Source organism: Xenopus tropicalis, chromosome 5 (assembly GCF_000004195.4).
Source record: "Xenopus tropicalis strain Nigerian chromosome 5, UCB_Xtro_10.0, whole genome shotgun sequence".
In the NCBI taxonomy this organism is placed as follows: domain Eukaryota; kingdom Metazoa; phylum Chordata; class Amphibia; order Anura; family Pipidae; genus Xenopus; species Xenopus tropicalis.
Window position 1 is genome coordinate 87,856,691 of NC_030681.2, and position 144,179 is coordinate 88,000,869.

The 144,179-nt window shown below is 37.6% G+C and overlaps 3 protein-coding genes across 5 annotated transcripts in view; all 3 read right to left on the reverse strand.

The window, feature by feature from the left end:
• Positions 1 to 10,605: 10,605 nt before the first annotated feature.
• On the reverse strand, positions 10,606 to 78,127 carry cyb5r4 (cytochrome b5 reductase 4). 3 transcript variants are annotated; one of them, XM_031901715.1, is made up of 16 exons: positions 77,713 to 78,126; positions 71,202 to 71,355; positions 53,960 to 54,060; positions 49,779 to 49,863; positions 45,885 to 45,926; positions 42,686 to 42,740; positions 36,976 to 37,033; positions 35,932 to 36,025; positions 31,072 to 31,104; positions 30,030 to 30,152; positions 27,732 to 27,872; positions 22,238 to 22,390; positions 19,224 to 19,374; positions 13,579 to 13,665; positions 12,387 to 12,551; positions 10,606 to 11,468 (listed from the first exon to the last, which is right to left on the reverse strand). In XM_031901715.1, exons 1-16 carry the CDS (start codon positions 77,785 to 77,787, stop codon positions 11,414 to 11,416), a joined length of 1,572 nt encoding a protein of 523 aa, XP_031757575.1. In that variant the 5' UTR covers positions 77,788 to 78,126; the 3' UTR covers positions 10,606 to 11,413.
• A 20,113-nt stretch (positions 78,128 to 98,240) lies between these two features.
• On the reverse strand, positions 98,241 to 120,927 carry cyp3a4.3 (cytochrome P450 family 3 subfamily A member 4, gene 3). Its single transcript, NM_001015786.1, has 13 exons — positions 120,822 to 120,927; positions 118,465 to 118,558; positions 116,532 to 116,584; positions 114,312 to 114,411; positions 113,199 to 113,312; positions 112,195 to 112,283; positions 111,421 to 111,569; positions 107,765 to 107,892; positions 107,035 to 107,110; positions 102,490 to 102,650; positions 101,071 to 101,297; positions 99,610 to 99,772; positions 98,241 to 98,433 (listed from the first exon to the last, which is right to left on the reverse strand). The coding sequence occupies exons 1-13, from the start codon at positions 120,890 to 120,892 to the stop codon at positions 98,344 to 98,346; spliced, it is 1,515 nt and encodes a 504-aa protein (NP_001015786.1). The 5' UTR covers positions 120,893 to 120,927; the 3' UTR covers positions 98,241 to 98,343.
• A 9,467-nt stretch (positions 120,928 to 130,394) lies between these two features.
• The window catches only part of cyp3a4.2 (cytochrome P450 family 3 subfamily A member 4, gene 2), a 25,101-nt gene continuing 11,316 nt past the window's right edge, over positions 130,395 to 144,179 (reverse strand). The window contains exons 6-13 of the mRNA XM_002943903.5: positions 142,616 to 142,704; positions 141,807 to 141,955; positions 139,887 to 140,014; positions 139,554 to 139,629; positions 137,832 to 137,992; positions 134,275 to 134,501; positions 133,476 to 133,638; positions 130,395 to 132,553 (exon numbers count right to left, since the gene is read on the reverse strand). Coding sequence (XP_002943949.2) covers positions 132,464 to 132,553; positions 133,476 to 133,638; positions 134,275 to 134,501; positions 137,832 to 137,992; positions 139,554 to 139,629; positions 139,887 to 140,014; positions 141,807 to 141,955; positions 142,616 to 142,704 — 1,083 coding nt within the window. The 3' untranslated portion in view covers positions 130,395 to 132,463. The remainder of the gene's footprint in view (positions 132,554 to 133,475; positions 133,639 to 134,274; positions 134,502 to 137,831; positions 137,993 to 139,553; positions 139,630 to 139,886; positions 140,015 to 141,806; positions 141,956 to 142,615; positions 142,705 to 144,179) is intronic.

Sequence of the window (144,179 nt, forward strand, 5' to 3'; positions counted from 1 at the left end):
CAAAAACTTGTAATTTTTAAAAATAATTTCCTTTTTTTGTAAAGCTTCTGTGTCCAAAAAATATTTTCTGAATCGTAAAAAAAATAATATTTCATTTTTTAAATACTTTAATAAAAGCAACCAAATCGTAGGTATATCTATAAATAGTCTGCCTTGACTTAATATCAGCGCTGGTTTATTAACACTGGAGATACATATGTTGCCCATAGCAACCAATCAGCAATTAGATTTGAAACTTCACCTACAAGTTAGAAATCAGAACAATAGCTGATTAACTGCCGTAAGCAACAGCACCAGTGATATTTATTTCCAATGTAGTACGTATTTATGTATATGGAATTACTCAATGGATAAATGGATGGTGCAGCATGAAGAAACTTAAATTATAAGGCATTGAAAATGGAGTAATATTATTTTCTTCTTAAAGGGATTCTGCCATGATTTTTATGGTGTACTCTTTATTTCTAAATTACACTGTTTACAAAGAAAATAATTTGCTCTACCATTTAAAATTTTGTTCTGGAACCAAGAAATTGTTGTATTGTAATATTGGTGTGTAGGCAGCCATCTCAGTGCATTGTGCCTGAGTCTGAGCTTTCAGAAGGAGCCAGCGCTACACATTAGAACTGCTTTCAGGTAACCTATTGTTTCTCCTACTCCCATGTAACTGGAGGAGTCCCAAGCCGGACTTGAATTTCTTACTATTGAGTGCTATTCTGATACTGGGAGCTGCTATCTTGCTGCCTTCCCATTGTTCTGCTGATTGGCTGCTGGGAGGGGGGTGTTATCATTTCAATGCAGGATTCTGCTGGAGAAGCTCCATTAACTGTAGTGATGGGCGAAATGTTTCACCAGGCATGGATTTGCGGCGAATTTCCATGTTTCGCCATTGGCGGATTGTTTCGCGAAACGGATGAAACGGAAAAATTTGGCGCAAGTCCAAAAATTGTCACCGGCGTCAAAAGAATAGCCGCGCAATGAAATAATAGCCGAGGGCGACAAAAGAATAGCAGTGCGACAAAATAATAGCCGCGGACGACAAAAGAATAGGCGCAGGCGACAAAAGAATAGTCGCGGGCGACAATTTTTTTTGCCGCACGACATTTTCACCGTTTCGCGGATCTTTTGAAAGATTCACGAATTTTTCGGCGAAGCGAAACGGAAAAGATTCGCTCATCACTACTGATGTGTTTTGAAGAAAACATGATTTCTCATTTTATCGAGTCTTTGCCTAATTATGCCATATGCATTACAATAGCAGATGAATCTCTACTATTGGATTCATCACTTTCTTCTTCTTCATTGTTTGGTTCGTTTCTGCGTGTTTCCTTAAGTCCTAATTTTTTTTCCTTACTGTTTGCTTTTTCAATTTTTAACTTTTTAATTTTTTCTCACATTTAGCTTCACTGCTGCGAGAGTCCTAAAATGACGAGATATGCATATTCAACATACAAATTCACTGTTCACTAGATTACAGTTTGCCCAAACCTGCCTTTCAAATGCAAATGACTTCTGGGCTCCAGCACAAAGTGGGTTTATACATGTTAGCTTGGAGAATACAATTTTTTAAGAAACATGAGTCTCCCTCTCCGATGGATTTCTTTCCCCCGTTCAGTTATAGATTACCTGCTTCATATATCAGATAAAAATTCAAAAGATGTATTATACTTACACCATAGAGAAGACCATTATCTACGATATCAATTCTGACATCTGAATTCTTAATTCCCCTCTCACAAATCTTCTGATAGTGTGAAAAAAGAAATGATCACCATGAAAGTGCTTGTTCCCTATAAAAATATTTATTTCTAGCATTGGTTCTAGTTCATTGAAGTGTAAGATTCTGGTGTAAATTCAGGTACATCTCTGCTCTACAGACCATTATAAACGGTATCCCCTGAATCCTTTACACAGTATTTTCTAAATATGATTTTTTTAAAATTTCATACCCTTTATTCATAAAATAGATTTTTTTTTAGATTCATTGACAGTAGGAGAAAACCCACCCATATAGGTTCTAGCATGAAGGGAATAAATGTATGAAACCATCAATAATACTAATAACCTAAGTTCAATACAAAAGCAAAAAATGATTTGTTAAAAAACTGTACATAGAGTGATATCAGCTATTCTTTCTCTAATTATTTTTCTATTGTAGGCTTGAATTCTATTAACAAATAAATCACTGCTTTCTGATTCATCATTTTCTTCTTCCTCACGGTTTCTTTCCTTATGTTCTTCTTTTTCACTAAGTGCTTGTCCTAAAAAGATGAAAAATACATATGAAACATTCTACTTACACACAAATATATGCAAATCCACTGCTAACTGTTTTATTGCTTGTCCAAACCTGCTGTTGATATGAAAAAGGAATGTCAATTATGTGTTTCTAGTATGATATTATAAGTAAAGTGATATAATGGGCTGACATCAAGAAGTGGTAGATCACTTTACTTACATGTAAAAAAGTGTTTGCTTTTTGCCGTACAGAGCCCTGTGATTTCTGTGTGTATTAAAATAAATATGCTTTCCATTTGTGGCAAAGAATTGTGCAACGGACCATACAGGATTCATACTTGAAATGGTACTGTACTTGAAGTGGTTTATAGAGATAGCATTGAAGGTAAAAATGTGGGTATTGACACAGAAGTGACCAAGGAGAGGATTGCTGCATGCATAGGTGGGTACCTTGCGAATGTCCCTATGGTTTGCTCATATACATTTCTGTGGCCATCACTTTGCCTGTACTTTATGGTTCTTTCGTTTTTGTTTTTGCGCATAGCACACTGCAGTGTGTAAGGAAATGCCCTATATAGTCTCAGTAGAGCTCATTAATACAAAGTATGTGAACATGGCTCTAACTCAGTTACATACTAAGCACATTGTTAAGCAGTTCGCTGATGTGTGGCTAACAGCAACATGCTTGGACATTTTTAATCCAGAGTAACACATATTGCCCCATTGCACTTTAAAGTGTGTCTTTGCATGAATCACAATTTTGCACCCTTCAGTGCACTTACTCTTGCATCCAAGGCAATAATAAATTACACCTTAAATTTATTACATAGTACGTGAGATACCTGGATTTGCCCAGGGAATTTAATGTTGCATCTTTGAAATAGCAGAATATATTTGAAAAATAGCAACCTTTATTGAAAAGCATTTTTTACTGCAGTGCATACTTCATAAAATATATTATTTTTTTGAATTAGAGAAAAATATAAAAATGCGTTCCAGCTCAGCAAGAACTCTCTAAGCCAATGTGGGCGACCTGTCCTTGAGCTTTGAAAATGTATATCGTAAAGGAAAAATGCAGTGTAAATTGGAAATGTTTGAACTGAAAAAGCATATTCATAGGAATCATTGGTATCCATGGTATGGAAATATTTTTTCTATTGGCACTTTGACATAACATTTGACATAACATTTGTACTATCAAATGTTACATAAATTTATACTGAATATGTGCTCTATAATTCTATACATTCTGTCACTGTGGTACATTTTGTGCCCAGCTCTTATGCATATATTCAATTCCTCTTTGGCTTCTGGTACTTTCCCCTCTCTATTCAAACAAGCCTGTGTCAAGCCCATTCTTTAAAAGGCTTAAAGCGGACCTGTCACCTTAAGAAATAATTTCAAATTGTTTTCTATTGTGTTTGGCAAGCAAAATAAACTTTACTTACACTATATAAATTATTTGAATCTTATTTTCTTCAGCCTTGGAATTCACAATTGCAGCAAGCAGGCAGGGGCCATTTTGTGGACACTGTTATCAAAGCAAGCATTGCATTATGCAAAAATCTTGTTTCTGTGCCAGTATGGGGGGACCTGATACCCATGTCCATCCACTGGTTACACAATTAGATGGTGAGGAGGGAAGGGGAATGTGAGTAGTGCAGCAACATCTAAGAAGTTCTGAATTGAAAGTGAAAGTAACTGTCTGCCCCACCTCTATGCCTAAGGCATAGAGGCGGGGCAGGCATTATATGATTGACAGCTGGGATTTTAAAATGCTTTTATAATGGGTATGAATGTGGTAATAAAAAAAAATATTTTGGGTTTCATGTTTAATTTGAAAAGGACTTTTACTATACAGCTTTTTATGTCTGGGTGACAGGTCCTCTTTAAGAGTTCAATCAACATAAAGAAAAATCTTCACTTACATGCATGTTCTCAAAGGGTGCTTGACTTCCACAGCCGCTCCCAAGCCTTTTTTCCATGTATCTTTGCAAAGGGGAAGAAGCACACCAGTCTGTCGGCAATGCCTTTAAATAATTTATTTGCAGAAATGAACAAACAGCACAAGCTTTCGGGGGTGACCCCTTCTTCAGGTGCACCCTAGGCCCCTCCCAACTCCCTCCCCCCCCCCACATACCCCCACCTGCTCGCACACCCCCACCTGCACCTTCCCAGCTGCTACAGTACAGATCACTGGACTGGGCGGGAGATCCTAATAACTGTCAATCTCCTGGCTTGTCCCCAGTTCATATGCAGCAAACAGGTGGTATGCCACCCCCAGATTTTTGCTTTCCTAGGCCCAGGCCTTTGTGGCCTGCCCACAAGTCCAGCCCTGTTTGGTAACAAATCCACTTCCCTGGTTCAGCTTAGTGTGGCAATGCCTCAGGGTTCTGTATTTGGCCCTCTGTTGTTCTCCACGTACACTCTCTTTTTAGGTGACCGCATCTCTTCATTTGGTCTTAAATATCACTTATATGTAGATAAATTCCAGATATATTTAGTCACCCCTTCACTAACCACTGATGTTCAAACCCAGATTGCTAACTGCAGGCACAGTAAAGGGCCAAGCACCTCCCTCTGTTATTTTGTTAGTAGCACCAGTGGCCTTTGAGCATTAGTGGTGGGATGTAGTGTAATTTGTCCCCCCACAAACCTTTTAGAAATATGTTTGGTATCACGCACAAGCATCTTGATCATTTATGTAGCACTTAACAATATATCATACCGCTGTACAATAAAACTGCAAATTAGCTTTATCAAATGGAACGGTAGATTTAAAGGGCCTGTTCAACTTTGACACAAGGCATGGTGGCTTCTGATCTAGAGTCTATCAAACATCCTTTGCTAAAATGTCTGATTTTATTTTAGAGCAGAATTTGGTACTGATACATTTTCCCTTTTCCTCCCCTCACATCTTGGCTAGACAGAACAGCCAGTTTTTTGATGGAAGTAATGTTTCTATGTTTGACTACAACCCATGGCTTGAACGGTTAATCATTTTTGATGTGAAGGAGCAGTGAAATCATTTATAAACACAGTACCTAGCACCAGGGGAATTTATATTATGAGGAGGGCGGCTTCCTGCCTTTAAATAGCTACCCTCAAATGGTGTACATACACGGCCATGTCACTTTAAGGCTGATCTCCCATGGAGAGATTCAGTTGCCCGCAATTGATCTCTGCTACTGTGGGCGACTAATCTGTCCAAAATACATTTCCACCAGCAACAATAGGAATTGCTGATGGAAAGGTCACTGCCTGCAAGAGGAAACTGCATGTTGCAATGCATAGGTCTTTTCACCAATGATTCCTTATCTTGCTGGTGATCTTTGAAAAAGTTGCGTGAAAAAAAAGTTGCAGCTTGTGTGTGTGTGTATATATATATATATATATATATATATATATATATATATATATATATATATATATATAGGTTTTTAAACAATGAGTTTTCAATAAATTTTTTTTTTTGAATTTTAAGGGTGTGCCGGCCATGGATTATTTCATACTAAATACTCAGATTTTGGCTGTGCACCCCACAGAATACTAAAGCCTTGGAGTACAGACACCATCAGGACTGATATATATATATATATAGCAAGACAATGAGCCGCACACGCAGGGACTTTGTTAGAAAACAAAAAACGTTGGATCGTTTTCATTAAAAAAAATTTTGTTTTCTAACAAAGTCCCTGCGTGTGCGGCTCATTGTCTTGCTATATACATGGTTTTTGCAAGCACCTGGGGCATTTGATTACTATTAGGGTGTGCTCTGTTCTTTTCTGTATATATATATATAAATATATATATATATATATATGTACTGTATATTATGTGAGTCCCTGAGCTCAGTAACTGACAGAGCATGTGCAGTGAATCAGCAGAAAAGAAGATGAGGAGCTACTGGGGGGCATATTGAGAGGCACAGATCTTCCTTGCCTTGTGCTGACACAGAAGCCAAAAATATTTTAATAAATTCTTTACTGAGATTTATATCTACTCTCAGAGATAAATCATTGTTAAATCTATAGCACCCAGATCATTATAGTAGTTCATTGTGTTAGATATATGCATGTACAGTACCTTTATGTCCCCTTGCTGGGGAAGGTCAGAGGCAGTGGCGTAACTATAGCAGCCAACCCATGCATAAAAAAAACAAAAACACAGATCCAGTGCGCACATCCACCCCCCTACCTACCCCACCCAACATGCCTGCGTGCCCACACTCCACTTGCATTCACCGCTCCCCATTTCCCATCAGCTCTCAGGTAGGAAAGTGGCTGTGGAGGGAGGATTTCTATAGAGGAAACAGACCCCATGGTCCAGGCCCCCATGTGACTGCAGGGTCTGCTTACACTATAGTTATGCAACTGGTTGGAGGTTACATGCTGATGGTTAAGATTAATGATGGCTGCTGTGTCTCCTCACTGCTACTTGCATTGTCAAGGTTTACTTGTCATTATTACAATGTAGAAGAGACATTAGAAGAGTGGATATAGTGACATTTAGATGTCAAACTTTAGAATAAAATTTACTTAATGTCCATCATAAAATGGTGGCTCAAGGAAAAAGCTATAAAAGAACAATATTTACGGATACAGGTACAGAGCTGTTATCTTTCTGTAATTTGGATCTCCATACCTTAAGTTTACTAACAAATCATTTAAACATTAATTAAACCCAATAGGATTGTTTTGTCTCCAATAAGGATTAATTATAGTGTATCTTAGTTGGAAAAGGAAATCATTTTTAAAAATTAGAAATATTTGATTATAATGGAGTCTGTGGGAGATGGCCTTGCCATAATTTGGATCTCTCTGGATAACAGGTTTTTGGCATAACGGTAACATTTTTAATAAGTCCCTTAATATGATATAAACTATCTGTTAAGTATTCCTTCTGGGGTATAGTTTTCCTTTAACTAACAAAGATTATCATGCAATTTTTGCATAATAATTACTATTTACCGATATTTCTATATCAAAGTGCAGAATTTTACATCTAGGGGCTGATTTACTTACCCACGAACGGGTCGAATGGAGTCCGATTGCGTTTTTTTCGTAATGATCGGTATTTTGCGATTTTTTCGTATGTTTTGCGATTTTTTCGGATTCTTTACGAATTTTTCGTTACCAATACGATTTTTGCGTAAAAACGCGAGTTTTCCTATCCATTACGAAAGTTGCGTAAAAAGTTGCGCATTTTTCGTAGCGTTAAAACTTACGCGAAAAGTTGCGCATTTTTCGTAGCGTTAAGTTTTAACGCTACGAAAAATGCGCAACTTTTCGCGTAACTTTTAACGCTACGAAAAATGCGCAACTTTTCGCGTAAGTTTTAACGCTACGAAAAATGCGCAACTTTTTACGCAACTTTCGTAATGGATACGAAAAACTCGCGTTTTTACGCAAAAATCGTATTGGTAACGAAAAATTCGTACAGAATCCGAAAAAATCGCAAAACATACGAAAAAGTCGCAAAATGTTCGTTTTCAAGTCGGAACTTTTCGAATTCGGGTCGGATTCGTGGGTTAGTAAATCAGCCCCCTAGTGTTGTTTAGGTGTTTAGAACTAGAAAGAAAATGCTCATTAGGAAATATATGTTCTTAAAGAAAACTCATTATTATTAAAAATAAAAATCATTAAATTGAATTGCTTTACAACTCTTACCATGAACCACCATTTTGATCTTAATGTAGTGCTCATTTGATTTTCTTCAATGAACATTATTCTAATGTCTAAGATAGCTACAAATTCTGAAGAGACCTCATTAGTTACTTATTAGAAAAATATGTATTTTAAATTTGTTCTCGGGCATGCTCACACTATGCTCCCTTACTAGAGAGCCAGGAATAGATTTGTATATGTTGCAATACATGTATGTATGTATGTATAACTTTATTTATAAAGCGCTACTTATGTACGCAGCGCTGTTTATGTTGTATCCATAATGGTTCCTTGAGATTGGAGGCAAATATATTAGGGTTCTTACGTCTGTGCTATAACCTATACCAGAGTATGGATATTCTACATCCAGTTCAACTAATAAGGCCTCAGGAGGTATGTTATCTCCATCTAATTTCTCTAGAACATGCATTGTATTACAGGTTTACACATGATTGTAAGTTTTCTATATGGATCTAAAGTCTAAAGTGCCTTGCTTGATAATTCTTTTAGGCCTCTCAAAGCTTGCTGTTTCTTATTCCAGGACATTATTATTTCATCCTTTTGCATAGAACAGAAACTTCCTACCAAAAAGGTTGACATCAGTGCTTCTTAATTCTCCTGTAGATTTCGGTGCCCTCTATTAGTTTTAAACACCTGCCCCCTCCCTTTTTGATGTTTCTGTTGTTTTTTTTTACCTAAAACATCTTTGATATTGGCCTCAGCGTTAGATTTTTTCCAAGACCATTGGTTTTCTGTGAAAAGGAACTTGTGTTGACCTGAAAACCTGCCTCTTTTGTTTCAGGGTTTGCATCTCTGCCTTTGCTACTCTGAACCCATACATTCGTAAAGTCTTTTTTGCCACAAAAAAATTTCATTGTGAGTTGGTCCCTAAGCTCAGTAACTGACAGCAGTGACAGCAGCACAGAGCATTTGCAGGGAATCAGCAGATGGGGAGCTACTGGGGGCATCTTTGGAGGCAAAGATCTTCCCTGTGGGTGCCTTGGGCTGGCATAGAAGCCCAAAACACCAAAACATAATTTTCAACATTTCTACTTCTTTAGTTAAGCTTTAGTTTGCCTTTAATAGGAATGCACACTTAAATAGGACATGTTCCCTCTTAAGTACAAAATTCTCATGAGTTGGGGGGCAAATGAATGAAAACTGGAAATCCCTTGAGATGAATTTATTAGATATATATTTCCCAAAAATTTACATTCCACTACCTTATACATTGTTAAAACAATAAATCTTTAATGCTCACCAGTAAGTTATCATAGCTCGGAGAAACGTTGCTTTAATTTCTTTCTGCTCCAAATCAAATCTCTGAACCTTTTGTGAAGTTGCTGTTAATGGTGGTTAGATCATTATTTAACATGTCCTTCATAACTATTGCTCACTTGGAGGGCTGCGCATAATACAGTTGCAAAGAAACCTTGCTCCCTTACGATAAACTCTTTTTCCAAAAATTAAAACTTTTATACAGGTATGAGATGCATTATCCGCAAACCTGTATCCAGGAGGAAAAACAATCCTATTGGTTTTATTTAATGTTTAAATGATCGTTAGTAGATTTAAGGTATGGAGATAAAAATATGGAAAGATCACTTATCCAGAAACACCCAGGTAGTGAGAATACTGGATAACGGGTCCCGTATCTGACTATTGCAGCAGCAGTGTATTAGTGAAGGAAGCTACAGGCCTCTCTACTCCAAAATTGAGCACAGGGGCTTGTAGCTATTTTTATATGCCCTGCGCAAAAAAAGAGTGCAAAATGCAAAAATATTTTACTTGTGGAGCTAGTGAGACATATAGAAGCTGGGGAGGAGAGGACAAGAGATGGTTTTCCCTTGTTCCTGTGTGGTCAAATCCTTGGTGGGTAAGTGAAGGAAGGTTAGGGCTTGTCATGAGCTGCAGTAATTGTGTGACCAGAGCTTTTAAACATAAACTACAGTATGTCCTGTGCGCTTGACACCTTTTCTGCACTTAGATGTGATGGACGACTGATCTGCCCTATTATAAAACTTTCCCTGAAATGGCAAGACAGATAATACTCAAGTTCTGCAAATTTCTTATTTTTAAAACTATGTTGGGAATGGAAGGTTACTGCAGTAACCATTAGGGCTCTGGCACACGGGGGAGATTAGTCGCCTGCGATTAACTCCCTGTTCGCGGGCGACTAATCTCCCCCGTGTGCCAGAGCCCTTAAAGCTATTATTTAATCTCCTCCAAACAACACAGAGAGTGAAAATACCTTTGAATGCAGAAAGCGAAGGGGGGGGAACAGCTTCTCTTTTTGACATGCAGGGATTCCTATGTTTTTGCAGGTAAAAGTATTTTTCAATACCTTATCCAACAGACAGCAAAGTGATGTATGCCAGTGCCCATAAGGGTACTAAAACTAAAACATTAAAAAACAAGTTGATTGTCCTGCTATCAACAAAGACTTATGGTAACTTGGCTATCATCAAGTACATGGTACAGTCTTCTAATTAAAGAGATAAAGAATATTTAGTTTTAATAAGATACTCTTGAAAATAGCATGCCTGTATTTCTGAGCTTTCTGGATAACAGGGTTCCGGATAAAAGATCATATATCTAAACCTGAAATCCCTCAGCCAGTTACAGGAACAAAAAACAGCAGAGGAACTTTATACTGAATGTTGTTTCACTTTCAGCACTGGTAGAAAAGACTAAAAAAACAGAGAGGGGCAATATGATTTTATTGCATCTGGTAGGCTTCAGTACATACATTTGGACAATACAAAAACACACACCAATGCTCCTGAGATCAAGCAGGCTTTCAGAAGATACAGTAACCTGAATCAATAGCTTAGATATACACTACTTGGCTAAAAGTGCATGCTCACCTGACTGTCCAACATCTCATTCCTAAACCAACAGTATCAATATGAAATTGATCCTCCCTTTTCTGCTATATCTGCTTCTTTTCTTTTTGGTGGGATTTGCTTCCAGTCAGCCACCAGAGTATTAGTGATCATGTTTGGCTTCCTATTCAGCTTCAGTTAAGTTGAGGGCTTTGAGCAGGCCAGTTCTTCCACTCCAGTGTCAGCAAACCTATTATTAAAGGACCATACAATGTGGTGGTGTATCTGTGGCTTAAATTGCCAATTCCAATAATTATACGAGGGGGGAGGGGTCCACATACTTTTGCCAAATAGTGTACCTTCAAGTATTATAAATAAGTTAATAGGAAATAAAAATGATTTCAAAAACTAACAATGACAAGAATTCATTTCATTTTATATATTTGCAATGCATTTCTGTAAGACAGGTACCAAAAACAGTAATATGGAGCTGAGACATCTGACAAAAATCAGCCAAAAAAATAAAGTATTTTCTTGTTTTTTTTTTTTTACAGTATAATGCTGGACAATAAAAGCAAAAAACATTTATACCAAAATATGAAGTAGCACCATAAATGCATAGACAATTCCAGTGCCATTGGCCAGTTGGTCATATTCGATATTGTGCTGGTTAGTGGAGAACATTTACTCTCTGAAAGCAAACACTTCTTCTTTGGAAAAGCCAAGGTCCTGTAGAAAGCTGTTAGAGTAGAAGATTGCAAACTGCTTAATATGCAAATAAAGCTAAGTATTACTAATAGATTTCTGAATGAGGAAAAAATAAACATATGAAATAGATCTCTTCATTCTAATACAGGGTCAACTTGCACTTGCACTTATAATGATGAACTATGCAGTGGCTTATGTTCTATTTCTAGGAAGTCTAAGGGCAGTGGCACACAGGGAGATTAGTCGCCCCGTGACAAATCTTCGTTGTTGCAGGCAACTAAATCTCCCCGCAATGCCATCCCACCGGCTAGAATGTAAACCGCTGCTGCGTTGTCCTGAAGTTGCCCGAAGTTTCCTCTCAAGACATCTTCGGGCGACTTGTATGCCATCCCACCGGCGATTTACATTCTAGCCGGTGGGATGGCATTGCGGGGAGATTAGTCGCCCGCAAAAACGAAGATTTGTAGCGGAGCCACCAATCTCCCTGTGTGCCACTGCCCTAAGGAATGAATAGGAGATAAAGGTAACTACAGAATGACATTTGGTCTAAGATTAAAGTCCATCATCATTAAAGGTCTGGCTGATCGGTAGTGTGGTTGTTTTTTTGAGAGAGGGTTTGGCCAGAAGTACTCTTTATTTATATTTATGTATTTATTTACATGCGAGGTGCATCCCTAAAAGTGTATAATCTGTTGACTTTATGCTTTTAATATCTGAATCTGTCCTTACTCTAGTCATACTAAACCTTAGCGATTCACACTTCATGGAAGTGAATACACTGTAAAGTGAATTAGAATAAAACATAAATGAACAAATAAATGAAGTCACAGTTAGTGCATCCATTGCTCACATCTGTGCTCTTTTTTCCATTTAAATGCTTGACCCACCGAGTGTCCACAATGCTCCAATAAAATCTGTTTATTTTATATTGATGTGGCCTTGACTTTACCTTATTCCTTGGTCAACAAATGCATTTGGCCCGCAAATGCAAATGAGAATTTTTGATCCTTCTTCAGTCCTTAATATGGATTCATTGAGTAGGGAATATGATATTTGCCCCCTGTATCCAGTCCATTTAACACTTGGCTCTGACAGAATAAGCTGAGCCTCAAACCTAAATTGAAGTATATTAAATTCATTATAAATGTATGTTTCAAATAAATCTGTAAATCATTATATAACTATACAGAAAATGATTAAGACTGACTAAAAAAAGTCAGATATTGCTCTACTGTTAAAGACTATTGTGATTTTTTAGAAACTTTGCACTTATACCAAGTTTGGTATTAGTTTAAAAGGGTTAGTTCACCTTTACATTGCATTTTATCATATGTAGATAAAAGTATTGTAATATATTGTAAAACTAACTTAGATAATAAAAGTTTATCAATTCTATGCTGATTATACCAGATACCTTCCTACTTCTGTCAGTTTTTTTTAAAAACTGCAGCTGGTAGTACCGTGTTTGTGCCCTTATCACCAAATACACAGGATCAACCTTGGAGAAGATAGCATAATTTTTCATCCAATATAGTTATCATATAATACTTGAAATGGGGGAATTCAATTTTCTCTACAACATTTCCTAGTACATGTAATAGTAACCCTAGCAGCCAATCAGCAGGTAGCATTAACAGTTCTGCAATTTGAAAGCAAACATTTTACTGAGCACTATGGTTTAATAGATCGTAAGTAAAATGTATATCATTATTACAATGTCCCTTTGGGCTCTTCTACTATTGATTATTGTCCAATCCGGCCAACCAATATGCTGGGCCATTTTTTTATGCTTGAAGATTGCTCAGCACATATATATATATTTTAACCAGTCCATCATATACAGGATAAAGACATTATATACTGTAAGGGTTTAAATTAAATTGGACATAAAAACAATGCTAAAAACAATATAAAATAACAAAGAACTTGCAACATCCATGCAATAGTAACCCTCCCCTTGGTTGCATCAAGCAAAACAAGCATGTTGCCCATCTGCTCTGTTGTTCACAACCAGCCCTACTTTTTCATTTGACGTCTCAATTAAACTGGAAAGCCAATGTTTGATACAGAAAAAACATGTCCCTATTTTGAGCTCAGCTGAACTGTTCATATACTTTCTGCCATCTGCAGCAATTGCTTACCTTTTGTCTGCCAAGCTCAATTCTTCCACTTGTTCTTTCCACAAAATATCCTCTTCTTTTTTGTTGAAGAAAATCAACTTTGCTTTTCTGAAAATATAAAGAAAATAAAAAGGACAAGTAAACGTGCTATGCCATCACAATGACCCACATACTGAGTGTATGATTGCATCTAGGTAGAAGTTGTGGTAAACCCCCAGAAAAACAACACCCACTAAAATGCTTTGTACTGACCTAAACACCTCAATGCCAGCCTTACACTAAACTACTGAATAACTTTACATACAAGATGATTAATTAATCATATACACAAAAGCAGAATGCATCAGCATGCTGGGGGTAAATAACAAATGTATCCACTTGCTAGCAGCTCTCCTCTGGAGCTCTGTTACTTATGTGCTACAGAGATCTTCTATATCACACAGACATTTGTACAGAATATCAAAACTGCACATGAATGCACATAAATGATCAACCTAAACACTGACAAGGGTTCATTTTCTGTCCACCGAAGAGCCCAGTAAGACTTAAATAGTATTTCCTTTATCCCTGTAATAATAAAATAGTACATTGTACTTGATCCTAAGATATAATGAATCCTTATTGGGAGCAACACACATGTATTGGGTTTAATCAATGTTTCAATTCTTTTTTCACCCTCAAAGTGAAGTGAATATTCATAGAGTGGGCAGGGCTTAGCGATGTCACAGGCGGTCCCTTCCTGCTCTACTCGCTCCTCTCCCCCTCTCCCCCCCCCTGGCAGCAGCACAAGCAGAGAGACACAGAAGGAGGGAGGGGTTTTCCCTGCTGCTGCTGAGTAAAGCCTGTCAGTCAGTGCTGTGACCACTTCCTGTGGGAGACTGAAGGACACTCCCATGTCTCATTTGGCTCTGACTTCTTATCAGTGAGGTTGTGTATGCAGCTCTCATATAATGGCAGTTTTAGGAGGTAAAATGCTTTCAAAGCATCTTTCTTTCTGCATTATTTCACATTTTGAGAGAGTATGAATATTATAACTGAATATGAACTTTATATAAAATGTCTCCTTTAAACTTTAAACTAACAAGTCAAGAGGTACAGACCGCTTATGCCCACCACAATAGTTCACATTTTTATCAGTCAGGGTTATACATAAGCAAATCATGTTTATATAGCTGTGAGGACAGCCACATGAAGCAATGCCAGAATAAGCTGCTATCCTCAAACATTTCTGGCTCCTGCATAGTACAACCATAAACTAGAACAAACTTTGTGTTGGTTTGAAAAACATGAAGTCACTGAATGAAATCTGGCTGTTGTTGGCACCACCCAGTTTTTCTAACCTTGGACCACAGTTATATAGTAAAAACCACTGTGCAAAGTTTAGGGACCATGATTTTAATAGTGTCTGAATGGAAGCAATTTATATTTCCCCACTGAAAGTCAACGAGTGACATCTGATTTGCTCCGCCCACTTTTTCTAACCTGGAACTGCAGTTACCCAATGACTAACTCTGCAAAGTTTAGGGACCCTAGGATTAATAGTAAAAGAACAACAGCAGTTTAAGTTTAAACCAATAAAAGTCAATAATGTGAATTGTGATTGGTGGTTGTGCCCCCTTTTTCTAAACTTGAGTTGAAGTCACCCAGTGACAAACTGCAAAGTTTGGGCATCCTGGTATAAAAAGTGTGAGAATGACAGCATTTTAAATTTAAACCAATGAAATTCAATGGATGCAATGTGATTGGCTGTTAGTGGCCCAACCCACTTTTCCTATTTTAATCTGCAGTTCCCCAGTGGCCAACTCGGCAAAGTTTGGGGACTCAGGCCGTAAAAATGGTGGTTTTTCTAACCTTTAACCTTAGTCCCCCGGTGACAAACTATGAAAAGTTTAGGGATGCTGGCATTAAATGTGTGAGAATGGCACTTTTTCTAACCCTGAATACGTAGTCCCCAGTGACTGTGCAAAGTTTGGGAACCCTGACATAAATAGTGTGAGAAAGGCAGCAGTATAAATAAACCAATGAAATTCAATTGGTGAAATATGATTGGCTGGTGGCTCTAACAACTTTTTCTAACGTTTAACCTTAGTCCCCCAGTGACAAACTGTGAAAAGTTTGGGATCACTGGCATTAAACGTGTGAGAATGGCAGCAGTTAAAATTGCCCCATTAAAATCAATGAAATAAATCTGATTGGCTTTCTGTAGCTCCACCCACTTTTTTTTCAAACCTTGAATTATTGTCACCCAGTGACTAACTTTGGGAACCCTGGAGTAAATTGTATAAGAATGGCAGCAGTTTAAATTTCCACATTAAAGTCAATTGGTGAAATCTGAATGGCTGTTTTGGCTCCTCCCACTTTGGGTCATCCAACAAATATCACTGTTTCATTCGGGGTGACCCCATGATTATGATATTCAAGTTTGGGGGGTGTAGCTTCAAAGCTGTAAGTGTGGCAGCAGTTCAAAAATTTTCCCTGTCAAAGTCAATGGAACGTTTGGGAACGGTGTCACAAAAAGACGGGGGGCCGGATCGCTTATAAAAGCAAAAGCAACCTGATACGCTATAGGGCAAAGAAGTGTGGAGAGTTTGGGTGTTGTACCCCTAAAACTGTAGGAGGAGTAGCATTTAGAAAATTAGGGGCGCGAAGAAGAAGAAGAAGATAAAGCGGAAGAACAAGCTAAAGTGGAAGAACAGTATGTTGGGTTTTTCAACCCAACGTAACAATAAATTGCAGCATGCAACTTAAATAAAAACAATGAAAAAAGCATATAATAAAATATCCCAAAGCTAAACCTTGTTGTCATGTAGTTGTTTTTCAGAAACATAAGTAATCGTAAAGTGGGAAAAGTTGCAGGGGGGAATAAATGTAAGAGTGGGAAAGCTGAGCAGGAGAGCTGTGGATAGTAAGGATATTGCTGTTCAGTGTCGGGCTGGCGCGGTCACGTCAGAAAGGGCGTGGTCATGTCAAATTGGACGTGGTCTTGTAAAAAAAAAAACGCGTGCGACAAAAAAATCGTACGTCAAATGCGTTTCGCAGATTTTTCGCCATTTTGCAAATTTTCTTGCCGTTTCGTGAATTTTATGGCAAAGCAAAATGGGACAGATTTGCTCATCACTACTGGTGGGCCCCTGGGGTCCCAGTCCAACACCGTTGCTGTTTACCAAATGCATCTATTAGAAATTAGTGGATAGAGATTTTCCCGCAATGTAATAGCAACAAATAAGACATTTGCTTTTAAACCAGCGACCAGTAAATTCTACCTGTGGATTGGTTGCTATGGGTTACTGCTCCTGTGCAAATTGTGCCTTTATTACATAACCCTGTTTCACTTCCAGGTGGTAGGTACCAGAACTGTAGGTACTGTGGCCATGATTGGCCTTTCTCTTGCCCTAAGGATTTAACATATTTTCTTCAGTCCCCTGTGGCAGATAGTCATCTAGCTTTACAGAGCTGTTGAAGCTAATGTTTTTGTTTTTTTAATACACATATATATATATATATATATATATATATATATATATATATATATATATGTTTCAGAAGGGTTATATACATTTTCTTTATTTATCTTGTACTGACTGTAAAAATTGAATATCCTCATTGAGAAGTACAGGTGTCGGACACCTTATCCGGAAGCCCATTATCCAGAAAGTTCCGAATTACAGAAAGGCCATCTCCCATAGACTCCATTTTAATCAAATAATTCACATTTTTAAAAATGATTTCCTTTTTCTCTGTAATAATAAAATAGTACCTTGTACTTGATCCCAACTAAGATATAATTAATCCTTATTGGAGCCAAAGCAATCCTATTGGATTTAATTACTGTTTAAATAATTTTTTTAGCAGACTTAAGGTAGGAGATCTGAATTACAGAAAGACCCCTTATCTGGAAAACCCCAGGTCCCAAGCATTCTGGATAACAGGTCCCATACCTGTACCTGATCTAAACAGACTAAATGGTTAATGATATTTAAGAATCTAAATTGGGTGGTAAATGAATAACATACAATGCATAAATAATGTTTAATTTCACCAATTATTGTTGAGTATAATTTTTTTATCAGCTGCCTTCACTGTAGATGTCAGCCAGTTTAGACATAACTGACAGTATGTGATTATGCTTAGGCTGTGAGCTATTATCTTGTCAGATCTGAGACTAAGCAATTAATAATGACAAAAGCAAAGATGCCCAAAATAAGAGAACTGAATTTTCTGCAGATAATGATTTGTACAAGTAAGAATGGGTGCAAGTAATAATAGGGGAATTAATTTTGGAATAATTTAAAGTTGTTACCAATGCATTAGACTCGTGTATTAATAGAAAAGACACAAATTTACTAAAATTCACTTAAATTGCAGTCGAAGATGGCAAAGAAAATGTTGTTCTGTTCATGGATCTTGGCAGCTGGAATCATGTGGTCTTTGTATATGTCCTTCATCCTGTCTGTTATTACTGGCCAGTTCATCTATTTGGTCTTGTTGCTAAGAAAAGAACAGATTGCTACTCCTGAGACTGAGTGTGACGTTGCCTTGCTTTCAGGTTCTTGAAATGGTTTGTTTGTGGTTCAAAAAAAGCAGAAGCTAATAGCAAAATACCATTTAAAGAGATTTTCTCAGGAGGACAGGGATTCTTTGTGTAAGGATATACATCCCTTAGTGTATAGCAGAAAAATCTAAATGCTATTAATACGGCAACAGAGAAGACCTTTCTGAATGGAAGCCTTTCCAGTCTCTGATGCTACTACCACTGGGGAATTCTTAGTACCAGTCAACAGTACTCTATAGAGAATTTTATTATAACTATTAGTTAGTGCCCTATACATAAATAACGGCAATTCACTGTGCTGGCTACTTGATCTGACAGTCTATGAAGATATCTTTTAGTTTCACATTTTATTGCCCTATTCTCATGAAAGTATAATGAGATATCTCAAGCTCCATGGGGATATTTTAATTGTATTTTAAGTATAAATATATTCCATATAAATAGAGCAAAGTGATTTCTTTTGCATTTCCTGTGCCCTTCCTGTTGCTCCCTCAGTAGAAAGCTACTAATAGTGTGCATCGCTACTGAATGGAAGCCAAGCAGCTTTGCTGGTGGATAGAAAGACACAGTTATGTTCTTGACTGAGCGTCTTCTACCAAGACTCCATGCTACGCCCTACCCTCCATATATAACTCTCCTGCACTCAATCATTATTGGAGAGAGCACTCTACTACATAAAACAAACTGCAATCCAAAAAAAAAAAAAAGGATTTCCCATTAGAAAAGTTGCCAGGGATGGCCCTCTAATGTTATAATGCAAATGCTCTACTGCTAAATATTAGCAGCAGCTTGCACCCACATTCGCAAAAATGGGTGCATGCAATTGTGTCTGCAAAAGAGCAACTGCAACAGTTGCAACTTCCCATCCAAACTATTTGAGTCTGAAAACTGCACACATAATGCCTCTTAATTACATAGCAAATTGGAAACTTGATATCATTTCATGGATCCATTTTGAATAAATTACTGCATACTATAAAGGTCATATAAAGGGGAAATATACTTTTCAAGTTCTGTAAATGTTAAAAAAACCTGTTCATTTGTAATATAAAATAAAAAAACACCAGAAAATGCTGGTGATAAAAGAGCATGAAAGTGACCGTGTTATACCCACCTAAGACTAGAAACACAAGTTAAAACGTGCTGCAGCAATCTAATCATTGGTGTTATGCCTGTCCCCGCTGCTACAAGGAAGACATCCATCACGTTTTCAATCTGGAAACTGCTGAATGTGCCCTGGGGATTGCTTATGGATATATAGTCACCTGCAGAAAAGAAGCAGGGGGTAAAAATAATAATGATACTTTTCAGAAAGGCCAGGGATTATAGGTGAACATGAGCAAAACAGATCAATTAAAGTAAATAAAATTCAACTAAACAATAGTGTCTGTTAAAAAAAGCACCTCATACATTGTTTCTCTAAGACAAAAACCATGCTCGACAAAGCATACCAAGTGCAAAATCCCCAGAAGCAGAAGGTTCATTTAACTTAACAGCAATTGGGTTATTTTACATAAAAAGCATAGAACATTCATGGTCTATTAGGTTTTAAAGAAATAAAATGAATTCAGCCACCATACATGGCCAATCACTTCAGCCCATGTGTACGTGCCTCAGTTGAGGTATTAAATCAATATACTGTTTCTGTACACGTATAGCCAGGTTAAATTAAGCATTAAACATTTAGCAGTCAGTATTCCCAATTATATGCTAGACTTGCTACATTAATTGCTCTGCCTACTGCAGAGGAAAATGTAATGGTTCAGAGTCAAACATATTGAGCTGTTTGGGTAAGTGATCAGCACTTCCTGCTATGTAATAACAACAAATGTACATCACATTTTCCCATCTATTGGAGCAGGATGAGCGTTTCTTGTTATTTTAGCAGACTCAGTGTGATTTCTAAACTGATGCACCTTAATGGAGATTAGTGTAGCTCTTTGTCAGTACCAGTCCTTAAGTTATGTCTAGATGAATATAATAGATTTCACTATTCTGTAGCATATCAACTAAACAAGTATGTCTTACTATAGATGTTTTCATATTTGCTTTTGCATTTTGATTTAATTCATGGCAAAAAAAAATCAAATGTTCTTTTTTTGCTCTAGAGGTGTTATTAACAAATAAAAATCTCTCTACCTCAAACCCACTGAGATTGTAATAGCAAATGTCGGCAAACTGGGAAAGCAAGAATTAAAAAAAATCTACCCCCTTAGTGCATCTATATTATATATTTGTTAGTTTTACTGATGTAATTTGGTTTAACATAATTTACTCCATTCTGCTAAACTCATTTGCAATACATCTCTTCTATCTAAAGGTGGCCATACAGGTGACAGATTTTAGTTACCAATTTGGGTCCTTTAGACAAATTCGGTAGTTTATCTGCCCATGTATGGACACCCCCGACCAACATCTGGCTTCAAATTGGCAAGATCTCTATCGGGCAGGTTTAATTTTCCATTGGATCGGGGACTGCATAGGATCGTTGATGTGGTTATTGGTCTAACAGTTTGATTTAATTGTTTAGCCCTAGGGTCATAATTTTAGCTTCTAATGATTTGGCCTTTTATAAGCAGCTTTAATTTGTTAGGATCCAATTCTCCCTATCCACCAGGCAACCGTTCGAATTAAAAACTAGAAGTTGCATAGCAGAGGGCCTGAGAAAGAGAAGTCACGCAAGGTAACCATAATCGGAGCCTCACTGAGCAATATTTTTCGGCTGCTGGGTCAGTGATCCCCATCTTAAAGCTTTTAAAGAGACATTAGAAAAGCAAATAATTCCAAAGTAATAAAAATTAGAACCTATTGAAAAGTTGTTATGATTATGATATTCTATAATGTACTACCCCTTTACAGGTATGAATAAGCATGTGCCCGCTTAAAGTGCCTTGACACGATAACTCTGTACCTTGGTATCCATGTTGGGATTGCAATATTTTGCAGAACATATTTAAATCTGTGAAACTGGCTCTATTAGAATATAAAATATATACATATATTTTTTTTTTTTTTCTTCCCCTTGTAGCATGCGTTCTGCTTTGGAAAATATGTCTTATTTGCCTAAATGTTGGTACTTGGCTCTCTTAAAGTAAAGGTTATCCTTTACTCCTTTGATATATGTGTTGGCAGCGAGAGAGCCTGGCCAGCATGGTAGATAAGTGTTTAAAGAAATGATACGATGGCTAAAATAATCTATTGAATTTGAAAAATAAATACATGCATTAAAATAAATCTTTGTTATTAAACATGGGTAACCAAGGGATGCGATAAAAACAGTGTAATAGATGATGCCATAATAAAATGGAACAAGTGGAATAGAAGAGATGTCACACCAGAGATAAGTAGCTGCTAGTGGCAGAAAACCAATTTCTAGTCACCTACATAGTACACTCTTTTTGTTATGTAAGCCTTATGGCGAATAAAAACTTGGAAAAAGAATGAATTGGGAGGAAGATGCCATGAGAGGTCCAAGAGGGACATTGGCAATTATAAGTGTTTATACTAGGATTATAAGTGCAGGTATTTACTATAAGGAAGTGTATGCTATTTCTTATCCCATGCCACTAGATAGGTCAATAAAATCAGTTCCTATGTTTACTACTTTTCATTTCATTATAACTATTGGTATATAATGCAATTTGGAACAACCAAGTTACCACATGAAGGTAAACTCCATATGGTTTTTTGGCTGTATTTCCAAAGGCTGGCACTTCCTTGCATGGTTGCATTTCTTGGAAAAAGTGTAAATTGTTCTCACAGGATGATCCAACCATGCTGTAGTTTTGTTATAGGGGAAATCTCCAACACCAACAACCATTTTTTAAAACCATATGTACTTGCACAGATACAAAACTACTAGTAAAACAGGGAAGCACAGTTCAACCTCAGTTGCACTTTATTTATATTTAACAAACCCTTGGACTGCTGTCCTACAACCCCCTTTGTATATATTTGTACTTAAATAAGCGTTACTCTGCAGAAAGAATGGCCAAACTTTGATGTGGTTGTAACCCCCCCCCCCCCCACTCATTTAGTAGTGGGCTTATATGCAAGGCAAGCCTTTTCCTCACATTTAAGAGAAGGTGGGGGATGACTTGTTTGCAGTTATGTAAATAACAATCTTACCTACTGTCAAGTTTTCAAGATGTGGGGTAATGCTTCCATTTGGATATATTTTTATCATTAGGTACAGGCACTGTTTATTGCAAAAAGTTGAGTATTGGGCATCCGGCAATAAACAGCTTGCCACTGGTGTATAAGGCTTCACTATGTCAACACCTAAACAATATAACATAAAACAGTCACAATCTAATATATTGAGATTTATATTATTATATTATTAAGACACATACAATCTTAAGAAGATCCAAAATATACCTTATCAAAAAATACCATGGATAAATATATAATAAATACTGCCCAGTATGTATGAATACAATACTACAGAGGAGAATAGATTTTCCTTTATGCTTTCCTTCTTGTATTCTACAACATTACCGCTTTCAACAACCAATTTTATGTTAATCTAGAGGACTGTTATTGAATCTACTGAAACTTATTATTAAGGCGTAAGCTTCTTAGATTGGAAATGCTAAGCACCTTAAACATATTTATATAATGACCATATCCAGTGCTAAGCACATCTTTTGAATTCTAAGCAAAACTAACTTGGAAGGTTTGCGTGCATAAATCATTTTTTTTTAGAAAATGATAAGCATGCCTTATGTATAATTTAAATTTTATTTCATTTTATTTTCTTTCTATATGTGCAAAATAAGTACATTTTATTTTGAAAGGACAGATTTATTAAGCATTAGAAGTTAGCTACTGGGCAAAACATATCAGAGCCTCCAGATGGATACCCAGCTTTTTAAAACCAACTTTACAGATTATATACAGGGTAAATATTTTTCAGGCTAGGGCACAACAGAAATGATAAGATACATAGTTACATAGGGTTGAAAAAAGACCAGAGTCCATCAAGTTCAACCCATCCAAGTAAACCCAGCACACCTAACCCACACCTACCAATCTATACACTCACATACATAAACTATAAATACAACCACTAGTACTAACTGTAGATATTAGTATCACAATAGCCTTGGATATTTTGATTGTTCAAGAACTCATCTAGGCCCCTCTTAAAGGCATTAACAGAATCTGCCATTACCACATCTCTAGGAAGGGCATTCCACAACCTCACCGTGAAAAACCACCTACGCTGCTTCAAATGGAAGCTCCGTTCCTCTAATCTAAAGGGGTGACCTCTGGTGCGTTGATTGTTTTTATGGGAAAAAAGAACATCCCCCATCTGCCTATAATCCCCTCTAATGTACTTGAACAGAGTAATCATGTCCCCTCGCAAGCGTCTCTTTTCCAGAGAAAACAACCTCAACCTCGACAGTCTAACCTCATAGTTTAAATCTTCCATCCCCTTTACCAGTTTAGTTGCACGTCTCTGCACTCTCTCCAGCTCATTAATATCCTTCTTAAGGACTGGAGCCCAAAACTGCTCTGCATACTCAAGGTGAGGCCTTACCAGGGACTTATAAAGGGGCAAAATTATGTTCTCATCCCTTGAGTCAATGCCCTTTTTTTTATACAAGACAGCACTTTATTTGCTTTAGTAGCCACAGAATGACACTGCCTGTTTTAATTATGCCTACAGAAAAAGTCTAGTTATAGGGAAATTGGCAGGCATTTAAATAACTAAATTCGGTAAGAACAAAAGCACAGCAATTTAGCAAATTCTAAGTATGTAAAAAAAAAAAAAAAAAAAAACAGAAAAAATGAATAAAACTGCATACATGGTAACCAATTAAAGGCAAAAGAAAAGCCAAAACAAGGCTTCTCACAATAGGGTGTAGTACTGAGCTGTATTATTGTCAGATTAAAATAATATTCAATGACACAAAATACATACATTTGTATTTAATCAATCACCACCATTCCTAAAGCTATTTTTGAAATACCTGAAGGGAAAGGAAAGTGCTCAAATGATTTAATGGAATGGTTTGTGCTCAATGCAATGGTGATGTCATCTACTAATCATTAACTCAGTATTCACTTATTTGTTTCATTTGGGCACCATTGATATAAGATTTATTGGTGTAATAAGTGAATAGCGGGCTGGTGTACATTGACCCCAAGGGCAATGAAGATATGAAGTGCTGCTCTATTTCAATACCTGGAAAGTCTTCCTCCGCAGGTGTATTTCAACTGTTAGAGAAATATCCTAAACCATTCCTGCCATTTCAAATCGACTGGAAACCTGCTAGAACCACTGGTATTGACAAAGATCCGTGTTGCGCAGCGAAATGCGCGTCGGGTTGTGTTGTCTGAGGGTGGGAAGGGAGGCTGAAGGGTGTTGAATGGGTTTCGTTTACAGGTATGGGTGGTTTGATTCAGCGGGCCTGTGGTTGGTAAATGTGACTCTGCCTATTTTAGTTTGTATTGGGCAACTAAAGGTGGGTGTGCGACACGGAGCAGGATTGATATTCCTATTCTATTTACTCGGTGCGCATGAGTCTTTAGTTTCCTTATCAGAGGGAGCCTTGGTAACATTTGTTTTACTGCCTTAAAAGATGAGATCCGATACATTTCTTGCGGACTTTGTTCTGAGACAGCGTGAATACTGGCTATGTGGGTGGGGAACCCTAAGCGAGTTGATACTTTTACTAATTATGTAGGTGGTGACAATAGTAGCATTAATTCCCTGTAAGGCTTTGATGTGTTTGATCAACCGTTACAATTCTTGCTCTTTCCGTGCAACTAGACAGTTGCCTCCTTGCATCTTTGTTGCTTTTTGTTTTTAAGCAGACAGGGCTGAAGTTGATGTTTTCCTCATTTGCCGTGATCATTTTGGATTGCCCTTTATGATCAATTGCTCTAACCCATGTGTTTTTTAAATTGCACAAGGAGTCCAAGTGGGATTTTTTTATTCTGTAAATAAAGGTTAAATTTTAACAATTGGTCTCTGTGGTTCTATTTACCTGGTTCATGTGGGATGGAATGGTGCTCTTTTCTTTTGTTATTTATAGAACTGCTGGTATATATGCCTTAGAGTGCACTAGAGCCATGTTGAGGCCAAGCTTTAACGTTACTAGAAGAGACAGGCAGTTGTCACTAAAGTCAAGGTGAAGCAACATGGGCAGTTTCAGGCATTTCTTTGGTGGAGAAAAGACCACATGTGTCATTTGTGACATTCCATCTTCCAGCTATGAGTATGCAGAGGCCTGCTACCTGCACATAGGTGTAGGCAGTTACAGAAATGGCATCTACCTGTCACTGTGAACATGGGGCACACACAAGCATTTTCAGGCCAAAATCTACCCTGGGCGTGCAGTGACAAACAGATGTTATTCAGATGTTAAGCTTCAATCATTTACTTTTCTTGTCTACCAACAATATCTAGCATAACCACATGCCCATATAACACAGAAATGCCAAATAAAATCACTATGGTCCAGCAAGGTTATTTCAAAGTTGTAAGTTAAAAGTATTATCATTCCCACTGATGTCCTCCTTATTGCTTATTTTTTTGTAGTCAGAACAGGATAATGTTCTGCATATATCTAGGAAGATTGTAAGCAAAAACTATTATCAGTGCTATATCCTCTCAGTATAACAATAATAATAATAATATCATAATATCCTCTTTACAGCATACTGGGCCAGATTCAGTTCCACAAGAAAACATAATTTTATGGTTTATCACATGAAAACTTATGGGCAAGATTCAGTTTGAGGAGAAAAAAAATGTATTTATCACTGAATTGCATCTGGCTCTATGGGAGAATCTGAAACCAAATTAGGAGATAAGCTTTTTTTATCTGCCCTATTATTTAACGAAGACAGTTTATTTAATGTTTTTGCTTAAGATACTTGTGGAGCATTTGATTACACTGAATATGAGTTGTTATACAAATACAATGACCCATATCATACACTTATATACATACATGGTGACACTATTTTATGTTGTTGCTTGAGACAAGGATTCTTCTCCCCAAAATCATCTCTTAGTCAGAGATTTTCTGAAGCTATGTTGCTAGCTGAAGAAATCACTCCTTAATATTGCAGTAGTAGTAATATGAAATCATGTTTCTCTTTTTCTTCATATTATGTTTCATTTATTTATTCTTTACAGTAGCAAAACATTTATATGATTTTACTTTACTCTTCTATAACTGAATTTACAAACCATGCCTCTAGTGACAGCATGACCAGTAAAGTGTTAATATGAAGCCAATTCATATTAATTTTTTCACATTTTATGCTTTGTTACTATAAATTCCATGAGTCTCCACTTTAAATTTCTCTTTCTTCTCTTTGTTGGAGTCAAAGAATTAAACAGCACAAAGTAAAAAATATCAGACATCTGGTGGGGAGCTCTGCATCCTGAGACATTCTAAAGAACTGCAAAAATGTCAAGGGATTTTTATTCCTATGAGAGCTTCACATTTCAATCACCTTTGAAATCTTACAGTGTACTGAACTTAACATATATTAATCTATGGATCTATTTCTATTATCACGCCTCTTTTGTGTCACTGATAAAGGGCTAGCTATTTTTCTCTCTTTCTCTACCCTGGACATGGCTGTAAGAATGTCTAATGCCCTCCTGCCAGAGCTTAGTTATGGTGAATCTTTACAGTATTGTGTTTAGGTTAGAGGATCTGAGTTGCAGACAATTAGTTCTAGGCACAGTTTTAAACATAGTTGGTTATGTGCTTCCAAATACCCTACAAACTAATTTTCTTTTATTTCTTAAAAGCAGCCCTCACCTATTCTTTAACTTTACAATCCTGAAAGCAAGCATTCATTGTAAGTCATTTTTAGTCATTGCATACATTTGACATATTTTCATATTTATCCAAATTTAACCATGTGACTTTTTATCCATTAAAGATAAAAGAGTGTGGTGACTTGTTTGAGCTCAATGGCAAAAGTGTAAGACTCCTTAAAATATAAACTCAATACCCAAAGCAAAGCTAGCAGATAGACCTCTGCAATTTAGCACTAAAGATCTAAAAGCCCCTTGTCAAAATCATAGTTTCTAAAGAAACTATCCCTTCCTTAACTAACAAGATGCTAAGGGCTATACTCTACTATACTAATACTTATTTTAAATTCTACGCACACATACTTAGCCCAGTACTAGCTGAAATATTGACCTACTTTCACATTTGGCAACATTTCCAAACTAAATGCTTACCTTACATATCTTAACTATAATTGTTAAACCTAAAAATACCATTTCTGGGGCTTAAATAATAGACCAATATGGCTGTGAAACTGAGCAACATGCCTGTAAAACATTCTACTCCTAGTCATACACAATGATGAAATAAAAGGAAAAGAGCCAACATTGCACTTGAGCCTTAGTGATCTGATTTAGTAAATAGCTTTAGTTTGCTGTGTGTAAATTCATAGTTGTATCCCCACTTGCTTTAAGCTGCTAGTTATTGTAAATTAGACTTGTTATGCTTAACCATAAGTGTCAAATGTTCATATCCAAATTGTTAAAAAATTGAGTGGGTTTTAGAGCTTAACACAAATAATCTAAACCCTGCTTGTAATTCTGCTGATGTAACACATTATCTACATTTTGTACCTGAAATATTCATTTTGAGGTAAATATGATGTCCCACAGGCACTTGAAGATGACAGCCCTGAGGAAGTTGAACACAAAATAACTTCGTATTGTAATTGATGTCTGTTTTAGAAGCCAGTCTGCACTTTCGGTAATAAAGACCTTTGAAGAAAAATATGTAACATATTTTATAAAAATATAAATTCCAAGGATTTTAACAGTGTACTAATATTATTTTCTCATTTATGAATTCACTGTAAAGCATTCAGCAGCATAATTAGCATCTGATATTTCTAAATGCAATTTAACACAACACCCATAACTGTTATACAGGGGCTGATCCTTTAGGCTGGCTGTAAAGGTATATGTTTTGGCTCTAACTTAGATAAACAGCATATGGAAAAATGCCATTACTACAAATGATTCTGAATCCAGGATTGGATTTACAATTTGGCCAAACCCTTTCTCTTTCTGAAGTATTAAGGATCAGCCAAATCCTGAGTTGCTAGCCAAACTAAATCAGTTTAGAGCTTAATACATAAAAACTCACCTATATTCTATTCATTCCTATGGGATTTTGAGAAGTGTATTTATCAACGGGTGAATATTAGAACTCGCCATTTGATAAACATGCTTCTAAAAATGCCATAGGAATGAAGAGAGGAACATGGGTGAGTTTTTATATATTTAAGAGTAAGTAAACCTTTTTTTTTCTATCAGTAAAATTACTCTAAACAGCCTCCAGAATTACCTACCTTTGTCCCAGCATTGAGAGTGACCTGGCTCCTCAGTTAGAAGTTGATTGTTTCCTTTACTTCCTTGTGCATAGTGAAGCCCTGTCCCCACTTTCTGTACAGGTCTCTCATTACTTTGACTACTGTAGTCGAATTGGAGAGCCTTCTGCGCATGCCTGGAGGCAGCAGGAGCCAGTCTGTGCATTAGCAGGCTTTTTTTATATAGATTTTGTGTTTAAATATGCATTATATTTGCCCTGTGTACATATCAGAGTAATTACGCATCTGCTGCAAGGGAACCCAATAAATCCTTACACCACAAATGTGTAGTGGACAACTGCAAGTGTTGAATTCTCCTTACTCTAATCTTTTTGTTCTCCTTACACTGATATTATTTTATTATTTCAATAGTTTGTCACCTAAACCTGGCAATAAATTGACCCCTAGAGGTTAAAGGGGCAACATCTGAATAATGGGAGAAAAAAAAAAAAAGGCAGTGATTTTAAAGCAACGTGCAAATGCAGTTGCTACTGAAATCAGTGTCTGCTTGCCTCTTACTATTCTATCCACTATTTGCCTGACTATAGAACCAAGAAGCTTTATTCAAGACTCCAGTTGCCACAATGCTTTGCATGCTTCTGGTATTATTTGTCTTTTCAGATCACTTAATCACAGACAGGAATTGCGGAAATTGGATGACTATTGCTACACTCATTTAATAAACATATAGTCACAAGTAGTGAAGATAAAAAAAGGAAAAGGCAGAAAAATGATTGTCCAACATAAAAACCTCCTTGTCCTAAATATCATTTAATAAAACATAAGAATATAGGTCCTTTGGAGTTAATTTAAGTTGCTAAAAGCAGTAAATGCTGTTGGATCAACAGGAACCAGAAAGTGACTTTCAGTTTCATAATTTTCTTTGTTAGTGCAGTGATCCCTAACCAGTGGCTTGTGGCCAACATGTTGCTCACCAACCCTTTTGATGTTGCTCCCCGTGGCCTCAAAACAGGTGCCCATTTTTGAATTTCTGGCTTGAGACACATTTTGGAGGCATAAAACCACGTGTAGTCAGTTCACATTAGGTTACCAAATAACCAATAACAGCCCTTTTTGGGCAACCCCTAGGAACTTTATTCATGCTTGTGTTGCTCCCCAACTTTTTTTATATTTAAATGTTGCTCACAAGTAAAAAAAGGGTGGGGACCCCTGGTTTAGTGCAAGAAATTATAAAGAAACATACATATTTCCTAATTAAAATAATAGTCAAAAAGTACCGATATGGTAGGGATTCTCAGGATCTGGGGTTTTCCAAATATGGGATCTTTCTGTAATTTGTATCACTATACCTTACTACTAAAAAAAATCATTTAAACATTAAACCCAATAGGATTGTTTTACAACCAATAATGATTCATTATATCTTAGTTGGGGAGATGGCCTTCCCCCAGCAGAAGACATATGCAGATCAAAGCAAAGAATAAGCAGAGAAAAGATCTGACAATTATTAGAAATAAAGAAATGCATTTTAATTATTCTCTAGTTTTATTTCCTTAACAGTTGGAAGTCACCTGAAAATTCTTACCTCTTTGGGAATGCTTCAAGAAAGAGTTATGGCCATCCATAGGTTGTCCCAAAGATTTCCAGGAAACAGGTTCTTTCTTCTTCATTTTAATTTCTATTTTACCAGCTGTTGCACTAACCTTCACTAATAAAAAAAACATAGTTATAGAAACAGCAGACTATCAACAAAACTATGCAAAACTCTTATAAAGCCAGACTCAACAAAACAACGCAATCGATGTTTGCATTTATAAGTATACAAATACCAGTAGTGTTCAAGCAACTGTCATTTTAAATGGTCCAAATCAAAATGGTATATATAAGCACCCAGAAGGGCAATATCCATAAGTTATAACATGTAAATAACAAAAAAAAATTTTTTTTTGAACATTTTGAAGAAAACCTGCATTTATAGTTGCTCTAATATGGAAAAATTGATTTTAGATGTAAAATGCATATAAAATATACATATTACTCTATTGTGTGGTCATAGATCCCAATATTAATTTGACGGTAAAACCTGACCCACAGAATCAAAATCTCCTGTGCAGTTTAGCCCCCACTTAGTGATCTACTTATGTTGGCTTTCTCTGTACTTGGCTGGCTTTGTAATTGCATGCAAATTATTTATACACCTCATTGTGCAGAACAGAAATCTGAATTGGACTAAATCACCAGGAGAAGAGAAGTATATGCTATCCTGCAAGACAACATTTACATTTCAATTGAGGCTGCTAGGGGTAAGCATATGAGAAAGAACATAGAAATTCCCTGCGAAGAGTGCCCAAGTCAAACCAAACTCAAAAACAAACACCTGCAAGGCCGTAGTTCTAACAACAAAGCTACCAAGTCACCCCATGCTACTGTCCTACAGAGCTTACAAACTATGTTTGGTACCTTAGATGGATCAGCTCAATGACAACAAAGATTGAACGTAGGTTTTATATTCCAGTGAGTAGAAATGGAATATTAAATAGCGTTGTTTAAGGAGACTAGGGCACAAAAGTATAATTAACGCTTTTAAAAGAGATTAGTAAAAGATACCAAATATATGTTGTACTTACCCTCAATGTCTTTCTGCACTGGGTGACTTAGCTCTGAAAATATAAGATCAATCGAATTATATGCACATCCTACTATGGCTATATTTTGATAAAAATTAACATTGTGCAAAGTATATTAAACATTGTATTGTACCCCTTATGGAAATCACTGCAAGAAAATAAATAATACACTGCTCACTCTAATGTACCTATGTAGAGTTATAAGGTCACTTCTTGATTCTAATCCTTTTCATTCTATCATGTGCATGTGACACTGTTGATCACAAATCCTCATCACCATCTCCTCAAGATTCTGTACTTGATCCACTGCTATTCTCACTTTGCCCTTTAACCCTTAATCTCATCAACTCGTTTGGTTTTAAATATCATCTGTATGCAAATATATTTAGCAACCTTTATTAAACTGCCCCCTGCCTTTATTATTTCTACAGACTGCATGCTCATAAAACCTGCTAACTGGTTCTAATTAAACAAGCAGTAGGAAGATTTGTCCTATTGTGTCTTGTTGTAATAAAACCTGGGACAAAAATCTGTAAAGACAAGACATTCTTTTTTGGAGAATCATTCCATTGTACCCCTATCTAAAAAAAAGAAAAAATATCCTTCTTAAAATGGAACAACAACATGGAAGAACCCATGTGCATCACTATAATTTAATGAAGAAAACTGTACCCAACAGAGTTTTGTTAGTTAAAATGTATTTTTACAGCCACATAAAATATAATACACACTGGAGTCAATGAAATATGCAAAACATTGGAAGAGTGAGAGAGAAATATATATATACATATGGTAAGGGAGGACTAGATAGAAGCACCTGCAACTGAGAATTTAAATCACCACGCTATTAACATTTTAGCCTAAGGAACCTCTTATAAAATCCATGTAAAATGTTATTTGGTTCCCAGTCTTAAAGCTAAATTGGTGTAAGGGTTTACTCTGCACTGATAGAATGAGTTTAATGTTTCCAAAGCAATGAGCCATCTATGGTAGCAGGGTGAGAAGATTAATCAGTTATGTATCTGAGTTGATCAATTTATGCAGTAAGTGCTAGGGACTATGAATAAAATATTAATCCTTACATATATTTAACAGGTCTGCACTCTATAATACTCCCCACTTGATATTTGGTTTCTTTCTTTTGTGCGGTAACCAAATCAGGGGCATAACTACAAAGAAAGCAGACCCTGCAGTTGCAGGGGGGCCCAGAAATTCAGGGGCTCAGTAAGGCCCTAACATAATTTGAATACATCTTGGTAGAATAGGGCAGATTTCCACTTTTTTGGGGCCCCAAAATGAATTTGCTGTGGGGCCCAGTAACATCTAGTTATGCCACTGAACCAAACCGGGCAATTAAGGTAAAATATAGGAAAAAGTTTGACACGAGCAGAGTGGATTCTGAACTCACAAAGAGTAAGAACACTGAATGAAAACTCTGTCTTTTCTTTATAGTCAGAGCACACAAAAACATGCTTATAAGAATCTGATCTCAGAATGTTGCATAGTGAACACAATTACATGGTTAAACTGACCATGGAAGTCCTGAAACAGCACTAAACACTTAAGGGGGGGCAAAATTCTGTGGGCGAGCTCTGCCTATACAGATTTTTCCCATTACAGTTGCATTTATTTTTTCCCTTAACACTTATTTCTTCCCTTCTTCCCTAGTTCCTCTCCCATTTCCCTGTTGTTTATCAGCTATGGACTCTATATAGTAATACATAAAATATACTGTATTGCTTGAAGCTAACAAAATGTAATTGTATACTGTGAAACATAGGTATAATGTCATGAAATTCTTTTGTTCATTATTAAATGGTATATTTTTCTATATACCACATTAAAAAAACAAAATTCAAGAGCTGCTTTTACTAAGACATATTGTCTATTCTGACTAGGATTGCCACCTGTCAGGACAGACGGTTTTCAGAAGGGCTGGCCGGGTCAAAACCGCCTGCCCAGTTTCCCCATTTAGGAAAACTGGGCTGGACTCTGAGATTGGTGGGATGTCATAACCCCACCCACATGATGTCACTCACTGTCCTGCCCAGTGACATCACATCATGCCCCCCCCCCCCGCTCGGAGTTAAACCCGCAAAAGGTGGCAAACTTAACTCTGACCACTTCATTAAACTGCAAAACCTGTGCTAAAGTGTTAATTTTAATGATCTGCTATTACTCAAAGAAAGAGCCCCACAAATGATTACTAAAAGAGTTTGTACTTTTACATCTATTTAAACAAAAAAAGATCAGCAAAATGTCAATGCCTCAGAAATCTTCATGCTTGGTAAACATTTCAAGATTATTGACACAAAGAACATAAGCCTGAAATGTGAAAATCCATCAAAATCAATGTGCATCTGATTTTTAATGTTCAAATGGCCCTGATATGTTTCATTGCCATTACATTTTACAAGAACATGGCTTAGTTCTTAAAGCACTGTTTTTATGTATTATTCCAAATTGACTGCAAAACCTACTGTGTTTTTTTCCATGTTTAAATCTTTTATAGGAGCCTTATGGCACGGTGGTCCAAATTACAGAAAGATCACAGGTCCAAAGCCTTCAGTATAATATTATTTATGCAATGAATCATATATATTGTAATAAAACGAAGCCCTCTAAGCTACTGGCTTGCATTATGTGCAGATTTGTGTGTGTATGGAAGAGACACACACTTATTTTAGTGTATACTACCTTTTCTAACCTATCGGTTAAATATTTCATAAGCAGAAGAAAGGTTTTTTTCACATAAAATAAAAGTCGTGACTTTAATAAAAGTCGTAAATACTTCTGGAAACATCCTTTCTGAAAGAATAAGTTTCCATTTGTGACTATTTAGTAATGATTGCTTTTAGCGATGCTTTAGATTATACATTTGTTCATTATAGGAATTTGTGTATGAAGGTTTTTATTCATACAGGTCATGATATAAGAGACTAAACAATATAAAGCATTACTACCCAGTATAAATTCAGATGAATCTTCCAAATTTATGACATATTAGGGCATACTTATCAGTTAAAACAGCTCTTGACACAGTTTGCCAGTGGGGAGCTCTTCAGAACTCTTTTAGCTTGTATGGTGCCAATTAAATATGCACCTTAAAATTCTATACAAGTGAAAACAGAGCTGAAAGTGTCCCTTTTGGTGACCTGTAGTGAACTCTGGTTTTAGTCTTTGATAAATCTCCCTCTTTGTTTGTGTCTTCTTTTTCTTTTATTTTAAGTACAGAATTACCAACCAAAACTGAAAAAAAGATTAAAAAAAAATAAGAGACACAGGCACAGAATGCCATAGGCAAAGATATCAAGATGTAAAAGATCTTATAGCCTTACAAACTATGTGAAATCAATGTCTCAAATACATAAATAAGTTTATGGCTGCTACTTGGCTATATAGGGGGACTATGTGAAATCAAGGTCTCAAATACATAAATAAGTTTATGGCTGCTACTTGGCTATATAAGGTAATGGATACATTCTCAAAAAAGAATACTTTGAACTGGCCATACACAAGATATTTTTGTATATCAGAATTAGTAATTAAACCTATCTTTCGCATATAGAACAATGAATAATTAACGTCCTAAATGATGTAAATTATTTTTATTGACAGTGTTTAAACAGGTCTTCTGACAGAGGCAGCAGTCAGGTTTTTAATTAGGACATCATGATCTGGAAAAATCATATTTTAGTTATTTACAAGTTTGAGGCACCCCTACATTTTCTAACCTGATTGCAGAAATGACATCCATGGTACAATAATATATGTACAGATTGTTTGTTCAGCACATACAAAGAGATTATTTTAGGACGCCTTTTATCTGTCAGCAATATCGGTGTTTGTATTGGCAACTTTAGGAATTGTGTCATCACAGGCGACAAGTTAAGAAACACAAGAACATGATTCCAAGTCAAATTATGTTCGTTATAAATAATAGTTATCTGCAAAAAGTTAAACACAGTTAAAAAAAAAAACTTATACTAAAACATGCTAAATGTATTCATGCACAAAGTACACATTGCTAATTATATATTAAATGAGAATGAAGGGCTTCTCTAGTATTACGCCACTTAGCCTAAATATACAAACCGTCATATACTTTAAAGGGGTAGTTCACTTTTAGTATGTTACAGAATGCCCTATTTCTAGCAACTCTGCAGTTGGTTTTCATTATTTTTTTTTTTAATAGTTTTTGAATTATTGCCTTTCTTTTCAATCTCTTTTCAGCTTTCAAATGGGGGTCACTGACCCCAGCAGCCAAAAACAATTGTTCTGTAAGGCAACAATTTTATTGTTATTGTTATTATTTTTTATCTTTCTATGCAGGGTCTCTCTTATTTATATTCCCATCTCACGTTTAAACCACTGCCTGGTTGGGTAAATAAGTCCCTAGCAACCAGATAATTCCTATCCTGGTAATCATGGAACCGAATAAACCAGAGTACACATAGTAATTGGCTGTTGGTCAGTCAGTAGGACTGGTGCACATCATCCTTAAGTATGGGTAAACTATAATATCAGACTGAACAACGTACAGCTGAATTTCGGTTTTAAGTAGTCAAAAATATAATTTAAGTATCCCATATAATCTAAGCATGAATATATGTGTGATATAGCCATTGCCTGAAATTATTCCTATATCATTATGGTAGAATTAATATGACTATAATTAATGCATAGTTAAAACTGCTTATCAAAAGGTTATTATAAGCAATAGAGCACTGCAAAAAATGATTATGAAGGTTCTTGTTCTTACATAAGAATACATTGTTGTACAGTGTTATGCTGCAAAATCAAGCCATCTTTTTACTTGCCCCATGGTATTTGTATGTTAAAATGCTCAAAGCAACATACCAGAATGTAAAAGATATGAATAGTCTCCAATAATGATCTCTCCTCTTAGTACATTTTCTAGGTGATCAACGATAACCAACTCTGAGCAAACGTTCTAGATAAGATAAGAGTAATTTCATTAGAAATGCTATCTCATATAAATTTTTGCACAAGGTGCATTTCCTGCAGCAGAAAATTCTGATTTAATGTTAAAAGTAAAAGATATGTATATATTCATCTTATATGCTATAGGATGCCAACATTTTAGTGGAACACTAAGCAAAAAATAAACATATCTGAGACTAAACTGCTGGCAGCTATCAACCCTTGATTTCACTTTTCGATAAACAGTTTTTCATTACAGACTGCAATCTCAGCTTTCAGATGTCAGTTTGCAGCAAAAAAAACAAAAAAAAAAAAAAACCATAGAGCTAACAAGCCCTTGACAAATATAGTTTTATTACATACAGGGTCTAAAATGTAGGGACAAACTGGGTATATTTAGCTTTTTTTTTCACCTCTCTGAAAATAAATTTTTCATGCATCTCTAATCCGATGATTATTAAAACAATATAAAGCAGAGGACATCTCAATTTTAGTATCAACTATTTTTTAAGGAGAACAAAAGAAAAACATTAATCATAGATCTTCTCCACAGTTGCCCATTGTTTATCCCTAACTGCATCAAGGAGACCCAGAATGGCCTTTAATTCTGGTACTAAAATACAAACTGCACAGTGGGGTTGCCATTTGTAATGTCTAATTGCTTGACTTACTATGTCCTGTTCCCAGCCAGTGATCAGTGACAAGCAGCATGAACACTCAAAGCTGATATGCTCCTTGCTTTAAACGAGCATGCTTTTATTCAGTGTTGGCCACAAGAGAACCGGGGACACAAACTCATATGGCCAGACATGGGCACTATCAGTTCTTCCATTCCAAGATGAAGGTAGTAGAGTTTGACACTAAACCTTGAGACTAATTAACGATGTCAGTGATTGTTTTGTATCTAGATAAAGACCTACATTAAACAGTTAGGACAGAAGAAAATATTATCTTACATACCTTCATCTTGGTGTAGACAGCAACAGTAACCAAGGATTCTGTCTGGAACCAATCATACCTGTGTAACAGAACTAATTAATAGAACACTCCAAATAGCTTATTACTGCAAAATTAGTTGTGTGTATTCTTTGTGATCGGTAAAAATGCCATAAAAAAATTAAAAACACCAATAAATTAATTATTTCTTCAGTATTAAATCTTATAACCAAGTTTGTGCTTCTGTTTAGTCAGTACAGAACAAACAGTACTTCAGATAGTTTTAACTTTAGGGAAGACATGAGTGTGACTCTAGGTTTAAAGAGACCCTAAAGACAAGGGTCAAAGGTATCTTAAGGTCTGTGAGTAGCCCTATAGAGACAGGAAAGTCTGAAAAGTACATAACTGTTAAGGGACATAAGTAATTTACACAGAAAACAGCACTGAACTACTACTCCAACTGATGATGCTTAAGTGTGCCTTTTAAATTGAACCCCTATAATGTTCTTAGAGATCACACATAAACCTGTGATCAACATGTCGTGTTCTTTCACACAGATAAGGTGCCACTAAATATGGTCTGAGGATGGTGCTCTAATAAAATAAATATATTATACACCCAGATTAGAAAATGACCCCCATGTATAATTAAAATGATGTGCACATTGCACATTATTACTGCACATATTTCGGCTTTATGGCTTAGAATTTCTTGAAGAAGTAGATAAAATGACACATACTTCAAAGAATAAATTATCCCTTCAGAATAAAGCTAGAATGCGAGCATTACCCAGGAGATGTGTGACCTTTACAAAAGCTGCCTAGAAACATATCCTTTCAGATCTCTGGCATTACAGTCCTACACTAATATTTCAACCTAAAGGGAGATTTCTAGCTCAAACGATAAAGGCAGTTTTTGTGATAAACACAGTTCCTTAAGTGCAGTATCCTAGGTTATTTTCAATTTGAAGTGATTTTCCTAATGATCATATACCACTTGAGGAGGTCTGTATTTAAGCATCAGCAGATTAATATGTTCAAATTCAGAATCAGGGGGCAGTAAGAAAATGTTTTCAGAGCAGAGCAGTGTGGATAATGGAGCAAGGTGACTATTTTTTGCTCAAAGGGGACCTGCCATGCAAACAAATCATTCCAGATAATTTTCTATTGAGTTAGTCAAGCAAAATAAACTGTTTTATTCTATTAGTCTTGGAATTTACAATCACATGAGGCAGGTGCATTTTTGGACACTGTTATTAGGCAAACTTTGCATCATCCCAAAATAATTTGTATGCATCAGAATGGGGGACCTGATGCAGCAACGTGTAGAAAGTGAAAAATGGAAAGTGACCGTGATTGCTGTGCCTGAGGCACTGTTGCAGACCAGGCATATGATTGACAGTTGAGATTTATACATTTCTAACAGGTATGGATACTGCAATAAAAAAATTGCAATCCTTAGAAAGCATTCACGGCAGGAAGGTAAATAAAATCAATTTTTTATTTAAACTTAATGTCTACGCGTTTCGATCCATATAGGATCGTCATCAGGTCATCATCCTATATGGATCGAAACGCATAGACATTAAAAGGGACCTGTCGTCCTAAGAAATAACTCCAAATTATTTTCTTTATTGTTAGTTGAGCAAAATAAACGTTACTTACTCTATATAAATAATATAAATCTTGTTTCTTCAGTCTTGGAATTACTCAAAGCAAGCAGGGAGGCACCATTTTGTGGACACTCTTATGAAAGCATGCTTTGTATCATGCCAAAATCTTGTTTATGTGCCAGAATGGGGGACCTGATGCCCATGCCCATGCACTGGCTACACAATTAGATGGTGAGGAGGGAGGGGGAAAGTGAGCTGTGCAGTGGCATCTAGGTAGTGCTGAACGGAAAGCTAAAGTTATTGTCTGCCCCGCCTCTATGCCTAAGGCATAGAGGCGGGGAAAGCAATGTGTGATTGACAGCTGGGATTTTTAATTGCCTTTATAATGGGTTTGGATGTGTTAATATAAAAATGAATTTGGGTTTCATGTTTAATTTGAAAATGACTTTTATTATACAGCTTTTTATGTCTGGGTGACAGGTCCACTTTAAGTTTAAATAAAAAAATAGATTTTATTTATCTTCCTGCCGTGAATGCTTTCTAAGAATTGATATGAGTTGTGGAGGTCAGCACCTGGCCATTTCTCTGCATTGCGGTGAGTGACGATATTGGGAGAATATATTATATATATATAAAAACCTTGCTGTTGATTGTGTTTAACATTGACATACTTGATCTCCTAAACTCTGTCCCTTCCGATCATTCAGCACCACTCCTACAGTACTTCTAGGTATTCTATCTTTAGCTAAACACACCTGTAGTTTTTTGGGGTAGGGTTTTGGAGAATGACTCAAAATGTATTACGTAAGGCTCCATCAAATACAATAAAATGGATAAGGCTATGTCTGGTTAACAGATGGCTGTGCACATTAGAACTTAAAAGAGAACTAAACCCTAAAAATGAATATTGCTAGTAATGCCATATTTTATATTATAAACAGACTGCACTGGCTTAAAGTTTCAGAATCTCTATAGTAGTAATGATATAGGGCGTTACAGTTGTCACAGGAGCTCCCCATCTTGGATTCTGCGGTAGTGAATGCAATAAGCAGAAGAGCAAGGAGCAGCTTAAGAAGAAAGTACTTTTACAAATGGTGCACAATTGTGCAATGACTGTTGCCCCATGGAGTTAAACTCTCTGCTTTGTCATACTAAAATGCAGCTGTCCATGTAACCTAAAAAAAACCCTAAATACTAAAATGACTTAGCCCAGCACTGGTCAAGTGCAAGACCCCACAAAAGGGGGTCTTTCTGTAATCTTGTATTTTACTTAGATGATTTAAATAAGGATTAATTATATCTTAGTTGGGATCAAGTACAAGGTACTATTTTATTATTTCAGAGAAAAAGGCAATAATTTGAAGTATTTGATTACAACAAGATTGCCAGTATCATCTGACTGAAAGTAGCCACATAGTGAGAAAGTATTAGACTTGGTCTCATTTCACCACAAAACTAATTTGCAGTAATCTAATGCAGAGCAGCAACCAATAATAATCAACTGATATAATTAGAAACAATAAAAGGAGGCCATACAATGTGCAGTGCCCTCGATCTGACCTGTGTATGGACTCCCAAGTAGGGTTAAAAAAATGTTGCACTGGGGTTCTGTTCCAGAGCAAGGCAACCACAGCCCTTTACCAAGGAAGATTTTTGCTTCTGAATATGTCCCCCATCTTCTTTTAACAGATTTTAAGCATATGCTCTGTGTCATTGTCACTAATCTAAGCATACAACTCACAATATACTGTATATATAGAATATATGTCACATTACTAAGCTCATTAGTAAGTGGAGATTCTCATTATAGCTCAGAAACCAGGGCAATTAGTATTAGAATTATTTCTAATTATTATTTTCTGCTTGATGATTTGCAAAGACCCCTAAGCTTAGCTTCTTATGAGCTGCCCAGAGCACAGTGAGCAATTAAGTATTCCAGAAAATTTAAGATGGGGAACTCCACTGACTTGGAAGGCGTAAATCATTAGCCAAATTCAATTTAAAGGGTTTAGTTCTACTTTAGCATACAATTAATTATAAGATTCAATGCTTTGAAATAAAAATATTTCAGTTTTGGATTTGCTATGGGATCTGTTATCTGGAAACCCATTGCACAGAAATTTGCTTAAAATGGAGTCTATTGAAGATGACATTCCCCTAATTTCTGTGCAATGGGTTTCCAGATAACAGATCCCATAGCAAATCCAAAACTGAAATATTTTACTTTTATATATATATATATATATATATATATATATATATATATTTATATATTTTATTTTATAACTGTAATTTTTAAACATTATTTCCCTTTACTCAGTAATAATAAAACAATAGTTTGTACATAATGGTAACTAAACTGCATAAATCCATATTGGTGGCAAAACAATCCTATTGGTTTATTTAATGTTTAAATGTTTTTGAAAAGATGAGGTATGGTGATTCATTTACAGAAAGATCCTCTCTCTCAAAAAAATCTCCAGGTTCCATGCATTCCAGTAATAGATCCTATATCTGTATTCAGCTGAATTTAAAAATTGGGCAAGGTTCTGAATTATTAAACTAAGCTCTGTATATGGCTTTGGAAGGTATAATGATTATGAAAAATACAGTGGTCCCTGTTATATGGGCTACTTAAAACATAAAACTGAAGTTGTTTATATCATAATATTTAATCCCATACACTATGAAGATTTAATTCCTACACTCCAACTGAACTAAACCAGTTTTTATAGTTCAAGAGCACAAAAGAAAGCAATCACAAAACTCATCTGCCTCTGCCTTTGTACCAGTCACAGGCAACCTCCGGTGTCTTTCAATGATTTAAATCCCTAAGGCCCGAATAATAGTTAGCAGCTTGAATGGGCATGAAATTCTCATTTGTTGTCTACATGTTGTGCACTCATTGAATGAATAATTCAAAGTATGATTTCTGCCCTGCTTTTTCCAGTATTAGACAGATATATTAATGCTGTATGCAAAATGCAATGCAAAAATAATGTCAGAATGTGCACTGAAGTTTAATTGTAAGAAATGTTACTTTACTTTAAATATATTTTTCCAAGATAAAAAAAAAAAAAGGAGTGGACATTATATTTTAGGCTTTTGAAACAACATGCATGCAAATAAACAAGGTCATGTGTTCATATTTAAACATAAATAGAAGACAAATCACAATTTCTGAACTCTGTGAAAGGCATAAGGCAAATCTAAGAATATCACAGATTATTTCTGAAAAAACTTTTTTTTAGCAATATTTCTAGACATATCAGTAACATATTTACTGCTCAAGGTTATGTAAATACTAATTATCCATATGGTATACATACTGCTATAAAATACTAAATATATACGACTGTATTTAACCGTTACTTTGCCAGATTGAGAATTACATTTATCAAATAAAAAATATTGAAACAACCAACAAAATATATGGGATTATATATGCAGACAGACAGAATCCTGGTGGATGGTTATGGAATTTGACATGTACACAACACTATAGACCCTGGTTTTATTTTTGAAGTCAAATTTATGTTCAGATCTCTTAACCCACTTGACAGATTGAGTATACCATGTACAATATTCCATATGGGCCAAACGACCAGATATGTTAAAACAACTGTGGAATATGTGTACATAAATCTATAACATTTTAGTGCTATGAAGTAAACACATCCTGTACCTTGATTACAGTCTCCCTTAGAAGACAAGTGGGGCTCATTTATAAACACTGGGCAAAGTTACACCTGGGCAGTAGCTAGGGTTGCCGCCTGTCCGATTTTCAGAAGGGCTCTCCTAGTCAAAACCTCCTGCCCGGATTTCCAAATTAGGAAAACTGGGCAGGACTCTGAGATTGACACGGTGATCGGCCAATCGTTGAGTCATAACCATGCCCAGTGATTTCACTGTCCCATGTCTTCCCCGCCCCATGACGTCTAAACACCTGTAGCTAACCACATCAGCAAATAGAATATACTGGTCATGTGTTTAAAAGCATCTAGTTAGTTTTTATGGGTTACTATACTTAAAATTGTACTGATAAAATTGTGTGCCTTTAATGACATCATTACATGATATGATTCTCACGTGTAACATAAAGCATTTCATATTTAACTCACCAAGGATGAGATTCTTTGCTACTGGTTCGTGACATTTTGCTAGAAGCAACAGACCCTGACAAAGTCAAGAAAAATGTGTCACTGTCTGTATTTTGAATTTGGTGTATAAGAAAATGATCAAGGTGTCTTACAAACTTTACTTACAGAATGTCTCAGAACTAACAAATAGGTACTTTCTGTACAAGGAATGCTTTAAAGAAGAAGTTTACATTCAACTTAACTTTAATATCATATTCTTAATAACTTTTAAACTGGTATTCATTTTTTACAGTTTTTAAACTATATGTTTTCTGTCTCATTTTAGCTTTCAAATGGGGCCACTGAATCTGAACTCAAAAAACTATTGCTCTGTGAGGCTACATTTTATTGTTATTGTTACTTTTTATTACCTATCTTTCTATTTAGGCCTTCTCCTTTTCAATGTCCACAATTCCCTTCCCTTTACAATTACTGCAAGGTTGCTAGGGTAATATGGAAACTTGTATCCATATACAGTGGAGGAAATAATTATTTGACCCCTCACTGATTTTGTAAGTTTGTCCAATGACAAAGAAATGAAAAGTCTCAGAACAGTATCATTTCAATGGTAGGTTTATTTTAACAGTGGCAGATAGCACATCAAAAGGAAAATCGAAAAAATAATTTTAAATAAAAGATAGCAACTGATTTGCATTTCATTGAGTGAAATAAGTTTTTGAACCCCTACCAACCATTAAGAGTTCTGGCTCCCACAGAGTGGTTAGACACTTCTACTCAATTAGTCAACCTCATTAAGGACACCTGTCTTAACTAGTCACCTGTATAAAAGACACCTGTCCACAGAATCAATCAATCAAGCAGACTCCAAACTCTCCAACATGGGAAAGACCAAAGAGCTGTCCAAGGATGTCAGAGACAAAATTGTAGACCTGCACAAGGCTGGAATGGGCTACAAAACCATTAGCAAGAAGCTGGGAGAGAAGGTGACAACTGTTGGTGCAATTGTTCGAAAATGGAAGGAGCACAAAATGACCATCAATCGACCTCGCTCTGGGGCTCCACGCAAGATCTCACCTCGTGGGGTGTCAATGATTCTGAGAAAGGTGAAAAAGCATCCTAGAACTACACGGGAGGAGTTAGTTAATGACCTCAAATTAGCAGGGACCACAGTCACCAAGAAAACCATTGGAAACACATTACACCGCAATGGATTAAAATCCTGCAGGGCTCGCAAAGTCCCCCTGCTCAAGAAGGCACATGTGCAGGCCCCTCTGAAGTTTGCCAATGAACACCTGAATGATTCTGTGAGTGACTGGGAGAAGGTGCTGTGGTCTGATGAGACCAAAATAGAGCTCTTTGGCATTAACTCAACTCGCTGTGTTTGGAGGAGGAAAAATGCTGCCTATGACCCCCAAAACACCGTCCCCACCGTCAAGCATGGGGGTGGAAACATTTTGCTTTGGGGGTGTTTTTCTGCTAAGGGCACAGGACAACTTATTCGCATTAACGGGAAAATGGACAGAGCCATGTATCGTGAAATCCTGAACGACAACCTCCTTCCCTCTGCCAGGAAACTGAAAATGGGTCGTGGATGGGTGTTCCAGCACGACAATGACCCAAAACATACAGCAAAGGCAACAAAGGAGTGGCTCAAGAAGAAGCACATTAAGGTCATGGAGTGGCCTAGTCAGTCTCCGGACCTTAATCCAATAGAAAACCTATGGAGGGAGCTCAAGCTCAGAGTTGCACATAGACAGCCTCGAAACCTTAGGGATTTAGAGATGATCTGCAAAGAGGAGTGGACCAAAATTCCTCCTAAAATGTGCGCAAACTTGGTCATCAATTAGAAGAAACGTTTGACCTCTGTGCTTGCAAACAAGGGTTTTTCCACTAAGTATTAAGTCTTTTTTTGTTAGAGGGTTCAAAAACTTATTTCACTCAATGAAATGCAAATCAGTTGCTATCTTTTATTTAAAGTAATTTTTTCGATTTTCCTTTTGATGTGCTATCTGCCACTGTTAAAATAAACCTACCATTGAAATGATACTGTTCTGAGACTTTTCATTTCTTTGTCATTGGACAAACTTACAAAATCAGTGAGGGGTCAAATAATTATTTCCTCCACTGTAGCTGTTCACATTCGAAACTGTAGGGGAAAATGAACAAAATACTAAACCATGTTTCTTTACTATAAGCTGGGCTCTGGTTTTGCATCTTATATACTATATATGGCAAACCTCAGAGTTTTATGTCATCACTGGACTTTCAAGACAATGCCAACTTAGCTATTTTGTGAAGCATCTCTGTTTAAGCATACCCTCTATCAGGGTTTCCGACCTCCCTCTAGTGATGAAAATACTAAGCAAAGTGTAAAAGCACAGCACTTATATGCATGATCACTGGCATAACTACTGATTTTGTATTTGCACCCATGCCCAAATCCCTCATAGGGCACAATGGGCGACACTCACACAACATAAAGGCTGAAAGGTAAGCGAGCACGTATGGGCCATGTCCAAAGATGAGGAGGAAGTTGGAGGAAAATTTTACACCCCAGGCTTATGGCTCCATAGTTACACCAATAGAACTTCCCTCAGTAAATGCAGGGCAGTTTCACTCTTGCCCTTCCTCTCCAAAATCCTAAAATGTATTGTTTCCAACTGTATGCAGAGCTTCCTGCACGCCAACCATCATCTTAATGCCTTTCAGTTTTCAGTTATGCACAGGTCACTGTACTTAAAAAAGTCTCCAGCTAAGGTCTTAAATGATATGCATGCCTTCAAATGCTTGCTATCAGTGGTCCTGATCCTTATCCTAGCTCTTGGAATCGATACGGCCGATCGGGAATGCTCTTCTACTATTCAGCCCAATGGACCTTTCCACTGTTCCAATAACTTGTGCAAAGAGAATGAAAACCAAGCCTGCATTTGAAGGATGTTAGGAGAATGAAGGATGAATAATAGTCTGAGGCTCTTTTTCATAGTTCGGGCTAGGGGTCTTGGGTGACCACAACCTAAATGAATAGTTGTGGAACTGAAATTAGTGTCAAACCTCACTAATGCTGTTCTAAATGATAGGAAGCATTTTACACCATTAGTAGCTAAAAGCCTTTCCAAAGGAGAGACTGTTACAGCAGCTAACAGTAAACTGCTGTCCATATTATTTTGGCCATATTGTTTTAGATAGCAATACATGTCAAAATCAGCACTTTTGCACTTACCATTTAAATGTTTATTCATTTTATTTTCCACAGAAGTTACCTCTGAAAAGCATCAATAATAATGGTTAAAGATATTTATTTTAATAAACATTCACAACATTCTTTTAAGTCTAAATTTGTATAAAAACAAAATTATTTTTAGGGAGAAGTGATTGTTGTTACAGGTGTTGTGGAGCTCTTTTACATGCATCATCATATTGCACATCCAGTTACAACTAGATGTGAGATAAAAAAAAATCACCTCTGGCTTGAAGCAGCTAGATTTAGAAATTTAGAGATTTTCCTTCAAATTAAATACATTTTTGGTTTCCACTATAAAACCATTATATAACCATCATCTGTGCACAGCCAGCTGCCTTTCTATTAAAGGCAGCTGGTGTTGTTGTACATTACTTTTTTCAGTTCCCTCTGATGACAATAATTTTGTTTGGATTTTGACCTTTAAAGGCTTGAAAAATGAAAGGTGCCTTAAAGGAAAAAGAAAGTCAAAGTCACTTGGGGGTGCCAAAATGTTAGGCACCCCCAAGTGACTTTGACCACCTACCTTTTACCCCGGGCTGGTGCCCCTGTGAGGAGGGAACAGCACCAGCCCGGGGTAGCTGCCGGCGCTTCCTTCTTCATGATTCGCTGCGAGCGCATGCGCAGTAGAGTGAAAAGCCGAACTTAAACATTAAAGTCGGCTTTTCACTCTACTGTGCATGCGCCCACCGCTGGCATTCCAGCAACGGAAGCCGGAAGAAGGAAGCGATCCGCTCCAGGTGCCCCGGGGCTGGTGCTGTTTTCTCCTAACAGGGGCACCAGCCCGGGGTACGAGGTAAGCGGTTAAAGTCACTTGGGGGTGCCTAACATTTTGGCACCCCCAAGTGATTTTGCCTTTCGTTTCCCTTTAATCACCTACGCAAGGTAGCCCTTGTTGTTATTTATTTTGTTTCTGCTTTAGTGGATAAAAGGGTAGAAACTATAGTCAGGGTTTGTGTTAACCTAAGATAACAAGTACACAATATAAAGCTAGGGTTTAGAGAAGGGAATAGAAAACCCAAATCTCCACCAAAGGGCAGTGATCCAAAGTGACACAAGCAGGGTCTCAGGTCCTAAAAGTAGATAATGCTATACTCCATGTGGTGGCTAAGTATAATATGACTGATCCATTATTAGGGTTGTTTGAGAGGTGTTGAAAACTTTTGGTTTCATACTACTATACTGCTAAGTATATGCTATTATACTGTTGGGACAATTACACATCAGTCTGTTTGGCACAGTGCAGAAGAGCAGCTTATGTCTTTCCAGTTGTTGGTCTATGCTCTTTCTGGTATAGCCAAGTTTATTACATAACCTATTGAACTTTGTGGCACAATACATTAGTATTTAGATAGATAGATAGATAGATAGATAGATAGATAGATAGATAGATAGATAAATCAATATGAAAAAATGGAGCAATTTAATTCTTTGTTGTCAAAGTTTCAATCCTGTCACAAGGACCTTTTTCAAGAAATATATATTTTTATATAACACCCTCTAAAAATTGTGCTGAATTTTCAATGTGCACACTATCTGAACTTTATTTGCAAATGCATTTCAAAGTAGCAAAATTCATAGTGCTACAAAATGGCAAAAGAGAATCTAGTACTACAAATTACATCAAGTGATGATGGAAATGTTCAGTTACTATAAAATGAAATGTTGTGGATGCCATTTGATACTGGAGATTTTATTGTCTGTAACATCACATATGTAAAATATTTGTTCATATGATCCTATGGGCTACAATCTGTTGGCAGGATTGAATTAGTCACGTCCAACACAAGCAGCATGTGGGCAAAATATCAACCTTTACTAAGAAATAATAATAGCAGCACAAATGAAAAACAGAGAGATGCAGGATACCTGCAGATGCACTAAAAAATAAAAAGGAAAAAGCTCTCACAATAAAGGATTAATTACATAAAAATTACACATAATAAATTACATAATAAAAACAAATAAATGCAACCTGCTCCAACTTGCTATGTATAAATCAAAAGTTGTTATAATAATGTGCATACCACTAAAACTTTACACTTCAGTGCCTAAGAATATAGACAGATAAAATGAAAATATTCTAGAAAACAAAAGGCACAGCTAACTTTTAGATGTACAAACAAACTACTTTACCTTCTGAAGTGCTCTTGATTCATCTGAAATCATGTCTGTTTTCATGTGGTACTACAATCCTTGCCAAAATAGTGCTAACTAGCCCCATCACAGTTTATCTTAAAGACCAAGACTGCAATTCTGTGCATGGAATCTGTCAGGTAACTGGACCATGTGCATAACACAGCAAGTAGAGCAAGTATTTACGTGTCAATGTCACTAGTGACCCCCCAAATACCTGCCTTCAAGAACACTTCAGACAATACCAAACAGTGTTCTGTATAAAGAAATTACCGATCAGCAAGCTATTAAAATAGGTTAGTCCAGCACTGATTGGTAATGGGTTTCTTTGGCTGTCTTAAATTAAAGACCACTAGAGCACTTCATTCCAGGGTCAGAGGGAAGGGTTATTGGCTCATGCGCACAAACATCCCATCCACAATTGGTGATGTAGAAGAAAAAAACAGGGGGTCACTATTATTTGTTCAATGGAAAGTAAGTGAAGGAGGCTCTATTGCAACCCCTATTGCACAGGGTTGCATTGTCCTTTAAGGCTAATGCCCCACATGGAAATGTGTCTACAAAGATAAATGGGTTATACTAATAAAATGTGACTAGATTTCTAATTTTTCCAGTGTGCCCACCTTAGGAGTGTAGAATAACACTTAGGGGCATATTTATCAAAACACGAGTTCGAATCCTGAATGGGAAAAATTCGGATTGGAAACGAAAATTTCTGAAGATCGCAAATATCACGAAAATGCTTACGAAAAAAATCTTATTAGTCACGATAATATCATGTAATTTTCGTACCTAACCACTGTAAACAGTGGCAGAGCCTTCCCGAATTTTTCGTGCGGCCGCTTCTTCGCGCGAGCAAATCGGCGAGAATACGCTCGGAGAGTTCGGGTCTTGGTAAATCTCCCCCCTAGTTAAGAAGTATGCTATACTACACAAGCTTAGAACTCAGGTTTCAAAGTAATATATGTTGTTCAGTGTTGATAGCATAAATTAAAGTGGGCTGCTAGAGGTGAATGGCGAACTAAGGATAGATGAGAAGAATTTAAAAAGCTTATTTGTATAATGGAACAAGAGCTGCAAGTTCCATCTGTTTCTGTGTTGATCCTTAATGCTAGTTATTATGTATTGCTAGTGTTGTCCATAACCCAATTAACACTGAAATAAGCTTCTGAGCTCTACCAATTGCCACCAGAAAACAGGCAGCAATGTTGCATATGTTTAATAATAGAAACAGTGAAATATCCACTGGAAAAGAAAAGCTAGAAAATCAGAAGCTTTGAATGCATAGCAAGTGTGGATAAATATTTAAATAACAACAGAAATGAATAGTAATAATTAATATCAGCAATTGTAAAATATAATTTTAGGTGGAACAACAATTCTGTTCAATTGCAATAATGCACTAATACAGCTTGCAACTAATTTCATTTTTTTAATTAGTATTTTTTCTTCAAAATAAGAATAAGATTGCTCATTGCTATTCTTACTCGCACTTATGTTTTTCAAGTTTCCATAAGAGCATTATAAGCATGTTGCTAGCCTACCCTGGGGAGTACAGCTACTAAAAAATCTGCTACATATAGCATCCCCCTAATCTCCCAGCCTTTCTAGATGCATGCTGGGTCAGAATGGGGGGTGCGGGGCCCACTGGGGCAAACATTTTAGTGGCAAACCCTAAAATGGGGGCTGTTAGGACAAGGCTAAAAGAAGCACTTTAATAACTTCTAATAATAATATTACCTTTGGATATAGAAACATGTTTTATGGCCATTCTTCCGATTAGACATTCTTTCAACATGGATTCATAGTTGACCCAACGATGAACCTGTATTAAGAAATGTTACAGTTGAATTCATGCACAAATAACCAAATATGTTACCAAATTTATTTTGCCTTAAAGGAGTGATTATATTATTATATCTTTAAAGGGGACCCATCACCTACACATAAAAGTCCTTTCAAAATTAAACATGGAACCCAAATTCTTTTTTTAATTAAATCATCCACACCTGTTATAAATGTATTTAAAAATCTTAGCTGTCAATCATATATTGCCATATATTGCGGGGCAGGCAATATATGATTGACAGCTCAGATTTTTATTTACAATTTCTTTAACTTCCTATTTAGCACTTCCTAGATATCACCTATATGGCAAATGCATAACATTTTGGGGTGATACAAAGCTTGCCTTAATAACAGTTTGCCCAAAATGGCACCGGCCTAATGACTGTGACTGTAAACTCCAAGACTGAAGGGAAAAAAAAAAAGAAATAATTTATACAGTGTAAGTAAAGTTTATTTTGCTCAACTAACGTGATAGAAAAGGATTTGGAATTATTTCTTAGGGTGACAGGTCCCCATTTAATATATTAATAACAAATGTATCTGTCCCTCCCTCACCATTATCTGTCTCACTTCTGATTATATTAAAACAATGTAGAAATCATCTGTCCTCCAGTAAAGAAAACTCATTTCCCACAATGCATTAACTGCTTCTTTCTAGCTAGCAGTCAAGCATATTTTTACCTGTTACTATGTGGTGTGGCATAGGCTAGGGCAGGGGTGGGCAAACTACGGCCCGCGGGCCACATCCGGCCCCTTGGCCTTTTTAATCCGGCCCGCCGACAACGCCAAGTCTCATCAGGCGAGACTTGGTGTCATTGGCGTGCCGGACGAAGGGGGCGTAACGCTGGCCTGGCCCTGCCCGCCCTGGCCCGGTCCGGCCCGGGGGTGAGTAAATGTGGCCCGTGAGCCAAAAAGTTTGCCCACCCCTGGGCTAGGGTGTCTTCAGTGAAGCAATTAAGTGAAGGGCTCACAAAAAATGTGGTATTTAGGTATAGGATTGGTTATGCAGAAACCAGTTATCCAGAAAGCTCCAAATTACAGAAAAGCCATCTCCTGTAGACTCTAATCAAATAATTCAAAATTTTACAAATGATTTCCTTTTTCTCTGTAGTAATAAAACAGACCCTTGTACTTGATCCCAACTAAGATATATTTAATCAATATTGGAGGCAAATCAGTTCTACTGGGTAGACATGAGATATTGGGATCCAAATTACAGAAAGATTAATTATCTAGAAAATCCCAGGTCCCGAGCATTATTGTGGGCGGGGGGGTAATACCTGTATAGACATCCAGATGCTGCATATTTGTGGTTGGCACAGTCAGTTTTTATGCACAAGGCACAAATATTTAAGCTGGGGCTAGAAGTTTCCTTATGTGCTGTGGCAGATCCCTACAGCAACAACTACTGCACATGTAAAAACCTCGATGATTGCAATTTCTAAAAGATACCTAACTTATAGGGATATTTTAGTTTTACATGATAGTTATGCTACACTTACCAAAAGATTAGTGGTTATTTATTCAGTTTTACTGTTAAATTCTAGGAAAATGGGCTTTCAAATACATATTTAGCATCTTCAGGTCAGTTACAAAAATGTAAACCTTATTTTTTTTTTTGTATATATCAACCAAAACACCTGTTCCCAATTAGAAATCACAACTTTCAGTGTATGTTACAGGGGTTGCTCTCCTTTAAATGAACTTTTAGTATGATGTAGACATTGTGAGACAATTTGCAATTGTTGCAAATTGGTGCAATTTGGTATTTCAGAAGCAATGTGGTTACTAAATGACATGTAAACCCCACACAAAAAATGCAATCAGTGAACAACCTCTTTGAAATCTCTGGTTGGTCAAAGGTTAATTGTAAGGCTGCAACATCCCCTTCATCACTCAGATTTCCTTCTCCTCCTCTAAACCACTCAGCACCCTCCTTCAGGAATTTTCTTTGGCTGCTGGCTCCTGGACATGCTCAGTTCTTCCTAGTTCAGATTGCTAAACACACCCTGCAGTCTAGCAGTCAATGAAGACATGGCATTGCTAGTTCCCATAGAAACTCAGCTCTAGCTGCCTGCTCCTATTTTTCCTCCTAACCTCCTCTCCTGAGCTCAGCTTAATCATTACAGTGCTTAATCCAAGCAAAAGTAAGTTCTGGGAAAATCAAAATTGAAGCAGGCAGGCACTCCGGATTTTTTCAAAAGTAGAAAGAAGCAGCCAAAAAATATTAATTTACATTAAAAAAGTGTAAATTTTATTTAATCCATATGTAAAAGCAAGAAGCCTTACGCGTTTCGTACCAAAGGGTACTTAATCATAGGCTCAATGATAGGCCTATGATTAAGTACCCTTTGGTACGAAACGCGTAAGGCTTCTTGCTTTTACATATGGATTAAATAAAATTTACACTTTTTTAATGTAAATTAATATTTTTTGGCTGCTTCTTTCTACTTTTGAAAAAATCCGGAGTGCCTGCCTGCTTCAATTTTGATTTTCCCATGATGGCTCCCTATGCTGAAAGGTCTGGGGCATGAGCACCCGGACCCACCACTATTGTGGGTAAGAATCATTTATACACACAACAACTTGTGATCATCCCTTTGTTATTGTGTTTGGATTAAAAGTAAGTTCTGCCTGTGTGAGCCTGCATTCTTGATAAAATGACACTAAGGGTCTTTGTGCACGTATGCTCTTTGCAGATTTAAATGTAAATTATAATGTGTCAGAGGGAATATGGCCACTGTTATAGGAAAATGTGATGGTGCTAGCAAACAGAGGTGGTATATGCAGTTCACATGATGCCATTTGGGTGGGGCTGATGTTCCCAACATATATACAATGTAGTAAAATGTAGGCTTTACGTGTCCTTTAAATCTTTGTCTTTTATACACTTATGTAAAAAGGTATTCGCTCCTTGCCTGTCTGCCCATTACTACACATTTGTCATAATGAATGGTTTCTGATCATAAAAAAAAATAAATGTAAACAAAGGGAACCCATGCAAACACACAACAGTTTTTAAATTATAACTGCACTTAAACAAATCCAAAACCCATAAACACATGTGAAAAGTTCCGCTTAATAGCTGGTTGCACCAACCTTAGTAGCAATAATTGCTGCTTAGTTACACGTTACAACCAATTAACCCAATTTAACTGATAATTAGATTCAGCCAATACAAAACTGCCAGACTTGACTGCAGCTGACCCTGTTAAATCTAATCTCTATACTGAACTGTATATTGTTTATATTTTTATATTATATATCTTTACCCTTGTAAAATCCATCTTACCTGGAGGCTGGAGTAGCATCACTACAGGTTAAAGTAAGCTAGCAAACAATTGCACTGCTCACCTAGTAACAGATTAAAGAACAGCAAGCAGTAGGACAATAGGAGAAAAAGCTCTGTTGTATACAACAGGGAGATAAGAATTGAATACCTAAAGCAGTAGCTGCCTAAAATAACTTTAGCAATGCTGTGCTGGCAGTTTCTGCAAGCATAAGATCATGCATAGTAAACTAAGATGCTGCCCACACTGCTTTAACACTAATAAAATACATTGAAGCTCATTCTTTTCTGCCTTTCCTTACGAATCATGCACTGCTAATCTTCTGATGCAGGGCGACCCTGGAGCTACCTCCTCTAGGGTTCCCTTCACACCCAGAGTCAAGAAGCGCAACACACTTACATCTGAAGAGTCAGGCAATAACATTACTTGTATTCGGAACACTGCAAATGATTCCAGATGGACCTCCGGGTAATTGCATCCAATTTGCAGCAAAATGTGCATGGAGTTGCAGTAATTTTGGAACAGCAGGCTTGTCTTGTATCAAAAGGTTTGAGGATTGTATTACTAATTGCCAGTGCCTTATTTATAATATCCATAAATAATATGAGATTTTGTTGTCCTTTAAAGAATATTCAGCATCTCTTCTCACATATTATTTATCACCTACATCACACACAAATCACCGTGAAGCTTACAATCTAAGCTACTACATTCAAAAAGACACTCTTGACAGTTTTATCAGACTCCAACTAACCTCCCTTTTGATGTGTGGGAAGATCTTACCTGATCAAAAAGATCAGTGCCGTCTCTGCCTGCTGCTTTCATTAACTCCTCTTCTCCTCCAGGATGATACTCCATGTATGGAGTAATATTATACACCATTCCTGCAATTTAAAAAAAAACAGAAAACCTGTTAATATCTTACTTTTAGAAATGTGTCACATCTTTAGATAAAAAGTAAACAATTCAGTACATATTTGCATTTGTTTTTGTGTTTATGTTATGTGTCTGTGCACACAAGAGACTTTACATGCACTCTAGTCATTTGAAAGACATTTGAAGTTAATTTGATCATGGGGCTAAAGATGTTCAAATATGGGGAGACTTTGGCTGCATACATGGCCACACTTGAGTCAGCCCCTCTTATGGCCCAGTATTAGTGATGAGTGAATCAGTCCCATTTCACTTTGGTGAAAAATTTGCGACATCCGCCTATCATGCAACTTTATTGACGCAAACTACTTTGACGCACACAACTTTTTTGCACGCAACCGCAACTTTTCTGCGCTGACTTTTTGCACCCGTTTCGCAAAAAATCTGTCAATGGCGGAACGGGGTAATTTGCCGCAAATCCATGCCACCATTACCCAGTATGTTCCCAAAATAATGAAGTGACATTCACAAGCACTGATTAGAAGGCTACAATAACACCACTGTTTTTGTTTTTATAAGATAATAGTATACTTTTTCATTCAAAAAAAGATAAAACAATGAAAGTACAGATAAATCACTGGAAAGAGATTAACCTTTTTAGTAGAATCTACGTCCTGGGTACTAAAGGACCAAAGTGCCACAGAACGTAGATTCTACGTCCTGGGGCACTTCCGGGTTTGGGAGCGGAGAAGCGGCTTTTCAAGCCGCTTCTTCGCTCCCCGCTCGTTCCCCAGCCTCCAGACAATAGTCAGAGGTGGGGAACGAGTGGCCCCTGGGGTGCGATCGCCCAGGGGCCCCATGGGAAATACCTGGAGTCCACGATGTTTTCCCTTCCAGTGCCTCTGCCTTCTGCAGCTTCCCCCTCTGGCCCCCCTGCTTCCTGTCACGCCTACACACAGATCGTTGTGTGCAGCTGCCTCTGCTGTGTCTTTCCAGATTCTTCTGCCAGGTAAGTGCCACATACACACACAAAAACACACAATCACACACTTATTACACTAATACACACTTATACTCACACTTACACACACAAACATGCATTTTTGGGGTGGTTTTCACACATTCACACTCAAACTTACTTGCACACACACATTCATAGTCACACTTACTTGCACACATGCACACATGCACACAAAACACATTTTACCATGTGTACACACTCACTTACACACTTATGTATTTTTGTAAAAATTTTTTTTTTTCTATCGCATCGTTTTTATTCTTGCCTGAAAAAAATGTTTTATTGCCATTGCGGATAGTGTATTCGCTAACCGCACTGCGCAATACCTTTTGTGTATTATTTTGGTGTTTCTACTACATTTTCTGTGATTTCGGTGCATTTTGGGGTATTTTATTGCATGTTTAGCCATGTTATTGCATTTTCAGTTATGCATAGTTGTTGTTCGCTTGACCTTTGTCTGTAAAACCTATTTGCCCAAGCCAGAATACTCAAACTGTTATTCTGACCGCAGATATTATTAGGCAAAAAAAAAAAAATGATTTTAGTGATTTTTTCTTTATTTTTATCAATTTTGTTGCTTTTCATATTGTTCTTTATTACTTGTCTTTGCACATGGATATTTTGTCTGCTGTATTTCAATTTGGCATCCTGTGTACCCCACTTAGTTTGGTAAATCTATGCATATTGGGCATCAAACTGTTCAGTAGACCCCTGGCGTTCATACTTAAAGTGTTTTATGTTGGTACGTTACTAAATGTGGGGGTATATAATGGGGCAACATTCAAGCTTTGTGACAATTTTCAGAAATGTCACATAAACCGTTCTGTTTAGCATAGCTTTGTAGTTTGGTAGTTTGCAGTAGAAAGTTGTATTTGCCCATTTTTGTTTTGTCAGAATGTGTACTTTCGGAAAATATATGGTTTTCTAGGGTCTTCATACTGTTAGGGGGTCTTATGCCACATAATACACATACCGGGTGCAAAAATTGCATGAGCTGGAGCGTCTTATGTGAAAATTCATATGCACTATTTCTATTTGGGTGCCCCTGTACGGCACGCAGTTTGGCCAATATATGCATATAGGGCATCAAACTGTTCAGTAGGCCCCTGGCGTTCATATTTAGAAAGTTTTATGTTGATACATTACAAAATGTGGGGGTACATAATGGGGTAAAATGCAAGCTTTGTGACGATTTTCAGAAATGTCATAAAAACCGTTCTGTTTAGCATAGCTTTGTAGTTTGGTAGTTTGCAGTAGAAAGTTGTATTTGCCCATTTTTGTTTTGTCAGAATGTATACTTTCGGAAAATGTATGCTTTTCTATGGTCTCGGTACTGTTAGGGGGTCTTATGCCACATAATACACATACCGGGTGCAAAAATTTCATGAGCTGGAGCGTCTAATGTGAAAATTCATATGCACTATTTTTATTTGGGTGCCCCTGTACGGCATGCAGTTTGGCCAATATATGCATATAGGGCATCAAACTGTTCAGTAGGCCCCTGGAGTTCATATTTAGAAAGTTTTATGTTGATACGTTACAAAATGTGGGGGTACATAATGAGGTAACATGCAAGCTTTGTGACAATTTTCAGAAATGCCATAAAACACCGTTCTGTTTAGCATAGCTTTGTAGTTTGGTAGTTTGCAGTAGAAAGTTGTATTTGCCCATTTTTGTTTTGTCAGAATGTGTACTTTCGGAAAATATATGGTTTTCTATGGTCTCGGTACTGTTAGGGGGTCTTATGCCACATAATACACATACCGGGTGCAAAAATTGCATGAGCTGGAGCGTCTTATGTGAAAATTCATATGCACTATTTTTATTTGGGTGCCCCTGTACGGCACGCAGTTTGGCCAATATATGCATATAGTAGTGCTGGGCGGTATACCGGTAAAAACCGATCACCGTTTTTTTTTTTTAAACCGATATGAATTTTCTACATACCCCCATACCGGTGTGCTGAATACTTCCGGGTGCGCACGTGACGTCAGCGCGCACGTGACGTCAGCGCGCACGTGACGTCAGCGCGCACGTGACGTCAGCGCGCACGTGACGTCAGCGCGCACACTCTACAAAAGCGCCATCGCTAGGATGCATTCAGAGTCGGATACCAATGTGAGCTGTCGGGGGGTGCCTGGCCAGTAATTATATTTTATGTGAAGGGGATGGGGTTGTGTTTGGGGGGGGTGGGGTGGGGGGTTATATTTATGTGAAGGGGATGGAGGGGTGTTTGGGGTGGGGGTGGGTGGTTTATACTTATGTGAAGGGGATGGGGGTTGTGTTTGGGGGGGGTGGGGTGGGTGGTTATATTTATGTGAAGGGGATGGGGGGGTGTTTGGGGTGGGGGTGGGTGGGTTATACTTATGTGAAGGGGATGGGGTTGTGTTTGGGGGGGGTGGGATGGGGTGGGGTGGGGTGGGGGGTTATATTTATGTGAAGGGGATGGAGGGGTGTTTGGGGTGGGGTGGGGGGGGTGTGTGCGGATGGGGGGGTGTGTGGGGTGGGGGGGGGTGTGTGCGGATGGGGGGGTGTTTGGGGTGGGGGGGTGTGTGCGGATGGGGGGGTGTTTGGGGTGGGGTGTGTGTGCGGGTGGGGGGGTGCGTGCGGATGGGGGGGTGGGGGGGGTGCGTGCGGATGGGGGGGTGTTTGGGGTGGCGGGGGGGGTGCGGGTGGCGGGTGTTTGGGGTGGTCACCTAATCATGCATGGGGAAAAAAAAATACCGTCAAATACCGTGATACCGATATAATTTTGAAAAATACCGTGATATAAATTTTTGGTCATACCGCCCAGCACTAGCATATAGGGCATCAAACTGTTCAGTAGGCCCCTGGCGTTCATATTTAGAAAGTTTTATGTTGATACATTACAAAATGTGGGGGTACATAATGGGGTAAAATGCAAGCTTTGTGACGATTTTCAGAAATGTCATAAAAACCGTTCTGTTTAGCATAGCTTTGTAGTTTGGTAGTTTGCAGTAGAAAGTTGTATTTACCCATTTTTGTTTTGTCAGAATGTGTACTTTCGGAAAATGTATGGTTTTCTATGGTCTCCTAACTGTTAGGGGGTCGTATGGCACATAATACACATACTGGGTGCAAAAACTGCATGAGCTGGAGCGTCTTATGTGAAAATTCATATGCACTATTTTTACTTGGGTGCCCCTGTACCCCACATAGTTTGGTATATCTATGCATATAGGTCATCAAACTGTTCAGTAGACCCCTGGTGTTCATATTTAGAATGTTTTATGTTGATACGGTACAAAATGTGGGGGTACATAATGGGGTAAAATGCAAGCTTTGTGAGGATTTTCAGAAATGTCAAAAAAAACGTTCTGTTTAGCATAGCTTTGTAGTTTGGTAGTTTGCAGTAGAAAGATGTATTTACCCATTTTTGTTTTGTCAGATTGTGTACTTTTGGAAAATGTATAGTTTTCTAGGGTCTCCTTACTGTTAGGGGGTCTTATGCCGCATAATGCACATGCTGGTAGCTTATATTGCAGTATATACACTTTGTATGCACTAACTTCCTTTTGGGGTCTCTAAATTCCAGATACATCAGTGATCCTATGCACAATGGGCATCAAACTGTTCAGCGGACCCTTGGCTTTCATATTTAGGGTGTGTTTTCTTGGTACCTAATGTTATGTGGGAGATAAGGTGCTTGAAAGTGGAAGATTTGATGTGATTTTCAGGTATTTCACCAAAACTAGCAATTTTGGGAAAGCACTGTGACTCTCTAGTTTGGAGTAGAAAGACATGGGTACCAATTTTGAATTCGCCCGAATGTGTACTTTCCAAAAATATATGGTTTTCGGGGTCAATGTATTTTTTTGTGTTTTTACCCCACCGAAAATGCAGTAAACGTGTTGAATTTTCAGTAGCTAAAGAGACCTCTGGGGCAATCTCTATGCACTGACGTCCTTATGGGGTCTCTAAATGCCAGATACAGTGCTGATCCTATGCACAATGGGCATCAAACTGTTCAGCGGACCCTTGGCTTTCATATTTAGGGTGTGTTTTCTTGGTACCTAATGTTATGTGGGAGATAAGGTGCTTGAAAGTGGAAGATTTGATGTGATTTTCAGGTATTTCACCAAAACTAGCAATTTTGGGAAAGCACTGCGACTCTGTAGTTTGGAGTAGAAAGACATGGGTACCAATTTTGAATTCGCCCGAATGTGTACTTTCCAAAAACATATGGTTTTGGGGGGGTCAATGTATTTTTTTGTGTTTTTACCCCACAGAAAATGCAGTAAATGTGTTGAATTTTCAGTAGCTAAAGAGACCTCTGGGGCAATCTCTATGCACTCACGTCCTTATGGGGTCTCTAAATGCCAGATACAGTGCTGATCCTATGCACAATGGGCATCAAACTGTTCAGCGGACCCTTGGCTTTCATATTTAGGGTGTGTTTTCTTGGTACCTAATGTTATGTGGGAGATAAGGTGCTTGAAAGTGGAAGATTTGATGTGATTTTCAGGTATTTCACCAAAACTAGCAATTTTGGGAAAGCACTGCGACTCTGTAGTTTGGAGTAGAAAGACATGGGTACCAATTTTGAATTCGCCCGAATGTGTACTTTCCAAAAATATATGGTTTTGGGGGGTCAATGTATTTTTTTGTGTTTTTACCCCACAGAAAATGAAGTAAACGTGTTGAATTTTCAGTAGCAAAAGAGATCTCCTGGGCAATTTGTATGTACTAACTTCCTTTTGGGGTTTCTAAATTCCAGATACATTGGTGATCCTATGCACAATGGGCATCAAACTGTTCAGTGGACCCCTGGCTTTCATATTTAGGGTGTGTTTTCTTGGTACCTAATGTTATGTGGGAGATAAGGTGCTTGAAAGTGGAAGATTTGAGGTGATTTTTTAGAATTTTCATAATTTTTTATAGAAAATGCTAAATTCAGTAAAGCATTGCTGTTTGGTACTTTGGAGTTTGAAGACATAGTTACCCATTTCGGATTTGTCAGAATGTGTAGTTTTCAAAAATGTATGGTTTCCTGGGGTAAACCTAATGTTCCAGGATTTTGGGCTTTGGAATGTAAAGTATACCGTATTCTGCTGTAATGCTTTGAAAATTTAGTAATTTACTGCTGGGAGTTTTTGATCTATAGAAGTCAGAAATCTCAATAAAACTATACATATCAGGTATTGGCACGTTCGGGAGACATGAGGCTTTCCAAATCAGTTGAATTTTTTTCCATAAAATAAAATATGTTTCTGGTAGAAATCCTTATATCATGAAAAATAGCATTTTTTCTTTTTTTTTTGTATTTCAAGCTCTAAATCTTGTTCCAGAAGTGGAAATACACAAAAACTCAGGTAGATTTGGAAAGCTCAGGTTCTCCTGAAAAAAACAATATATAGTTTGCCTACCTAAACTTAACCCTGCCCCCAGTAAAAGCCCCTACATTGAGAGAGCACAGAATGTTCACAAAACGTCTGGCACTGGGGGGAACTGAAATGACGAATTCGGCTGGCACTTAAAGGGTTAAGGAAAAGTGTAAAGTTTACCAATATTACAATATCAACTTCACTGTGAAAAGGCACAACTGAAATTAAGGGCTCTGGTACACGGGGAGATTAGTCGCCCGCGGCAAAACTCCCTGCTCGCGGGCGACTAATCTCCCCGAGTTGCCTTCCCCCTGCCATCCCACCGGCGAACATGTAAGTCGCCGGCGGGATGGCAGACGCGGCGGCGCGATTTCGCGCAAATCGCCGAAAAAGACTTGCGAGGCTTTTTCGGCGATTTCCCGAAATCGCCCCGCCGCGTCTGCCATCTCGCCGGCGACTTACATGTTCGCCGGTGGGATGGCAGGGGGAAGGCAACTCGGGGAGATTAGTCGCCCGCGAACAGGGAGTTTTGCCGCGGGCGACTAATCTCCCCGTGTACCAGAGCCCTAAAGATGCATCAAATCAAGGATTTATTTTAGAGATTTGCCTAAATCTCAGCACTTCTTGCAAGACTGAGATTGTGATGATGATTTAAAATCTGCCAAACCCAATTCAAACCTTTTATGTCACCTTACTTCAAAGCACTGGACAAAAGCAGGCACAATGCTTATGTTCATAGATTATACAGTTTTGTCCCCAAATAAAGGTTGGGATTCTGTTCGTTATTTAAATCTTTTTTGATACCCCAAAATGATGGAATTGGTGCATCCCTAATTAAAGCTTCCTACATATTTAATTACTAAATTAATGCCTCATACCTCTGCTCTATAGCCCCCTAAACTGTGATTGGGCACAATTAAAAGTAGAGATACCCAAGTTCAGGATTTATTTGGGGATTTGACCAAGGATTGGGGGCAACCCTAAATAATGCTCCTCACTAATTTACTAACCAAAATAGAGCTCTGTAGTTCTAGGCAGTTATAGGTAGTTCTTATTCTGTTTCTAATTACTTGATGATTTTACATTTAATATACAGTACTGCATAACCTAAGCTTGCTGCAAAGATAATCATCATAATTAAGTGATAATTTCAGATACATTTCATAATATGTAAATTAAGCTTACTGCAAATATAACCACAGTAATTAAGTGATACTTTGAGTAGCATAAACGGTATAAAAGTGCTTACTGCACAAAGAGATACACTGCAATTAAATGCTAATTTTAGAAGTATTCCAGCAGAAAATGACTGGCGTTTCCAAATAGCAGTTGTGCCTGTTCCACGTAGCATTGCTTCGACCCAGGTGCAGGCACAAGCAGCGTATTTTAGCTGCATATTCAAGCAGTTTCTGGTTGAAGCAATGCTACAGGGAACAGGCACAACTTTCTGATTTTTAAAGCAGGCCAAGAAGAGTTGGGGCAGATTCTCTGAAAATCTGAGCCAGGGGAGAGTAAATTGGAGTCTAACATCACTGCAGTGCTATGGGATAAACAGAGATATACACTTATAGCTGACCTTTGTTCAACGAGTACATCAGTGCAAGCTAATTTGCTTAGAGTAAAATATCTGAGTCAGTACCAATGTTGTCTTGACAGAACATTGGTTAAGCATATCTTAAGCATATCTTTTGAATATAAAAAGGTATCACACGAACTCCTTAACATTTCCAAAAATACTTTGCATAATGGAGCACTAATCAAGGAATTGCTACCATCATCTTATTGCCATGGATACATAAGCAGCAGAATCTAAAGTGCTTTGAATGATATTATGCAGGACCTTCACACACTTCTGGACAAAAATAGCTATAGCTTAAAGGAGAGAAACAATATAAGATTAACGGAGATGGTCTATAGCCTGCACCTTTTGAAGGAAGGCTTGTGTACAAACTGCAATGTTGTATAGTTCCCACACACTCTCTCCACTAAGGTTTTTCACATGGTGCATAAACCTAGTTGCCTGCATGGAATTAATGTACCAAAACTGCCGGAAAAAGTGGGAGCTTAAAACCTAGACCCTCCCAGAGTTACCTAGGGCTCATGCATTTTTCATCAAGAAGAAAAAATGTCCTTTTAAAAATATATTACAATATATGTTCAAACTATACCAGTGTAGCATAAAAAACATTGTAATTTCCTTTAATATATCGCATACAGTTTAGTGCAGAGGATTTCTGAATTATGCGACCATACCCTTATTCTAATCCAGCATTATAATTTCTAAATATTTAGTGGCGAGTAAAACGTTTCTTTTTCTTAATATTAAATTCAACATTTTTTTTAAAATTGGATGCATTTTTGAAAGATTTTATTGAGGACAGTCACAATAATTTCTTATGATATTTACATTCAATCATTTAAGAATGTTCATAGTTGACATTTACACAATAAGACCATTTTTGTTTTGTTCGGTCTGTCCAGGGGCAAAGAACAGAGGCCTTTGTTTAAAAAAGCACCTTTTCTTCCCTTAAAAAACCCTCTCAGCTACTGTAAGCAGGTTTGGAAAACAGATTCTTATTTGCACCCTTTTTTCCATTTTCTTTTTAAAGATAGTAATTTTGTTTTAGCTATTGTGGTGTGCCCTCCAAAACTGTATTGTTTGACTGTCAAGGAGAAGTCAGCAATTTTCTTTTTTTTATGAACTGCTGTAGGGAGTGACAGTGAAGTGGATTACACAGTGCTGCTTAAGGTATTAGTGTAAAGCTTTTATCAGAAGCCTGTATGTTCCCTAGACTTTCCTTGCCCTTTAAAAAAAAAGTCTTGATTTTTTTTTTTTTTATTAAAGATGAATAAGTGATATAATATGGTTTTAGCTTGTCTGTGGAGATAAACTACATCTATATTTGTATGTATGTATGTAAAGCTTTATTTATATAGCACTTGTAGCATGCAAAATGTTAAAGGAACAGTAACATCAAAAAAATTAAAGTGTTTTAAAGTAATTAAAATATAATGTGCTGTTGCTCTGCAAAAAACTGGTGTTTTTGCTACAGAAAAGCTATATATAAATAAGGTGCTGTGTAGCCATGGGGGCAGCCATTCAAGCTGGAAAAAAGGAGAAAAGGCACAGGTTACATAGCAGATAACTAGTAGATAAGCCCCATATAATGGGGGTTTATCTGTTATCTGCTAAGTAACCTGTGCCTTTGTTTTGACTGTGATTTTAAAGAAACTAATGGAAGTCACATTATTAATTTGCATAATTGACAACAGTAAAATGCAATTTCGGAATTTATCAGTTTAGTAATCGGTACATTGGTACAGAAACGCATGATATAAATCTGCACTGGAGGTGTTTTTCAATCTCCATACATTTCATGTATATTTATTAGTATTATTATTCCTTGCTTCTTTAATGTATGGCTTCTTTCACTATAAGGGTTTATTCATAGCTGTTATTTTGCTACACTTATAAACATACCTGTATTGTAGGAACAAATCATTCTTATTTCAACAACTAAGTGTTTTTACTTAGTACAAATAAACATTTAGATGCACATTTATTAACATTCTGATTTCCGTGGTTTTAAGGCTCTGGCACGCGGGGAGATTAGTCGCCCGCGACAAATCTCCCCGTGTGCCAGAGCCCTTAGAGAACCACAAATAAACTATTTTGCAATACAGCTATGATTGTCTAGTCATTTATTAAAAGATCTGAATTGAAAAAGCATGAATAAATTAAAATGCAGAACGAAAAAGAAAAGGTCATGAAAACCATAAATTTCTGTTTTTTTAGGTCTTCTTACAAATCTTCATGGACTTACAAACAACTAAAAAAAGAATCCCAAGAACCTCTTTCTTGTTTTTCTTGCACTTTTTTGTGTAAAAAAACGAAAATGTTTTATGTGCCACGAAAAACACTTATACAAAACTTTACCATTTACAAGCTGTCAGGGTCATGTAGAAGTCAATAGGAGCTGTCCTAGCCAAACTCTAACAATCTTTATATTATCTATGTATGATGATTTAAATTTCTCCCTGTGCTGGTGTAGGTTTTGTAGCAGAGATAAGGTCCCCTGGGGCAGAAATTGATGTCAGTAAACAAAAACCCCAGTAAAGTGTACCAGTAACAGGTTTCTAGCAGAGCCTTTTAGCTGGTACATAGTTGAAGTGCTCCATTAGAGTTGTAATTTTCAGGAAAGTAGGGCAATTTATGTCAGCTCAGAGAGATGGAAGCTTGTTCTGAAAGAGTATGTGCTTTCTAAGAAAAGGTCATTAGACCACAGGATTATAGTGTAAATAGACATTTTTAACATAAAATGGAACCAGTACCTAGAGTGATTCTTCATCCTTAGTCGCATCATTTTCGAAGTTCTCAATTAGCAATACACCTGATCTATCAGATTTTTTATATATCTATATAGAAATATATATATCACTAAGTGATATATATCTCACTTTTGAAAAAGGCTGTGGAAACAGCCGAAACGTTAATTCCACTTTGTAAATAAATGTATCCCTTTAGTCCTTCAAGTGTGGTATCCTCTTCCAAATAATATATATATAATATATAATTAGTTTTGGAACATAAACAAATATATTCTTAAATAAACCTCTATGCACAATACATAAAGGGGCTGTGATAGCACATTTTTTCGTAATGCTACGCTGTTACTGTTATTGTTACTTTCTATTGCTAATCCTGGTTGATAAAATGCTTTTTTTATCAGGTAAGTGAATAATTACTGGGGGTGGCTAACATTTGGCACCCCTCAGTGATTGAGATGTTCCTTCTCCTTTCCTTTGCTGAAGAAGCATTTTATCTTATGTACAAGGATACAAAAATCATAATGACTGTACACTGTTGCTTCAGTGTTCCAGGCATAATAAGCAGTAACTCCAAGTATTACTCAAACTGCCCCTGGAGCTAGACTTACAGGAGTAACTAGGTATCTAAGTATCTAGTTTCTGGCAGGTCCCCTATGGAGACTAGCTCCACAGTTGGGAAGCACTTCCCCTGTGTATAGATAATGAGCCCAGAGTCACTAGATGAATACTATCATCCACCACCTATCCTGGTGGTGTCACACAATTAGGTTGGCAACAACAATTTTTTTAAGGAATCCAATTCTCATATTTGGAGAGCAAAATGTCTCATTGCATGACACACATCATCTTTTGTCTGCCAGTCACAGTCACTTGATTTCATTTACTAAAAGTAAAAATATAAATTTCTGCTTTCGTTGCAGCTGGCTGAAAAATGGTAATCACTCAATAGTTGCCATGGGATACTGCCCAGGTGCTGATTTATCCAGCGTTAAAGAGAAACTGACACCTAAAATTGAATGGTTTTTAAATATAGCATAACTTTGCCTTTGCATGAGCTTTATAATGTTGCCATAAAAGTATTTCCTGATGCTTTCACATTACCTATCTGGTCCCCCAAGTTCCTCTATAAGGGGGCTACCATATTTGTGCAGCAGGAGTCCATTAGCATTAGAAGCTATAACTGACAGGTTGAGAAGGAACAGTCAAGGTTGGCAAAACAGTCAGGTTTAGGAACGTCAAGAAACAATTACTTACAAAAGCAAACCTATCAATGAAAAATGATCAACATGACCTATTAGGTAACTTTTTATGTACATTAATATTTTGAAAAGTATTGTTTTCATGTTAGTATCACTTTAGGAAGTGAGTCCCAAGGCAATAAAACACATTTTCAGAGTAACCCTGCTACCAAACTACAATAAGTCATGAGGTTACAAGCAAGATCAAAGATCTGATTACGAACAACTTTTGAGACTTCTTGTCTGAAGCTTAGCACTGCTTTCTAATCATCCCAAGCAGCCTTTGCAAGATTTACTCTCAACCAATTCTGCAAAGTCAGACCATTCACATGAAACTAGCATTTAGTTTGGCAGGGAGGTAATTCAGCGAGCAAATTTCTAATTTCTACAAGTAGTAGGTCTTTAAAATCATGACATGAAAAAAGCTGTGCTTTTGTTTTAGGCTTGTGCGTGATTTGCTGATGGCCTTAGTAGATTTGGTACTTACACAAAGCATGAACAAATATTTCTTCATTTGTCTCAAAATGTGCATTTTGGGTATTGTGAAAATGCAAACACCAGCATCTTGAAATGTACATGCCAATAAAATATGACTGTTTCTAAGAGGGGTAGTTAATCTGTTAGTACTCCACAGTATTTTAAGAGAATTTTTAAGTTATTTCCATCAGTTTCTGTTTGCTAGAGCATAATTACCCAAGCAGCCAGGCAGCATTATATTGGTGATCATGACAACCAGACAGCACATTCTTAGTAACACTAATTATTCAAAAATCATACAAAATAAATAAATAGTGAAGATTAAATGACGAATTGAAACACAACAAAGGTTAATTTAATGGTGAACTACCCATTTAAATTCCATACAGACTAGAAAAGACTAGACTGAATCTGTCAGACAAAAGATTAAGCAACAAATATTGCAATATAATATTTATAATACATTTTGGTACCTTTTCAAATACATCAGGGTAGCACTGTAGCCACTTGTGGGCACACTGCAATACAAAAGTAGAACAAGTGCGCAAAATTGCTCCATCATGGAAAAAACACCTTCAGTTGTCAAAGTATAGATGCACAAAATTCTTGTTACACCAACTAGTGGTTATCTACTGTCTAATGATGACAAATAAAAAAAGAGTTGGAAAAAGATTCTTGTTAACCATGTATTAATACAATAAAGTATTTCATGGTCATGGTATTTTAAGGCTGTAGAATTATGAATATGTGTACTCTGCACAATACATCAAGAAAACAATAAATTGCACATATATTACGGTATTAATAACTGTAAGAATAGACATCTGATAGAAGAGTTAATAATAAAGAATTACTCACAGGATGCTTTCCATGCAAATTATGTAATGAGAATTACTGTAAGGGATTTTAAAAGAGTCTTGGTAAGGCTGTATAAATGCTGCATAACAATGTGAAGCGTGACAGTACAGTCATTGCTTTCAGTACTATAGTGACTGGGAAAGCTAAGCACTATGGCATGGTAAACTGTCTGGGAAGGGAGAGGCTCTGTGGTCGCAGGAAAGCTCGATCGTTCCCCCCACTGACGTTCAAGGCTGAATTGTCAGATATGGAGGTAGAAACAATAAGGATTCTACCCCCCACCTGACGATTCAGCCCTAAACACAGATTTTGCTTGGGCGCCTTCAACTGCGCCTGATCAAAATTTTTTGTCCCACCCAATTGACAAGACAACCGATATGCAAAGCTTTTGCAATATTGGTCATCTTGTTGATCTGCCATACACGCGCCAAGTATCGTATGAAACAAGGTTTTATATACGATAATATTGGTGCGTGTATGGCCAGCAAGTGTACCAGAAAGGCGTCTAACCTATTATTGAATTCTATGGATTTACGGGCTTTCCGTAATTCGGAGGTTTCTGGATAAGGGGTCCCATACCTGTACCCTGTTTGTGCAACAACTTATTTTTCTTTTATTAATAATTATTCTGTTAGCACCAGGGTATGTTTCCCCAAAAAAGTGAGTACATAAGGCTTCTGAAGAACTACATATATATGTGTTATTTAATTTTAAAACTCATAGGGGCCGATTCACTATAGGTAGTTAAAACGAGCGCTAACAATGTTATCGCTTCTTATTTTTCGCAACTTAACGCACGATTTACTAAAAGGATACTTGCGTTAATTTAGACGCAATGTTATTTGCGTTATTTAAGTCGCGATGAGAGTTTTTCTTGCGTTATTTTCAGCGCGTGCGTTAATTCCCGCTGCATGCGATATCTTTCGCCGCTTGCTATATTAGCGCACGATTTAACGCACGTAACCATTACGTTAGTAAAACCACCTTTCTGAAAATTAACATTTCCCTGAAAACTGGAGGATGCATGACTCTACCGCCAACACATACTTGAAAAAATCCCACTGCAAAGTCCGTGTTGTGTTGCCAAAAGCTCACCGACCACAATTTTATTTAAGTACCGCCTGCCCCAAGTAGACTTATGCGATATTTTGTGCTTCATATGTGTTTGTCAATCATGCGTTAGTATTAATTCTATGTGCATATTAGCGCAATGCGTTAAAATTAATGCCTTGCGATGATCCGTTATTTAGCGCATGAGATATGCGTCTTAATACATGCGAAAAGACTTTGATGAATCGGTACTTATCGTGTCAATTTTAACGCAAAACACCATGTGATAAGCGTTATCGCACTTTAGTGAATCAGCCCCATAGTTTTTTAAATTGAATAGCTTAAAACAAAGTTCTATGGACCTGAAAATAAAGTAAATATAAACTGTACAAACAGAGTATATGTCTGTATACAATCTGAATGAAAAAGCCTTTAATTTGTTTATACAGCTGCAGCTATTGAAAATGGAAAAGTGCATCTCAGAGGACAAATTATGCTAGCTTTTATGTAAATAAGCCCATCAAAATGCAATTCCAGTTTTAGAGCAAGAAATGCTGAGAGGGTTCTGTGCCATAAGAACATACATTTTGCTAAATACTCCATTGTAAATAGTACAAAAAAATTTGGGACAAATTAAAAAAATTATAATAATTTTGGAGTAAAATGTACATATTGCCCTTAGTTACTAAGGCTTGGTGTGGGTTTGTGTTGTGAATTTGAGGACCTAAGACTTCAAACTCCACTGAACAGAAACAGATTTGAATAATCTTTTTAAAGATGGTAGCACTATATAAATAAGTGATCAATAACAATATAGCTTATCCATAAAATCCTGTGACTTTTTGTCACATAAATACGGAAGTTGAACATTTTTCTCTTTAACCCTTCCTTATTCTGTATCCTGACGAATCACTAAGGATTCGAGGTTCTGCCAAATCTAAAAATAGTGGATTCAGTGAATCCCTAACTACATCATTATTAATATGAACAACTGTTTTAAAGGAGAAGGAAAGGCTAATAAAGGAGTTAATCTCAAGCTGCAGGCATACCTTCAGTTTTCTCAATTGTGCTCTTAAGTCTCTACATATTTCTCCTGTTCAGATGATCAGAAGCCTCATAGGGAAAAAAAAACCGCTGAGCTCTGTAAAGAAAATTCTCATAATGCCAAGTTCTTGCACCACGACCAAGACTGCTGTACATGTGCAGTTTGTAAGACTATGGGGCATATTTACTTATCCACGAACGGACCGAAAGCGGTTTTTCGTAACGATCGGTATTTTGCGACTTTTTCGTCGCCGTCGCGACTTTTTCTTATGTCCTGCGATTTTTTCGTCGCAGTTACGACTTTATCATATATTTTCCGCAACTTTTTAGTCGGCATCGCGCAAAAATCTGATTGGTTTTTCCGCCGTTTACAATTGCTCAATACGAAAAAATAGCGTCAGCGCCAAAAAAGTTGCACAAAATACGATAAAGTCGTGACGGCAACGAAAAAATTGCGCAAAATACGAAAAAATGTGACGGCGAAGAAAAAGTCGCAAAGTTTTTGTTTACAATCCGATTTTTTCCTATTCGGGATTCTGATTCGTGGATTAGTAAATGTGCCCCTATGAGTAAGCTTCCTTGGCTCAGATCCACATTCCTAAGGGTGGAGGGAGTTCTTAGCATTCTTGAGGGAGGGGGGAGCAGGAGAGGGGAGAGAGGAAAGAGCTGTGCAGACTCTGGCACAGGAAAAAAAAGAGACAAGAAATCCTGTTTCTTTTGTGAGTGCTTATGGCTGTATTTACATAGACCTTTCTGATAATGCTTACTTAGTTTTTACCTTTCCTTCTCCTTTAATAGTGTTTTACCAGCGCTCTCTGAAACCAGCTGCTAAGTTAGCATGAAATATATAAGAAAAACAGACAAAAAAAAACTGACAGTTGCATGTAAATAAGAAGTTTCTTTTAAGTCAGTTTTTAGATAATAATCTTCATTACACCTCCAAACTCATTAAGGGATGAAACATTTAGTGGAAATGGCTTCACAACGTTTTGGGGCAGATTTATCAAAATCTGTGTTTTTTTTACAGTCCAAAAAAAAAAAACACAAACAGTTTTCAAAAAACTGGAATAGGGGCAATTTATTCATTTGTGTGAGACTTCTTTTCAGCAAATGTGATTATTCTGTACAAGTTTTTTTTCTTATATGTGCTAGTGCTCGAGAAGGTTCTGGCAGTTTTGTTTTCCCCATAAGGGCAAGGGCACACAGAGCATTGGCTCCGCTGTTCTCAACCCGCATTTTTTCTGCAGGCTGAGTGAAGTAGATCTGCTCCCTTCTGCCCCTTTGTATAACTGTATTGACAAGCACAGCTTCCAACTGTGTAGCAGCTACATGGAGCGGAGATTGGCCAGAAAATACCTGCTTTCGCATTTTTTGTTCAATCTTAGATTCTGGTCTGCTCCGTGGGGCTACACTCAGTCAGAAGCTGCGATTGTCAATTTAGCTATACGGAGAGGCAAAAGGGAGCAAATCCACTTCTCTCAGCCTACAGAAAAAATGCAGGTTGAGAAAAGCAGAGCCCTCATGCCCTTAATGTGCAGATTTCCCACACCTTGTGTCTCAACCCTTTCTCCTTGTAGATTGTAAGCTGTTTTGGGCAGGGCCCTCTTCACCTCTTGTATCGGTTATTGATTGCTTTATATGTTACTCTGTATGTCCAATGTATGAAACCCCCTTATTGTACAGTGCTGCGGAATATGTTGGCGCTTTATAAATAAATGTTAATAATAATAATAATAATAATAACTAATATACGGTAGTTTATAAGAATGTGCATTACTTTAATTACCTACCTCTAATGCAGATCCAACAGTCCTCTTTCTTATTATGCTGTGCAAGTTCTTCTTCAGTCACGTCAATTAGTCTTCCCTTCAGCCCCGTCAAATCTTTTCCACTCTTTGTTAGTCGGATCCAATCCATAAGACTCCTGCCAGGCTTCAACGGTACCTGATTATTAGTTAATTAAAATATATAACTGTTATCATTGCCAAGCTAAAAGATGTTATGTAAGTTATGTAATAATGATTATGTTTCTGGTCTGGCATAAATAACCCCTAATGATAAAGTTTTCTCTTGCATTCTTTTTTAATCATCCCTTAAAGGGTATAGATAAATAAGAAAATGCTATTTCTACATTTATTTATGCCAACTGTAACCCTCTAGGTATTTGTCTATATTTACTAATTAATTATAACAATTTTTTTTACAAGAATTACATAGCTTCTAGGAATAACTTTTTAATTAGGCTGGAAAATTGCATCTTGTTTGGGTAATATCATGGTACAAATTGAGAAATTACATGCAGGGCTTTTAGTGTGAAAAACACATGTAGGAGGAGGCACATGTAGGAGGCGCAGGGCGGAAATTTTGGCAAGTGCTTTTTTTTAGGCATTAGCCTAAATTATTCAGGTGTTTTGACCAGAAAGCATTAGCTTTCAATGCTAGATGCAGGTATAGCTAGGCATCCGTAATGTGCCCTTAAACTGGAAGAACCTGCTATTTTTTAAATGCTTAAATCAAATGAAGACATAAATCCATAACAATCAGCCAAACTGTAAACACTTACTTCTTGGCCAACAAATCCAGCACCATGTTTATATTTGAAAATATCTGCAGTTTTTTTGGCAAGGTCTTTGGGGGGTAGTAAAAAAAATGCACAATTCACATTTTCATATATTTTTTTAAATTACAGGCATGGGACCCATTATCCAGAGAGTTCCAAGTAACAGGAAGGCCATCTCCCATAGACTGATTTTAATCAAATAATTCAGATTTTTAAAACAGATTATCCTTTTTTCTCTGTGCCTTGTTGTTGATCCTAACATATAATTAATCAATATTGGAGGCAAAACAATCCTATTGAGTTTATTTAATGCTTAAATTATTTTTTAATAGACTTACGGTATGAAGACCCAAATTACAGCAAGACCCCCCAGGTCCAGAGAATTCTGGATAACGGGTCCTATCCCTGTATAGTTTTATCCTTTACAGATTTTGTGAATGGGGGGAGGGATTAGAAGAGTCCAATCTAGACTTCACAAGCCAAAGAAACTAATAAGGTATCTATGGCAATGGAAAGGCACATTCTTTGCTTTGTCAGGTAACCACCTTTCAGGCCTGCCTAAATGCCATTCAGAATCTCTTTAGCCAAGATCTAAAATCAGCAGATTTACTAGCTAAAACTCCACTTGAAAGTCGAGCCTCAGGGTCCTCCTTAGCTCATGCAAAGAGTAAAGATACTGGAAAATATTGGTATCATATTGGTATCAGTAATATCATAGTTCTAAGATTATCAAGTACATCATATAAATATTAAAGGAGAAGGAAAATAATTTTGGCATTTTACTGCTAATAGATTTGCCAAATTAGTGCCACCCAGACCAATATATTTATTCTGCAGAAACTATTACTATACTAAACAACTTTAGAAGCTTTCTCTGTTTGCTTAAAATAGCAGCTGCCATTTTAAGCAGCTTTCTTCCTGCAGCTCTAGCCGTTATAGCTGAGATCACACATACCTAAGGGAGGGGGGAGGGAGTTCTTAGCATTTTAGTGGGAGGGGGAGCAGGAGAGGGGAGAGAGGAGAGAACTGGGCAGACTCTGGCCCCGGGAATTAAGGATTGTTTCTGTCAACACACAGCCCAAAAATCTGCCCAGTTTAACTACCTACCTACCTACCTACTCAGAAGGGATAACCCCACCGTTTGGAAACCCCTGCTTACATCCTACATAGCTTACTTTTCTATTGCATTTACCGAAGGGAGTTTTAAGCTGCTTTTGCTAATATTTTCATGTGTTATACTACACAGAAAAAGTTAATAAAATCTGCTTATGTGGGTCAAGTTCCCACAAGGCACATGAACTACATGGTCAAAAGCTGCTATACAAGCCTCTTTTCCTCTGGGAAAGCTTTTCACAACATTTTGGAACACTGTTAGAAGAATTTGCTACTAATTAGCCACATAAGTATCAATAAGGTTGGGCACTGACACTGAGGATCAGGCATGGCTCACAGTTGGTGTTCCAATTCATCCCACAGATGTTCAGGGTGAGATCTCTGTGTAAGCCAGTCAAGTTCTTCAGTCAGGCCACTTCCATCTGAGCATATTTTTGTACTGCCCTCAATGTGTGCATAATGGTATTAATTGTGCCCCACAGTTAGGAAGTAAAAAATAGTACAGAATGTAATTGTATGCTGTAGTCCAAAGCTATGCTTTCAACGGACTATTGCTATAGCCAGACTCAAAATAAATGTACTGTTCCTTTAAGCCAAACTCAACCAAAGCTGCCCAATCAAAACGATATCCACGGTCTAAAATATTGGGGTTGTCCAACACAATAAAACTCGTGTCATTATATGACCAGCTTTACTAGGGTTTCCTAAACATAAGTTTTAAAGAAGTAATAAAAACTAACATTTTCCTTAAAATGCTGTAACATATGTTATCTCCCTACAAAGGCTAACGGTGCATCTTGTACTAAAAGCAATCAATGTTGTGTTTGGTATCCCTGTAATGTCACAATACTTACAGAGAAATTAGCCCATCTAAAAAGGCACTTGGTGTTACAGTAATTAATGAGGAAGGAAACTGTTTGCACACAATTTCTAGTTTAAGGTACAAAAATGTAAAAACAATTTGTGCCTGAGCTCTTCCATGATTGAAAAAAATAAGGTGTTTGCCATTTCAATGTTAAATAAGTTGGCATACCAATTTTTCACCAGATCCAGTGTGTTACCAGAGACTGTATTTAAACTAGCTCTGTAATCACTTGAACTTAAAAGGGGTTGCTCACCTTTAAATTAACTTTTAGTATTATGTAGAGAGTAATATTTTAAGACGTTTTGCAATTGGTCTTCGTTTTTTATTATTTGTAGGTTTTGAATTATTTTAGCAGGTCTCCAGTTTGGCCTTTTAGCAGCTATCTGGTTGCTAGGGCACAAATGAATGAATGAGAGACTGATATATGAATAGAAGTGGACCTGAATACAAAAGTAAGTTATGGAAAGTAAGAATAACAATACAAGTGTAGCCATACTAACAATAGTTTTCTGTCTGCTGGGGTCAGTGACCCCCATTTGAAAGCTGCAAGGAGCAAATAATTTAAAAAAAATATAACAAATATATACGGAAGACCAATTGAAAAGTTTCTTAGAATTGGCCATTCTTAAACATACTAATAGTTAACTTAAAGGTTAACTACCTCTTTAATACAGTGGACAGGCTAACAAAGAACTGGAAGCCCCTGTGAGAGAACAGCATCTCTAATAAGTATATGCAGTGGCAGATTGTTCTTGTTAAAGAGCACACATCCCCTATGTTTCCACCACTGGATGTGTGGGCTAATAACGCCTGCACCCTGGATGAGAGCAACAATAGGATTTTTCTAAGAAATACCCCCTATAGAGAGTTCTGCCCCCCCCACACCAGGAGAGAGCACCTGGTGTGGGCAGCCACGTTGGGACATAATGAGAGAGTGCTACAGCTCAAACTTTATGTGAATGTGTGTAACACAGGACTGTGGATGTGCATGCCAATCTACTTCACATGCATGTGCATAACGAATGAGCTGAGGCACTAGCTCATTATGTAGCTCCATCCTGGTGAGGGGGCCAGATCACTGATGAGAGATTTTATTTTTAAAACACTATTGTTTTCCCCATGTAGAGTGCGAGGAATATTGAGACCGCGCAGAGGTGGGATTATACCTGCCCCAAAAACATGTATAAATCTAACAAAGGTATAGGGACCTGTTATTCAGAATGCTTGGGGCCTGTGCAAGGGGTATTTCCATAATCTGGATCACCATAATTTAAGTCTGCTTAAAAAAAACATTTAAAAATTAAATAAACCTAACAGGATTGTTTTGGCCCCCAAAAAGAACTGATTATATCATAGTTGGGATCAAGTAGTACTGTTGCATTGTTAAAGAGAAAAAGAAAATAACATGGGCTTTGGGTAATTCAGAGCTTTCTGTATAAGGATCCCATACCTGTCCACTGATGGGGCATGTTCTGTGCGTGCAATAATTCATATTTTTATATCTGCCCATTTAATCCGCCAACTTTATTACTTTTGGATAACCACATATAGTCCTGATAATTCAGTTAGTGGGTGGGTAATACCAAAAGATTAGCCTGCTGTCAACACAAGATTCTGTAGGAAAGATGATCATTACAAGTTTTTGCAATGAACGTTAATAGCTCCATTACCCTTAAAATGCACTAAATATGTTGCAGTGTTATAGATGGTACAAGATTAGTATTAATATAAATAAAGAAACTTAGAAAGAAAACGATTTCCTTTTTCTCTGTAATAATAAAACTGTGCCTTGTACAGTTGTATGGATTCATATTGGTAGCAAAACCAACCTACTGGGTTCATTAACTGTTTAAATGATTTTTACCAGACTTAAAAGTATGATACCAGACTTAAAAGTATGTGCAGTTTTGAAAGTATTTTCCCACTAATGCCTAAATGGGTCATTTACCCATTAACTTTCAGTATGTCAGTTCAGCAACTTTTCAGTTGGTCTTCATTCTTTATTGTTTTCTTAATTACTTGCTTTCTTGCTGTGACTCCTTCCAGGTTTCAAAAGGGGTGGGTCACTGACCCAGACAGCCAGAAAAAAAAACTATTGCTTTGAGGCTACAATTGCATTGTTATGGTTACTTTTTATTACTTATATTATTATTTAAACCCACTGCTATTCATATTCCAATTTCTCATTCGAACCACTGACTGGTTGCTAAAGTAATTTAAACCATAGCAAACACATAGCTGCAACATTCCGGAGAGCTGCTAAATATAAATCTATATAATTCAGAAACACCAAATAAAAAATGAAGACCAACTGCAAATTGTTTTAGAATAGCACTCTCTAAAACATACTAAAAGTTAATTCAAAGATTAAATTAATTTAATGTTATTGGTTTACATAAAATCAGAACTAATCTAAGTTATTGTTATTTGCCATAATAATTAATAGTAATTGATACCCAATATCCAAAACTTTTGCATTTGGCAAAATTCACCACAAGATCTCTCACTGAAAATCTGAACACTCATTTTGCATATGTAGATCTAGGCAAAGTTATCAATTGGGCATCATCAAGTCAAATCATCAGTCAAATGCCATGTAGCCTGGGTTCAGTCTAGCAAATCATGAAAAACATTAAGAATTTAGCCAAATTTACAAACCAAATTTCTTAAAATATATAATATACATTATAACATATTAACATATAATCATTTAGTTGTAACTGGAGACAAAGGCACCTAACTTTTTAGAAACAGCTAGTAGGCTGACATATTTCAGTAATAACTATTCAGTAACAACCATTAAGTAATAACGTACACAACAGTTTACACTGTTCTTTAGTTGTGATCAAAAAGTAAAACATCACCAACACATTTGTGAAAGTGCGCATCTAGATGTCCAAGCCAATGCTGACAAGCCAACTAGATGTTTTATTGCACTGCCAAAATTTGCCACTAATGAGACACTGACCAATAAACACAATTCAATGTGACCATGAGTCTAATCTAACCTAATCAAGATTCACATTATATGTAATTGTAATAGATCCCAACGAAACCAGATTTCCAAGTGGGCTTTCTTTTAAACATATAATGATCCCCTCACATTGTATAAATATGACATTATGGGGCACATTTACTAATCCACGAATCCGAATCACGAATGGAAAAAAAACGGATTGGAAACAAAAATTTCTGAAGATCGCAAATATCACGAAAATGCTTACGAAAAAAATCGTATTAGTCACGATAATATCGTATTGGCGATCCGAAAGTCACAAAATTTTCGTACCGAACAATTGTAAACAGCGGTAAAACCTTTCAGATTTTTTCGTGCAAACATCCGAAAAGGTCGTGAGGTGTACGAAAAAGTTGTGCGGACACCCGAAAAAATCGGCGAAAATACGCTCGGAGCGTTCGCATGATTGCTCGAGCATTCATGCTTTTGTAAATGTGCCCCTATGTTTCACTGTACCATCCTGCAGGAGGCAAAAGGCAGGAGCAATCAGTCAACTCCACCAAAGCCAAAAGTTGCAAGAATTGTGACTTTTCTGGAAATACATGCTTGCCTACCTCTGTCAATTGTTATTATATTACCTACATTAACACTGAAATCAAGCAGAATTTTTTTTCTGGTGAATCCCAGCAGCAACCATAACAAGCTTCCAGGTATGTCATTTCACCTTTTAGGAAATCTCAAGAAGAAAAAACAGAAAGCCTGTAAAGTCCACAGCCTATCAGTAGACAATGAATCCCATATCCGTACCTTGCTTCTCCCAATTGCGGCAACCCTCTGCTGGGAGCTGGGGGCAGGGAATGACTGGGACGGGACGTTCAGCATCCTGATAAGAAGTTAGGAAAGAACAGAAAGTGCGACTTGCCGAGGTCAGCAAGGAACTGGCAAGTTAAAACACCCCAGCGGCAGATAAAACCGGAGATCGGCACACATGGAGATGTTTATCAAGAACCAAAATCGTTCTTAAGGCCAGTGATATGCAAACCGGAGCACGCTGCCAAACCTTAGGATACAATGTGCCCACTTGTTCCCCGCAGTTCTCTTACTACCAGGACATTTGTGATGCAAGAATTAAAAAAAAAAATGACGCGACCGGCTTGCACACAAGTCCAAGAATCTGACATCATATAACCACGCCTATCTCCGCCCACTCTACTGATGTAAAAATGAAAAGCGGAAGCTGGGAACCTTCTTATGTGTAGTGTAGAAGTCCTTCCTTTTATAGGCGGTAACAGTTTGCGATTCAAGCCTCGATTTAGCGTCAGACATAATGGCACAAAAAAAGTTGTTACTGATACCTGTGCTTCTGCTTTTACTATACAGTTCAAAGAAGGGCAAGGAATCACTCGGTCCAGTGAATAATAACAGACTGGTTATATACTGACAGTACGAGCTGTCTGCTAAAGGGGTTTTAAACCCAAAAAAAGGGACTGATGTGAACTTAGGGGTTATTTTTTAATCCACTTTGCAATTTACATGCATTTTTCTATTTTTAGCATATTATGTTTATGTACCAGGTTTATTGGATTTACTGAGGGCCATCAACCTGAGGGTAAATTGAATAGAGGAAGTGCTTAAAGGAGACATATTGGATAAATGGGAAAAAAAGGTAATTTTGTAGGCAATTATGAATAATATCTGGTGCTGGTTTCCCTTTGGGCTAAACATTAACCCTATCTGTAACAATGGCCCCTTTATTGGAGCTCCCTATAGATCATATCACTTCTGTGTCTGAGTTTGAAATGAAGAGTGGGCGTGTCCTAACAGTCCCTGCCAGAAGCACAGTAGGAGGGGGAGAGCCAATCACAGCCCTGCACTCACACAAGCACAGACAGGCTTCAGTTCCCTATCAGGTCAGCCTAGCTGCTGATTGGTTCCTATCCTACAGTGCAGGGTACGGAGGGCCGCCGGCTCCCCAGCTCATCCAGAGAATTCAGCCAGCAGGAAGTGGAACAGATGGGTGGGGCTAGTGGGGTTTTTGTGGAATTTCTCAATAAATCAGTCAGAAACACAACTTTTTTAAGCACAATCCTTCTATATTTAGAGGAGTATAATTCACAGGTACATTCATAATTTTTATAGGATATGTCTCCTTTAAACAGGGTTGCTGACTCTCTGGGCCATAACCCTGAAAGCCTGCTGCTAATAAAACTGAGTATATCTCAGAAACCACTTAACATATAAACTATATGAAAACTGCAAAGTGCTGGGAGACCACTCAGTATGTTTATACCAATTTGTTTACTTATGTATAGATCTGTTAACATTAGTGAAAATAATACCATGTTGATATACAGTGAATATAAAAAGTCTACACACCCTTGGTAAAATGTCAGGTTCCTGTGCTGTACAAAAATGAGACAAAGATAAATCATTTCAGAACTTTTTCCACCTTTAATGTGACCTATAAACTGTAACACTCAATTGAAAAACAAACTGAAATCTTTTAGGTGGAGGGAAGAAAATCAAAAAAACTAAAATAATGGGGTTGCATAAGTGTGCACACCCTTAAACTAATACTTTGTTGAAGCCCCTTTTGATTTTATTACAGCACTTAGTCTTTTTCGGTATGAGTCTATCAGCATGGCACATTTTGACTTTGCAAGATTTAGTAACATAGTAACATAGTAAGTTGGGTTGAAAAAAGACATACGTCCATCAAGTTCAACCATAATGCCTATATATAACCTGCCTAACTACTAGTTGATCCAGAGGAAGGCAAAAACCCCAACTGAAGCCTCTCTAATTTGCCGCAGAGGGGAAAAAATTCCTTCCTGACTCCAAGATGGCAATCGGACCAGTCCCCGGATCAACTTGTACTAAGAGCTATCTCCCATAACCCTGTATTCCCTCACTTGTACTGAGAGCTATCTCCCATACCCCTGTATTCCCTCACTTGCTAAGAATCCATCCAGCCCCTTCTTAAAGTTATATAATGTATCAGCCAGTACGACTGATTCGGGGAGGGAATTCCACAACTTCACAGCTCTCACTGTAAAAAATCCTTTCCGAATATTTAAATGGAACCTCCCTTCTTCTAAACGGAGTGGGTGCCCTCGTGTCCGTTGGAAGGACCTACTGGTAAATAAAGCATTAGAAAGGTTATTATATGATCCCCTTATATATTTATACATAGTTATCATGTCACCTCTTAAGCGCCTCTTCTCCAGCGTAAACAGACCCAACTTGGCCAGTCTTTCTTCATAACTGAGACTTTCCATACCCTTTACCAGCTTAGTTGCCCTTCTCTGGACCCTCTCTAACTCAATAATGTCCCGTTTGAGCACTGGAGACCAAAACTGAACAGCATATTCTAGATGGGGCCTTACCAGCGCTCTGTAAAGGGGAAGAATAACCCCCTCCTCCCGTGAATCTATACCCCTTTTAATACAGCTCAAAACCTTGTTTGCCCTTGCAGCTGCTTCCTGGCATTGCTTGCTACAGCCAAGTTTATTATCTACAAGGACTCCAAGGTCCTTCTCCATTATGGATTTGCCTAGTGCAGTCCCATTAAGGGTATATGGGGCTTGCATATGTTTACATCCCAGGTGCATGACCTTACATTTATCCACATTAAATCCCATCTGCCACTTAGCTGCCCAGATTGCCAGTTGATCAAGATCCTGCTGCAGGGATGTCACATCCTGGATAGAATTGATTGGTCTGCAGAGTTTTGTGTCATCTGCAAACACTGATACATTACTCATAATGCCCTCCCCTAAGTCATTTATGAACAAATTAAACAAAAGTGGACCCAGTACAGAACCCTGAGGGACCCCACTGAGAACCTTATTCCAAGTAGAGAATGTACCATTAACAACCACCCTCTGTACCCGATCCTGTAGCCAGTTTTCTATCCATGTGCAAACGACTTCACTAAGACCAATAGACCTTAGCTTAGAAAGCAGTCGTTTCTGGGGAACGGTATCAAATGCTTTGGCAAAATTCAAATAGATTATATCTACTGCATCCCCACTGTCCAGCTTCTTACTTACCTCTATTTTGCAGAAAATTCTCCAAATCTGTCAGATTTCGAGGGCATCTCCTGTGCACAGCCCTCTTCAGCTCACCCCACAGATTTTCAATTGGATTCAGGTCTGGGCTCTGGCTGGGCCATTCCAAAACTTTAATCTTCCGGTGAAGCCATTCCTTTGTTGATTTGGATGTATGCTTTGGGTCGTTGTCATGCTGTTCAACCTTGGTTTCCTCAGACCATAACACATTTTCCCACATGCTTTTGGGAGACTTCAGATGTGTTTTTGCAAAATGTAGCCTGGCTTGGATGTTTTTCTTCGTAAGAAAAGGCTTTTATCTTGCCACTCTACCCAACAGCCCAGACATATGAAGAATACGGGAGATTGTTGTCACATGTACCACACAGCCAGTACTTGCCAGATATTCCTGCAACTCCTTTAATGTTGCTGTAGGCCTCTTAGTAGCCTCCCTGACCAGTTGTCTTCTCGTCTTTTCATCAATTTTGGAGGGACGTCCAGTTCTTGGTAATGTCACTGTTGTGCCATATTTTCTCCACTTGATGATGACTGTCTTCACTGTGTTCCATGGTATATCTAATGCCTTGGAAATTCTTTTGTACCCTTCTCCTGACTGATATCTTTTAACAATGAGATCCCTCTGATGCTTAGGAAGCTCTCTGTGGACCATGGCATTTGCTGTGGGATGCGACTAAAAAAATGTCAGGAAAGACCAACTAGAGCAGCTGAACTTTATTTGGGGTTAATCAGAGGCACTTTAAATGATGGCAGGTGTATACTGACTCCTATTTAAGATGATTTTGAATGTGATTGCTTAATTCTGAATACAGCTACATCCCCAGTTAGAAGAGGGTGTGCACACTTATGCAACCACATTATTTTAGTTTTTTTGGTTTTCTTCCCTCCATCTAAAAGTTTTCAGTTTGTTTTTCAATTGAGTGGTACAGTTTATAGGTCACATTAATGGTGGAAAAAGTTCTGAAATGATTTATCTTTGTCTCATTTTTGTACAACACAGGAACCTGCCATTTTACCAGGTGTGTGTAGACTTTTTATATCCACTGTATATACTATGAGCAAGGCAGACAAAGGTATTATGCATACAGGGAAACAGTATATATATATATATATATATATATATATATATATATATATATATATATATATATAACATTTGATAATTTTTAAGATTTTTAAAATTTACTTTGGTTTTAAGTACATAGGAGATAATATTTCTTTATTTGAAGATACAGCTGCCCCTGAGCCAGTATTTAATTGGCCAAGCCGGAAAAAAGACACTTGAGGCCTGTGCCAGTAGTAATAAATTACCGGTAATTACACCACAAGTAAGCACTGTTTCAGGTGTCCAAGAGCTAGCATGGTTATTTTAGAAGCAGATAATCTTTTGATGAAGCCTTTTCTGGGTCCTGGATGCACATTTACATCAGAGCCACTCAGTTGTGACAGCCCGGCAGCCAACAACTCTTTTTATAGGTCAAGTAAGTTTATTGGCTGATTTTTTCGGCAAGCGGAAAAACGCTTGCCGAAAAATCAGCCCTACGCCTGCTACTTGTGCCTGCACCCGAATGAATGGAATACGCTCGGGTGCAGGCACATGTAGCCGATATACGCACAAAAACGCGTGAGAATGCAAAGTCTCGCGTTTTCTTGCGTATATCGGCTACATGTGCCCACACCCGAGCGTATTCCATTCATTCGGGTGCAGGCACAAGTAGCAGGCGTAGGGCTGAATTTTCGACAAGCGTTTATCCGCTTGCCGAAAATTTCAGCCCTACGCCTCTTGTGGCATTAGCCTTAAGGGAGAGATAGAATAGGCAAACCTGTTTGGTGCTGTGCCTGTGCAAGATTGCGAGTGTGACTAATGCATTCGGTGGACCAGTATTTGTTGGGTTAGTTCTGCAGAAACTCGTACCTTTAATTCACCCTGTCATCCCGCACAGATCTACACACAGTATAAAGAGCAGTAAATAAGTAGAGAATAGCAGCAAACGTGTAATTGGCATGGGGGGCAGTGGTAGAAGCAGGTGTCACTGCTGTGCTGTCTGGAGAGATCAAAATCACACTGCTGCTAAATTGTTTAAGGGAAAACGAAGTATGTCTGAGGAGATGTCTGCCTGAGTTATAAGGACAAAAAATAAATAAACAAAATAAAATGTAAGTATTATATGGTGGTGTGTGGTCTTCGGTGTTTATTTTTCCTTTACACAATTTTGGTTTCATCAGCCAAAAAGGGAATTGTAATTTTATGTTGTACAGTACATTAAAAATAAATATTGAAAAATTTTTAAATTTAAGAATTCCTTTTCCTTTACAAGAACCCCAGTGCCCATATATGCACGTACTTATACAGGCCTATAATTTCACATACTATATATACCATTATCAGCACTAACTGTAGATTTTAAGATTACAATAGCCTTGCATATTATGCTTGCTCAAGAAATCATCCAAGTCATTCTTAAAGCCATTAATAGAAATTAATACAATAGTTAATACGAGCAGAAGCAGATGAAACTATGCAAATAAGCTGTAGGGTGCTTTGATCAAGCCCGTAGATATTTAGATAAATGGTTTGATTTTGAGCCATTTCCTTACAGATATATTTGAGATGCCATGACTAAATGAGATTGTAAAAGTTAGTGAAATTCTATTTTACAGAGTGCAATGAGTACTGTTTGCGGAAGTCATGAATAACCTGTGTACTGATAAAAGGAAAAGACTTAACCCAGGCATTGTTAAAAGCGAGCTCTGCATAAGTTGTGGTTTTTCATGTTCTGAATTTTATGAGATGGCAATTAATCACTAAAGGCACTTTTCAATCAATAATCAATAGATTAATAGTCATTAGAAGTTGACATATTGTGCCTTTAAAATAAAAACCAGAATTGTTCTAGGCAAATCACAAAGAATTATAACGAGGTGCATGCTCAGTATTCTTCCTTGTTGTAATTCGCACTATTATTCCCCGATGCATTTTGTATACTCCAGGAACCTCAAATTGTGAATCTAAACTGTTAAACCATTTGTAGTACAGGTATAGGACCTGTTATCCAGAATGCTCGGGACCAAGGGTATTCCGGATAAGGGATCTTTCCGTAATTTGGATCTTCATACCTTAAGTCTACTAAAAAATCAATAAAACATTAATTAAACCCAATAGCATTATTTTGTATTTTGTAAGGATTAATTATATCTTAGTTGGGATCAAATACAAAGCACTGTTTTATTTTTACAGAGAAAAAGGAAATCAATTTTAAAAATCTCAATTATTAGATTAAAATGGAGTCTATGGGAGAAGGGCTTTCCGTAATTCGGAGCTTTCTGGATATCGGGTTTCCGGATAAGGGATCCCATACCTGTATATATATTTGTAGTATACATAAAATACTGTAAAATGTCAAACTGTTCAAACTGAAGACATTTTGCTAAACAAACAGTTCTTGGGCTTTATAAACCACAGCAGATTCTTGCTATTAATGTTTGATACACAAAATCCTGTACACATTTTACAGTATTTCATGTATACTACAAATATTTATACAGGTATGGGATCCATTATCCAGAAAGTTCCAAATTATAGAAAGGCCATCTCCAATAGACTCCATTATAAGCGAATAATTCTAATATTTAGAAGATTTCCCTTTTCTCTGTAATAATAAAACAGTACCTTGTATTTGATCCCAACTAACATATAATTAATCCTTATTGGGGTAAAAACAATTCTGTTGGGTTTATATAATGTTTAAATGATTTTTTTGTAGACTTAAGGTATGGAGATCCAAATTCTGGAAAGTTGCCTTATCGAGAAAAACCCCAGATGCCAAGCATTCTGGATAATGGGTCCAATACCTGTACTATCAATTCTTTTTCCTCATATTGTTTTGCTTTAGGTGAAAATATACTTATTGCACAAAACTCAATGCCAGTAGCAGAACTAGTGAAGGCTTTCTTTCTACAGCTTTCTCTCTTCATTACCAAGCTACAATTATAGGCCTTATACATAAACCAACACTCAAAGTTGACAATCTGCTACACTCAAGTTAATATTATTTATACATGAAGCCATGCAGGGTCGGACTGGGCCGCCGGGACACCGGGAAAAATCCCGGTGGGCCCCGGCCCTAGTGGGCCCCAGCGGCCCAGTCCGACCTTTGCCGGCGCTCCCCGCTACTGACTGTTCCTCCCCGACGCGTTCAATTTATAGGCGCTCGGGGAGGACATCAGGCGGGGGCCCTTCGGGGGGGTTAGGGGGGCCCTTGGGGGGGGTTAGGGGACGCGGCTGGGGCACCTGCAGGGCCCCTGGGGCGGGAGCCCCGGTGGGCCCTGCACCCCCCAGTCCGACCCTGAAGCCATGCTGTAAAACTGGAATGAAGCTCCTATTTGGAAAGAGGGCATCTGTAACTTCAGAAAGGTCACATATTAACATTCTAGGTTTATCTTTATTTACTGTATCCAATATATTTCTACTTTCATTTGTGAATATTGTTTGCCATTGAACAAATATGAGCTCTTAAAGGAGAAGGAAAGGCTAAGTCACTTGGGGGTGCCAAAATGTTAGGCACCCCCAAGTGACTTAGAGCGCCTACCTTGTACCCCGGGCTGGTGCCCCTGTACGGAGGGAACAGCACCAGCCCGGGGCACCTGTAGACACCGCTTCTCCTTCCTTTGTGCGCTGCCGGCGAAATCCGCCGGCCGGCGCATGCGCAGTAGAGTGAAAAGCCGACTTTAATGTTTAAGTTCGGCTTTTCACTCTACTGCGCATGCGCGCGCAAGCGAGGAGGAAGGAGGAAGCGCCGGCAGCTACCCCGGGCTGGTGCTGTTCCCTCCGTACAGGGGCACCAGCCCGGGGTACAAGGTAGGCGTTCTAAGTCACTTGGGGGTGCCTAACATTTTGGCACCCCCAAGTGACTTAGCCTTTCCTTCTCCTTTAAGGACCCAGTATTCCCAAAGGTGCAGTAACATCAAAATGTCTACATCTGTCATCTACCAGGTTGTACAGTTTACAGCTACACTGGCAAGAACATTCATTGTGTTTCTTGCTAAGGAACACATCAGACCTCACTTTGCTTTCTGCATTCTTTGCTTCAATTTTATTGGTTTTGTTTTTGGATTTTTTTTTAACATCAACAAGAAGAGATTTTTATTGCCTATAATGTCTTTACTACCATTTTTTATATCATTTTTTGTAGCCTTTTGATTTATAACCTGGCAGCATTTTTCTCTGGATGTGATAAATGTCAAATCTGATAAAGTAATAATAATAATACATTTTATCTCTTTTCCAGTGGTTTCGGGGGCTTTCCAATGGCCAATATTGCTTTTACAGTGATGCATGTATTCTGTTCCTTTATCGGTAAGTGTAACAAATATTCTTACATTCCTACCAAATGAATTATAAGCACCAATGAGCTAACTAAATTCATATTGTTTCTCAGGAGCTGCCACAATGTATGCAAGATATACACTGCTGAGACATTGCAGTGCAGAATCTGTAAAGAAGCGTACCTGGGCCAATATAATCCTATTGGTGCTAGGATTGTTAGCATGTCAAGCATACTTTTTGGAGAATAACTTTCCGGTAAGATGAATTCCTGTCCCATAAAGTGTTAGAAACAAGGAACAAACACTTAATACATTTACTGACTGATATAATGTATTTTTATGTTTAGGTGCTGGTATTCCAGAAAGTGCACATAGCAGGAGTGCTGACAGCCACTGTTTGTGCAAGTGTTTATACTGTAATAAACACAGTGATATAATACAGGACTCCACCGGAGAAGGACAGCAGAGTCAAGTGCCATTTGCATTTGGTCATATCATTGGCCACCATATTGGCATTAGCGCTAGGTATTTTTTTACTGCTAATGTTACTTTTGAATTCATAGATACTCTGTACCAACTTTGTTCTATATCTAGACATGGTGGATAGATGGGTGAGGGGTCAGCATTTCAAAACATTTAACATTTTCATTAGCCATTGGCAAGGAGCTAATTTTTCCTTTACAAATTTTTCAGATTCAACATTTGATATTATGTTCATCTGGATCATACCAGCAAACAGACAGATGTATGAGGTATGTGGATTTACTCATTCTATGTATTATACTATTGCTTTAGGGCCACAAACCTTTAGCACTGATGGCTATCATTAGCTTTGTTCTAGTAAATGTTTTTTTAATCATAGCCATAGCAGAGCCATTTTGGTTGGTATTATTCTGTAAATGGAATGCATGTGTATTTCAGTCCTGTCACTGTGCAAATATGGATCATTTTCTTGTTGAGATTAACTCATGACTGTTTTTTTCAGATCATCAATATGGTACAAGTTATCACAAATGGCTCTCAACCATCATATTTTATGGGTATTTGGCCACATTTGCTACAGACTTTAAGGTAAGTAAACAATAACATTTCTAATATATATATTGAATTTAATCAGAAAAGTAAGGGAGTAGTTAAACATTTGTACAATTGCATTATTATTCTGTCATATGTTAATGTTGCCTTTCAAATTTTGTCCTGCTATAGATCTACGGTTTCACAATACCCAAGAACATGGAGGATGATTGGTTCTACATCATAACCAGTTCACCTGGTGATGTAGAAGCCAACACTGGAAATAATGAAAGGAGTGAAATATAAGGGAGAAGGTTTGCATCATAAGATTAACAGTTTTTACCCATCAACAGTAGCATTGCCTATGGGAATGTGACATCTGTGACCTGAAACAGTCCTCAACCAGTGGGATTTTCCAGTCAATCAAATGACAAAACTTATTATTTGTAAACAAATAACATTCAGCACTAATATACAACTCTGTAAATAAAATAAATAAACCAATAAATGAAAACCGCAATTAAAGAAAATAGATTTCAATTCTCACTCAAAAAGTTGTTACGCTCTTGCTACTGTACGAAGAAGATAAGTCCATGGAGGGATCCAATACAAAATATTTGTTACACCTTAACCACCTGTTAGGCTCTCACCAGTGATCTGTTTTGGATATCGTGGACTACTCATTGTTGTGGATCCTATTGTAATTTAAAGCTATGATACTAACCTATGGGTTTTGTTAATGATCTTAAATAAAAATCAATTATTTAATACACATGTAAATTCTCTGTCCCTTTAAAAAATGAACCTTTGGTACAGTTTTATACTCACAAATTTGAGCTTTACATTTTACAGTACATACAGTAAATTTTAAGGCTCAAAATTGTAAGTGCAATACATGTTATATATATGTATATATTACATGATTTTAACTATGGGTGCAATGCCTGCCTTTCAGCTCTGCAATTAGGTCTACCTGTGCAAAACAAATCCTGCAAGAAAAGTGGTTCAAAATGATATGCAGTTTGACCAGCTGGTGGAGTGAGAAAAAAGTTGCAGTTGTGTCAAAAAAAAGTCACTACACCCTAGCTATGTAATCATTTTATTCTTCTCCTGTGTATTAGGGATTAAGGGTACAGCCTTAAAGTCACAATCTGACTATACTTAGGATATATGGGCTCATGTAAGACCACCAGTGTGCTTGCAGTCCCTGCACCTCACCCTCAGTCAATTGCAAGTAAAAAAAGATATTGGGTTTAATGTAAAAGATGATCCTTTTGCGGGAAGGTGGATTCAACTATGTGACTTTTTATGAACAGAATATTCACCTTGATAATTTTGGGTAACTTAGTTAGTATGCTGCACAGAAAAAGCGGAACAACAATTGTTTCCATTTGGGCTTCCCAGATAAAAGAGCCTTAAAACTAAAAATGTAACAATTATTTGTATTATGTCAGGAGCAGCTGTATTGTGGTGATTATGCACCAGAAAACATCTGTAGAACTCATGTTTAGTGAAGCCACACATATTTTTGTTCAAACAACAGCTTTTGAACACTACAAAAGGCTTTACATGAGTAATAAGTATTTAGATCATTATTAGGCAGGGTCAGACTGAGCTGATGGGGCACTGGGAAAAAACTCAGTGGGTCCAGACTCTGGTGGGCTATGCCAACCCAGACCCCATCCATGTGGTGCTCCCCTAAAATGCTACCTCTCATACTTCAGGGGTGTGGGGGCTGCAGCAAGGACCCTTTTGGGGGTGTGAGGCCCCCGGGGTGGTAATCCTGGTGGGCTCTGCAGAGGCCAGTCCGACCCTGGTAGTAGGTTGGAGTGGTCTAACTGGTATAGGATATGAGTACACTTATGCATTGCAGCAGTTGCTTGCCAGTGTTCTGTCCTCACTATGTATTACCCTAAGGCCTAAGGCAATGTTTAGTTTTACATGCAGATAAACCTTCCTGCACTGAGAAATGGAGTCTGATCTCCCACAACGCACAAGTCATGTGCTGCTTGCCAGTGTTCTGTCCTCACTATGTATTACCCTGAGGCTGTGTTTAGTTTTACATGCAGATAAAACTGGTGCATTTAATGTGCAAACATAATTGTAAACTTTGTATTTGCAGTGCAAATGTTCTTAAAGCTTTTAAAATATGGCATATGTGCAAATTGCAAATATGTATGGACACACTCTGTGTCCGAGTTACACCACACTTTAATGGCAAAAAAAATATTTGCTAAACTGATTTTGTAAATTGCAAATTTATATTCACAAAGAGACAATCTGTGCTATATCATTCGTAAATGTTTGTGAGCGATTCGCATTTCTCTGCGATTTGCTAAAAGGAAATATGGTCACAGAAGTGCAAAATCTCAGCATTTAGGGAAAACCTGCACAAACAACCTTTTTCTAAAAAAAATATGCACTTTAAAAATGACCCCCACTGACATATGTTTGTCCAGGAGAACCACATTTACCTGTATATTTGTTTGAAGCTACTGCAAATACCTACATGCAATATATGTGTGCAAAATGTAAAAAAAAATCCTACTGGAACACATTACTATTTGTGGAGTAAAAACCTAGTAAAAAATGTTTCCACACACAATATTCTTGTGTAATCTAATTCTGACTCCCTTTGTATTATTTTCCAGTAAGTCACTGTGCAACATGCAGATAGAAGAAAAATCTTTCTTTTTTGAATCCAATATTAATGCAATGTAAGATAAGAGTTGATGAGTAGTCACAAAATCCTGTACCCTGTTTTAAATGCCCCAGAAACAATTACTAGGTTTCTTCATTAGGGAATCAGTGGCTGCTACTAGTTTGATCTTGATTATTGTACAGGTATGTGACCTTTTATCTGGATTTCTCGGGACCTGGTGTTTTCCAGATAAAGAGTCTTTATAATTTTGATTTCCATACCTTTAAGGAGCCATACATGCACCGATAATATCATACAAAACCTCGTTTCGTACGATATTCGGTGCGTGTATGGTATGTCGGCGAGTCAACCGATATCACAGGAAGCTGCTGATATCGGCCGACTTGCCGATCGGACCATTTGAAAATTTTGATCGGCCGCCATAGAAGGCGCCTGACCAAAATTTCCCTCCAGCGCTGAATCGGCAGAAGGAGGTAGAAATGCTATTGTTTCTACATCCATACCTGCCGATTCAGCCCTGAACGGTGTGTGGCGGATCTGACGATGTTTTGTGCGACTGATGGTCGCACGAAACATCATCAGATCGCCACGTGTATGGCCAGCTTAAGGCTATTAAAGGAATACTTATACCTCCAGTATGAACACCTACACCATTTAGCAGTACCAAAAGAAGGAGGAAATTTTACAGGCATCTACATTAAAGGAAAACTATACCCCATGAATGAAAAAAATTAACCAACATATAGTTTATATCAGGGCTCCCCAACCTTTCTTATTCATGAGCCACAGTCGAATGTAAAAAGACTTGGAGAGCAACACAAGCATCATAAAAGCTCATGGAGGTGCCAAATAAGGGCTAAGATTAGATATTAGGCAGCCTCTATGCACACTATCAGCTTACAGGGGGATTTAATTTGTAGTAAATGTTTTTTTATTCAACCAAAACTTGCCACCAAGTCAGGAATTCAAAAATAACTTCCTGGTTTGGGGGCACTGAGAGCAACATCCAGGGGGTTGGTGGGCAACATGTTGCCCCTGAGCCACTGGTTGGGGATCACTGGTTTATATCATATTAAGTGGCCTATTAAAGAATCTCACCAAACTGGAATTTTTATATCAGTAAACATTGCCCTTTTACAATCTTTCCCTTGAGCCACCATTTAGGGATCTGTGAATTTTTGTAGATAACAAGTTGTACAATTCCAGGCTATGTCATTCAATGGCTACTAAAGCAAATAAAGTGCTGTCTTGCTTTGGTAAGGCCTCACCTTGAGTATGCAGTGCAGTTTTGGGCTCCAGTCCTTAACAAGGATATTAATGAGCTGGAGAGAGTGCAGAGACGTGCAACTAAACTGGTAAAGGGGATGGAAGATTTAAACAATGAGGTTGGACTATTAAGGTTGGGGTTGTTTCTTCTGGAAAAAAGGCGCTTGGGAGGGGACATGATTACTCTGTATATAGTATATTAGAGGGGGTTATAGGCAGATAGGGGATGTTCTTTTCCCATAAAAATGACCAGCGCACCAGAGGCCACGCCTTTAGATTAGAGGAACAGAGCTTACATTTGAAGCAGCATAAGTGGTTTTTCACAGTGAGGTTGGGGAATGCCCTTCTAAATAATGTTCTTATGGCAGATTCTGTTAATGCCTTTAAGCTACTGGGATACTAGAATCTATAAATAGTATCGGTTTTGGATTATATAGTTTAAGCATAGTATGTGAGTGTAAATATAGGTCAGGATAGGTTTATGTGTTTGCTGAGGTTCACTTGGAAGGGCTGAACTTTGGTCTTTTTTAACCCAACTGTATGTACAGTATGTATGTAACTGCGTAATCAATATGGCACTGTTTATACTTTCAATGCACAAGTTGAAAAGCTATTTTATTTTGAATATTGCATAGAGTGTTTTGTTCACATTGTGTCTACTCTGTAACCTTCATTTCTGCTTTGCCATGTAGCACTTAGGACAAAGTTTGTGTATGTTACCTCTTTGTATAGTGACGTATCCACTACATATTTTGGTTTATTATAAAAAGCTGTATTAAAAAGCCCTTTTGAAATTAAACATGAAACACAAATTATTTCTTTAATTAAACCATCAATGCCTGTACTTAATGTATTTAAAAAAATCTAAGCTGCCAATCATCTATTGCCTGCCCATCTCTATGCCTGAGGTGTAAAGGTGGGGCAAGCAAGATATTATTGTTAGTGCTGATTTTTAATTACAACTACTTTAATTTATATTCAGCACATCCTAGATATCACCTAGATGGAAATGCATAAGATTTTGGGGTGATACAACGCTTGATTTAATAACAGTGTTCACAAAATGACACCTGCCTGCTTGTAAATTTCAGGAATGAAGGGGAAAAAATGAAATAGTTTATATAGTGTAAGTAAAGTTCATTTTGTTTAACTAACATGATAGATCTGGAATTACTTTTTAGGGTGATAGGTCCCCTTAAACAACAGGTGCAGTTTGATATGTGCTGTTCCTAATCAGATCACCCGGTTTCTGCTCCTTTGTCTGGTGGACCAGTATTGGTTTGTTGCGATAGTTCTGCAGATACTCATACCCATAAGTGGATAAGCCTCCCCAAACCTGCTTGGCACATTAAAAAAAAAACAAAACAAAAAAAAAAATCTCACTCCGTTTCTGCAAATCTTCTGTTCCTGCAAGCCCATTCTGCTGTGCTCTGATTGGATCTTTCTTCTTGTGGATTCTCCAATCAGAGCACAGCTTTCTTGACAGACAGTAAAATTGACTGCACAGATGCAGTCAGGGCTCGGGAGATATTGCAAACTGAAGGCAGTGCAGAAATGAAGACTGAAAATAGAATCTGCAGACTGTAACTTTAACTGAGAACCAACTCTCAACTTTTGCTGCAGATTTCATCCCACTCCCACAGGTATTAAACAGTTCTAAAGGCTGAATCACTAGCTGACATTAAATTGTTTTTTGCCTGACCTAACATCTATTATAATCTATCACCTATCCTAATCCTAATGGATGCTAAGTTAACTTTTTCCCCATTGAAAAAGCTCATTGTGCGTTTATATATTTGTTGTTGTTGTTTTTTTGCACTTACTAATTTTGTTTTATTTTTGTCATTGTTTTCTTCATTACTAGTTAGTTACAGTGGGGCCAATAATGTGTATTGGTGCCAGTGTTATAGTGCCAGGGCCTGAATATCTGCCATCAGTACCCACTGCTTCTCACTGCATATAATGTGCTGGGTTTGTACATACAGACTGTGTCTCACTGTATATAATGTGCTGGTTTTGTACATACAGACTGCGTCTCACTGTATATAATGTGCTGGGTTTGTACATACACACTGCGTCTCACTGTATATAATGTGCTGGTTTTGTACATACAGACTGCATCTCACTTTATATGTGCTGGTTTTTTTTTTTTTTTTAAATCTTTATTTATAACATTTTAATGAAAGGGGGGGGGAGGGGTACAGAAATAGAAAAAGGGAGGGGGGGGAGGGAGAGGGTATACATAGTTTACTATCATACAGTTAACATTTTGCATTAAATCACATTTTAGAAAAAGTTATAAGGCTTACTTATAAAAAGAGAGCTATATAGTTTCCTTATCTAGAGATTTAATTTGTGCAAAGGTGGATTTTGTCTATTTTTGCAGTCTAAGGAAGTTTATCCATGGGGACCGTGTCTCCCAGTATTTTTTACTTTTTCCATGAATAATCGCTGTTATTTCTTCCATTAGTCTAGTTTCTTCAAGAAGAGCGGTCCATTCCTGTATGGTCGGTGGAGCTTTATCCTTCCATTTTTTAGGTATGATGGCTTTTGCAGCTTGCAGCATAAATAGGAGCAGTTGGTTTTTAATGGTAGTTAAGGATTGTGTATCATAGTGGAGTATAAGTTTGGGTAGAAAGTCAGTGGATAAGTTTTCTTGCGTGACCTTTTCCATTGTTGTGATGACTTCTTTCCAGTAGTCTTTTAGTGCAGCGCAGTGATACCAGATGTGGCTAAAGGTACCTTGGTGGTGAAGACATCTCCAACAGCTGTCTTGGGCTGTGGGAAACATTTGTTTCAATCTGGTTGGAGTGTAGTACCATCGGGTAATTAGTTTATATGTAAATTCTTGTGTTTTAGATGCTGTGAAGGCTTTGTGTATAGAATTGTAGATATTCCTCCACTGTTCTATTGGTATCTTTATGTTTAGTTCTTTCTCCCAGCTAGTTTGATGTAGCTTTTTTGTTTCATGGGGGGAGTTGAGGAGGTGTTTGTATAGTTCCGACAGTGGTCTTTTTAATTTAGTTTGAGTTGTAATTAGGTTTTCCCACCACGTATTTTGTTTACTTAAGTCTTTTAGGTTTGTGGTTTCTATGTAATGGTGGAGCTGATTGTAGTTCCATTGGTCTCTCGGGTGGTTTCCCCATCTCTTTTGTACTGTGGATAGTGGTATGATTCTATGGTTCTTTATAAAATCCTTTATCAAGGTGGGTCTGTTCTTGTACGTACTCCATCTGTCAAACATTTTCTTCTCGAGGCTTGGCAGAAAGTCTATATTTGATACGAGGGGCTATATGTGCTGGTTTTGTAAATACAGACTGCGTCTCACTGTATATAATGTGCTGGGTTTGTGCATACAGACTGCGTCTCACTGTATATAATGTGCTGGTTTTGTAAATACAGACTGCGTCTCACTGCATATAATGTGCTGGGTTTGTGCATACAGACTGCGTCTCACTGTATATAATGTGCTGGTTTTGTAAATACAGACTGCGTCTCACTGCATATAATGTGCTGGTTTTGTAAATACAGACTGCGTCTCACTGCATTTAATGTGCTGGTTTTGTAAATACAGACTGCATCTCACTGTATATAATGTGCTGGTTTTGTAAGTACAGACTGCATCTCACTGTATATAATGTGCTGGTTTTGTAAATACAGACTGCATCTCACTGTATATAATGTACCTGGGATGTCAGTACCCACTGTATCTCACTGCATATAATGTGCTGGTTTTGTAAATACAGACTGTGTCTCACTGAATATAATGTGCCTGGGGTGTCAGTACCCATTGCCTTTCTTGCTATAAAACTAATGTAAACACATCTAAAGGGGTGGTTTACTTTTAAGTTAACTTTTAGTATGTTATAAAATGGCCTATTCCTAGCAACTTTGCAATTAGTCTTCCTAATTAATTTTTTTTATAGTTCTTGAATAATTTGCCTTTCTCTTCTGCCTCTTTCCAGATTTCAAATGGGGGCCAAAAATTATTATCATTTTTTATAACTTATTTTTCCATGTAGGCCCCTTAACTATTCATATTCCCATCTCTTGTTTAAACCACTACCTGGTTGCTAGGGTAAATAAGACCAAATGGAGTGCTGCTGAACAAAAAGCTAAATAACTGAAAAACCATTAAAAATAAAAGAGGACCAATTGTAAATTGTCTCAGAATATCAGTCTACATTATATTAAAAGTGAATTTAAAGGTGAACTACCCCTTTAAGCTAACTGATCCCAAACACAAATGTTTGCAGATCCCCTCCCAAAAGTGTGCGTATGGATACTTTCCTAAGCATTTTAGGGTAAAAAAAGCCCCCCCCCCGCACTTTTGTACAGAATCTTTGGAAGTCAGTGGGAACGGCAAGAGGTAGTTGAGAGGTTAATTTTTTACACCAGCAGCGGATCCACTAAGTCTCACATTAGCTTTAGGTCAGTCTATGTATGGCCCATCTTTAGCCTCCCCATACAAAAAAGTCACCCTCTACTTATGCTCCCCATCAGGTATCCCGATTTCCCGACGAAATTTGGGATACCTGATGAAGCATGTTGAAGGAGAATACTACAAATGATATTTCTGATTAATTTTATTTGTGGCAAAAATTGTAAGTGCAATACTTTTGTTAAGTAAATGAGCTGATGTAATTTCACACAATAGGAGTGCGCCCCTTTTATGTTTATTTATCCCTGAGGAGATGTTCCAACATATTCTACCAGCCAATAAGCAATGGTCTGTGTATCCATTTGGAGGAGCTGGAATACCAGCTAAGGGCAGTCGTTCTACCTCATTAGGTATAAGATATGCAAGTTGGTGGATATAGCAATGTCTGTCTCACCGATTTATAAAAAAACATATTTGCTTTAAGACACCATGCCATTGGCTTTTCGTGTCATCTACATATAAATTTAACAGAGCATATTATTAAAAGTATTACAAGTATTATATAGTTATGTGCAGCCTTTGGTGCATATTTTTTTCTTTTTACAATTTTGGATACATAGGACCTGAAGGGAATTGTAATATTACATTGTGCTTTTAAAATAAATATTGGAAAATTAAAAGATAGAAATCCCTTTCCTTCACATGAACCCCCATGCCCATATATACACATCCTTATACAGGCCTATACACTATATATACCATTATCAATACTAACTGTAGATCTTAAGAGTACAATAGCCTTGCATGTTATGTTCAAGAAATGCTCAAGAAATCATCCAAGTCACTCTTAAAGGCAATAATAATAATTAATAGAATAGATAATATGTCGTTTGTAGAACCTCCATATAGGTTCCATAAAGCACCTTTTTTACGTGATTTACAACTTTATGCTATTCACTGTGCTGCTCAGGAAATGCAAGAATATTCTTGTACCTTTGCCGTTGCTACAGATGCCAGTAAATTCTTGTACCTTTGTCATTGCTGCAGATGATGTTACAGAGTGCAGTGAAGACTTATATGGGGAGTACTGTTTGCTGAAGTCAGCATTTCCAGCAATTCAGGCAATAGCAAACCTTTTACTGTTCAGACAAATTAAAAGAGCTAAGGAGACCGCCTCATACATATTCAAATAAACACAAAGAATTCTGGGAACTAATCCCACAGAGCTCCAAGAAAATTTCATTTATATGTGTTTACCCTCTAGTTTAAAGTTCACTTTGTTACCTCAGACTAGAATCTTCTTTACTAGTGACTACAATTTTAGGCCTTATACATAAACCAACACTCAAAGTTAACAATTTGCTACACTCAAGTTAATATTATTAATAAATGAAGCCATGGTGTAAAACTGAAATGAAGCTCCCACTTGATATCTACATCATAACCAGTTCACCTGGTGATGTAGAGACCAACACTGGAAATAATGAAGGGAGTGAAATATAAGGGAGAAGGTTTGCATCATAAGATTAATAAGGGCTGATAAAACGAACACTATTTATAGCATTCGTTAAAAATTTTATTGCGTCTTATTTTTCGCGTCTTAACACACGATTCACTAAAAGAATATTTGCGTAATTTAGACGCAATACTGTTTGCGGTATTTAAGTCGCGAAGACTATTTTAGTGCGGTATTTCAGCAAAGCGCGCTAATTAACGCAACGCGCTACTTATCGCGCGCACGCCATATTAGCCATACACACCATTATGTTTGTAAAACTACCTTTTTTTAAATGACCGTTTCCCTGCAAACTGGAGGCTGCATCACTCTAGGGCCAACACATACTTGAATAAATCACACTGCAAAGTCCATATTGTGTTGCCAAAAGCTCATGAACTGTACTTTTCTATAATTACCGCCTGCTCCAAGAAGGTGTTCATTTTCGCATAGCCTAATGTGATATTTAGCGCGTCTAAGTGTTTGTGAATCTTGCTTAAGTATTATTTCTGCACGCTAATTAACGCAATGCGGTAAAACTAACACATGTGGTTGCGCGGTAATTAACGCATACGATAATACTTTAGCAAATCGCGCTTTTTTCGTGTCTATTTTAACGCAAAAAATCATGCGATAAGCATTATGGCACTTTAGTGAATCAACCCTATAGTGTTTACCCATCAACAGTAGCATTGCCTATGGGAATATGACATCTGTGACCTGAAACAGTCTTTAACCAGTGGGATTTTCCAGTCTGCCCACTGAGATACTAGTTAGGGGAGTGCTTTTTACTCAGGAGTTGTCAGCTTAAATCAAATCATTTAACATTGAACATTGTTTTCTGAAGAAACAGTTACCCGTAATATATTTTTGACTGAAGAAAAATTTTCTGGGCATTTTTATCAGGTTCTAAAGTATATAAAGCCTCATTAGCATCTGTGAAGAAAATGATTGCAAGATGATTTCTCAGTAAAGAACTGAATCTTGGATCAATAAACCCCAAATTCATTTTTCTTCAACTTTATGGCTGTTTGACCTTTTTGATCTCCGTTCGTGTAAACTTCGAGTGCCTTCATTTGTTTATTTGTTTGGTTATATATATATATATATATATAGATAGATAGATTTAGTGAAATGTAATTGTATTTATTGGTATGTTTAATAAAGTCTGTAAAGGAACATATGCATCCAAAGAATCTCTGATGTAAATAAGCTGTATTCTGTTTTGTTACTCATGAGCTGCTGCCCGAGAGAGAAATTTTAAAACAATTGGTTTCTTTGGCTGTAAAAAGCCTATGGTGCTGAACTCCATGGGAATCTGCAGAAAGAAAATGAATTGTCAGAATTATGCTGCACTTTGTTCTTTACTAAAGTAATAATTCTTCATGGCTGCTTCTAATGAACCATGTCCATTTAAACAAGTGTCAGATTTGACCTTTTCTACACCCTACTCACTCCGCTTTATATGCCTACTTTTCTACTACAAAAGCTTCAGCTTTATTTCCCTCACATTGACTGCCCTCTCTGCACCAGAAGTGTCTTTATGTACTAATGTCTTTATGTACTACACAGTGCCATGTTTATTATTATTGTGAATTCTGCAAATAAAAAAAAAAACACCTTTTCTCTGCTTAGTGCCTCTACATCCCTGTATGCCTCGTCAAATGTATTAACAACTGTGCATCAACCCCACAACTTGTCATATTGTTTAGTACAGGTATGGAACCCGTTATCCAGAATGCTTGGGACATGGGGTTTTCCGGATAAGGGGCCTTTCCATAATTCGGATCCCCTACCTTATGTCCGCTAATAAAATTATTTAAACAGTAATTAAACCCAATAGGATTGTTTTGGCTCCAAAAAGGATTCATTACTGTATATCTTAGTTGGGATCAAGTAAAATGTACTGTTTTATTATTACAGAGAAAAAGGAAATAATTTTTAAAAATGAGAATTATTTGTTTAAAATGGAACCTATGGCAGATGGCCTTTCCATAATTTGTAACTTTCTGGAAAATGGGTTTCCGGATAAGAGGTCCGATACCTGTATATCTACTATTTATATATTATTTAAAATGTGCTGTTTTCTTACATTTATATATTTGCAAAAAACATGCTTTATGCTTTCTTAACTCAACCATAATGCCATGAACATGTTTCTAGCACACCACTCGCTTGTTGTGGTTTAAATACAATCCATGATAACCCAAGGCCTGCCAGAAAAAGTGTCTCTTGCTTTGTTATAATTCTTCAAAGCTTAAGTGGTTCTGTACAAGGAATCCTACTTATAAATATAAATCATAACAGTAAAGCTCTTTTTGCTAGACAGATAATGGATCCACAAAGGAAGCAAACAGTAACAATAACCTTTTTTTTTTTTTTTTTAAATCTAAGTAAATAATATTTTTCATGCCTGTATTACTTTACATTCTTTAGTCACACTGTCCCAGTCATTACTTTTTGCCATCTAGAGGTAAATTGAATGCTTTCTTACCAGAGTTTCTGCACAAGGCCGGACACTGAAGTTCTGTAACAGGGTGACGATGGCCACTTTCATGCTCAGGAGAGCAAATCTCAATCCAATGCAATTCCTGGGACCATCTCCAAAGGGCAGAAAGGTAAATGGAGTGTGGGTTGCCCTATTTTCTTTACTGAACCTGGCAAACATGAGAACGTTCAGGAGGAACATTAGTTTTGACATTACTACCCACTGACTGTAAGGCTAAAATAAATAAAAAAGTGTAGATGTTGTTTTCTGTCTAGAACCTTTATTTATTGCATTGCTTATTAGTACATCCTTTGTTCTAAAGGCCCTTCCTTAGTCTTAAAGGGACAGTAACATCAAAAAATTAAAGTGTTTTAAAGTAATTAAAATATAATGTGCTGTTGCCAAAAAAATTGTGTTTTTGCTACAGAAAAGCTTCTATATAATAAGCTGCTGTGTAGCCATGGGGGCAGCCATTCAAGCTGGAAAAAAGGAGAAAAGGCACAGGTTACACAGCAGATAACTAGTAGATAAGCCCCATATAATGGGGGTTTATCTGTTATCTGCTAAGTAACCTGTGCTTTTTCTCCCTTGAATGGCTGCCCCCATGGCTACACAGCAGCTAACTTATATAAACTATAGTAGTCTTTCTGAGGCAAACACACCAGTTGTAGCAATGCAGGGCAACAGTACATTATATTGTAATTACTTTTATACACTTTCATTTTTTGGTGTTACTGTTCCTTTAAGGAAATGTGACACAAGGTGATTTCATGTGTTATGCTCCAGGCAACACTCTTGGCATGCTGTTGTTCTCAAGCTCCATAGAATTTGACTCTCTCTGCACTAATTCCTGTATAATGCAATGCCCTGTTGGTTTTATTTGTTTACTTTTGAAACCTGGTTAATGTATATATACATGAATGAAGTGATGCTCATCTGTGATATATGATATATACAAGGGATCATGGTAAAAAAAAAAATAGGGAGGGTATGAGGCAAAGCAAATCTGCACTCTGCCTGGAGTGAGAGTAAAGCTGCCCATACACGGGCAGATCTGCTCACTTGGCGATGTCGCCAAGCGAGCGGATCTTCACCCGATATCCCCACCTACGGGTGGGCTATATCGGGTTACATGTAGGCAAATTCTAACGGCGGCAATGGGGCAGTCGGTTGACCGGATCCGACTGAATTTTCTAACCTGGCCGATCGATATCTGGCCAATTTCAGGCCAGATATCGGTCAGCCAGGCCCCTCGTTTCTGCCCCTACATGGGCCAATAAGCTGCCGAAACGGTCCAAGGGACCGATATCGGTAGCTACAATTGGCCCATGTATGGGGACCTTTGCTGTGGTGAATGCTCAGATAACATTGTTTAAAATATTTTATTCCTATTCAACCACAATTTCATATATGAGTATGAGCTCTAAGTATTTACATCCCTTCATAAATAAAATTATGTTGATATACCTTTCAGGGCGGAACTCTTCTGGCTCTGGCCAATATTCAGGGTCCCGTTGTAGCACATATGCTGGGATCAATGTGACTATCCCCTTGGGGATGCTAACACCATTAATTTCAACATTCTGCTTTGAGACTCTTTCTAGTCGTCCCGCAGGGGGAAACAACCTAAGGGTCTCCTGAATAACCATATCAAGATATTCCATCTGCATTAGAATGTCATAAGTAGGACTGGCCTATAAAAAACACAATTTATTAGCAGGAGGTCATCTTATTAGTATGTAGTATTTACCATTTTTTACAAAAGAAAGCAACAGAATGGGAAAGATACACAGAGAGTTAGCAGCAACAAAAAACATTTTTTCCAGGGAACTATATGACATGATCTACTGCAGCATTTCTTTTTAGATCCATTGTTGCTGTGGCGCCACAACCATGCTGTGAAAGAGCATCCTAGAAATTTATTATAGGTTGTACTGCATTCTTTTCCAGCAGGGCAAAGATTTTTGAATCACAAATTACATTATAACTACACAGTATGTCAGTTGACCTTAATTTTTTTTAATTTGCAAGTAACAAGGTGGCTTCAGGATGCAATAATCTACAGTTCTATAGAAAGTTTTAGTTTAAGTTGTTGCACAAAGTGGCTATATATCAACATATATACTAAGGGGCACATTTACTAACCCACGAATCCGAAAAATTCCGATTGGAAAACGAACATTTTGCGACTTTTTCGTATTTTTGCGTTTTTTTTCGGCGCCTTTACGACTTTTCGGAAATTGTCGCAACTTTTTCGCGCAACTTTCGGAATGGCTACGAAAAAGTTGCAACAATTTTCTGAAAAATCGCAAAATACCGATCGGCCCGTTCGTGGGTTAGTAAATGTGCCCCTAAGTGTGGTCCAAGACCACACACACCATCGAAAATCATCAGTCTAAAAGCAGCAGGCACAGAAAATATTTTAACAGGTCTAAAAAGTGATACACTTGGAATCCAAGGAACATGTGCAAATGTAATCAATAGAAGGTAGAACACGTTTTCATATATATATATATATATATATATATATATATATATATATATATAAAGAAACAGAGAGCCACACACACAGGGACTTTGCAAAAAATAAAGTATTTAAGATTCAACGTTTCGAGCACTAACAGTGCTCTTCCTCAGGGACAAACCTGGGGAAGAGCACCGTTAGTGCTCGAAACATCAGATCTTTTTCATTAAATACTTTTGCAAAGTCCCTGTGTGTGCGGCTTTCTGTTTCTTTATTATTACCATTTTTGCCAGCACCCAGGGCTTTTGATTTTCTATAGGGTGTGCTCCGTTTGTTCTTGTTTTTATATATATATATATATATATATATATATATTATAGTTGTTGCATTAAGACTTGAATATAGCAGCAATAATGGCTTGCCTTGTCAGGGAGAAATGAATCTATCTCCTCATGCAGTCTCTGCTGGACGTCAGGGTGGGTGGCAAGATTATAAAACAGGTAAGACAGTGCTGTACTTGTGGTTTCATATCCAGCGACTATAAATATAACGGACTGAGCCATTATTTCTGCATCTGTCAGAGCTTAAATAAAAAAATAAAGGAACATATTAATAAAGGTATGCATGAATATGTAGAAAGGAAACCTACTCATTCCCATCCCCCTGGGAACCAGTGTTTCTTTCACAGTCCTTTAGAGTCTACTCCAGTGTTTATTCGAAACACCTTAAATAACTATATTCAGATGACAGTGGTTCCATAGGCTATTGTTGTTATTGTAGATCAGCAAAATCAAACTTCCATAGGGGATTTGGGGGTTATCTTGCAAACTGTAGGTCTGGGGAAAGCCAATAGTATTGAGCTAAACATTTAACATTTGGGAAGAACACCCAGAATAATATGGTATGCCTCAGAAAATAATTGCATAATGTTCAACATAGGAATGAACAGCCAGGTAAATAGATGAACTTTGTATATTAATAAACGTAGACTATTTACTCCCCTCTATGAGTGTGTTCTAAAACAATAGAGCAATGACTCTTAATTAGAGGAGTAGATAGAATTGTTTGACCCAGGACAGCAATCCACTCCTTCTAGATTCTGCATGGATCAGTGTGTTGGTCTGGCTGTGTCGGGTCTGTCTCAATTATTTCATGCCCCATATGGGTGTACTTGAACAATGGGGCAGTGGCTCTTTGTAGGGAGGTAGGGAGGTGCTGATTGGTAAAAAGGGAACGCCGATCTATGGAGCCTAATGAAGAAATCCTGTTAGCTGGTAAAAGAAGGTTCAATTCCACAAGTCATTGTTACTGTGCATCTATAAGGTGTAGTTCTTAAGTGGATCTATACATGGTGTAGATGGAATATGCAGGATTGTCATTATAACTGTTTATCTGGGTGAATCTTACGGTGTTGAGCTGTATATTGGGCCAAGTGGAAAGTCCTCTGGGGAGGTTTAAGCGGGGTCAACCTGTGTAGAAGTGTTGTGGAAAGGTCACCTCTTGACCGACTGAGGAAGGGGGTGCCATGTATAGATCCACAGAGTTAAGGTGGCCACACACGTGGCGATTTGCGACCGATGGTCGCACGAAAGATCGTCAAATCCGCCACTAACCTTCAGGGCTGAAACAGCAGATAAGGAGGTAGAAACAATAGGATTTCTACCTCCTTCTGCCGATTCAGCCCTGAAGGCAGATTTTGATCAGACGCCTTCTATGGCGCCCAATCAAAATCTTTTAACCTGGCCGATCGGCGAGTCGACCGATATGAGCAGGATTGTAGAAATGGAAGTTCCAAGTGGTGTGTGGCAATCAGGAAGGAAGGGCCCCCTTTGTCGGGCATTGTCTGTGGGTGAGGGGCCAGTCAGTGAGCGTACAGATATTTATGCATGCAAGGGATCAGACAGCCATTGCTAGGCCATACCCATATTGAATCTGAGCCTTTTAGATAGGTGTGGTAGAAATCACTTGTATGGTCTAGAACAGATGCATGCCTTTGGAGACAAAGGTTTAACAACACCTGTAACAGTGTTCTTACAGGAAAAATTAGTCTCTGAATTTAAAGTTGCATTTTAATTGCCCAGGACTTGGTATGGGGAGCCTTTAGGGGTCTCCATAGGTGTGCGTGACACCACACTGCCGGCTGGAGGGTTAGGCCTTGTGTGCTATGGAAAATTATTCGTCTGATTCTCTCGTGGCATAGTTCTTACCATTATTGCAGGTGAAGGGGAGAAGGGGAAATCCCATTTATAAGGATATTCTGCTCTTGCTGATGACCTTGCGTAAAAGGTGCCATTGGGTAATTAGGTTGTCTTCTTTTTAGGTGTCTGACCTCTCTGGCTTTAGAAAAGATTTGCTATTTGGTAGTGAATTTGTTAACACACCATAAGATGTTCTTCGGTTTGTCCGACCTCCTTCCAGCAACTCTATGGAACCAGTCAACTTGGAATTCCTGGTCTTTGTTGCGGCACAGAAGTGTGATGAAAAGTTTGATGAACATCCTTCAGGAGCCCTTCCCCCATATGCGGATGTTGTGCCACCTACTTCTATTCTCTGCATCCTCCAGGCCTCTCTGTTGGGGTGGGTTAAGTTGGTTTAAAAAATCTGCTTGGCCTGTCTCAATAGTGTGTAGATTCGCTAAGATTGCAGAGTGCTCCATCTTTATAATATGTTTTATTGCTTTGTGAGTCTGTGAGTAGCTGGGTAATATTACCATAGTGGTATCCTGCAGTTGGGTACCTGCGTGTTTTTTAGAAGAACTGTGCAATTTCTTTTGGCTTTTTAGATGATTAAGCTCTCTGGTGGAGAGTAGTATTAGACATCTGCCCATGATTGTGGTAAAATCAAGCCATTAAGTAGGGTTGCTGGGTATCATGAAAATGACCTAACAGACGTATACCCAAACACTGAAGAGAAACCATGTGGCATTCTAGCACTTTATTTTTGTAAAGCCAAATAACATCACCTCACACCGACAAATTCTTCTAAAGAAGTAAAATAACAAAAAAGCAGTTCCAAAGTCCCACAGAAGTATATCTACAGTCTGAAGAAAATGACGACCGAAGAGTAATTGAAGCAGTTGATCCAAAGTACAAGAGACCGTTCCTCTCTCTCTAAAGACTTAGCCCCCAAGCTCTCTTTGAGGCACTTTTTATGCCCCTGTTGGCCCAGCCTCCCAGCATGTCCCTATTGTTATCATGGAAGCATGCACAGAATTGCTGGAGCCACTGATATCAATACTTATCTGATTCCTATTGTCACACCTTAGAGAAGTCCTTAATCCTTTCAACTCAGGTTTTTAGAAAGAAATCAGATCATTAGTAGTTTTCCCATAACCATCACACTGGGGCCTGGTGCAGAGAGCCACACACTGACATGTCCGATCAGCCAGCTATCGAGCCAGGCCCTGTCCTGTTGTGATTTTTCCAACAGGAACTGATAGTAAATTATTCAATTTGAATAAATGTAAATACACCCATAAGCACTTACAGTAATGCTGCACTGAGTCCTCTATCAAAAGAAACACAGGATTTATGGCCTCCTTTTTTTGTAAACATGATGTTCCAGTGTCTAACTTCCTCTCTCAGAAACATTCTTAATTCCCGTGGCCAGAGTCTGCACAGTTCTCTCCTCTCTTCCCTCTCCTGCTCCCCCTCCCACGAGAATGCTAAGAACTCCCTCCCCCCCCTTAGGAATGTGTGATCTCAGCTATATTGGCTAGACTGCAGGCAAGAAGCGTCTTAAAATCGCAGCTGCTATCTTAAGAAAACGGAGAAATCTTCTAAAGCTGTTTAGCTCTGTATGTTAATGGTTTCTGCAGAATAAATTTTTTGTTCTAGGTGGCATTAATGTGGCAAATCTATTGGCCATAAAATGCCAAAATGACTTTCCTTCTCCTTTAAAAGCAAAACATATTTCTATTTTAAAGGCTCACATTTACTTGTGTTAGCTCTTCTTAATGGCCACAGCTGCCAGTAAACAATCCTCAATGTTTGAAGCACACACTCTATATAGCGATTGTCCTAGTATTTAGTCAAGGTACCTACCCTGTTTCCCCGAAAATAGGACATCCTCCGAAAGTAAGGCACCCCCCCGATTTTTCACCCCCCTCGGAAAATAAGGCACCCCCCGAAAATAAGACACCCACCTATACAATGGAATAAATGTGTACTGTATTCTTCCTCATGGAAAAATAAGACATCCCCTGAAAATAAGACCTAGTGCATATTTTGGAGCTTAAAAAAATATAAGACAGTGTCTTATTTTCGGGGAAACACGATATTACCTCATAAAAAGGATATTAATATATAAAATGCTTATCATATAGGTCACCCTATATAGGTTACCCCAGATCTCACTCTAAGGGGCTGATTTACTAACCCACGAATCCGACCCGAATTGGAAAAGTTCCGACTTGAAAACGAACATTTTGCGACTTTTTCGTATGTTTTGCGATTTTTTCGGATTCTTTACGAATTTTTCGTTACCAATACGATTTTTGTGTAAAAACGCGAGTTTTTCGTATCCATTACGAAAGTTGCGTAAAAAGTTGCGCATTTTTCGTAGCGTTAAAACTTACGCGAAAAGTTGCGCAACTTTTCGCGTAAGTTTTAACGCTACGAAAAATGCGCAACTTTTTACGCAACTTTCGTAATGGATAGGAAAACTCGCGTTTTTACGCAAAAATCGTATTGGTAACGAAAAATTCGTAAAGAATCCGAAAAAATCGCAAAACATACGAAAAAATCGCAAAATACCGATCATTACGAAAAAAACGCAATCGGACTCCATTCGACCCGTTCGTGGGTAAGTAAATCAGCCCCTTAGTGAGTTTCAGACCAGGAGACCAGTGCCACACATTAGGTGACACTAGTTTAATAGTTGTCAAGTTGTACAATCCTATGTGCAACAGCCTCAAAACAAAAGTTAAAGCCTTTCTTAAAGATAAAATGGTATTCATTCATTAATACCTTTATGCTTATTGCTTAAATCATTTCCTCCTGTTGTCCTAGAATCCATCATAAGTTGAAGTAAATCCACACGTCCCTGTTGGCAAACAAATGAACAATAGCATAATGCAGCTTCCAGGTCCTGACTGGTATTTAAAATAGACCCTTGAATTACAAGTACACAGGTCAACAAACTTTTTCGAAGACCTCCGGCATTAATATTACGTTTTATGTTGGTATGTTAGAATATGAAATTTGCTAAGTTTAGAAAAGCATTGTAGTTGGGTAGTTTGGAGAAAAATGACATATCAAACCATTTTCTGTTTGTTAAAAAGTGTACCTTCCAAAAAAATATGTTTTTTTTGGTGCTTTGAAAATCTGGTATTGTATAACTAAGAGTTTTTAACTATAGATATTTGGTACTGGTGTGTTCAGGAGTCATGGGGCCTTCCATATTAGTTGTATTTTCCTTATAAATTGAAATATAATATGTTTTTAATATATGTTATTATGAATAATAATTTTTTTTTTAGTATTTAAAGCCATAAAAATCTAATGTTATCCTGCACAAAACCTATAGATTGTGTTCTTAAAAAAACTTAAAGAACCCCCTAGGAAATGCCCCTAAAGAGAGAGGGCACAATTTCACTGGCATTTAAAGGGGTAAAAGATAAATACATGTAAATATATAGACAGATATAGAGACTGATTTTTTGGAAACATATTAAGTATGGTTTCAGTTTGCTCTCACCGAGTGATCTCCTTTTTTTCTCTTCTCCCGAAAGCTTGTGACAGCATTCATAAAAAACTCAGTGAAATCTTTTGGAACAAAGTTTAAATTCAGGCCCTCAAGAATGGGCCTAAGGAATGGGAAAATCACTGAAAAGAGAATGAAAAAAAAACACATTTTCACACTTGTTTATGAGAACAGGAACTGAATAAAGAAGGCAATAATATAATTGATTTTTGTATTTATATATTGTTGTGAAGGGCAGTTCACATTTTCAGTTGGTCTTTATATTTAATCTATTCAGCTCCCCTTCTATTTACATTTCAGTGTGTGATTTAAACCACTGCTAGGTTATGGTAAACTGGACCCTAGCAACGAGATTGCTACTGACATTTAAAACTGGAGACTGCTAAACAAAAAAAAAAATAAACAATTCAAAAACACACACAAAATAAAAATGAAGACCAACTGCAGTTAAAAAAAAATCAATATCTACAACATACAGATATAAGACTTATTATACAGAATGCTCAGGCCTGGGTTTTTCCAGATAAGGGAGCTTTTTGTAATTTGGATCTCTATACTTTAAGACTATTAAAAAATCATGTAAATATTACATAAACCCAATAGGATTGTTTTGCCTCCAATGAGGGTCAATTATACCTTAGTTGGGATCAAGTACAGGTACTGTTTTCTATTACAGAGAAAAAGGATATCAATGTTAAAAATGTTTTAATCAAAATGGAGCCTATGGGAGATGGCCTTCCCATAATTCAGAGCTGGAGTCAGAGGCTGGCAGCTTTAATAACATTTAACAAATGGATATTGGCAAAAAGCTAGGAGCTGAATAAATGTAAATTATTAGTCGAAAGTAACAGGACTTGATAGAAGTGGTTTTAGTTCAGCTAAGTGTTAAGAAAATTCCCTTAATGTATAAGTAAGCCTTTTATTTTAAAATCCCCTTAAAAGACTCTAAACAGCCGTCAGCCAAATCTTTTCTACCTCTTTCTACATCACAAACAGCTCAATTGCGGCTATTTCAGCTACTTCCTAGTCTAGTATGAAGCTCTGCCTTCTTTTTTATCGAGCTCTCCTACTCTCTTTGACTGTGAAGATGGTCAAAGAGGTGTCTACTTGAGCTGCTTGTGTTTTAGAAAGACATGAGATTGAATGCAGGGGAAAAGGTATGTTATTCTGGGCACTATCTAGAGTAATTTCAGAGATATAAATAAGATTTACATATTCTTTAAATCTTATGCCTGTGGAAATTATGAGCTTTTTTAAGCGTGTATATTTTACAGGCATATTTCTAAATTACCCATGAATTATTCTACTTTCTTACAAATATTTGCACCAATTAATGTTTCCCACAAACCATCACAACATTATATCAATCCAAGCTTCATCATGCACAGTGCCTAACATAAAAACGCCATGTGAAATAACGACAACTGTTTGCGGTAATGTATAATTTAGCAGTGCGTGTTGACAATGCTTCGCACAATAATACACCTACAATGTATACAGGGACCTGAACAAAAAGTATTAATTAGTGGCATTGCAGGGATGCCATAATAACTTAGTATAATGATGCGAAATAAAGGTTTGCATAAATTCTGCAACCATCTTAAAATACACTATATTTATACTCCACATGTGCCAGCAATCCAGGCATATTCCTTTGTCTTAACAGATTTTTATTTGTGGCATTTAAGCTTCTATGTGTGAATTCTGCAATATTTGTCTGATGTCTGATGTAAAGCATAGGGCAGGCAGAGTATGTGTAGTGCGATGAAAAAATTTTTTCTCTTGCGATATGTAACTATAATCTAGACTTAATTTCACAGAGAGAGTGGATGGCAGAGGGAAATATTGCCCTAAATTGGCTCCCTATGCTGAAGGTCCAAGGCTTGAGCACCTGGACCCACTATATCAATGGGTAAGCTTTTAATACAAGTCTACACATAACTGTTTCCTTTGAAATTTATAATCTAGGCTTTCAGATGTGTAGGCCCACACAGAAATGCTAATATTTCCAATTTATTTTTAACACAGTAGCCTGCAGGCTTTGATTTCTAAAACAATAGACAGCAAACACTATGGCCAGTTATTTAGTTACAGTAAACACTAAATAATAGGCCACGGGCTAAGCGTTGGTTCACTACCAATAATACACCACAGACACTGTACCACCAAAAACCTGTTTTAATCTTACTCCCACTATCTAAGTGGGTGAATTTACTCTAGATTATTATACAGGAATATAGGAGGGATAATCAGTTTGTTCTCATCAGTCCCCCTGTTACAGATGGAGTTAGCATGCTTAGGTTGTGATGTTTGATTTGTTCAGAGTACCCAAGAAATGAGCTTGCACAGGACTGTTCAGGAGGATATCATTGTAGGAAAGTGCCTAAACACATAATCTCCTATTGAAGTTGGCTATTTTGACCAAAGGCCCAAGGGATCCAAACTTCAGCTCTTCAGGGAACCTTCACCACCTAAACAATGCTAAGTATTAAGTGTTGACTGTTTTAATCACCTTAGTGTTGTAGCATTGTGTGTATTATCTAGGATTGTTTGTCTGTAGCCATTTTATTTAGTAAAATAGCATGTGCGTTGTTTCGTTTCTTGAAATATTACTGCAATGTGCCATAACAGTAATACAGTATGGCACACACAGGCAGCATAGGGCAGACAAAGTATAGCACACACAGGCAACATAAGGCAAGCAGAGTATGGCACACAGGCTGGGTAGGGCAGGCAGAGTATGGCACACACAGGCAGCATAGGGCAGGCAGAGTATGGCACATACAGGCACCATAGGGCAGGTCAATTAGAATAGGGAATGAGACAGGGAAACCTATAATGACTACGCAAGTAACTTATCATGATGGCTCCTAGATGAACAGTTTGAACTGCAGTACATATAGTGACACAATGCTGGTGCTGCTCCTACAGTCTATCTAAGATATAATCAGTTGAATAAGGTGGGCGCTTACAGTAAGAATCTGAGTTATGAACTATGCAGGGTGTGAACAATGTAGAATAATTCCTACCAAATGTTTTCAAGAACGCTAAGAAAGCCCAGTTGCTTAAATCTAATAGATACTGTATTTCAAGACCTGGATAAATGAAAATCTTCATAGACATAATGCAGGGTCTTATAGGTTTGAACAATTCAGGGGCTTACAGACTGAATCTATGGTGTGAACAATGCAGGGGCCAGTTAACTTACTGGTACCATTTAAAACTTACACAAAGGTAAGCAGTCACAGCAGCCAGACAGATAGGGGGCCACACGGGGGGCAGTCCACCAGTTGCACAGCACTGCTGTTAAGTATGCTGGGGAATTGCCTTCCACACAGTTGAAATAAAGAAGACAGTTTTGTCACTACTAGATTATATCCTAGATTGATGAAAACCTTTAAAGACTTTGGAACTGAATACTACAGGTGATAATGGTTGCCTAATACTGAACCAGAGACAGATATAGTTGATGTACGATCAGAGAATGTGCAGGCCATCTGATTACTACTTGGAGACAAGGTAAAGTATGTTGGCTAAACATTGAAAAGACCCACTGGTGAGAATGCTTCCAGAAAAGCAACCGTTATATATATATATATATATATATATGTAACATAATATCTGGAAATTGTAATTTAAAATCAAATTACCCACTAAGATGAGTAATGGGCTCAGCAAGCCAGTTTTCAGCAGCTTCTTCATATGAATAACAAAAGGATCTGAAGGTTTGTTAAGAGAGTCAATATTCACACTGAATGAAGTGCTAGTGATAACATCCATGCTGTATGCTCCAATCACACTAGAAAGTCAAAAGAAATTATAATGTAAGTTCCAGCTGCAGGTACTTATGATGTTGCACTGCATTTAAATTGCCCACCTCAAGCATGCCAGGGAGTGACATTGCCATCTCATAAATTCTGCCAAGGTAATAATGGAATGGAAAATTTAACATCTTGTTTGATGAGTATAACGTTGTCCTCAGTAAGTAAAATATTTGAAAATATCAGAATTCATTATGCACAAGGAATTAGTATTATTCCTTAAAGTATTGCCATGAAATATCCTTGGATTACCACAGACTGCTTACCAGTAGTTTAAAATCAGATCTAGGGCTTTTTGTGTATTGTTCCAGAGGGGCAGCAATCCATGCTTATCCATGGACATTTTGATTGGCCCACTGTTTTAAGTTTCTGCTATTATGCTTATTCTGTTGTCATCACAGGCTAAGTTTATACCTGAGGTATAGGCATTTTAATGAAAAATAAAAATAAAATTCATTTTTTTAGCTGGATTAAATTGATTAGCACCAGGGGAAATAGCTGTCTGTTTGTCATTTACACTCCAGTTTTGTTAGATACTTAAACTCATTTTACATATAGAATACAAGCTTGATGAATGATGGAAGGTTATTAAACATGACTCACTCCTTTGTTGCACATGGCTCATCTTTCTCCACATAACCCTGGATGTTTTTCACAAGGATATCGGAGTAATCTTTCATTATCTGGAACATCTAAAACATTGGGTTCATTGAGAGATAAATTATTGTCATTTAATAAATATATTATCACTAGAATGCTGATCTAGTACCATATAGCCACCAACTAAATAAATATGCTGCATAGGAGAAAACTTAAAAGAAAAGTCAGATTTTTTTCTAATATCAAGGGTCTGACTTAACAATGTTTAAATTCCAATTTTTACTGCAATTAAAAAAAAAAATTCCAAATGTGAAGCTTTAATTTGAAATCATGAGTATTAGTACAAAAAATTTTGAATTCCAGCTAAAATTCAAATTTAAATGTTGATCAGGCCAGTAAAATCTAGTCTAACCCTTTAGGCTGTATTTTTGTATCTTTGATAAATAATCAAAAGGTAATTCTGATGCAAGGATCAGAGATTTTAGCACAGCCTGCATGGCAGAATTTTTAAAGTCTATACAGACTGCGGCCCACTGCTCAAAGATATTGTGTCACACTATGACCAACATTAATTATACTCTGTGGCCTGCTGACCCTTACAAAGGGGCAATATAGCCCCTAAGTTCATTTAATTGGTTTGGCCTAAAATACTATTTTCTCACTGTTTTAATAATGAAAAATCTTTGGTCTATGGTTGTGAGGTGTCCTGGTGCAAAACAGCAAAATTGCCCTGTCTAAAATTAGCTCTCTTAATGCAGCAATTAGTTTTCTGGATTCAAATGCTTTCCTGATGTTGACATGCCATACTGCTCTTGGTTAATACCAAGACTTGGAGGTGGCATTTGTTTTTGAGCCTCTTTTGAATCTGCTCCATTGCGAGCCTAAGTGACTCTCACAGATCATCAGGACACTGAGACTCTTTAAAATAGTAAGTTAAATAGGAGACAGTAAACTACAAAAGAATTAAAAGAACCATTATGTAGAATACAAGTAAATGTATTGTTTACCTCTTTTAGTTTTCCACTGGTGAATGTAGGTGAAAGCACATTGCGAATCCTTTTCCACTGCTCATCCTCTGCAATAGTGATGGCAGACTCAAATGGGCCATTCAAGCCAAAATTCTGCAAAAGATGTTCTACATTTTAATAATTGACCTGGATCATCCACATACTTCATGGACAAAGGGTAAAAAAGACAAATTGCAACTGTAAACTGTATCTTATAAAGCAGTTTATCCTGCAATCACTCATTTTTTGAACATCAAAAAGCCCTGAAAATGATGACAAGTGAGGGGTCATTTTCAAAGGCCATGAGTGCAAGTGCTACAGCACTAAGCTCAAAGCATTGCACCAGGGTCTAGTTACGCACTAACAGGAGCAGAGTGCAACACAAGTGGTGCAAGGCAGCCCTCTCCTAACTACCTGCTGTAGGGGAAGTGTAAGTACAGGGTTTCTCTGCAGCCTGGCACTAACTAACTTTTACATGTGAATAAAATGCAAGTTAGGGGTTAGGAAAGGGGGTGCCTTCAGGCCCTAACTTGGATTTAAAATAGACCCTGGTATTTTAGGTACACGGATGCCCAAAATGCACAGATTGCCAGTCCACACCTGGATGCCTCCATACTGCATAGTTTGCAAAATATGGCAGCATGCATATGTTTTTGCACTTTGCACTGATGTCCTGCCATCAGTAAATGACCTCTAAGGAGTCATGACTCTCAGGGTTCCTGCAGTATGTAAAATATTTAATAAGGCAAAATACACAAGCTTTAATTTATATAAGAATAGGAGGTATTATATCTAGGTAAGTGTTAACACAATAGGGGGGGGTAGCGACTCAGGTGCCAAACAAGAAGAACAATGTAATAACGCATAATGAAATTCATAATTACTTGCTATAACTGTGTATGTGACACACTGAGGCTCATTTGCACCAATGCAGTTACAAACAGAAACACGTTTTTTTTGTTTAAACCCAATTTATCCTCTAAGTAGGAATCCAGATGTACATTTTGCATTATAGTTTAATTAATCTACATACACCTGTGTTTTCTGTTTTCCTACACATCTTGAAAATGTATTTAGAAATACACCAGAGCATTATATTCATAGGCATCTTACCCGTCTGTTAGTGAAATTTGTGTAACACTCCTTCACAAGAATAGTTTTAATTATAGCAGGGTCCATAATTGCAAGCACGGGTTGTCTCCCATCATACGTTCTGCAAATAAACAAAGTCCAAAAATGGAAATTAGAAATTGCAGCATTTGAAGCAGATTTACATACATAAAAACTCACCCATGTTCTATTCATTCCTATGGGATTTTGAAGCATATTTAGCAATGGGTGAAAGTTAGAACTCACCATTTGATAAATACACTTCTAAAAATCCCATAGAAATTAATAGAACGTGGGTGAGTTTTTATGTATTAAGCTCTTAACTCACATTTCAATATATCTGCCCCAACGTTTTTTGCTGGCACATAGACATGGATTAACTACTAAAGTTGCCTTATTATTTACCTATTGACTAAATTTTAAATATTCTTACATTTCTAGAAACAAGCAAATGCTGCAACCAGTAAGTTTGTGATAAATGTGTGTTTGCTGTGTGTCATCATACATGTTTAGATGCCTTCAAAAATACTATGGTAGGTGCTATATTAAAAGATGGGATTTTCCACTCAAACAAAAAGAACTCATCAAGATTTAGGGGCAGATTTATCAAAATGTGAGTTTGGAGCTTATTACATAAAACTCACCCACATTCTATTTAATCCTATGGGATTTTTAAAAGTGTATTTATCAATGGATGAAACCTAGAACCTAGAACTTTGTGTGATAAATACACATCTAAAAATCTCATAGGAATGAATAGAAAGTGGGTGAGTTTTTATGTATTAAGCTCTAAACTCACTTTTTAATAAATCTGGCCCTTAATGTCCTTTGTATTTGTTGGTAGATAAACATTGTTAAATTGCAATAACAAATGTACAACACAAACTTTTGAACTGACAGTAAACTGATTCACCACTACATTCCAATACAACACCAGCCTTCACATTTGATAAGCAATTCATAATCCAGCTGACAGCTAAGCACTACAGTGTGTTCTAATATTTAGTTTACCAGAACAAAAGAAATGATGCACTGGAACCTCGCATAGTCACCTTTGTGACTATATAGTGTACTACATGAAAGGTAAATGGGCTGGGCTGACGTTACTTCAGTAAAGTTTTGTAAAAAAGCAAGGCTATGGATTTGGAATTTTAAACTATGCAAGCCATTAATACCTTTACAGGGACTTAGTTAGGATTATCCTTGATAGAGAGGGGCCTTGGGGTACTTGAGGATAAGAAATAGGAACATTCAATGCCAGTAAGTTGCAGCAAAAGCCAACAAGGTAAAAGCTGCTTAGTTTCTATAACTGGAATTATTAGAACAGTCAAGATTTTGAGTCTTTTGGAAAATGAATGGAATAATGGCATTTTTTTGAGGGGTTTTTGTGTGTGTGCTAGTGCGTAATGATAAAAAAAACATGGTTGTCTATGTATTTGGCTTTAAATTATAATAAAAGCACCAGAAATGCATGAGGCATTTGATGCTGCCTCAAAGGCTTTAATCTACTCTTGGTGCTGCAGATGCTTTATCTGTTATATTTATGATTGCATGGTTGAGAATGCCAGTAAGTCCTGCTGCAGATTGGAGCACACAAGCATCCACTGGTTTCATTTTCTGTGTGTGGTGAGCCGCAATGGTTAAAGGAGAAGGAAAGGCTAAGTCACTTAAAGGGACTTAAATCGCTTACCTTGTACCCCAGGCTCTTGCCCATGCTAGGAGAAAACCGCACCAGCCCGGGGTACCTGCAGTGAGTGCGTCCTTCTTCCGCGTTTCTTCTGCGGCAAATTCCCTGGGCCGGCGCATGCGCATTAGAGTGAAAAGCCGAATTTGTTGTTAAAGTTCGGCTTTTCACTCTAATGCGCAGCACGCCAACGCAGAAGAAGGAAGCGCTCACAGCTACCCCGGGCTGGTGCTGTTCTCTCTTAACAAGGGCACCAGCCCGGGATACAAGGTAAGCGATTTAAGTCACTTGGGGGTGCCTAACATTTTGGCACCCCCAAATGACTTAGGCTTTCCTTCTCCTTTAAAGATGATTTCTTGAAGACAGTATTTGAATATGTCTGGATCATTTTAATGAATATAGAATATTAATAACATTTCTGTACATGTTCTAATTTGGATGCTAAATATTCTTAGCACCTTATGATACTACAGAATGTACACCAGTTAAATATTTTTCAAATCTCTTGCAAATGTGATTGTATTTGGTCACTTGCTCACCCCCACATCTTCCCATATTTCTTGAAGCATTCAGTATCAAACTGTACCATGCCCTGAAAAGACAAGAATAGTCATTTATAAAGCAGGGTAATATTTTTAAAGAATATTACAGGTATGGGATCTATAATCTGGAATGTGTGGGACCAGGGGATAAGGGTTCTTTCTGTAATTTAGATCATCTTAAGCCTAAAAACCATTCAAACATTAAATAAACCCAATAGGGTTGTTTTGCCACCAATATGCATCCATGCAGCTTAGTTACCATCAAGTACAAGCTACTGTTTTATTATTACAGAGAAAAATGAAATTATTTTTTTAAAAAAATCCTTAAAATGGACTCTATGCGAGATGGCCTTCCCATTTTTATAAATTTCAGGTATTTAGATTTTTTTTGAAGTAAAGACTCCAGAAGATTTGACAATTATGGACTTAATGGCCCTAAGGGTACATGGAACAGCAGCTATGTTGGCTTCCATGTTTAGCCAACATACTTTCCCTTGTCCCCAAGTAGTAATCAGCTGGCCTGCACATTCTCTGATCCTACATCAAGTATATATTTGTCTCTGGTTCAGTATTAGGCAACCATGATCACCTGTAGTATTCAGTTACAAAGTCTTTAAAGGTTTTCATCAAGCTAGGTTATAATCTAGTAGTGATAAAACTGGCTTCTTTATTTCAACTGTGTGGAAGGCAATTCCCCCATGTCAAATTTCAAACTGTTATATAAATAAAACTGTTTGCTCTTTTGAAAAATGAATTTCAATGCAGGATTCCACAGGAGCAGCACTATTAACTGATGCAATTTTCACGATCCTATTTAATTGGAATCAAAATTTTATTTACCAAAATGGTAAAAACTCTGGTTTTATAGTTATATGTAAATATAATTGAAATAGAAAGTGGTATCTGTCCACTGCCATTCTCTCCACTGCTTGTTGCTTGGGTGGTTGTGACTACAGCTAGATACAGTGCTGGCAAGGATTGACCCACACTGAACTACTTTATCTATACAGCTTGCATCACTAATGCTACATATAACCTGTCAGCCAATGCTGCTTATAACCGCTCAGCCACTGTAGCACAGTGCCAACACAAAGCTAATGATTCTGTGGCATACAGTGAGATTAAAAGATTTTTCGAAATTATTTCCTTGAAATATTTCACTGTAGTCAAATACAATACATAAGGGTTGATTCACTAACGGTCGATAAGCGTTATCACATGCTTTTTTGTGTTAAAATTGACGCAAAAAGAACTGCGCGATTCGCTAAAGTATTGTCGCATGCTTAAGTCGCATATCGCGTGTGTTAAATAGCGTGCAACCGAATGTGTTAATGTTAACGCATTGCGTTAATTCTCGCGCAGAAATAGCTTTTGGCAACACAATATGGACTTTGCAGTGTGATTTATTCAAGTATGTGTTGGCCCTAGAGTGATGCAGCCTCCAGTTTGCAGAACAGTAGTTTTCCAAAATGTAATGGCGTGTATGGCTAATATGGCGTGCGAAAAACGACAGTTTGTGTGCACTGCGTTAATTAGCGAGCGTTTCGTCAAATACCACACGAAAATAGTCTTCGCGACTTAAATAACGCAAACAGCATTGCGTCTAAATTAACCAAGTATCCTTTTAGTGAATCCTGCGTTAAGACGCGAAAAATAAGACGCGATAAATTTTTAACGCATGCTATAAATAGCACTCGTTTTAACATGCTTTAATGAATCAACCCTATTGTTTAAAAAAAAAAACTGCTTTTTAAGTTGAAGAAAAAACTTGAACCTAGGGTCATGGCACATAGGAACCACCATATGAACCACACCATATGGAAAATAATCATCATTATTTGGGCCAAATGAAATCCAGGAACTTTTAAAAAAACATATTTTAAGAAATAATTATAAATTATACATGCATAGGATACTTTTATTTACTCACTTTTCTAAATTCCAGAAAAGTTCCTATGAAGGGCAATGGAGTAGGTCCAGGAATTCCCATTTTCTTAAAGTATCCATATGGCCAAATGCCATAGCTGTAAAGGAAAAAAATACCATTTACTGGGCGTTTCACAGTCCTTAGGTTGAGTTTTCTAAGGGTGATGGCACTGTTGGCACGCAAGGCACTTTGTCGCCTGTGGGAAATCAGCACACACCACTTTCTTTGTCACCCACAGGGAGTATCTTTCATGAGCCTTAAAGCAAAGTATGCAATGAGCGTTTCATTTGCCTGCAATAGCAGAGATCTAACCACTCTGAAATGCCTTTCCACCGGCAACAATAGGAGTTGCAGGTGGAAAACCTTTCAAATCGCTTTGGATTTCCGAAGTCGCACAAACTTGCCTGCAGCAGGAAACTTTGCATGACTTTGGAATACAGAAGCAATGCACTAGGAGTTGCCTGTGGAAAGGCATTTCAGAGCAGTTAGTCGCTCACAATAGCAGAGATCTATCGTGGGCGACTGAATTTCTCAATGAGTCCTTATCCTAACAGGACACAGGCATCACCATTTTAATTTAATCCAGCCCTTGAACATACTATATGACACGTAATAAGTTGGACAGGATTGGCCTAAATGATCTCTATTCAGTCTATTTACACCTGTTATAACAATGGTTTACTAAGTGAATGTATTCAATTTAACTATGAAGATTTTCATTCATCCAAGTCATGGTTTATCTAGTATAAATGAATCTAAAGAAACTGGACTTGTTAAGTAATCATTGAAGACATTTCACTACTCATTCGAACAGCTTCTTCAGTTCAACTCAGCTCACTGAACTGAAGAAGCTGCTCGGATGAGTAGTGAAATGTCTTCAATGATTACTTAACAAGTTCAGTTGCTTTAGGTTTATTTATAATAGATATTCAATTTAACAACTTGAAACATTCAAAGCAAATGCATTGTGCTTGAATTTAATGCCAATTGGGTTCAGTATTTGCATCTGATTTACTGGGTGCAAGTCTGGTGCACCTATTTATGCAGCCTTTTGTGGAAACCTTAAAGCTACCTCCATGATGGCGATCCATGGTTTCCCATTGTCAACAGACACAGATGCAAGCCATTCGTCGGAAGAGGCAGGATGGAGACATAATAATAATAATAAATAAAAGTTCAATAATAATAATATTAAAGGGGTTAGACAAATTTCTTTAGTAGCTTGTTTTATTATAAACTACATTAATATTTTGCTTATATGTACATGTTAATAACTGGACAAATAATGTGGAGAATTCACTGTCTAAGTCATAATTTAGACTTAGAACTGGTAACTCAACTGCAATATTATACATGTTGACCCTTAAACAGGATAAAACATCACAGTTAGGGGACATACTGTTGTAAATTAGAGAAGAGTCACATGGGGAAGAGAGCCCTCAGGGGCACCCATAACTTCTGTTTGGCCTGCCTGCCCTGAAGGCTATGGTAACTGCCTGAGTGTGCGCACACAGAGTGGAGAGGATCAGAGGTCAGCCTGAAAAATGTGAAAGCAAGCGTTATCCGCTTTTCTCAGCCAGGCAGAAAAGCGCAGGGCTGAAAGCAGTGGAGATCCACTTCCCCTGACCTAGCCCTAAAGAATAGAAAACTATATACGTAAGAAAATATAATTTAATTTAAAATAAAGTGATTGCTTCTTACTAAAAGAATTCATATGACTGATATTTGAGCTCTAGGTAAAGTTTTAAAATCATTTATTTTAATTATGTAAAAAAATTTACATTTATTTGACTACTTAATTCTGTGATCCTGCTGTAAGTTCAGCAAAGGACTCCAGGCATGCATGGCTCCATATATTGGTTTAAATTCTATATTACTGTGTATTGCTTTAGCTACCTATTGGGTTAACACCTGGTCAGTAGAAACAACAATGCATGCCAATGTTATTAACAGGTAAGAACAGGGGCGCTGCCACCATGAGGCAAGTTGAGAGACTTGCCTCAGACGGCAGCGCCCCCATTGTTACCATGGGCGGCAAAAAGCTGCCCCTGGTAACTTTAAGAGCCAAATTTCTGTTTTTTAAAACAGAAATTGCGCTCTCTACACTAGCCATGGGGGGCAGCATAGGAGGAGTGGCCCAGGGGCCAAACACACCCCCGGGTAAGAACATTAACAAATAAGGATGGCAACCCTGGTTGCTCCATGTCTGTCATTCACAGGTGTAAGACTGTGACATCCAGAGATGTTCCATCCTCAGGAAAATCCTCTAACTAAAATGGTACAGCCCTGCAAGATGTCAGCAAAGTGATATATTGGTAAAACTCATACTCATACTCACATCTCATACATGTCATACTCACAGTAATATAAGCACCAACAGAGCAGCCAGGAGAATCCATGTCCCTGTTGATAGGTGAGGAATAAGATTCATGGTGCCAAGAACTCCCAGGCTTCTCACTGAACTTCCCTCTCCCTGCAAGTGATTTTTCCTGTGTCTCTGCTGGGTGAGTCATAGCAGTCACATGATCAGAGGGGTAGGCTGGAGTTCTTTGCGCAACCTTCCTGACATTGCAAGGAGTTGTGTAAGAACTGTTTACACTTCACATATACACAGGCAGAGGCAGGGTGTGACGTCAGTTTTTTTGGAATGTCAGGCAAATTACCTTTGTAACTTTGCTTTTATATATATAGTTTTGGTTTTAGCTCAGCATATACTGCTGTCAGACAATAAAGCTGGCCATACACATTACAATAATGATCTTTCATCCACTCCACTGAATAGTCAGACATGCAGGTAGGAACAATAGAATTCTATTGCTATCTGATGATTCAACATTAACATACAGCTGATGTTTGGGCTCTTCAAAGCCCAATCAAAATTTTTAGACCTACTCGATCAAAAAGACGACAGATATCAACCCACCATACACTCCCCAAATATCATACGAAACCTTGCATCATACAATAATATTAGTGTGTGTATGGACACCTTAAAGGAGAAGGAAAGGCTAATAAAGAGTTAATCTAAAGCTGCAGGCATACCTTCAGTTGTCTCAATAGTGCCCTTTTGTAAGGGTACTCACCCACGAGGAGCTGTTTCGCGTGGCTGCATGCGTGCGCATCCTGCTCGACGCGGGACGTTGCACACGCACGATCTGATGTGCGTGCACTTGGACGAACGCGCGCAACATCCCGCGACGAGCAGGTACACAAAACAGGTCCTCGCGGGTGAATACTCTTACACCTTAAGTCTCCCCATATTTCTCCCATTCAGATGATCAGAAGCCAAACAGGAAGAAAAAACGCTGAGCTGTGTAAAGAAAGTTCCCATAATGCCTCCTGCCTCCATAATGCTCCTGCACAGACACCCAGACCAAGTGTACATGCTCAGTTAGTTTGTTTCAGGTCTCACTGCCGACACAGACTTATAGGCTATGAGAGAAGGGACAGGTGAGAGGGGCAGTTGCAGGGCAGTTAAAATAGCTTTTGTACCTGGGGCTTTTTAAGACCATGTTACACTTACCCATAACTCAGGAGCACTAGTGAGCTAGTGATAATTAGCCCCAGCTAATTATCCTACACCTGTAATTAGTTCCTTTTTCTAAAGGCTATATGGCAGCTAGAAGCAATATTAGGCTACAATTTGTACACTAAATACAGGAAAAAATTGGCAGCACTCAGTCTAACCCACACTGTAGTGCTGACCAGCTGATCTTGTAGGTTGAGCCTTATAGGTGATGGCGCATGAGGTATTTTGTAACCCCCAGGAATCCACACTTCCTGCAGGTGACAAAGCATTTAAAAATACCAAAATTAAAGAATTGCAGTGAGTAAAACATTAGAATTGCACAATCCTACAAAAATGAAGGAGAAGGCTTACTCATGCAAAAATGCAAGAATGCAATTTTCACAACTGAACATTTCTTATTTTTCTACCCATAAACAATGCCTTACATGTCTATGGTAAGATATTTTCAGGGTCTTTGTTACCCGTGTGCCAAATCACTTGGCATTACCACCTTTTTAATAGAAAAGGAACATTATTTACAGAATCACAGGAATCATGGTTTTTTTAGTTGTACTTTGTCCTCATTTATTATGTGCACACATGCAATACACCCACTCAGTACATGCTGCATGTATTTACTGTCGGAAGGTAAATGGTTACCGTTTAGACTAAAATACATTATTGTCTTTATGTAGCTTGGATTTTATGGTAGATAGGTAAATAACCTGTGAACCAGTTAGATCATACTTTAGTCACATGAACAATTTGTAATTCAAAGCAAATTTTTCAATATACATTAAAAATTTTCAGTGGGACAATTATAAGTAAATGTAGCTCCAATTGAAATCATTGTTTATTCCTTTCTTTTCTCTGATTCCTATAACAATTTGACAGGAGTCAGAGCCAACAGTGGCAAAAATAAAAATAGATAGAGTTGAAAAACTCGATCCGGGGGGGTAGTCCCCCTATAGTTACCAAAGCCACTCCTCATGACTTAATACTAACTAATAGCCGTAATATTGATTTTAAATTGGAATTTTGGCTCTTCTAGTGCAGAGAGCTCTAGTGCACTCTCTGCACTAGCAATGTAGCCCCCTCGCCGCCTCTGATGCAATAAACCTAAGTGCGGAGGGGCGAAGGGGTGGCAGCCCCTGGACGAAACACCCCTCGTTAGGATGTACCAGCTTTGAACACTGTTCAAGTATAATTTTGTCCAATTCCTTCAGGCAGATTCACTCCAGGCTGTTCATGTCAGTCAAGTGACATTTTTGCACCTCGATTTTCAAATGGAGCCACATATGTTCAGTTGGATTGAGATCAGGGTTTGGCTGGGCCTTTTTGTTCATGTGGCACTACACTTTAGGTTTGTGTTAGAATCACTGCCCTACTGACAGATCAACTTTTACCCAAGCTCAATTTCTTTATCATGCTGAAACAGGTTCCATTGTAAAATATCCCACAATAGTTTGCACTATTTATTCTTCCTTGTTTTTGTTACAACATGCCATATGATAGCACACAAGTTATTCATTTCAGCCATAATTCATGTGACCCAGCTTTTTGCCACATAGATTATTTTTACTACTTTAAGCCTGGAACCGGATGTTAGCCTTATCTTACATTACACATACATTACCTCTTTGAATATGCTCTTTTCATAGCTACAGTTGCTAGCTCATCTTTCCTCTAGCCAAAGTCCAGATTGGCTTGATAATTCAGCAATGCTTAGCAATGTATTGTACAAACACATTTCATTTACTTTTATAGCTTTTCATGCCCAGAAGTCTTTTTTCTTCTAAACTATTACTGTCTTGCAGAGTCTTTTTCTAAATGTAGTAAACAGGCCCATGGTTTGTACGAATGATTCCCTGGTGTCCTGGATTCCCTGTTAACAAGTACTTTTTGAGCACCCAAACATACTGCACGCCATGCCTAGTTTCCCATTCTGCAATAACAGTTTGACTGGGTGAAACAGTTCTCTGCTGCAAATTTTCCTGAAATATTACATTTCTTATTGTACCTGAGATATAGTGATTTGTCCAAATAATTTGTTTTTGCTGCAGTCGTAAAAAAATAGCTTGACTATCATAAAATGATTTGAGTATTTCTAGTGCCAAGGCACTAAAATTAGTTTGGGATTTGCCCGAATCCCAGCAAGATTAATTTCAGCCAAATCCTTTGTATTCATTAAAAATGTAATTTTAGTTCTAATACCCATATGTATGTCCCTACAAATACATTTTTAATGTCCAATAAAAAGTGAAATGTCTTCAGCCTAGGCCCTAGGCATTATTGTTTTTGCCTAAATAAAAGGATACTCTGATCTGGTGATTGCTTTTTTGCCATGTTATATTGGCTAATACATAAATACTTACTGTGACACAAACATTTTTTTAAGTCAACAGCCATCTATAAATCTAGGGGCACATTTACTAAAATTTATTTTTTCTGGTCTGGAAAGTCATATAATCTTGATGTGGTATAAATTCAAATTAAAATCAATCATTGCTGTACTTATAAAATGTCACAATAATGCTTCAAATGTTCAAAAATCCAGAATTTTTCGAGTTGAAGGCATTGTTAAAACTCTAAAAATTTGAGTTTAAATGGACATTCATTTCCATGAATCCTCTTTATTTTTTCCAAACAGGAATTGCTCCAGCAGCCATTTGAGAAGCATTGGCACTCTTGGAAAAAAAATAATGTGTTTAAGTTTCTCTTTAAAGTAGGTGAAACTGAAAACAAAGAGGGGATTAAGTTTCCATTAAACTGGGTGAAACTAAAAACATTGAGGGGATTAAGTTCCCCTTGAACTGGGTGAAACTGAAAATGATGAGGGGATTAATTTGTCCTTGAATGACAGGTTGTCATTGACTATTCTATTTGTTTTAGTGACCTGGATCGGCAGCTGAAATCTGCCCGTTTGACCACCTTAAGTCTTTGGCCTGTCAACATCCTTTCTATAATTGTGTGCAAAGGTACCATAAGATATGAAATATATTGTTGCCAGTTCATAACCAGAGACAAAATCTTTTATTCCCCTATGTTTTCCAACCATATAGAATTCCTGCATGATTCACTTCTACTTGCATATAATCACACAGTAATACTGAAAGGAAATATAAAGTCACGTCTGAGAGTGGCTTTCAAAGACATTACATCAGCTTCTGAGGATGAGGTGTTTTGCTATTACTCTTTCTTATTTTGCAATCTTGCAGTAGCACATGATTTCTTTCTCATGAGGAATTATCTCCAGTTAAATAATGACTTGATAGATATTTTTGCTTAAAGCTTCTATTGCTTGATTTTTTTAAGTTAAAATTAGCAAAATTACATTAACATTTTTAATTATTGTCTTGTTTGTTAGCATGACACTAGTGTCAAGCTATTTTTTTATATAAAAAGGGTATCAAAAGAGTCAATCTCAGTTTGTGCCATGTTTCACTTGTTTAAACATAACTATTGAGGCTTTTGAAAACCTTTTGTCAAGCTGGCCATACACAGCGTTATATGGCCTGCTGAGTTGATTAGTCATAATCAAGTTGGCATCTTATTGGCCCAAGCATGGAGCTAAAACAACTCTGGTTCGAGACCATAAATTTATAAAATAGCTTGAATATCTTATCAGGTTGTGAGATACAGAGGAAAGGTTCTTGCTAGGGCCTGTATCTTTCTACTTTCTAAGCTATGAAGCTTCTTGTGAAAGGGTCTGTATCTTCCTACCACCTTATTTACCACTGGTGTGGACAACTATGTATAGTCACACACACTCGCATCCCGGCTCTAAGCACCATTGCATGCCTGTGTCCCAACATGATTGGCATAAATCTCATTATGAGCATTTTTTGAACAAAACAGTTTTGTTTCCCCAAAGTCAGAGTATGGGCCCTATTAGCCTGCATCTGTCGTGGTGGAAATGTTTACATTTATAAGCATTCTTTAATTCCTATTATTTCTGCTTGGGTGCTATTCTCACACGTACCACTAAGTGGCACATAGATGCATTTTTTTAGCAATACTAGCAGCTTCTAAATTGCTTTTGACTTGTAGGATGCTGAAATCTACTCCAGCCTTCAGCCTGGACATGGTGGTCATTCCATGTTTGTGTCAAACCTGTGTAGGGAACCCAAGATTTGGGCCCTTTAGACTAGGTTCCCCTTTTAGACAAGCAAACCAGTGGGTGGCCTTGTGGGATATGGACACCTAAGGGTGGTCCTAACTGTGTGTGTACTATAACATAGTAACATAGTAACATAGTAAGTTGGGTTGAAAAAAGACATACGTCCATCAAGTTCAACCATAATGCCTATACCTAACCTGCCTAACTACAAGTTGATCCAGAGGAAGGCAAAAAACCCCATCTGAAACCTCTCTAATTTGCCTCAGAGGGGAAAAAATTCCTTCCTGACTCCAAGATGGCAATCGGACCAGTCCCCGGATATTATATAATTATTCTTTCCAGGTTAAAAGAGAGTTTTCCCTGTATCTCAGCAATGACCACTAGGTGGTGGTGTTCTGTAATATAAAAGGGGATGACTCACTAACCATGAGGTCTTTCTTACAGGATAGTTAGATAAATCAGATATTTTATAGTCACTCTAGGAGTGAAAGGATAGATATTGTATTTAGTTGGGCAGTCTAAAGCCCCTCCGAGGAGATCAGAGAGGTTATTACCTTGTGGCATTACTGGCCACAGTTCAGGTACTTTCAGTGGATAGTTCAGCTCACAGCATATTCCCATAGAGGGGAGATTATCTGAAGAAAGAGAATCTCCTGGTTTGGATTAAGGGGAGAGATACCTGAATCTGCATATCAAATTACTGAATACTGTTTGGAATAAATAAAGAAGCTCATTTGGTTAAGCAGCAACCTCCAGTCTCCTGGTCAGTTCCTCTCCAGGCGGATCCACAACAACCTGGTAAGCACTTACCCAAGGGGCAGCAGGGTCCAGTTGCGGCCTACACAATCCATCACCACTCAAATAGCACACACAGCTCAAAGACACTTATAGCCAACACTCAAGGGTGTGCTACACCTGTAACAGACTTGGACAAACGAATTCCACACTATTGCCATTATTGAAACTGTCTGCACAGTTGTCATCTGTGACAGACATCATATTCTGTTCTGCAGACCAATAAGTTCTAAAGGTAGAGTGACAGCAGTACTCCCCTCATGAGGATTACTGTTTCTTAAATGGTTAAGCCAAGTATTTTTGATAGCTGCAATGAGTGAATCGACACACACAGTCTGCTTTGCTTTGGAACTGTTTGGGAGCCTCCACGCTTTTATGCAATGACGGGCCTTTTGCAAGAAGTACACCCACATTGTAAACTACCTGAACTGGTGCAGAACTGTTTATATTTGAATAAATCTATTTAGTATAAATCCTCATGTGGTAAATAATATTATACATAAAAGTTCTCTAGTAAACTGTTATAAAAAGAACTATACTTTTCCATCTTTCAACATAATTACCATAGAAACAATTTGCATTCTGAGAGTGTTCTGTTTGCTTTGAGCTCTAAGAAACTTACTAGAATATTTATATTATGTAAGAATGCTTAATATATAGTCACATCTTTGTGCTCAAGATTTTTTTTTTAATTATCTGCACAAAGTAGCCTTCGTGGCCTTAATGAACTGATCTACAAGAGAGCAACTGCAACACTATTGACTATTTGGTATCATAGTGCTTAACTCCATGGGGATCTGCAGAAAATAAAGCAAAATTTAAAAGCAAAAAAATTAACCTTACTGAAATAAGTAATGGTTTAAAGCTTGCTTTTGTGTGAGGGCCTTGTATATGCCTTGCTCTCTGTGCAGTGTTTTTATGTAGCCATGTTTCCTTCCATATCCAATCTGCATGTAATATCAAAACCTAAATGTGACCTCACTTAGCAAGGTGTAGTATGTTTTCCTTTGCAGGTTCCTAACCAGAATCTTTGCACAAGGCCAGACAGTAAACTTCCGTAACAGCAACAAGCAAATCTCATCCCATCCCAGTGCAATTTCTGGTACCATCTTCAAGGGGCATAGGGGAATGGACCAAGGGTTGCTCTGTTTTTTTTTTTTTTACAAAATTTGAGAATATATGATTTGCAGTTCTTTTAATATTCTTCTTAACAAGAATGACCATGTCACCAGCTTACTAAGTTATTATATCACCATTTAACATTGATATAGTATTGTGTAAAGCACTGATAGAAAAGTCACATGGGCAGCTTCCTGAGTTTAAATATTAAAGGGGAACAGTCACACAGATATAGAAAGCTGTATAACAAAAGTCCTTTACAAAATTAACATGAAACCCACATTTTTATTTTCTTAAAACAACCGTACCTGATATAAATGTATTTACTGAACTTTCAATCCTTCCCTGCCTTTATGCCTCATGTACAGAGGTGGGGCTGTCAATTACTTTATATTTTGCACTTTCTATACGTTAATGCACCCTCACATCCACCCTCTCTCATAATCACCTATAACTGTAGCATTGGTCCCCTATTTGGGGCATACAAAAGATCTTGGGGTCATACAAAAGTGCTTAATAATAATGTCCAGAAAATGGCACCTCTCTGCTGTGACTGTAAATTCCAAGACTGAAGGAAAAATATTTAAATCATTTTATGGTATAAATAATGTTTTATATGCTAACTAAGATGATAGAAAAGGATTCAGAATTGTGTTTGTTTGCTATGGTAAATATTTTATGTATGCTTGCGCTACTATTGTAGCTGCACCTGTTCTTTGTAATCATGCATAGTCTCAAGTTGGCATTGATTCACAGAGAAATGGCAGCATTACAAAAAAGCTCACCCTAGCTCCATGTAAAATGTGAAAGACTTCATTACAGATCATTATGGTGCTAATTGTTATATAAAAGTACAGCTTCTTTTCAAGCTTCATGCACTAGCAAAGGCAAAGTACTAAAACATCTTAAAAAGTCAGAACACTCTCAATTCTAAGAGTATTTTCATAATGCAGTCACATACACTTATGTATTTGTTCAATGTATAGAACTTTATAAGTGCACCATTTAGGGACTGTGACCAGTATTTAGGTTTCCATTGTAACCCTGTGATCACTAAAAGGGTAACCCCAGGTATTGTGTCTCCATTCCTTCAGGCTCTCGTTAGACTTTTCGATGGGGGGAACATTTCCCTACATCACCATATGAAAATATTCCATGTGCATCAAAATATCATAAGTAGGACTGGCCTACACAAAAACAATAAATCAGCGTTAGTTTAATGGTGCAGGAAGAAATCACTGGTGTGTTTTGGTGCAGCATATGCATTCTGAATGTATATTTTGTGTGACTTAAATCCCTTAAATGTGGATTTAAATTGTAATGAAAAAGGCTAGAGATTCATTTTTCAGCATACAATTAAAAGCACAATGTAGGTGGTTTTGGTCCATGCCTAAGTACAAATACATGCTGTTTTAGCATTTATTTTGTGACACAGCTACAGCTTGCTTCTGTCCTCTCAAAGTAAATGATGGCATTTCAGCAGGTGTGAGCTAGAAATGAATCACTGATAAGCTCAAGTCAAAGTTCTTTATAAATAGAGTGAAGTGAGAAAAAACAGGCAAAGGCGAAGATGCAGCAAAATTGTTGCTTTAATGGTGTTTCAAAGAAATACAAGAAAACGAGCACTGCACTACATAATCAAATTATTATACAGGTATGGGATCCCTTATCCAGAAACCCGTTTTCCAGAAAGTTCTGAATTATGGAAAGGCCATCTCCCATAGACTCCATTATAAGCAAATAATTCTAATTTTTAAAAATGATTTTCTTTTTCTCTGTAATAATATAACAGTGCATTGTACTTGATTCCAGCTAAGATATAATTAAGGCTAATGCCACACGAGGCGTAGGGCTGAAATTTTCGGCAAGCGGATAAACGCTTGCCGAAAATTCAGCCCTACGCCTGCTACTTGTGCCTGCACCCGAATGAATGGGATATGCTCGGGTGCAGGCACATGTAGCCGATATATGCAAGAAAACGCGAGACTTTGCATTCTCGCGCGTTTTCGTGCGTATATCGGCTACATGTGCCTGCACCCGAGCGTATTCCATTCGTTCGGGTGCAGGCACAAGTATCAGGCGTAGGGCTGATTTTTCGGCGAGCGTTTTTCCGCTTGCCGAAAAAATCAGCCCTACGCCGCGTGTGGCATCAGCCTTATTCTTATTAGAGGCAAAACAAGCCTATTGGGTTTATTCAATATTTAAATGATTTTTAGCAGACTTAAGTTATGGAGATCCAAATTACGGAAAGATCCCTTATCCGGAAAACCCAAGGTCCTGAGCATTCTGGATAACAGGTCCCATACCTGTATTTAGAATGTGTTGTGTATATGGGTATAAAGTTAAATACACAACAACACAACACTCCAAAACTTTGCACAAACACAAATATCAGTTTGGTAAAAGGCAATTTTTATTAATATCAATACTGCCAAAATGTTCAGTACAAAAGTGTGTCAAAAACATTTAAAACCAGAGTCATTCCATTCCACTGCAGTAATCCGTAAAACACCTTAAAGGTGGCTATACATGGGCCAGATGTCAATCGGGCAGGTTCAGAAATCCTGTGGTGGCAAGAGTGCTTTGACTTGTTGCTGTGGTCCTCGCCCTGATAGCTTACATCCCATTAATATGACTAGATTGTTTGTCCCTTGGGCCAAATGATCGCACCAATCCAATATCGCCCACCTCAGGGTAACCATATAGGGGGAAGAGCTGTTCGTTTGGCAAACTTGTCAAACAAGTTAATCTTTCAGTGTATGGTAAAGTACCTTAATTAGTCTCTCAGCTCTTGGCAAATTTATATTTAAAGTGAATAAGGATATACTAACTTATTGAGTTAAATAGCATCAAGGCAGGTGTAAGGAAAGCAGGGGAGAAGTGACACAACACTCCACATGTATCGTAACTTGCATCATTCTAAAGCATCCATAAATAAGGGGAGCATAAGGAGTAGGTTGAATGCATCGGGAGGTACACATCCTGGCACCAACAGCCTTCTAATGTCAATTAATTTATGCCAGCATCAATAGAGATTGGTGAGCAAGTGCACCAAATCAGCGTTCTTTTCTGCACAACAGTATCAGTAGCATTTTAAAGCATCTAAATGTCAAAATTAACAAATCTTAGTATAAGACAAAAATCCTGTTCAAAATATACAGGGCCTTATTTACTAATTTGTTTGCTATGCAAGAACAATATTTCCCCCCTATGATGCAGAATTTTGCCCTTAATTCCAGCGTAAATGCGCCTGCCACAAATGTGACAATTGAACAGTTGTGCAATTAGACACAAGATGCCACCATTACAAATTGGGAATCAAGTAGCTAGGTAATAGGTACAGTATATACTTATACGTCCCTAACTGCCTCCTTTTATGCAAGCATCAAAATGTGCAAATGAGAGCCTCTACTCTACACCTGATCATATCAGCGCTTTCTTATACACTTTCTTATAGCACAACGCATGAAAAATACAAAGGTTCATCTGTACTAACAGTATTTTGGTGACATTCTATAAAGAAAAAAAATGCTATAAAATAAAAATATAATATTGACTATATTTTGTAGCTCTCTCTTTTTCTACATATACTGTTTCTTAAGTACAGAAATAGAAACCCTTTTTAAAGGGGTAATGTATTAAAAGGTTTAGTTACCCATAGCAACCATTCAGCAGCTTCCATTTACTAGTCTCTTTCCTGTGCTGTCACTCTCATATTGCTTCTGGATTTCACCCTATGGAGACATTTTGCCTCAGTTTGCATGTTTTACTTTTACCAACTAATGTACAGTGGGAAATTATGTTAATGGAAATGAGTATGTGACAGTTCTTATCTGCACTTCTTATCAAAAACAATAGCAACCAATAACACATTTATTATGAGGCTATATTTGTTAGACTTATTTTGTATTGTCTTCTGGTGAGAGAGACAGGCCTCTTCAGACAGAGTCAGCAGCTTATCTGATTGTGTATGGGCACTCCCCAACTTCCTCCCTGACAGATATCTAACAAAAAAATCAGCCAGACATCTGCTGGCAAGGTTTAAAAAGCCTGTCAGGGCGACTACTGCATAGGTGGTTCTCTCCCAAATGACTGTATCAGCCTGATATGGCCCAGCACGTTGTTGGCCAAATTGAGCAAAGATCCTCATTTGGCAACCTCATTAAACACCACTGTGTGTGGGTAGGTACAGTTATAACTTGAAGCTGGTATTCACGCTGATCTGTTCGTTAACTGAATCTGTTCCACACTGGTACTACATTTTAAAATGTAGAAGTATAGCATACAATACCTATGCACAGGACTGCATGTCTGTAAGGCACAGCATTCTCTTTTATTACTTATTCATAATATTTACATGGATTCATTAATGAAAAAAAATATTTAAAAAAATTCATACTGCATTCAGGAACATATCCATCAAGAGAATTACCGATGTAAACACACTGTATTCTGTTTTGTTACTCATGAGCTGCTGCCCGAGAGAGAAATTTTAAAACAATTGGTTTCTTTGGCTGTAAAACGCCTATGGTGCTGAACTCCATGGGAATCTGCAGAAAGAAAATTAATCAGGAGAATTAACCTGCACCTTGTCCTTCTCTAAACAAACAATGCTTCAATAAACCTTATATGTTACAGGTAATGTCCATTAAAATGACAAGCACATATTTGGTTTGACCTTTTCTGCACCCTGTTTACTCTGCTTCATACTGTATTTACCATATGCCAGATGTTCACTCATCCACTACAAAAGCTTCAGCTTTATTACTATTACATTGAGTGCCCTCTCTGCACCAGAAGTGATGTCTTTAGTACTGTATGTACTACTTAGTGCCATGCTTATTATTATTGTGAACCTCCGTATGACGCTGCAAATGTACTAACAACTGTACATCGAACCTCAAACTTACTCTGGTGTATAAAAAGCCTATGAAGCAGAAAAAGGTCTACATTTTTGTAATAGTTTGATCTGCCATTACAGGCATATTGTTTATTATAGATTTTTTTATATTATTTAAAGAATCTTGTTTTTCTACATGTATATATTTGCAAATATAGTGGGCTTGATATCTTAATGCTTTCTTAACTCTACTACAATGCTGAGTACATGTTTCTGGCACACCAGTTGTCAGTTGTGGTTTAATTACAATCCATGGAAAACCCAAGGCCTGCAGAAGAAGTGTCTCTTGCTTTGCTATCTTTATTGAAAGCTTGAGTGCTTCTATACAAGGAATCCTATCTATAAATCATAACAGTAAAGCTCTTTTTTTCTAGACAGATAATGGAGTAACAAAGGAAACATGGAAGCAAAAATATTAAAAATAACCTTTTCAGAATGAGAATAAATAACATTTTTTCATGCCTAAATTACTTTATGTTAGTTTAATGTTCTCAGCCACAAAGTATAACTATGATGAAACTGGCCCAGTCATTACTTTTTGCCATCTAGAGGTAAATTGAATGCTTTCTTACCAGAGTTTCTGCACAAGGCCGGACACTGAAGTTCTGTAACAGGGTGGCAATGGCCACTTTCATGCTCAGGAGAGCAAATCTCAATCCAATGCAATTCCTGGGACCATCTCCAAATGGCAGAAAGGTAAATGGAGTTTGAGTTGCCCTGTTTTCTTTACTGAACCTGGCAAACATGAGAAGATTCAGAACATACATTAGTAATGAAGTCAGCAACCACTGAGCTCTAAGACTAAAAATGAATACATTATTGGAAGGGGTGTTCTCTATGACAGCGTTTTTCAACCACTGTTCCGCGGCACACTAGTGTGCCGCGAGATGTTGCCTGGTGTGCCGTAGGCAGGGCACCAATGTACTAGGGGGGCACTGCTCTTGGCACCAATGTACTAGGGGGGCACTGCTGCTGGGCACCAATGTACTAGGGGGGCACTGCTCTTGGCACCAATGTACTAGGGGGCACTGCTGCTGGGCACCAATGTACTAGGGGGGCACTGCTGCTGGGCACAGAGTTACATTTTTAAACATTTTCTAATGGTGGTGTGCCTCGTGATTTTTTTCATGAAACAAGTGTGCCTTTGCCCAAAAAAGGTTGAAAAACACTGCTCTATGATATAAGCAAGAGATCATGGTAAAAAAAAATAGGGAGGGTCTAAAGCAAATCTGTACTCTCTCTGAAGCGAGAGTTACTAGAAAGATGCAAGACTGTGTTGAAAGCTCAGAGGACATTGTTTAGAAGATTTTTTTTACCTAATCATGTTTTGAGTATTTACATCCCTTCATGAGCAAAATCATGTTGATATACCTTTCAGGGCGGAACTCTTCAGGCTCTGGCCAATATTCAGGGTCCCGTTGTAGCACATATGCTGGGATCATTGCGACTGTCCCCTTGGGGATGCTAACACCATTAATCTCAACATTCTGCTTTGAGACTCTTTCTAGTCGTCCCGCAGGGGGAAACAACCTGAGGGTCTCCTGAATAACCATATCAAGATATTCCATCTGCATTAGAATGTCATAAGTAGGACTGGCCTATAAAAAACACAATTTATTGACAGTAAATTGATTATAAATTGACAGTAACCTTATTAATATATACTGTTCATATGTTATACAAAATAAAGCAATAGAACAGGAGAGATACACAGAGAATTAGCAGTAACACAAAGAAAAGTAGACATATTTGCCAAGGATTTTTAAAATATATTCAATGAGCAACCACAGTAGTCCTTTTCTGATACATTGCATGCTGTGGTGCCACAACCATGCTGTGCAAGAATGTCCTAACAAATTATTATATGTTGTACTGCATTCTTTTCCAGCAGAGCAAAGTTTTCTGAACCACAAATTACATTATTGCTACACAGCATAGCATTTTCCATTGCCTCATTTTGCCATGCACAGAGCATTTGCATCAGTGGCATAGTGTCAACACACTATGCTTCCACGCAAAAATTATTTAGGGGAAGATGGTGCACATTTGCAAACCCGTTACCCCTCTCTCCCCCACCATGATGCACCGCTAACCACAGCAAACAAGTTAGAGGGCGGTGGAAACATTTGAAGTGACTGGCTGGGCAGGGGGAACTTCTATACAGTGGAACCAGCAATCTGGGTCTCCTTATACCCTGGCCCCCCGTGACAATGGGGTCTGCTGTATGGTAGTTATGCCACTGACTGGCATCCAGGACAATGGCTGTGCCTTGCAACTTGCAGAAAATAAGAGATATTACTTAAGGTGTGCAGCACCGCTGGATGCAAGCCTGCACTGTACTTCTGCCACTAGCAACTAAAATGAAACGGAAAAGTTAAGAAAGACAAAAAGAAGAGAAGAAAAAACTATATATAGAGAAATGATAATCCCAAACATTTTTAGAGGTACATAAATGGCAAAAAAATAAAATTAAATAGGAAGGCATAGTTGCCAGTTTAAGGGCATCTCTGCAATGTATCAACTGGGAAAGGCTTTTCATGGGGTTAGACACAGAAGGAAAATGGAACATCTTTAAAACATTGCTTTGCAGGTATACACAACAGTATATTCCCCTTGTAAGCAAGGAGAGGCAGCGCAAAGCAAAACCCTTATGGCTGAATAAAAGAGTTAAGGTCGAGGTTGGTAATAAAAAACGTGCTTTTAAAGCATTCAAGTTAGCTGGGACAGCGGAAACTTTCATCAGGTACAAGGAAGCAAATAAAGCATGCAAAAAAGCTATCAGGCAAGCTAAAATAGAGATGGAAAGGGATATTGCAGCTAGGAGTAAAAAGAATCCAAAATTATTTTTTAATTATGTGAATAGTAAAAAAATGAAGCAAGAAGGGGTGGGAACTTTATTATCACGGGGGGGTACGTTGGTTGATGAGAACGGGGAAAAAGCTGAAATTTTGAACTCTTATTTTTCATCTGTCTATACATCTGAGGAGCCAGATAATGAAGGCTTCCCTTTTAATATACCCAGTGCTAGTAATTTAGCTACTGGCGCATGGGTCACTCAGGAGGAAATTCAAAAGAGACTTGAACATGTAAAGGTAAACAAAGGTCCAGGACCGGATGGGATTCATCCCAGGGTATTAAATGAGCTGAGCGCTGTGATTGCCAAGCCTCTTCACATAATTTTTCAGGATTCGTTGAGGTTTGGCATGGTGCCGAGAGACTGGCGGATTGCTAATGTGGTGCCGTTATTTAAAAAGGGATCTCGTTCTCAGCCTGAAAACTATAGGCCTGTTAGTCTGACATCAGTAGTAGGAAAGCTTCTGGAAGGGGTAATAAGGGATAGGATAGTTGAATACATTGCAGTTCACAATACTATTAGTTTGTGCCAGCATGGTGTTATGCGTAACAGATCTTGCCAGACTAATTTAGTTGCCTTTTATGAGGAGGTGAGCAGGAACCTTGATGCTGGAATGGCAGTTGATGTCATCTACTTAGATTTTGCTAAAGCGTTTGATACAGTACCTCACAGAAGGTTAATGATCAAATTGAGGAATATTGGCCTAGAACATAATATTTGTAATTGGATAGAAAACTGGCTGAAGGATAGAGTACAAAGAGTGGTGGTAAATGGAACATTTTCTAATTGGGCCAGTGTGGTTAGTGGAGTACCGCAGGGGGCAGTCCTTGGTCCTTTGCTTTTTAACTTGTTTATTAATGACCTGGAGGTGGGCATAGAGAGTACTGTTTCTATTTTTGCTGATGACACTAAATTGTGCAAAACTATAAGTTCCATGCAGGATGCTGCCGCTTTGCAAAGCGATTTGACAAAATTGGAAAACTGGGCAGCAAACTGGAAAATGAGGTTCAATGTTGACAAGTGCAAAGTTATGCACTTTGGTAGGAATAATATAAACGCAAACTATCTACTGAATGGTAGTGTGTTGGGGGCATCCTTAATGGAGAAGGATCTAGGGGTTTTTGTAGATCACAAGTTGTCTAATTCCAGGCAGTGTCATTCTGTGGCTACTACAGCAAATAAAGTGCTGTCTTGTATAAAAAAGGGCATTGACTCAAGGGATGAGGACATATTTTTGCCGCTTTATAGGTCCCTGGTAAGGCCTCACCTTGAGTATGCAGTGCAGTTTTGGGCTCCAGTCCTTAAGAAGGATATTAATGAGCTGGAGAGAGTACAGAGACGTGCAACTAAACTGGTAAAGGGGATGGAAGATTTAAGCTATGAGGTTAGACTGTCGAGGTTGGGGTTGTTTTCTCTGGAAAAGAGGCGCTTGCGAGGGGACATGATTACTCTGTACAAGTACATTAGAGGGGATTATAGGCAGTTGGGGGATGTTCTTTTTTCCCAAAAAAACAATCAGCGCACCAGAGGTCACCCCTATAGATTAGAGGAACAGAGCTTCCATTTGAAGCAGCGTAGGTGGTTTTTCACGGTGAGGGCAGTGAGGCTGTGGAATGCCCTTCCTAGTGATGTGGTAATGGCAGACTCTGTAAATGCCTTTAAGAGGGGCCTGGATGAGTTTTTGAACAAGCAGAATATCCAAGGCTATTGTGATACTAATATCTACAGTTAGTATTACTGGTTGTATATATATATTTTATGTATGTGAGTGTATAGATTGGTTAGTATAGGTTGTGTGCTGGGTTTACCCGGATGGGTTGAACTTGATGGACAATGGTCTTTTTTCAACCCTATGTAACTATGTAACTATAGGACTACTAAGAGACCAAGCTAGCTGAATGACAAAAGTGGAAAACAAAGCTAAAATTTTAGATAGCTATTTTGTTCAATATTTAATGTTTACAATCAACACACACCATTAAAAATCACTGGTCTAAAAGCAGTAGGTAGAGAAAATATTTAACAGGCACTTGTAATACAAGGAAGTTGTTATCTATAAACTATTTATTATTACCTTGTCAGGGAGAAATGAATCTATCTCCTCATGCAGTTTCTGCTGGACGTCAGGGTGGGTGGCAAGATTATAAAACAGGTAAGACAGTGCTGTACTTGTGGTTTCATATCCAGCGAATATAAATATAAGGGACTGAGCCATTATTTCTGCATCTGTCAGAGCTTTAATGAAAAAATAAAGAGGTGTATTAATAATTGTAAGTAAGATATATACTGTAACTTAGCCTTATTTACATTTCAAAAAAAAATTCACTATAGATACAGACTTAGGATGGTTACAAACAAAGCCACTGCGTTGTTTTTAACCATGGCTGTAAAAACTGTGTGTTGAGTTCTTGGGTGCTGCAGATAATCCTGGGGTTTGCTTGAGTACTGATCTACAAGAGGAGAAAATTTAAATACAACTGTGAAGGCATGCATTTTTTACTGGAGGGGGCTTTTGTACCTACATGGTGGTAAAGCATTCCATGTGGTATATAATTTCTAGCTTTGCTCTCTGTGTGGATTTAATTTGCCTTTTTATTAAACTTACTAACTTACTAAGTTTATATTAGTAAAAAAATACAGTTCTGTCCATTCATTGGCTGATATAACCTAGTATGTATTTATGCCCTTGGTTTATGTGTAAAAACAGTGAATCTTATGATCCCAGGGGGCAGCCATTAATATTTAAAATGGCAATTTTCTATTTAGCATTATCCAATGGCACCTACTGCTAGAAATATAAGTTTTTATTAAAATTGTTTAAAGAGGGTTTAAAATATAGAAGAAGCAGTATTTTGCATATGTGCTATTTTATGTGAAATATTTAGATAAAGGTTTTGTTTCCTTTTAAATGATTAAAAGCAAATTAATACAGCCATTATTTTGTAAAATGTCCATTATGTCAACAACAGCACATAATTCTATTTTTCAGGGTCATGTTTACATGTATTAGCTCTTCTTACTGGCCACAGGTGTCAGTAAACAATCCTGTGAAGCACACACTTTTAATAAAGATTCTACTCTTTGGGTTAAATACTCTCTTTGAAGTCCAAAATGTTATTTTCACCCTACTAAGTCACCCTACTATATATCCTGTCTAGGATAGCAAATAAGTGCAACAAATCTTACCAGACATTCCCAGTAAATAATAATTCACCCCAGATCTCACTCTTAATGACTTTCAGACCAGGAGACCAGTGCTACAATAACAGTTGTCCTATAGTACAGGGCTGCTGTGCAATTTCCTATGTGCAACAGCCTTAAAGGAACAGTAACACCAAAAAATGAAAGTGTTTTAAAGTAATTAAAATATAATGTACTGTTGTAACTGTGTAACTGGTATGTTTGCTTCAGGAACACTTCTATAGTTTATATAAATAAGCTGCTGTGTAGCAATGGTGGCAGCCATTCAGGCTGAAAAAGGGAGAAAAGGCACAGGTTACATAGCAGATAACAGATAAAACACCATTGTATTCTACAGTGTTTATCTGTTACCTACTATGTAACCTGTGCCTTTTCTCCCTTTGAATGCCTGCTCCCATGGCTACACAGCAGCTTTGTGCATACAAATTTCCCAGTGCAGGACAGCAGTACATATTAGTTTTATGACTTTGACACATTTTTATGTTTTGGTGTTGCTGTTCCTTTAAAAGGAAAGTTACCCACCAATGTAATACATATAAAATCAAACTCTCAGTAGATCTTTTTTAAAGATAAAATGGCATTCAATCATCAATACCTTTATGCTGATTGCTTGAATCATTTCCTTCTGTTGTCCCTGAATCCACCATAAGTTGAAGTAAATCCACACGTCCCTGTTGGCAAACAAAGTAACAATAACATATTGCATCCATGGTCGGACTGGGCTGCCGGGGAAAAAACCTGGTGAGCCCCGGCCCTAGTGGGCCCCGACAGCCCAGACCTGACCCTTGCCGGCGCTCCTCCGGCCAACTGTTCCTTCCCTGACGCGTTAAACTTATGCGCGCTCAGGGGAGGACGTTGGGTGGGAGAGCGCTGGCGAGGGTCGGGTCTGGGCCGTCGGGGCATGTATATGCTTTCAGTTTGCTCTCACCGAGTGATCTCCTTTTTTTCTCTTTTCCCGAAAGCTTGTGACAGCATTCATAAAAAACTGAGTGAAATCTTTTGGAAAAAAGCTTATATTCAGGACCTCAAAAATCGGTCTAAGGAATGGAAAAATCACTGAAAAGAAAATAAAAAATTTTTTCACACTTATTTATGAGGACAGGAACAAAACAAAGAAGGCGAGAGTATCATTTGTGTATGCTGTGTAGGACTGGAAAAACCAGGGTTGATTTCTTATAGATTAAATGAATGATTACAGTTTTAATGGAATCAGAGACTGACAGCTATAATAAAGGTTAATAGATGAATACTGCAAAAAGCTAGAAATTTCTAGCCCTGAATCAGAATATCTTGTTATGATTTTTTTTTAAAAGGTTTTTATTTTGCATTTTCAAACAAACAACAATAAACAAGAAAAGAAAAACAGGTACAATAAAGTGAATTGGCACTTACATCATTGTTGTGTACAGTTATTTGCGTTACGTATTTAGTGACATTTTGAAATAAGACTCCATGTGGTATCAACTTGTCAAGGTACACCAGGGGTTATTTGTGGATTAATCATCCGGTAGAGAAATATTAGGGTTGGCATCTAGCCAGGGTTCCCATATTTTTTCGAATTTCCCAGGTGCGCCCCGGGCATTATATGTCAGTTTGATCAGCGGTAGTGTCCCATTTATTAGTTCTATCCATTGTTGGATTGTGGGAGGAATGGGGCTCATCCACTTTATTATTACTACCTTTTTTGCATAGAACACAAGGGAGCATAGTAATGCTCTGGATTTTTGAAGGGGTACTAATTCGTCTATTATTAACAAACATACTTCGGGGGACCTGATGCCCGGAAGAGACAAGTGTTCCTCTATATAGTGGGTGACTTCTGTCCAATACGTTAGTACTTTGGGACAATCCCAGATCAAGTGGAGGAAACCTACTTCTGCCATATTACATTTCGCACATTTGGATTTTTCTAATTTCCCCATGGCCTTAAGTTTCAGAGGGGTAATGTATATTTGGTGAATCATCTTAAACTGGATCATTCTATCTCTAAGTGATATTAGGAAGTCGTATAAGCTATCGGTTGTTTCGTCCCATTGGTCCTCGTCCAGGGATGGTACAATTGCCAGCCATTGGAATATCTTGTTATGATTACTTGAAAGCAACTGGACTTCTTGATAGAAGTGGCTTCTTCAGTTCAGTGGTAAGGAATTCCCATTAACCCTTAGGGCTACATCACATGTGGCATTTTTGCCATTATTACAAAACTGTAATGCAGCATAAAAATGGCTTTGGAAAATACAAGCTTTGTTTGGGCATATATCAGGCAGGTGTATTTTTAAATTTCCAGTAATTCATTCTACTCTCCTACAAACCAATGCTCTAATTCGCGTATCCTACAAACCACAACATTATGTCAATCTGAGCTTTGTCACACACACTGCGTCACATAATGATGTGATGTTCAATAACAGTACCTTGTTTGTAGCACTATAGAATTATAATAATGGCAATGACTTGTATATTGAAACACACCTGAGACCTGAACAAAGGGAATAGTATAGTGGCATTACAGAAATTATAGTTTATATGCCACACTGGAACTTGGTAATAACGCAGCATAAAAATGTCAAATGACATAGCCCTAGGTGTGGTTCAGCTAACACCTGCCGGAATAAATTCATTTGGAGTTTGGTTAATGTATTACCCTTTAGGGTTTCAAATGCTAGGGATTTGCATTGAACACAAAGGGTGTGAAACCCTGCACAGCTAACCACAGAGAATGGATAGGCCAGCTGATTAGTAGTACTACTTGGAGATAAGGGAGAGTGTGTTGGCTCAGCATAGAAGAAGACCCATTAGTCAAAATGCTGCCAGACAAGGAGCCACCTGTACTGGAACAACAAGTTACCTGCAAAGATGATCACTGGGCTCAGAAAGCCAGTTTTCAACAGATTCTTTATGTGAATAACAAAAGGATTTGAAGGATTTTGAAGAGAGTCAATATTCACACTGAATGAAGTGCTAGTGATAACATCCATGCTGTATGCTCCAATCACACTAGAAAGTCAAAAGAAATACAAATACAAGTTTCAGCTGCAGGTGCTTATGGTGTAAAGAGCCAATCATGCATTAAATTTGCATGCCAGGGAAGGATAATACCATTTCATAGATTCTGCACATTATAATGGAAAGCAGGATTTGAATTTTAGTGGTGAATGTCTTCTTTGATGAGTCCAAATTTGTGCTCAGTAAGCAGAAAATCATCAGTATTAACTATACTAAAACTATTTGTATTGCACCTAAAAGCAGTGCCTTTTAAAATGCCATTGGATCACCATGGATTGTATCCCAGGACTGGTACTGTAGTTTAAATAACAGGGTTTCTTGTGGAGGTTTGCAGAGGTCTCCAGCAACACACAGTTATCTACTGACATTTTGATTGTCTCAGTATCGTCAGGTTTACTATTATGCATATTCTGTTGTCATGGCAAGTTCAGTTTCTGGTGGCATTAATTGTCATTGTGGAGGGGGAACTGATAAATGGCAATGCATGGGCATTTTAATCAAAACTATATTTTTCAGCTGCCTTGGAATGTATCAGCTTCTCACACTTTTCAAACTGCAGTGTTTTTTTAGATGTTTTAACTAATGTTAAATATAGAACACAAGCTTTATGTATGATGGAAGAAAAATAAAATGTTATTAAACATGACTCACTCCTTCGTTGCACATGGCTCATCTTTGTCCACAGAAACCTGGACATTTTTTACAAGGATATCTGAGTAATCTTTCATTATCTGGAACATCTGAAACATTGAAGACAGTGTGTTCATTAAAATATATATTATTGTCATTTTAAATAAAACCAGCCTTAATATTCTGATCCTTACTGTTGTTCTAATTTCTACATAATCTAGTCATAACATAAGGATTTTCACTAGAACACTCCTTTGGTACCATACTGTCACAAATCAATTAAACATGCTTAAGAGGATAAAAGTCAGATATGTATTACCCCCTTTTATCTCCAAAGGGAATAAATATCAAATACATGAGCATACATAAAAAGGATCTATTATCCAAAATGCTTGGGTCCTTAATTAAGCACTGCTTAATTTGCTGGCACCATATACATAAATGATGATGATAAGGTATCTTTCTGTAATTTGGATCACCAGACCTTAAAGGAGAAGGAAATGTAAAGTCCTTTATCAAAAGAAACACAGGAGTTCTTGTCTCATTTTTTTTAAACATGTTGTTTGGATTTCTGACTTTCTCTCTCAGAAAAATCCTTAATTCCCACAATCTGCACAATTTTCTCCTCTATCCTCTCTCCTGCTCCCCCCTCTCATAAGAATGCTTAGGACTCCCCCCCCCCCTTAGAAATGTGTGATCTGAGCTATAACTAGACTGCAAACAGGAAGCTTTTTAAAATGGCAGCTGCTGTCTTAAGCAAACAGAGAAAGCTTCTAGGGCTCTTTACTCAGGTATGGCAATGCTTTCTGCAGAATAAATATATTGTTCTAGGCGGCACTAATGTGGCGAATCTATTGGCAGTAAAATGCCAAAATGACTTTCCTCGTCTGCTAAAAATCATTTAAATGCTCAATGTTTTTGCCACTAATATGGATTCATGCATTTTAGTTACCACCAAGTACAAGGTACTGTTTTTTTTATTACAGAGAAAAATGAAATAATTTTTTAAAATTAGAATTATTTGATTAAAATGAACTCTGTGGGAGATGGGTTTCCTGTGATTTGGAGCGTTCTTTTTAAAGGGTTTCCAAAAAGAAGGCATCCCATACCCGAGTGGATTAAAATGACCTGATGTGGCTGTTGTGCCAGATATTAAAATAATTATAATTAATGTACCCCCTATTGCAAAATATAAGGATATTATACAGTCACCGATAAAGGTACGAGTATGAAGCCCAGTGCTTTTAAACCAGTCATGGAACTCTGAGGTTACGTCTAATATCCACATGTATTACAAAAGGGGGTATATTATTTATTATAATACACAAGTTTCAACAAGTCATGTTAAAATTACATCACTAAGCACTAATTATAACTGATGACATCACTAAGTGCAGATTATAAGGACATAGAAGGCTTTTACAGGATATTTGATGGCTTTTGTGTATTATAAGGCTATAATGTACAGTTTGTTAATAGGAAAATATAAAAATATAAACATACAATTATATATATATTATATAATCTTCATATTCTAATTTTAGAATGCACTAAGCCATAAGGGTTATGTTGTAAAATGAAGAGT

Bases quoted from the DNA above. Each gene is read 5' to 3' on its own strand.
- cyp3a4.3 (NM_001015786.1), bottom strand. From the start codon at position 120,892: ATGAATCTTATTCCTCACCTATCAACAGGGACATGGATTCTCCTGGCT. The intron at 116,585-118,464 runs GTGAGTAAATAA...TTGTCTTTTCAG, and splicing joins CTTTTCTGGAATTTAGAAAA to GGCATGGTACAGTTTGATAC. The intron at 98,434-99,609 runs GTAAGAAAGCAT...TTCTTTCTGCAG, and splicing joins GGCCTTGTGCAGAAACTCTG to ATTCCCATGGAGTTCAGCAC.
- cyb5r4 (XM_031901715.1), bottom strand. From the start codon at position 77,787: ATGCTGAACGTCCCGTCCCAGTCATTCCCTGCCCCCAGCTCCCAGCAG. The intron at 31,105-35,931 runs GTATGTTGCTTT...TTATATTTTCAG, and splicing joins TTCATATCTTTTACATTCTG to AGCTAAGTCACCCAGTGCAG. The intron at 27,873-30,029 runs GTAAGAATTTTC...TTTTCTTCAAAG, and splicing joins CTTGAAGCATTCCCAAAGAG to GTCTTTATTACCGAAAGTGC.